Genomic DNA, 108672 nt, shown 5'->3' with positions numbered 1-108672 from the left:
TCCCGCCTCGCCTTAAACCGTTGCTACCATTGTCCAAACTACGTCCAGTAAACAAAACTTCAGAAAAATCAGCACACATTTATTTCCCACACTGTTGGCAGTTCCATACACGATATTATAACTACGCGAGGAATGTGCTTGTAAAGTATGGGTAGAGATATTACAAGTTGCAGACATATCATGGACATCGGTGGCCCGGGAGGGTCTGGCGCCATACTCCCGCTGGTTTATAGACTACCCGAGCGTTGACGGCTGAATTATTAAGCTATTAAATAGCCTGGCCTCCATTTACGTCACCGACTATAATCAAGAGAATTTTCGGAAATATTACATACTCACTTGGGGCACTGCAAAGGCACCGTGCTGGTCTGGCCCTGTTAATCCTTGAGCATAACAGTACGACACTTGAGCACGACGTTACGACCCTTGGATTCGATGGCTTGGCCTTTAAGCCCAATTCTTAAATGTCAGGTCAAAAGCCAATTCGGCATCTGAATGGCCGCACTGTCGTGCTCAAGGGTCGTGTCGCTGTGCTCAAGAGTCGTACCGTCTCGTTGTGTACAAGCATCGCGCCTCTGTGTTCAACAGGGAACAGATGAAGTGCCTTCCCTTGCTGTACACACTAAGAACGGACTGTCCACGACTGCTCGACACAAAAGCTCTTAATTACATCCATGTATTCATACACCATTCATCTGTCTTCACCCTCCACCTGGCACTAAAAATAAATCCATAAAAACATTATGACTACAACAAGCTCCTATTTTCCACCTCAGGAGCACTTCATCGCATACTCTCACGTCAGATATTTCCACCACTACCCTCACCCAACCAGCCGGCCTCTGGGAGACTCGTTCGAGAATTTTGTGGAATTTAAACGTCTGTCGGCCGTAGCCATCCCGTTAGCCTGGTAATACTGTTTGTATAACAGGTAACGGCCCAGCCGGGAAGACTTAATTCCGTTATCTCAACATCTACAGACAAACTAATGCATGATTCCACGAGTAACGCTGGAACCGGTATTAAAGTTTCCACGTGTCCTTCATATCGTCGAATATATCAACGCGTATCTCGCAACTTCACTGAACACTACTACGCACAGTTCAGCGTCTTATTCTTGTGCTGTGTAACGAATACGCACAGTTCAGCGTCTTATTCTTGTGTTGTAACATACGCACAGTTCAGCGTCTTATTCTTGTGTTGTGTAACGTATACGCACAGTTCAGCGTCTTATTCTTGTGCTGTGTAACGTATGTCCAGCATGTGAGGTGTCATGCTGGTCGTGCTAAGTATCACTGGCCGTGTCGAGCACGTCTCAGTGTACAGTGTCAGGCGTACTATGACTGTCACCCATGTCAGAACATTCGTTATCACACCACGGTCGCTGTGGCAGCCCCTCAACCATCTGTCTTCAAGAACCTCCCCCAAAAAAGTTTTCTCCAGTCGTCTATCTTGGGAACATTTGCATGTGTCTGACAAGAGAGTATAGTCTTTCGGATCTAAAGGGAAAGTTCTACACTTCACAATGGTTTCTTATAGACACGAACTTTCTTCTCACCATTAAATGATTTTCTCTTCATCATCCAACACTGCTCACACTTATACGCTGGTCGTTACACAGTACAGGAATCCATTCAGTCTTCCTCCCCTCGCTCTCTAGCTCCTCGTGTTCTTTCTCCTAACATATCCCGTCTCTTCATTCGGACTTGTGTCTCACGTCTGGCCGCTGCTTCCCACAGTTCCTGTGTGGTGACAAGCCACACGAGGCTTGACCATTATCTCTCCTTCCCTCAAAGGATGACTGCGACATTTTCTTCATTCGTTTTTTCCTCTTCATATAACCTTTCTACCTTTCAAAGTCAGGTCTACGCCAGTTAACAAAAAATTTCTCTCAAAAAAAGTCACTAATGGTAGTAATTTCAAGTGTCCAATACTCAGTGAGTCAACAGCCATCGATCTCTCTCACAGCCTCGACCAATGGTCATCGATCTCTCTGAGAGCCTCAGCCAATAGTCATCGATGTCCCTCCGAGCAGCAGCCAATAATGTAAATCCTCGAGTGCGTGGTAGCCAATCAGCGGCGCGGGTGATCGGTTCTCTGTCCTCGCCTGAACTGAACAACTGATGCAGTCCTCCTCCCTCAGCTGGGCGGCGCCTGACCAAGAACCAAAGGCTCTTCAGTCGCCTATGGAGTACTCGAGAGTATGCAACTTTATTAACGATGAAAAACACTTGGAAACCTTGCAGAACATGGATCACTGTTGTTGAGTTTCAGGGAGCTTGTTGGACTCAGATTATTAGTTCATTTATCGGAGGGTCGTCCGCAGATGAGGTTCCCCATCATGGCTGAGTGCACCAAGCTATAAAACGCTAATAAACGAGCCAACTCGTCACGAGACACCGTATATTACCGTAATAATTTTAGTTGCCATTTCATCCTCCAGATGACCGATGAGATTGAATGGAATTTCTGGAAAATATGACAATTTTTATGAGTCTAGCTCGAAGTATTACCACCCCAACGAATGTTGCTGTCGTATGTGCGAATGTGAGCGTGTGTGTTGAGCAAGTTGGACAGCTTTACCAAGGCCTAGGGATGGGGAAGGGCAGCAGCAGCTGTGCGTCAGTCATGATCCGCAGTCCACACCACGAGTGGGCAGGACTGCACACTAAATTCACACTTTTTTGTGCAATAATGGGTAAAAGACGACACGGTTGACGCACATCCACCCTCTCCCTCCCTCGTCACACGTCAGTGACAGAGGTGTACCCAGGGCCCCTCGCTAGATTTTTTTTGGTTATAGAATATGACCGATATATTCCGGGACCAATTTCTATGAAAGAGTCCTGGTGTTACCCAAACCTCTCTAAAGACCCTTGCAGCCCATGACAGTGCTACTTTCAGGAGCAGGGAAACGTAGACTCTTTTGGAGTGAGTTCTTTGACAAGAATGCACAGCTTCGCCAAAGGTGAATTCATTCGCGTGGAAACACTGAGCGGCCGGAATCCAGTAACATCATTATATATATATATATATATATATATATATATATATATATATATATATATATATATATATATATATATATATAATGTCAAAGAAGTGTAATAATGGAAATTACCGATATGACGAGCAAAATAAGTATTTGGTTAACAATTCAAAAAAGTCTTATGATTAGTTTTAAATACAGGAAGAAATCCAAGACCAAATGACCTGAACAGAACATATATTCTTCATAACGTAAGATGATGTCTTGTCAGAGGCCAAGAACCTGGTCACACCAATTAATGCAACGATTACATTCTCAGAAGTTCCTTTGTGAGTGAGTGTATGTTGGTGCGTGATTACTATTTGTGTGTTAGGGGAGAGAGATTTACACTCATATTGCCATGTCTCTTATACATGTACATATGTATATACACACATCCACACAAATGTCCCACTATGACGTTAATTGATCACTATATTTCTCAGACCAAACCGCTCATCACTTCATTACCCCCCCCCCCCAGCTATTATAATAATTACATCAAGCAAGATATAATGGCTGGTTAAATGTGGAGCTAATCTCTAACCATCCAGTCTTAATAACAAAGCTTGAGTGATTCTGGGAGGTTCCCTGCACACAACATTTTCCACAACATTCACGTTATGACCTCTGACGTGTCTGCGAGCCAAACATTCACGCCATCTAACTTCCCAAACACCCAGGGACAAACTGATCAGTCTAGGGAACATTATATACATCAACATCGAAAGTATGAAGAAGAGATGATTTTTGATTACGGAAGAGACATTACTGTATACATATAAATGAACCGTATCGTGAAGGTCATGTTGTGTTGTGTGATATTCCGTTACTCAAACTACAATACATCATGCACTACAATACATCATAATACATTATGAATGTTATAAGTACTTATCACTAATGGGTATTTGGTCTTGTTTTGGGATTAATTTGAAAAAAAAAATCAAGTGCAAAGAAATCTTAAACATTTTTTCGACAATATTATCCATGATATTACCAACTTATTGTTCGATGAAAATCTTATTATCTAACAATTCAGGTGATATGGTAATGCCTGGTTATCACTATTCATGCTACCGTAAAAAATGTTGTGATGGAACTAATTATTTTGTTTCAGAGTACCAATATGATGCTCCCACCACAGTCCCACGACACTTCCAGAGACCTCATGACACACTTCCTCAAATCCCCATGACACTTCCTCCAAGCCAAGATATTTCTGTCAGCCTCCAGGACACTGCCTGACTTTTCCCCTGGCCCGGGACACTGCCTGACACTTCCCCTGGCCCGGGACACTTCCAGAATGACTATTCTCATTCTTAATCGTGTGATACAGCAGCCTTCTTTCCGCTCCGCCTGACACAACACGCCCCTGTCCGCTCCGCCTGACACAACACGCCCCTGGAGGACCCTCTCCTCCCCCCCACCCGACACATCAGCCCGAGGGGCGGACTCCCCCACACCCAGGCCTGCCAACCCCCACCACTCTGTTCTCCTCTGGCTGGAGTTTTATTTCAACTTTTTTCCAAGGAATTATCATGCCTTTTTTTTTCTTTTACACGCAGTCCATTAAATGTGTGCAGAGTTCCACAAATTTTGCCAAACATATACATATATATATATATATATATATATATATATATATATATATATATATATATATATAGTTGTTGTTCGCTGATGATACAGCGCTGGTGGCTGATTCATGTGAGAAACTGCAGAAGCAGGTGACTGAGTTTGGTAAAGTGTGAAAGAAGAAAGTTAAGAGTAAATGTGAAAAAGAGCAAGGTTATTAGGTACAGTAGGGTTGAGGGTCAAGTCAATTGGGAGGTGAGTTTGAATGGAGAAAAACTGGAGGAAGTAAAGTGTTTTAGATATCTGGGAGTGGATCTGGCAGCGGATGGAACCATGGAAGCGGAAGTGGATCATAGGGTGGGGGAGGGGGCGAAAATCCTGGGAGCATTGAAGAATGTGTGGAAGTCGAGAAAATTATCTCGGAAAGCAAAAATGGGTATGTTTGAAGGAATAGTGGTTCCAACAATGTTGTATGGTTGCGAGGCGTGGGCTATGGATAGAGTTGTGCGCAGGAGGGTGGATGTGCTGGAAATGAGATGTTTGAGGAAAATGTGTGGTGTGAGGTGGTTTGATCGAGTGAGTAATGTTAGGGTAAGAGAGATGTGTGGAAATAAAAAGAGCGTGGTTGAGAGAGCAGAAGAGGGTGTTTTGAAATGGTTTGGGCACATGGAGAGAATGAGAATGGATATATGTGTCGGAGGTGGAGGGAACGAGGAGAAGTGGGAGACCAAATTGGAGGTGGAAAGATGGAGTGAAAAAGATTTTGTGTGATCGGGGCCTGAACATGCAGGAGGGTGAAAGGCGGGCAAGGAATAGAGTGAATTGGAACGATGTGGTATACCGGGGTTGACGTGCTGTCAGTGGATTGAATCAGGGCATGTGAAGCGTCTGGGGTAAACCATGGAAAGTTGTGTGGGGCCTGGATGTGGAAAGGGAGCTGTGGTTTCGGGCATTATTGCATGACAGCCGGAGACTGAGTGTGAACGAATGGGGCCTTTGTTATCTTTTCCTAGCGCTACCTCGCACACATGAGGGGGGAGGGGGATGGTATTCCATGTGTGGCGAGGTGGCGATGGGAATGAATAAAGGCAGGCATTGTGAATTGTGTGCATGGGTATATATGTATGTGTCTGTGTGTGTATATATATGTGTACATTGAGATGTATGGGTGTGTATGTTTGCGTGTGTGGACGTGTGTGTATATACATGTGTATGGGGGTGGGTTGGGCCATTTCTTTCTTCTGTTTCCTTGCGCTACCTCGCAAATGCGGGAGACAGAGACAAAGCAAAATAAAATAATAAATATATATATATATATATATATATATATATATATATATATATATATATATATATATATATATATACTCCCTGTCAATTTCTAGTGGTGTACCATAAGAAGAAAGTAACATATATATATGATACAACAAAAACAACTTCCTCCCTGGTCTACACAGGGTCGGGGTGAGGGGAAGAAGAGGGATTTACTCCCATAATGTTACGCCTCAGACAGACGCAGGTAATTACACTAAGCGAACCGGGCTCTTTCCGCTCCCACACTCCACCCATATACTCAGACCATGGAATTTCCTTACGCTGGATGAAACACAAAGAGATTCAACCCTCCTTTGTAACTAAAAAAAAAAAAATTTGCTGCTAAATTAAATCTTTGGGTAATGTTATCTCTGAGGCGGTGGTGACCACAAGCCAGTGAGGGATGAGGTAACGTGAAGGAACACAGATTATCAGGGCCTCTGAGATAGGGGTGCCGGGGGGGGGGTACATCATATCCGGGCCCGGGGGTACAAAAGAGGGTTAGGGAATTTCCTGGGATCTCAGAAAATGCAGATATTCAACGTAGCACTCCATTCCACCCCTCCTCTCATCTTCCATACCCCTTTCTGGCGTTAGAGCTTATGGCATATAACCTTATTGGATAAAAACAGGATGACCGATGGAGAAGGGAAGGGGACCCGAAACAAACTTTGTAACCCTGATGAAATTCCTCTCATGGGGCCTGACACCAGATTACCTGAGTGTTCCCCGGAGGTACTGAACAACCACCTACACACAGCAGCATGACCATAGGGGTCACCTGACGAAGATGCCACACAGTAGCCACTGGCAGAGACGAGACATGGCTCTGATTGGCCAGCTTTCCCCCCACACGACCACCACAGCAACCCCACGACCCCCGCAGCAACACCATGACCCCCATTCCAACCTCATGACCCCAACACCAACTCCACGATCCCCACAGCATCCCCACGACCTCCACAGCAACCCCAAGACCCTACACACCAACCTCATGACCCCACACCAACCCCTGCTCTGTACTTACATTTACTTTGTCAAGCCACAAACAATTTCTAAATGGCATTCTCTCTTGACATATTGGCGGTGCGTTGCCGTCTCTGGTGCTATTGTCCTGGATGCAGACGAGTTACGGGGGAGGGAGATGGCAGTAACTGGGAAGAGAGAGAGAGAGAGAGAGAGAGAGAGAGAGAGAGAGAGAGAGAGAGAGAGAGAGAGAGAGAGAGAGCTGCTTCTTCTTGTCATGAGCAAGACCCCGCCGGGTACAGACACGCACCCCCCCCCCCCCCAACCACAGCGCCACGCTCCCTTTAACTTGATATGTAAATCAGTTTTATTCTCAAACTTGGTCGCGTAGAGAATCAGTTGCCCAGTGAAGTTGCTCCACACTCATGAGAATCGATGGTCATCGTGCAAAGGGGAGTCTCTCCAGCCACACACACACACACACACACGCACACACACACACGTTTGCTCAGTTTGGATGAGTAGAACAGAATGATCGAGGACATGGTTAACTCAGACACCATACGTACATTCAAGTTGTATGATGACGGTGGAGAACGTTCAAGAGATGGGGCCCCCAGGTGCAGCAGTCTCTCCCCGTACAGTACAAGGAGGTCATTACAGACACACAAACACACACACACACACAACATGGAACACGTGGGTTCGTGACTTATTCATTAATACAGCTGCCATGAGGAATAAGAGAGTGTTGGGGGAGGAGGGGAGCCTTGTGTTGGAGAGAGTGGTGGAGATGGTGGGGCGAGTGGTGGAGGAAGAGAAGCTATCTGGAGGGGGTAATCCCCCCCCACCATGTTTGTTTACAACCTAACTTGGGGTTACCCAAAAATATCTGGTGGCGTAAATAACACTTCCTGTCCACTTATGTTCTGAGTGTGGCCACGTCTTCAACCTGGAGTGTACCAGGTCACACCTTCACGATCCATCTGAGTCTCGATCCCCATACTAACCACCACACCATCAGCTATATACACAACCACGCTCATCTGCCCACAGTCAATTCAGGTGTTCATCCTTTCATCGGGGCTGGTCGATGTATGGTAACCTGGCTCAGGCTGGAGAGTGTGTGTGTGTGTGTGTGTTTGGGGGCTGGGGGTGTACATACACAGGAGTAAAGATATGGTAAATATATAAACGATAGAGAGACGGAAAACGCAACTGTCACGCGTGTATAAAGCTGTCTCTCCCCGTACCACACAGGCAACGATCACACACACACACACACACACACACACACACACAGCCACGAGGTGTGGCCTCACGGGTGCTGAGCGGCCTCCCCGTACACCAGAGGAGGGAGACTGCCGCTACATATATACACAGTCACACAAACATCAACATCCTTGGCACAGCAACACACGCCTAACGCGCGGGTCTTCCTACCACGGAGCTGTACAATACAACACAACAACACACTCACCAGGGTCGACCCACTCACCTCGACCTGTGTTCCTACCGGCATGACACGGTACGTGTAACACTGTTTTCTCCCAAACATCTGTGACAGTCATTAGGAGCAATATATACTTCCACCATCCTCAGCAGCACGACCTTTCCGTAAGCCTCAAACCTGGCCATCATACCCAGGGGTCATGCCCTCGTGCTCAAAGGTCGTACCCTCGCGCTGTTGAGTGGTCCAGCTACGAGCTCTGTCTGTGACGTCACAAAAAATCTTGGTCCTGATTGATGCAGGTACTGGGTCTTTCTGTGACGTCAAGATGACGTTCCCTGTCTAGTGTAGGATCTTGTACGTCTGGCTGCGTGACCACCTTGGCCAATGTAAACATCCCTGGTCATCAAACATGTCTTTCCCATCATCTCTCGGTCATATCAACGAGGACAACATATAGCGAACACCGATGGTCTTTCACTGTAACCTTCAGCTACGACTCTTCCGTCGGGCGCCACCTTCGTGTTGTCTGTGCATCATATGAAAACGTTTCATCTGCAGCTTCGCCTGACCTACAGGATGAAGACAATGGCACTTCTGTCGATCGGACTTGATACAGATGTTTCTGTGATACCATCCACATAGCCGCTCCAGCCGTACTTATTCCAGTGGTAAAGCCTGTGTCACCTCTCTCTCTCTCTCTCTCTCTCTCTCTCTCTCTCTCTCTCTCTCTCTCCCCGATCAATCATGCCCTCGGTGGTGGCTGCAAGCATCACAGGTGGTAAGGCAGGTGCCTTTAGCTGCAGACGACACGGCCACGTTCCACACCACCACCTCACGCCTCTCTCCCTGACCTGTCACAGCATCACACCCGCCAATACACCATACTCTCTTCCCCTCCTGAAGGTCAGGCCCCTGCCGCAGTAGTAGGGCAGGTCTCTCTCCAAAGGCCACTCCCAAAATAGTGATGACCCGGTAACCTCGTCTGGAGGGGGCCAGTGACCCGCCGCTGCAGCCCAGCCCGGGCCACGCCAGGAAACAACCGGAAACATTCATGACGGCTTCTGCATTCCAGAGTGGGGCCCCTGGCGGCCCGGGTCCTCGGGGGCCCATGGCGGGTCCCCAGTAAGGTACTGGGAAAGGGGGGGGGGGGGGTTCGTGAGGAGGGGAACTCCTCCCAATCTTGAGCCAGAGGGGCGTATCAACCAGTTTATATACGACCATATAAATCGAGAGCAAAACAAAGAACTGGTAAGGATTTGTAGAGATGGCTGAATTTATGTGCACTTAGAACGTAGAGGAGAACCTTAAACTTCCAGAGTGATACGATTCTCACAAAGGTGACCAACTCCTTTCAGGGTATCAGGTCGTCACACTTGTCTTTGTATACAACTATTACATATATCTACCTGAACCCAGGTTCACTGCCACTCATCTGCCAACCAGAAACAAAGGAGAATAACGTTCATCTTGGTCTTATAACAATACGAGCAACATGAGTTCGATCTCTCTCTCTCTCCTTAACTCTCCCACTGATATATCTTGGTACAGAGTCCTACTGTGAGTATACACCGCCTCACTGAGAATACTTAACCCTTCTGTACTTCTCGACAACTGTACAATCACGGTAAGAGGAACCCACCCTCACCCCAGTGCGTGTCCAGCCCTCCTGCAGCGGAGTAATTAAGAAAATTCATTACTTAAAATTCGTTAAGACAAAAGGTAAATATCAAGATAATGAAGCTTGGAAACATTAGACAGGTTCTCAGAGACGTGAGGGAAATTATTATATTTCTAGAGGATGAAATTATGGGACGAAGAGTTATAAACAGAGGTTCTAAATGTCACACAAAGGATTAGATGCAGGAAGTTATGGCCTAAAATCATGAATATGTGCAGCATGGAGGGAGAAGCCCCAAGTCCTCAGGCATGATGGAAGTGGCAACCAGGCCTGACGGTGTAACATATACTAAAAGGAGGGAGATGAAGCTGGTGTGGGACTACACCTGTGCTTACAGATTTGATAAGGACCTCAGAAAGTCAAGGTGGTGTTGCAGACATCAGGAAATAAGAGACAACGGGAAAATATGTGGCAACATAACCATAACAGCTTTTTGATCCAATAGATTTGGAGACACTGGAACGGTAGGGGAAGAATGTGCTTCACATTCTAAATGACCATGCAACGCCTTAGAGTTAACACACAGGTGGTACCATATATATATAATATATATATATATATATATATATATATATATATATATATATTTCATCCCTGGGGATAGGGGAGAAAATACTTTACACGTATTCCCTGCGTGTCGTAGGTGACTCAAAGGGAAGGGAGCGGGGGGCTGGAAATTCTCCCCTCTCGTTTTTTTTTTTTTTCAACTTTCCAAAAGAAGGAACAGAGAAGGGGGCCAGGTGAGGATATTCCCTCAAAGGCCCAGTCCTCTGTTCTTAACGCTACCTCGCTAACGCGGGAAATGGCGAATAGTAATATATATATATATATATATATATATATATATATATATATATATATATATATATACATATGACAGCTAGTGAATGGATGTGAGAGGATGTGGCCTCTCTTTCTTATGACCCAGACGCTACTTCGCTAACGCGGAGAAACGGCGATTGTGTGAATATATATATATATATATATATATATATATATATATATATATATATATATATATATATATATATAGATAGATAGATAGATAGACAGATAGATAGATAGATAGATATAGATATACTCTATCTATGTCTCTCTATTCTTTCCGAGGTCTGGCATCACAAAGGCTTCCTCAATCAAAACTTTTCCCTGAAACATCTCACACGAAAATTACCAAAACAAACTTCCACACTTGGAAATACAAATGACAATCAGCAAATTAGATTTTGTTTCCCAAGGAATCAGGAGCTGTGACCACTCCACTTACCTCCACCGTGTACTGTTCATCCTGGAAACAAATACGGAAGGTGGTGTAATCTGTTGTCACTCAGATCAGGGCAACTATACAGATGAACCTCCCACAGAAATAGTCCGACCCTTAAAAGTGACCTGTTCCTCTACCCGATATTCATTCTTCGATATCTATCAATTCATAATTAGTAAACTATTGTATCATTCCCTGTGAGGCAGCAGTGCACAAGTTCATTTCACTTGACACAGTTAGTTTATATTGCTCAACCTTATCAAAGCATGTACTACTATGCCTCAAGGGTCGTACTGTTGTGCTCTGCAGGGTAAACAAGACTTTTACTTACTGAACATTGCCTGCAGACGCTCAACATTTTGCTGATGTATTCAAATGAAAAATGCAGTACTCCCAAATTTCACATCGATAATTAAAAAGCTAAGTTTCCACTCTAATACTGTTTCTTAGTTTTTCTATCAAAGACCTAATAAAGAAAATGTAAAAATCTAATTATACCTAAGACTAAACTATTTATCGAAGATGAGTTTTGCTTTTCTAATGAAGCTAACGATGCTGTAGGAACACGCCATCCTAATAAATCGGCAAGGATCATATTGATGGAATCAATACAGTTAGCAGAAGTGAATTTCATTTGCAGCTATCATTTGAAAGGACGTTAGATGAGGCATATATTCTTTGGTTAGTAGACTATGTATTTAAACCAATTTTTGGCTCTTTTGAAACACCATACCGTTCCATCAAACCAAACGTAATAATATTCTCTACACTGATAGTTGCAAGTGAAATGGAGCTTTACCAGTTGCAGCGAATCCAATGACAAGCTTATCGTTAGTAACAATCAGACTGGCAGCGCCTCTGACGTAAGTAATCGCCCAATTAAATTCTACATTGAAACTGCCAGCAGAATTAAAAACACACAAAACTATTAAGAAATAGAAGGGATAGATACTTTACGGTCACGAAATTTAGAGTTGATTCTTTCTTACCATTTAGAAGTGAAAAGCGGGGTTGATTCCTCTGTGCCATATAGCAGTGAAAAGTTGATTCCTCCTTGTCAAAGTTCAGCCCATCGCACATAATGTTCGTACTGTCATGCTGAAAGGGATGATTACATGACATAAGAATTACACAAGTTTGGGATAGGCTGTTACAACATTTGTATAATCCGTGATAAAATCGTATGCCAGTAGGCTTTGTAAGGGGAAAAACGCAATGGGATACATTTAAGAAAATTGGTAATTGTCAGTGGAAAAAGCTCAATGTAATGTTTGTTCATCAGTAAATATTTTTTTCTAACTTTATAAAGAAATACTACAAAAACATCTGTAAATATACCAACACAATAAAGAAAACCTGAAATTAAAAGGCACTATAATTATTATCATTAGTTCCTGCTACTACTATAAGATGCTGGAGCAGTATAATAAACCTGTTAATCATAGCTTTATCCGTCTGTTAGATATGTAGTATGAATTCATTCTCTAAATCTTGACCACCATGCAAGCACGACTCATGACAAGACACCATGAAGGTCGCTTGTCATCTCCCAACACACCAGGCCCCAGCGGGGGCAGCACCTGTCATACATAACACGAAAGCTGCTTGACACCATCTCCCAGGCAAGCCATTGTAGACTTGCAATGCACTCTTGCAGTGTTTTCCTAAATACAAGCTTGTAATTTTTGTTTCAATAGTTATTGCACTGTCGGCGCAAATATAGTCTACATTCATCTTGCTGACTGGTAAATTTGGTTAGCCTTAAGTGTTCCCATGTTACGTAAAATACAAAATAATCAATATAACTTTAGACTCCCATCTTTCCCACACAATACAAAATCACTTTAACGCCTCCTTTAAATCAGTGACTGTGAAGGTGCGACCCAGAGGTACCACGTCGTCAACTTGGACCTGTTCCTCTGTGTCTGGTTAAAGGCCGTTCTCCCAAGTGTAGCGTCGTGACCCTTGGAATAATATTCCTAGATTGTAACCTCGACATATACTTTGAGGCTTCAGTAAAACAGCAGAAACACTGATTTAATCTAGTGTTGGATCCCTTGGGCGAGGACCATAATTATCAAGGACATGGAAGTTGTCGTACAGAAAAACAAACCATGGAAAACCAGGCCAGCACACGTTCAAGACATCACAAAACCAAATCAAAATTATGTAAGGTACGCACACAGGAAACCTGACTTAACATCTGAGTTCACACGGAAGAATCGTATTTTTTTGAAAAATCATTTCGTCTTTTCACTGTGGAAAACTGAGAATTAAAGACTTACTATATATGTTTGTTCTCACAATTCCTGCACACAATGCTGAATTTCACGTCTTTCCATGTCTCCCTTGCTTACATTCCCGTCACATATATTGCTGTATTACAGTTAGAACACAACTTTATAACGTATTATTCTCAAAATCAGTCTCACACGTCCTTGAAATCGTTCCTGGAGCAACGTCGTCCCATATTTAAGCGCTTGGTCGGAAACTGTGGCCTTGATGCCCGGCCGCTGCCCGCCGCGCCCGGTGGAACAACAGACGCCACACTAGGGATTGTGGGTAATGCAAAATGAAGAACGCCATCCGTCTTGAATTTCAACAAACCTTGCAATGGAATCAATGCAACTTAATCGTACATGAAAAATATCAAATATGGTTAACATAGTAGTATTACATTAAGAGGAAAGTCTTAAATTGAGTTTCTCGATCGTACATTAAACTCAACTACGAAACCTTGCCTAAAATTCTTGGTTGACTAAAGACCCTATAATTTTGGGACACCAATAATGCATGTTCCACGGTAATAGCGTTACGCTTGTATGTGACATAGTTTGTTACACTTGCATGTGACACATACTTGGGAAGGACTCCTCTCCATTGTGACCATAGTAACGTTAACATTGTATGATCACTTCAGTTGACAAAGAAATCCGAAAATGGCGATTCTTAATAAAAGCGGATAGCTATACTTCAACATTTTTTCTTTATAGCCAGCCACGTCTACCAATAGGGAACGTAAATGACCTACGTGGCACATTTTTGACACAAGACTAACATCCAAAAAGATCAACGAACTTTCCCAGAAGTGGCTTCCTTGCGGGGTAATCATGAAAGAAAACTTAGACCCTATTTGGCGCACTGGGTATGATAGATTGGGCTATAAGGCCTAGATCAACATAAGCCAAGATCACGCCGTCATCCTCATGGGGTTAACATCAAAGAACACTTCATTCTTAGCTTCAGTGCATTATTTCTCCTTTAGGACAAAGACAGTCTTCCAGCATAAGTTAGCAACTTATTCTCTCGCATATCCCTTAACTTGGAAACTACCTCGTTTTTTCCCTCAAAATAAAATACGATCACATTACTGACACAGAAGCAAGACACAAATTTGACTATACCTACTGGTAAATGGACATGCATCTTCTGCTGATACTAAAGTGTAAATGAATGCCTCCCATACTGCTGCTGGGATGTTCTTGTGACAAAGACTCTTAGAGCATACTAATTGTCGAAACATCTTTAACTGCAACCTTCAGATGGTGGTAAACGAAGGATGTAACACTGTAGAGGAAAATTTTCACTTCTCTGAAGCACACTTAAAACAACGCTTGTCAATGGCACCAATGTCAATTTGTTGACACACCAACGTGCCAGATACACGAAGAGTAACACAGTTGCCTTTCCTTCACACACTTTCTCGGCTGGATTGAAATTATTGGCTGCTGGGAATATATATATATATATATATATATATATATATATATATATATATATATATGGGAAAACATTATTTCATAATATAGAAAACCAGTCCTGTTTACAGGAACTCCATGAAAGTTGCCAGACACATGATGACAAACCAGTGACCACCCTGTAAAACATCTATTCCCTCGTCTTAAAAACTGCTGGCTACTGGGGTGATATATTTTATCAATGAGCCAAAATTCAAAATACAAGAGGATAGAGAAATGACTTGCGAACAAATTAGGCCATCAGTGGAATAAAGGAAAAACTTAATTAATTTCATATTTATTGTTATGTAGAGGCATATTGTGGACTACAAGAACACAACTGCATCTGGCAACTCAGCACCAAACGTAAACACTGAAAATCCTTGTACTTGTGAGGCTTCTGCAGCAGGAGTAAGATCCCACCTTATGCTAAGTGGAACCTAAAGCCATACCACATGAACCAGGCTATTTGAGAAGGATCTGGGGAATGCAACAATAATGGTATAATTTTCATATCAATGTTATCTTCAGCCTAGGTAGAAAAAACTGGTGTACCTGTTAAAATCATGCTGAACATTACCAACACAAAGATCAGAGTTCCATTACAGCTGACAATAAAATTATACGACGCTATTTCCCCATAACCATCGCATTTCCTTAATGAATCATGAAACAGCAGCCATGTGATTACCAATTATTAGTTTTGATGAAATTAAATTACTCAACACAGTATACTTGATAGGACCATTCTTATATATGAACAAAACTGAACGCACCCCAATAATTATTATAATGTAATAACATGGCTTCTGTTGTCCCCAGCTGTTATAATCCTGTCCCAATAAGCAAGGTTAAGTTTACACATCTACTCGACAGAAAACAGTGAAGGAGACTATGGCCCATATTCTCGAGTAAGAATGACACACAGACACGAAAGCACAAGTACTAGATGTACCATCGTTCATGCTAATTTGGTGCAAAACAACCCTATCTGACCAACTTGCAACTGCTGATGATACTGCAGCACTTGAACAGTGATATGGGCCACTACTGCAATGAATTGTTGTAGTTTCCCACGTCAAATCAAAGGACATTTACAAAGATTCATTGCACAAGTACTGGATCAATTCAGGCCAACACTGGTGAATACGATCATTATCTGACAATCCCATACACTGTACATACCTGGGCACATATAGAGAATATAAACATCAAGACAAATATGTAATACTGTACATTCAAACTTCTCGCTATTGGTATATTTTCCATAATCCTAGCAAGACGGAATAATGCAAAGCAACTTGTAACAATTATCAGCTTAACCAAACAGCTTATCTTTCAGGTCTACACTGATTTTCACTTTACAAAGTGGGAATGTATTGAACCAAGTTACATAAGGCTGTAACTTCACTAAACTACAATCAGATCCCATCCCTGTTGGCAAACTACTGACATGCATGATGCTGTGTTAAAAGTTCAACACAGTATAACCAAATAATCCATCTGATGTAAGTAGTTGCAAACTTCCACTGGAATCATTTAAGATAATTAAAAAATGTTTTGGTAATTTCGGATATACAAACTGTAGTGTCCAAATAGCAAAATTAGTAGGTTTGTATGAGCAAACATATATATATATATATATATATATATATATATATATATATATATATATAATATTCTTTTTTTCTTTCGTACTATTCGCCATTTCCCGCGATAGCGAGGTAGCGTTAAGAACAGAGGACTGGGCCTTTGAGGGAATATCCTCACCTGGCCCCCTTCTCTGTTCCTTCTTTTGGAAAATTGAAAAAAACGAGAGGGGAGGATTTCCAGCCACCCGCTCCCTCCCCTTTTAGTCGCCTTCTACGACAAGCAGGGAATAAATGGAAAGTATTCTTTCTCCCCTATCCCCAGGGATATATATATATATACATATATATATATATATATATATATATATATATATATATATATATATATATATATATATATATATATATATCCCCCTTTTAGAAAGTTAAAATACAAGGAGGGAGGGTTTCTAGCTCCCCGCTCCCGTCCCCTTTAGTCGCCTTCTACACGTTGGGTATGCATGGGAAGTATTCTTTCTCCCCTGCATAAATATATATATTATTTCATTATTACACTTTGTCACTGTCTCCCGCGTTACCGAGGTAGCGCAAGGAAACAGACGAAAGAATTGGCCAACCCACCCACATACACATAAACACATGCATATATACATTTCAACATATACATACACAGACATATATATATATATATATATATATATATATATATATATATATATATATATATGAGAACCATTACCTTTCTACAACTTCATTTCTTTATTGAAATGAAAATTAACTGCTTCTAAGGGATTTTTACTAAGTTTCGAATATGTGTGTCATCATTTAGAAGATAATTCATCTAAAATGAATGAGCTTCTAAATGATGACATAACATATTCTATATCTATATCTATATATATATATATATACTTGCTGCATTCCTCCATTCCCATTGCCACCTCACCACACATTAAATGGCACCCCCCACCTCCCACTGCGCATGCGTGAGGTAGCACTAGGAAAAGATAACAAAGGCCACATTCGTTCACTCAGCCTCTAGCTTTCATGTGAAATGTACCGAAACCACACTCCCTTCCCACATCCAGGCCTCACAAAACTTTCCATGGTTTGCCCAAGATACTACACATGCCTTGGTTCAATTATATATATATATATATATATATATATATATATATATATATATATATTTTCCTTCCTTCTTTTGGAAAAAAAAAAAAAAAAAGAGGGGAGGATTTCCAGCCCCCCCGCTCCCTCCCCTTTTTGTCGCCTTCTACGACATGCAGGGAATATGTGGGAAGTATATTTTCTCCCCTATCCCCTTCAAAGGCCCAGTCCTGTGTTCTTAACGCTACCTCGCTGATGCGGGAAATGGCGAATAGTTTGAAAGAAAAGAAAAAGAAAATATATATATATATATATATATATATATATATATATATATATATATATATATATATATATATATATATGGGGAAGAGCAGTGTGGTTTCAGAAGTGGTAGAGGATGTGTGGATCAGGTGTTTGCTTTGAAGAATGTATGTGAGAAATACTTACAAAAGCAAATGGATTTGCATGTAGCATTTATGGATCTGGAGAAGGCATATGATAGAGTTGATAGAGATGCTCTGTGGAAGGTATTAAGAATATATGGTGTGGGAGGCAAGTTGTTAGAAGCAGCGAAAAGTTTTTATCGAGGATGTAAGGCATGTGTACGTGTAGGAAGAGAGGAAAGTGATTGGTTCTCAGTGAATGTAGGTTTGCGGCAGGGGTGTGTGATGTCTCCATGGTTGTTTAATTTGTTTATGGATGGGGTAACAATTGTTAGGGAGGTGAATGCAAGAGTTTTGGAAAGAGGGGCAAGTATGAAGTCTGTTGGGGATGAGAGAGCTTGGGAAGTGAGTCAGTTGTTGTTCGCTGATGATACAGCGCTGGTGGCTGATTCATGTGAGAAACTGCAGAAGCTGGTGACTGAGTTTGGTAAAGTGTGTGAAAGAAGAAAGTTAAAAGTAAATGTGAATAAGAGCAAGGTTATTAGGTACAGTAGGGTTGAGGGTCAAGTCAACTGGTAGGTAAGTTTGAATGGAGAAAAACTGGAGGAAGTAAAGTGTTTTAGATATCTGGGAGTGGATCTGGCAGCGGATGGAACCATGGAAGCGGAAGTGGATCATAGGGTGGGGGAGGGGGCGAAAATTCTGGGAGCCTTGAAGAATGTGTGGAAGTCGAGAACATTATCTCAGAAAGCAAAAATGGGTATGTTTGAAGGAATAGTGGTTCCAACAATGTTGTATGGTTGCGAGGCGTGGGCTATGGATAGAGTTGTGCGCAGGAGGATGGATGTGCTGGAAATGAGATGTTTGAGGACAATGTGTGGTGTGAGGTGGTTTGATCAAGTGAGTAACGTAAGGGTAAGAGAGATGTGTGGAAATAAAAAGAGCATGGTTGAGAGAGCAGAAGAGGGTGTTTTGAAGTGGTTTGGGCACATGGAGAGAATGAGTGAGGAAAGATTGACCAAGAGGATATATGTGTCGGAGGTGGAGGGAACGAGGAGAAGAGGGAGACCAAATTGGAGGTGGAAAGATGGAGTGAAAAAGATTTTGTGTGATCGGGGCCTGAACATGCAGGAGGGTGAAAGGAGGGCAAGGAACAGAGTGAATTGGAGCGATGTGGTATACCGGGGTTGACGTGCTGTCAGTGGATTGAATCAAGGCATGTGAAGCGTCTGGGGTAAACCATGGAAAGCTGTGTAGGTATGTATATTTGCGTGTGTGGACGTATGTATATACATGTGTATGGGGGGGGGGGGCATTTCTTTCATCTGTTTCTTTGCGCTACCTCGCAAACGCGGGAGACAGCGACAAAGTATAATAATAATATAATATAATATATATATATATATATATATATATATATATATATTATATAATGCATCTTGTCATTTCAATAAATTTTCCCCCCCTGCCTCCCAGTGACACCTGATTCACAACTAAGAAAGCTGAATTTTTCAATGCTGAAAATAAACAAAAGATAATTCAAAAATGATATGGGGTCCCTCACTTAAAACCATAAGATATATATAACATATATATATTACAAAACACAACTGCCTCCACTATCAAGACTACAATTAACACCAATCTTGAGAGTTCAGGATGTTAGTATTTGACTCAATGAAGTTTTTACTCTTTTTTACACATTTAATTCCCCATTCACAGAAAAATATATATATATATATATATATATATATATATATATATATATATATATATATATATATATATATATATATATATATGCTAAAATCTAATGCCCCTCAAAGACCCATGATTCTTGTTAAATGTAGCCTAGACAATCAGTAGCCCTACCTAATAGAGAAACACATTTCAAACTGTCTTTACCAAGCTAATTATGTATGAGGTTCAGGAATAAGAAAATATTTCATCTTCATAGGCACTTAATACACTTGCAAATCTTTAAAGACTTAAGAACAAACACAACTCTTGTATACATACACTTGCAAATCTCTGAAGACTTAAGAACACAACCCATGTATACATGCATAATAATCAGTACATCAACAGTGTGTAAAACACAGGCAAAAATTCAACCCCACACTTTCAGACTCAACAATGCAGTGTCCCTATCCTACCAATATACATTAAAATGTTAATGATGGTTTGAAAAAGGAAAAAAATCATGAGACTTTTCAAAACATACTATTGTCATGTTTAATATGTGTGCTTTTACACACGAAATTGAAAAAAATTCAAGCTTCAGGATCAAGGTCTGATGAAAATGGTTACAAAAACAAATGCAAGCAATTTATATTGGCAACACTGAAGACAACATGACATTAAAATTATTCTGAATGGTTAAAGCAAATGAAACCTTAAAGAATTTTAACAAATCTTGGAGCTGCATTCAGTATGGATTAAAGTAGTGTAGACATTTCAATGCAGCTAAATAACAAGGCAAAACCATATTCAGTTCAATATCATATGCTGCAAAAGGTTTCATTCATAGGCCATACTTGAATAGCTTATCTAATATGAAGCTGACAATGTATTTACATGTGGATATCATTTACTATCTTTCTTCAGCTAAGATATCAACTCTTACAATTGTAAGCCACTGGAATGAAACCTTACACTGATAAAAAAACTTCTGAATACATATCTGAATTTCATTGACAATATACACTCTGGCACACACATATATGCCTACACTTTCATGCACATAAATTTCTTAATTGCACAACCCTAGGATCCCTTTTATGAAGCTATTGTAACTTCAAGTCTGCACTCCAGTCAGAAGCAGGAAAATGATAAACTCTTTTGGAGTGAAAAGTTCCTCAATGAGACCAAAAATTTTTCTCATACACTGATGATTAGACAGCTCTGGAGAACTTTTCACAAATGGTGTAACCACAAACAGGCAGAGTCCAATATACATACATACTTACATCTGCAAACATGAATGCTCTCCCTCATGCATATATTTAAGAATAAAGTTAACACTACAAAATCTTTTTTTTAAATATAGGAATGAAATTTAACTAATACAACATTTCTATACAATGTACAATTAAATCAACCTCCCATAGACATGACCAGTGCAGAACACTAAAGTACACAAATTGTATTATACCAGTTATGTGCAAGTCATAAGTTTTTGAGCTCATCATCAACGGATTTAATTTTTCAAGTATATATATATATATATATATATATATGCATATCTGCATGTAGACAATGATTTGCATAACTGCATGCATGTAAAGACACCATGTACACAATGTAGGAGGGTAAGTGTACAAGTGTAGGTAAACACACCGTGTACAGGAAATCTGAACACTTTGTAATGGTATCATAATGTCTAAAAATTTTAATGACATTTTTTTACTGGGATACTGTGCAGCATGCAATCAGCAATAGTACACATTACAGTGCATAACTGGATGAAGAACACTCTGGGTTTAGTCTCGGGGAAAGCTGTCATTTCAAGAACAAGAGGGAGAGCCACCTTACCATTATAATCTGATACATCAACTTAATTGGTCATTTCAGATATGACATGTCAATGGAGCCATTTTAGAGACAATTTTTTGGAATTTGAGGACCAGTTATCCTCTTCACTTTCTTCCAGAGAGATTATCACAATTCAAGATTGTCTGGGCACAAAACATGAGAATATCACACAAATATTGTCCAAAGGTAATAACATATGAAAAAACTAAGTACACTATTTTAACACAGCCACATTCATTATATACATTTTCTCTTGTCAGCCATCATCTTCTTAACCTCAATTGGAACAACAACATTAATCATCCTTTAAACATACAACCACTAATTCAAAAATGGTTGTATGAAGTTTCATTGACATCCAAAGTAAATCATATACAAATGTATCTATGTGCTTCAATTAACAAAAAATCTAAATAATCATTTTGCAATGGTCAGTAAATCAGAAGCTTGACGGCAGATGAAACTTCTTTTTGAAGGGTATTCAGCATTTCAGCTTTTATCTAAATACCGAAATGGACAGACAGTAGCCATACTTCAAAACTTTTTCAACTTAATACATGAGGGGGTGAATGGTACCAAAGAAATCTTTCATAAATATTTTGAGAAATTTTTTGGCAAGCACCCGCTTCTGGGGGAAAAATAAAATAAAAATAAAAAATAAAATAAACATATAATACTGTAAAAATATATTTTATTGTCAAGCAGTGTCTATTACAAGCATTTGCATAAATTAACCAAAGCCGTATCTGAATTTTATGACAGATCACTGCCAAGTACATGCATTAAACTGGCGTTACCTAAAAAAATGTTTCTCCACTATCTCAGTAAGGAAAGACAATCCAATCTCTGGCTTCTCTTTTAAAAGATGTTATAATATAAGAGAATCATAAGATCTTTCTTTTTTCTTTCATACTATTCGCCATTTCCCGCATTAGCGAGGTAGCGTTGAGAACAGAGGACTGGGCCCTTGAGGGAATATCCTCACCTGGGCCCCTTCTCTGTTCCCTCTTTTGGAAAATTAAAAAAAAAAAGTGAGAGGGGAGGATTTCCAGCCCCCCGCTCCCTCCCCTTTTAGTCGCCTTCTACGACACGCAGGGAATACGTGGGAAGTATTCTTTCTCCCCTATCCCCAGGGATAATATATATATATATATATATTTATTCAATATTATACTTAATCGCCGTTTCCCGCATCAGCAAGGTAGCGCCAGGAAACAAAGAATGGCCCATCCACTCATATACACATAAACATACATATACATATGCATACATAGCCATACACATATATACACATGTACATATACTTGCTTGCCTTCATCCATTCTCTGTGCCACACCACCTCAGGAAATAGCATTGCAAGGTAATGCCAGGGAAACAGACAAAAAAGGCCACATTCGTTCACATTCAGTCTCTAGCTGTCATGTGTAATGGATTGAAACCACAACTCCCCATTCATTCCTAATTAGTTTACATTGTTATTATTTCTACGTCTCTGTACTACTTGTTCCTCTACAACAATTGATCCAGCAATGATGTCATATACAATACGATTATGTTGGAATGAGAAGAATGTGAAGCAAATTGGGAAAAGAAAAGTGAGAGAAAAGTTCTTCACCACTGATCGAATGACCGCACGACACAACCCCAAGTCTGTGGCAGGGTAGATCAAAGCCTGGTCTGCAGCAGTTGGTGCTACCCACTCACACCTTACGACTCGCAAGCCTACCACCTTTTTGCCTGGTGTAGCACCTCCTACCCCTCCAGAACCACGGTGTAGACAAAGAGCCTCAAACACACAGGTGCCAATTCGATGAATAAGCTCCAACACCATGAGTTCTGATGTCATTTCCATTGCCTTTCTGAAGTCAGCCATGATATCTGTACGCAAGTTTTCAAAGTCAAACATTTCAACATCACTCAGCAAATCAAAGGCATCCACTGCAGCCAATGTAACTGCCAGCTTAATTACAAACAAGATAACTTCGAATATTTTGAAAGAAATAATATTTTGTATATTAATGTATCAAAAACTATATTTTCAGTTGCTAATAACCCCACATAAATTTTACAATACAGTAGTTACTTCATAATCTTTAACTGTTGTCAAGACCACTGGTTATGAAATTAAAATACTGTTTAGCAAATATAATGTATTCACCTAAATCTTACATTCCAAAACTAACACCATATTATACTGTTCCCATCTCATGGAATGACACATTACTGGGTGAGAGGGAACAACTTGCTATGTAGTCTTAACATGAAAGCACAACCAGCTGAGTATATCTGAATGAATGAAAGGGATCCACTCTTAACACGAAAAAAAAAACAGTACTAACTCAGCCAAGCCCCTAGAATAGAAATTCCTCTCAAACCTCTCCAGCTGTAATAACAAAACACTATGTCCTTACCATGGTGTCCAACATCACTAATCATAACTTTTCCTAATATTCTGCATAACATGTCAGCTTTTCTGTTCCTTTGACTTATGACAAAAAAAGGAAAAGCTTTTTCTTGTACAATCACTACACAACTGCACATTCCAAAAAGGTATTTACTCTTTCCAATGTAGTCTACCCTAAGAGTGAATGTTACCGAGCTTACAAGCACACCACTCACCTTGCTGGATCCAGGAAGCATAATTCACAACTACTGTGTTTTACAAACTATGTAATAATCACTCTTAAAGTATCATCTCATCACTCAGTAAATAACCCTAAATGAAGTGAGATAATCTGTTTTCATAAATTTTTTCATAAATTTTCAAGGAACTATAATGCACGTTTGCATTTTTTCATTGCCCAGTCAATGATGGTCTCTGCACTTGTGTTAAAGAATAGTAATTTAAAGGTTTACCAATAAGTAGACTATGAAAACAAAAACAAAAAACTAGAAAAATGGTCAACAGAATCAAGTAAATAACAAAGGTAAACAAACACTAAATAAACATTTAGATTTACCTGTCTGCTTCAAATCACATGAAAATTTCCATACTCATAAGTTTGAAAGGTGTAAGTAAACAAAAGCATGGACTGTTGTTTACAACAACCTGTGTGGTACTTATGTTGTGACTGCACAGTTTCGAATCATCTTCAGATCAGACTGAGGGTAGAAATTATACCAAGCATGTAGGGGAAATTACTCAAAAAAAAAATTGTCTTTCTGCCTAATAAGGACTCCCCATTTTTTTTTTTTTTTTCAGTACACATGCAATGTTTTTTTCTCATCAACAGTTAAGACATCCTTATACATAAAATAAAGCTTTTCTGCAAAGATTAGACATCATTACCAAGATGATGTCCTGAATCATTACCTCTTCATGAAAACTATGCTCAATTCAATAATACATTTTCATTTATATATATATATACATACATATATATATATATATATATATATATATATATATATATATATATATATATATATATATATATACCTATAATGTGTTAAATACAAACAACTTACCTTAGAAGTTTCATATTCAATGGCTGCCTTGCACCATCAGTCTATCTTTAGGTTTGATCTAAATACAATGTGTATCTATCTATCCATTCAATTCCATTCCTATTTAAATGGGATAAAACATACATTTACAATAATGGACTTATCTTTTAAGGATAATTATGAGGTTATAGTTCACTGATTCTACTATAACTGCACTTCTCATTCACCTGACTTAAGAAAACACTATTAACATAAAGTTTGTTCTGATCTAGAAGATCAATCGAAAGGAGCTGGTATGGGTAGAATAATAAAGCAAAATACTAGAAGAAAATGGTAGAGAGGTAAATTATAGAAGAGGTATAAATCTAGAAAAATGTGCTATGTGTAACATGGCCACCTATGGAAAGATTATCCAACAATAATCTTGTCTTCAGTACAAAAAAAAAAAAAAAAAAGCGAGTTACATAATATACAATGCCAACAGAACAAAGCAATCTTAATTTGCAAATATAAATATATCTTCTAAATAATGAAAACTTCTCGTGATCTGTGCTCATCAAGCATTTCAGTATTTTGCCGAGGCTGCTTTTCAGTTTCATAAGAATAGGTGAACTGCAAGAAGATTTACTGATTATCAATGATAAATTGTCACCTAACATTTTGATTCTTAAAATGACCAAAGAAAGACCAAATGATGAATATGACTTGTGAAATGAGCTTGGTTACAAAATGAAATGTACAATTCATGATGTCTTGAAATAATGTAAAATTTACATAATAAATGTGCAATACAGTACACCCTCACATGGACCTATCCCTATTACCAAAGGAGCTTTGAAGAAAATGCAGTAATCATTGCTCCACAACATAATGAACAAAGACACAATACATTAAAAAAAAATCCTGATATTACTTCGAATTTAAGTTTGAGTTATGAGAAAGGATGGTCCATAAAGCATCTCCACACTCTATTTTGCATGCTTCCATTCATACAGTACTCCTTGAGTAACATGATATTTACCCAGTGAAAAGTAATTCACACTTATCCACATGGCATAAGATATGAAAAAAGTAATCCCATATGAATATCAAAACAACCTTATTAAAAGAATGCCAGAGAAAAGTTTCTACACCCAGAACTCCTACTGCATAAGATGAAGAAAACCTAGCAGTTTACACTCTGAGGGAATATTCAAAGTTCTAGTCTTTCATTAAGAAATTCTCCAACCATTTCTATCCCACAAATACCACAGTAAATAGTTGTTTTTCATTCTTAAACCCAAAGTTTAATAAAGTAAAAATTAAATCACATGTACAAAGCATCTCTTTTGGGTTAAACACCCTTGGTAGTACTCTTAAACAAAAAGCTTATCATGTATTATCATTTCTATGCAAAACTTTGTTACAGCAACTCAGCTTTAACTTAAAAAATTGATTTCAATCATGGGCATTCTAGTTTATTTAACTAACATAAAAACATTAACATAAAAATATCATGAGCATTACTTCCCAGAATTCCACATTCAAAATAAAATACTTTGATGTAGTCCCCGGTTTCATCAGCAATACAGCATTCTGCAACCAGGCAAAGCAAAAATGCATACATGTATGGCCCTAAACCCTCAATTCCATTATCACTTACTTTCTTTAAAGGAGTAAAAAGGCACAATAGCTTACTTTGCATCCCAAACCCAAATAAGTTTTGATGAACAGATTTCTTTCTTTGTTATATGAAAATATATATCAGGAAAATTCTGTACCTTGCTTTCAGTAACAAATTTCCACTGGACTATGATGGCCATCCAGCCTTTAAATGAATAATAAAGGTACCTTGACTAAGTGATAGGCCCAATGATTAAGCCAATCAGAATCCTAGAGCCAGGACCTGTCTTGCTGGCAAAATATCTATCACTCCTGCAGATGATGTGGAAATTCAGACCCAAGAATTCAACGTAAAATATCAGAAGATATGGTTGTTTAACTTGATTTACAATGTCACATCACATGAAAGTCCATTTATGTCCGGAGAGATATATGCATTTGCTTTTCCCACCTTAGTAAAGTAGCACCAAGTAAAAAATGTACAACGGTTTCATTTGCAAAATGAATCTTCTCTGTCAGTAACGTAAAATGTAAAGAAAGCATAATCTACCACCCAAAGCCATGACTATTTCAGTGTTTACCTTGACTGCTTCACACACCCTGGTTCAACCCCTTCCTGAATGTTCAGGCCCCACTACCCCAAAACCCTCCTTCACTCCATCTTTCCATCTCCTTGATTCCCCTCTATCAATACAAGTAAAAGGATGGACACATTTTTCTTAGACTTTGTTAGAACATTTAAGAAAGTAAACTAGGGTTTTAAAAGTGAAAGTGAGAAAACAAAATATAAAAGATACACTAGAGAACTGGATCAACTAGTTTCTCACAGAAAATTAAGTGGTTGGAAATGGAATCATGTTGGAAGCATAAAATGTACTTTCAGAATTAAATGGTCAATCTATCATTTCATAAAGGAAAAAATTACGCCACAATAGAGCAGGCCAATGCAAAGGTACATATATTTCTTTCTGAGTTATTTCTCTTAGTATTGCATGCCAATCTATCATTTCATAAAGGAAAAAATTAACCTACCTCACAGCACAAATGGAAAAGAACACTACAGTCAATCCTGCCTGTAAGGGATTAAAAAAGTGACGTGAAAATTGTATCCCTATGAAAGCAATTGGATGACTTATAGCAATGGAAAAGCTACCCAACTGATAAACAACAAGAACTCAAGGAATGGTGGTCATGCATTACATATCCCTTAGCCTTCTTTAACAGAGTGCACTTCATCTTCAATAAAAAGAGATTGATGGATGAACTGTGTTTCTCCTGGATTGCCAGAAAGTGTATGACACTACCACTTTAGATGTGGTTAAGACGCTGAATCAACATGTTCGATTAAGGGGTAGTCTTTCCCTGGATAGATTACTTTAGTGTAAGGTATCAAAGGACAGAGATTAGCTGATCATTCTCAACATGGGAAGGGGGTCATTTGTAGGGTGCCATAAGGCTGTCTTTAGCCTACTGCTCTTCCTGGTATATGTAAACGGCTTACCTGATGGACTGGACTTGGAACATTTTTGTGGATCGTGCTAAGGTAATGCAAGAAGTAAAAAGTCATAATGAATACGTCAAGTTACAAGAGATCCAGGAAAAATTCCAAATTTAACCTGCTATCTGGCTCATGAAATTTATAAAGAATAAATGATAAGTAATGAAGGGATGCAGTAAAAAAAAGATTCGGTGCAATAATCATTCAGCTTGAAATAAAATACAAGACACAGTATATGAACAAGACTTGGGAATCAATATTGTGCCTAACCTGTTGTATAACAAATTTATTTCAAATTGTAAAGCCCATATGAAGTAAATGTTTGAAGATAAAGAGCTGAGACCTGAAAGCACAGTAATTCCAGTTTGGAAACATGCTGATCTCTCTCAAGTGGTTCATAAGAACCCTAAAGACAAGATGGTTAATGTCAAGCTCCTCACTCCTGAGGCAAATCATGTCAAATGGTGATGAACTGACAGCCAGGTACTGAAAAGGACCTGAGCTAACTGTATTCTGCAATTAAAGTTGTCTTAATATCAACCACAAGGAAACAGGGGCAATCATGGCTTTAATAGGCAAAACTAAATGATGATCCTATGCACATTAATGTGAGATATGTTGCAGAGTCCTTCCAGATACTTTGTTACAAAGAATTTATAGTAAAATCTTGTTCCAAACCCGAGTTAATAAATCCATGCAAAAACCAAACCACACCAATCATGTTACAAAAAGCTTTACTGGCCTTATGATCAAAGCAAAAATACCTAAGGTGCCAATTCAATGCTAAATGAAACAAACACAGAAACTTTGCCCTCACAACAGAATGCAAAAAAAATAAATTGATGGATCATATTACAAAACTTCAATGTAGAGAGGCTGGCTTCACTAGCTATAAAACTATTCTGATATCTGTCATGGATGAAACCATAAACTTCTAAATTGTTTCTTAGCATTTCTCTGATGGACAAGACTATTTATTTTCAATGCATATAAGAGGCAGGTAAGCCTGCGTGTCGTAGAAGGCGACTAAAAGGGGAGGGAGCGGGTGGCTGGAAATCCTCCCCTCTCATTTTTTTTTAATTTTCCAAAAGAAGGAACAGAGAAGGGGGCCAGGTGAGGATTTTTTCCTCTAAGGCCCAGTCCTCTGTTCTTAACGCTACCTCGCAAACGCGGGAAATGGCGAATGGTATGAAAAAAAAAAAAAAAAAAGCATATAAGAGGATACTTTATTGTGTTGCACGACTGGTTTCCTGCTTTTGCGAAAGATAAAGAGCAGATGAACACAGGATATATCATTATCATTAGATGTTGTTAATTATAATTGTCATAACTTATTTTCACCTTCATTATTACTATTTTTCTACATTAGCTGAGATGGCACGGGCAGCTGAGGCCCTAATCAAGGCCATCTTATCAACGCTATATACATTATATTATTATTATTGTATTTATTCATTATACTTGTCATTTTCCATGTCAGCGTGGTAGCGCCAGAAAACAGATGAAGAATGGCCCATCCACCCACAAACAAATTATTTATATCTATTTATTATACTTTGTCGCTGTCTCCTGCGTTAGCGAGGTAGCGAGAGGAAACAGACAAAAGAGTGGCCCAACCCACCCACATACTAGTCCACACACAGCACATATACATATCTATATATCTCAACGAATACAAATATATACACATATACATAATTCATAGTCTGCCCTTATTCATACCTGTCGCCACCCCACCACACATGAAATGAAAACCCTCTCCCCCGCATGTGCACAAGGTAGCGCTAGGAAAAGACAACAAAGGCCACATTCATTCACACTCGGTCTCCTGCTGTCATGTATAATGCACCGAAACCTCAGCTCCCTTTCCACATCCAGGCCCCACAAAACATTCCATGGTTTACCCCAAATGCTTCACATGCCCTGGTTCAATCCACTGACAGCACATTGACCCCGACATACCACATCCTTCCAATTCATTCTATTCCTAGCACACCTCTCACCCTCCTGTATGTTAAGGCCCCGATCGCTCAAAATTTGGTGTGTCAGTGTCCTGCTTCTCCTTGTTCCCTCCACCTCTTACACATTTTATTGGAAACATCCCCCCCCCAGGGGTGGATGAACAGTTGGGTTGACTGTGGACCGACTTCTGTATCCAGGATTTAAACCTATACATTCAACCCTGGATGCCCCGTGAACGTGTCTTGGTCAGGAACACTAACCGATACACCACAGGAGACATGACCCCAAGATCCCTTCTCATTGAATTCCTCCAGCAGCACCATTTCCCTCAATGATTCCTTAATTTATAATTACCAAAAGGGCCTCATTCTAAAAATGAGTCCTAGTATTATCTCTAGAACATCTTTCCAAAGACTTCTGCAGCCCTAGACTGCACTTCTTTCAACAGCAGGGAAATATGGACCACTTTAGAGTGAAAAGTTCCTTGACAAGACTGTGCTCCTTATGTTTAGCCTCACTAAAGGCAACTTTACCATGTAACCTCACGAAGGTGGATTCCAGAACACCTGTGTGTTTGTATGTACATACATATACACTGTCCCACAACACATCCTCACCCTAAAGATAAGTGAAACCACACTTCACAACAAAGATATAAAGTGGTTGGCCAATTTCATTCCTGGATGCCATGTCAGAGTCACTTATAATGGATTACCTCGAAAAACACTTAGGCTTTACAATGGAGTTTCCAAATGTGCAATTTTCTCCAACCCTATTCAGTCTCATTCTATATGGCCTCCAACTACACCTAGCAAACCACAACTTGAAGGTCATTTCATATGCAAATGACCTTACAATCACACCATAACATCCTGACACCACAATGGCATCAATGAACATGCAACACTACATTACACAATTGAAAGAATGGCCCATCCAGAACAGAATGCCTGCATCTTCACACAAGTCTTCTATCACCATTCTAACCCCACATAAGACATGAATCCAGCTCTCACCTTCCAGTCATCTTGTGTGGACGATGACTCTCACTGAACAAAACAACAACCATTCTAGGCAGCACATTCAACATGCACAACATTCACTCCCTACACCAATAAGATCAACAAAAAAGCAAGACATACTAAGTGCTCCCAGACCACCAATTGGCAACAAATTTGGAAAAGATTCCTCTTAGATCCTCTGTAAACAATTCATCTACTCTACTCTAAACTACCATTCACCTGTATAATATTCCACCTTCTCAAAAGCAGATATGATAAAGCTTAGCAAAGCTACAATCCACACAAAATAGTGATTCTCAGATCAATCACTGACTGCCTAGCCATCACAATCACTTCACATCTTCACAATGAAAGAAAGACACTACAATGCTAACTCAACATACTAGGTACTGAATCCCATGCAACAGCAGTAGATCCCTTCCTTCCAAACCACTACCTAACTAGCCACTAAACCCCCAGGTAAAAATAAAAAGATTACCCCTTCCTCACATTTTAGCAACCTCTACTCACAGATCCCCAACCCACAACAGACAACACTGATAAAACATATACACACTGAAATAACCTGGCAAGAACTAAATAACCATTCTCCCAACTCGGTCTTGAATTCCACCCAGCCTGACATACACCATCAGAAGCAACACTTTCTACAAAAACAGAGGTCTCGCTTATCTATGCTCTGGACACCAACCATCCCTACAACTTTACAACTGCCAGTTCAACATATCCCCAGGACTCTTCATGTCCACAATACAACTACCACAGCAAAGACAAGCACTTCTTACTCACTTGCCCTGTACTCTCCACACACTGACACACCAAAAACATTACTACACTTCGTGATCCATGATCCTAACGGTAGACATGATCAGCTTCCTGAGGGCTGCAGGGACCTCTTTCTGGAGTCCTGGTGTTACCCAGTACCTTTCTAAAGGTTCCTACAGCCTAAGGCTACACTATTTCCAGTACCAAGGAAATGCACACTCACTTTGAGTGAGAACTTCTTTGATGAGACTATAATCCCAATTATAGAGACCCACAAAAGGGGAATTTCCCCTAGAAGTGTAACCCCATGCAGAGGTCTGGGATATGGGAAAAATGCTTCCCATGATTCCCAGCACCTAAGCACCTAAAGGAGATGGGTAGAAGGCTGAAAACCCTTCCCTTCATGTATTTCAATTTCATAAAGTTGGAACATTAGGAGCCAGGAAAGGAGTGGGCAACTAAAGGAGGAAGGGGCAGGAGGCTGAAAACCATTCCCTTGTATTTCAAATTCAAAAAGTTGGAACAGAAGGAGCCAGGAAAGGAGAGCTCATCCTCCTATGATGGCTCAAGCTGAGGCGTCTGAATGTGTGGATGTAACCAAGGTAAGAAAGGAAAGAGAGGTAGAGCTTGAAATGAGAAACATGAATGTTCTGGCTCTGTGAAAAAAAAATCAAAGGGAGAGGGGAATCATCTGAGAATGTTTTAAAGGTAAAGTCTGGGATTAATGTGAGAGCAACTACAAAGAAAGGGATAACACTTTTGCTGAAGGAGTTGTAGAAATGTGGTAAACATGATAGTAGATTACTAATGGATGTTTATTAGTGCTTATGCATCTGAAAGCAATGGGAGAAAGGAAGAGAGGCAAGTGTTTTGGGAGAAGTTGAGAAAGTGCGTATCAACAATTTTGATGCAAAGGATCATGTATTAGTGATTGGTGATTTGAATCTTACAAGTGGGTGATGTGATAACTGATGATACAACTGGGTGGCATGTTGTATCCAGTCCTCTTAATGTTAATGGAGAACAAATTGAGGAAATGTGGGCACAAAAGGAACAGGTGACTGGGAATACTCAGTTTAAAAAGAGGCAATATATATAAGTATACATGGTTGAAGAGAAAAGATGCAAGCAGCCACTAATATATCATGTACTTTTTGATAGGTAAGCAAAAGAGGTGAAGCCACTGTAAATATGAATATAATATGAGAGAGGTCCTGTAAATGACTCTAGTATGGCTGTCAGCTATACATCTGACCAAACATTTTTTGTCATGTAAGGTTACCTCAAGTATCTTTTGTGCGAGAGTGTGTCACTGGACAGTGTTAAATAATTAGCTGATGTCTAATCCTATATGTATTGTGTGGGACATGGGTTGTGGTTGTTTGAAGCCATCTAAGATGTGTTGTGTGAGGCCAGTGTGTTGAGTGGCAGTGGAGTGGCTGGGTCTGAGCCCATGATGTGTAGGAGAGGGATATTTTCCTTATACATATACACACATGCATATAATATATATTAATTTTATTTTATCATACTTTGTCGTGTCTCCCGCGTAAGCAAGGTAGCGCAAGGAAACAGACGAAAGAATGGCCTAACCCACCCACATACACGTGTAAACATACACGCCCACACACGCACATTTAGATACCTGTTGGAAAGGATCACAATTTTGCAAGTGATCAAGATATTCCTATGAGTCCATGGGAAAAATGAAACACGAAAAGTTTTCGTGTTTCATTTTCCCCGTGGACTCATAGGAATATAGATACCTGTACATTTCAACATATACATACATATACATATATACACATGTACATATTCATACTTGCTGCCTTCATCCATTCCCATCGCCACCCGCCACACATGAAATGGCAGCCCCCCTCCCCCAACACACACTTGAGGTAGCACTAGGAAAAGACAACAAAGGCCACATTTGTTTACACTCAGTCTCTAGCTGTCATGTGTAATACACCAAACCACAGCTCCCTTTCCACATCCAAAACTTTCCATGGTTTACCCTAGACGCTTCACATGCCTTGGTTCAATCCACTGCCATCACGTCAACCCCAGTATACCACATCATTCCAGTCCACTCTATTCTTTGCATGCCTTTCATCATCCTGTATGTTCAGGCCCCGGTCACTCAAAATCTTTTTCACTCCATCCTTCCACGTCCAATTTGGTCTCCCACTTCTCATTCCTTCCATCTCTGACACATATATCCTCTTTGTCAATCTTTCTTCACTCATTCTCTCCATGTGACTAAACCATTTCAATACACCCTCTTCTTCTCTCTACCAAATTCTTTTAATTACCACACATCTCTCTTACTCTTTCATTACTTACTCGATCAAACCACCTCACATCACAGATTGTCCTCATCCCATTTCCAACACATCCACCCTCCTCCACACAACCCTATCTATAGCCCATGCCTCACAACCATATAACGTTGTTGGAACCACTATTCCTTCAAACATACCCATTTCTGCTCTCTCAGATAACGCTCTCACCTTCGACACATTCTTCAACGCTCCCAGAACCTTTGCCCCCTCCCCTACCCTGTGACTCACTTCCGCTTCCATGGTTCCATCCGCTGCTAAATCCACTCCCAGATATCTAAAACACTTCACTTCCTCCAGTTTTTCTCCATTCAAACTTACCTCCCAACTGACTTGTCCCTGAAGCCTACTGAACCTAATAACCTTACTCTTATTCACACTTACTCTCAGCTTTCTTCTTTCACACACTTTACCAAACTCAGTCACCAGCTTCTGCAGTTTCTCACCCGAATCAGCCACCAGTGCTGTATCATCAGCGAACAACAACTGACTCATTTCCCAAGCCCTCTCATCTACAACAGATTGCATACTTGCCCCTCTTTCCAAAACTCTTGCAATCACGTCCCTAACCACCCCATCCATAAACAAATCAAACAACCATCCCCCACTCCTGCCACAAGCCGACATTCACTGAGAACCAATCGCTTTCCTCTCTTCCTACTCATACACATGCCTTACATCCTTGATAAAAACTTTTCACTGCTTCTAGCAACTTACTTCCTACACCATATATTCTTAATACCTTTCACAGAGCATCTCTATCAACTCTATCATTATGCCTTCTCCAGATCCATAAATGCCACATACAAATCCATGTTTTTCTAAGTATTTCTCACATACATTCTTCAAAGCAAACACCTGATCCACACATCCTCTACCACTTCTGAAACCACACTGCTCTTCCCCAATCTGATGCTCTAAACATGTCTTTACCCTCTCAATCAATACCCTCCCATATAATTTCCCAGGAATACTCAACAAACTTTTACCTCCGTAATTTGAACACTCACCTTATCCCTTTGCCTTTGTACAATGGCACTATGCATGCATTCCACCAATCCTCAGGCACTACACCATGAACCATACATACAATGAATATCCTTGCAAACCAGACAACACAGTCACCCCTTTTTTAATAAACTCCACTGCAATACCATCTAAACCTGCCACCATCCAGCTTTCATCTTTCGCAAAGCTTTCACTAACTCTTCTCTGTTTACCAAACCATTCTCCCTAACCCTCTCACTTCGCACACCACCTCAACCAAAACACTCTATATCCACCACTCTATCGTCTACCACATTCAACAAACCTTCAAAATACTCACTCCAACTCCTCACCTGTCCACTAATTGTTATCATCTCCCCATTAGCCCCCTTCACCCATGTTCCCATTTGTTCTCTTGTCTTACACACTTTCTTTACCTCCTTCCAAAACATCTTTTTACTCTCCCTAAAATTAAATGATACTCTCTCACCCCAACTCTCATTTCCCCTCTTTTTCACCTCTTGCACCTTTCTCTTGACCTCCAGCCTCTTTCTTTTATACATCTCCCAGTCATTTGCACTACTTTCCTGCAAAAATCATCCAAACGCCTCTCTCTTCTCTTTCACTAACAATCTTACTTCTTCATCCCACCACTCACTACCCTTTCTAATCTTTGTCAATCTTTCCTCAATCATTCTCTCCATATGTCCAAACCATTTCAACACACCCTATTCTACTCTCTCAACTACACTCTTACTATTTCCACACATCTCTCTTACCCTTTCATTACTTACTCAATCAAACCACCGCAAACCACATATGTTCCTCAAACATTTCATTTACAACACATCCACCCTCCTCCATACAACCCTATCTACAGCCCATGCCTCACAACCATATAACATTGTTGGAACTACTTTTCCTTCAAACATACTCATTTTTGCTCTTCGAGATAATGTTCTCTCCTTCCACACATTCTTCATCACTCCTAGAACCTTCATCCCCTCCCCCACCCTGTGACTCATTTCTGCTTCCATGGTTCTATCCACTGCTAAGTCCACTCCCAGATATCTAAAACACTCCTCTTCCTCCAATTTTTCTCCATTCAAACTTACATCCCACTTAACTTGTCCCTCAACCCTAATGAACCTAATAACTTTGCTCTTATTCACATTTACTCTCAACTTTCTTCTTTCACGCACTTTTTCAAACTCAGTCACCAACTTCTGCAGTTTCTCATGTGAATCAGCCACTAGAGTTGTATCATCGGCAAACAGCAACTGAATCACTTCCCAGGCCCTCTCATCCCCTATAGACCGCAAACTCACCCCTCTTTCCAAAACTCTTGCATTTACCTCCTTAATAACCCCATCCATAAACAACTTAAACAATCATTAGGACATCACACACCCCTGCTACAAACCAAAATTCACTGGGAACCAATCACTCTCCTCTCTTCCTACTCGTACTCATGTCTTACATCCTTGGCAAAAACTTTTCACTGCTTCTAGCAACTTACTTCCCACACCATATACTCTTAAAACCTTCCATAAAGCATCTCTATCAACCCTATCATACGCCTTCTCCAGATCCATAAATGCTACATACAAATCAATTTGTTTTTCTAAGTATTTCTCACATACATTCTTCAAAGCAAACACCTGATCCACACATCATCTACCACTTCTGAAACCAAACTGCTCTTCCCCAATCTGATGCTTTGTACATGCCTTCACCTTAATCAATACCCTCCCATATAATCTCCCAGGAATACTCAACAAACTGATGCCTCTGTAGTTTGAACACTCACTTTTATCCCCTTTGCCTTTGTACAATGGCACTATGCATGCATTCCACCAATCCTCAGGCACTTCACCGTGATCCATACATACACTGAATATCCTTACCAACCAATCAACAACACAGTCACCCCCCTTTCTTAATAAATTCCACTGCAATACCATCCAAACCAGCTGCCTTGCCAGATTTCATCTTCTGCAAATCTTTCACTATCTCTTCTCTCTTTACCAAACCTTTCTCACTGACCCTCTCACTTCACACACCACCTCGACCAAACTACATCTGCCACTCTATCATCAAACACATTCAACAAACCTTCAAAATACTCACTCCATCTCCTCATTTTATCACTACCTGTTATCACCTACCAACTTGTCCCCCTTCAACGATGTTCCCATTTGTTCTCGTCTTACGCATCTTATCTACTTTCTTCCAAAACATCTTTTTATTCTCCCTAAAATTCAATGATACTCTCTCACCCCAACTCTCATTTGCCCTCTTTTTCAACCCTTACACCTTTCTCTTCCCAGTCATTCGCACTACTTCTCTCCAAGTATCATCCAAATGCCTCTATTTTTTCTTTCACAAACAACCTTACTTCTTCAACCCACTACCCTTCCTAATCTACCCACCTCCAACCTTATTTCATGCCACATGCATCTTTTGCGCAAGCCATCGCTGCTTCCCTAAATACATCTCATTCCTCAATCACACCCCTCACCTCTTCTAATCTGCCCACCTCATTTCATGCCACATGCATCTTTTGCGCAAGCCATCACTGCTTCCCTAAATATATCTCATTCCTCACTCACACCCCTCATGTCATTTCCTCTCACCTTTTGCCATTCTACACTCAATCTCTCCTGGCACTTCCTTACATAAGTCTCCTTTCCAAGCTCAATTACTGTCACCAACTTTCTTCTCCCTAAAATTCTTTTTTGAAAACCTCAACAAATCTTCACCTTCACCTCCACAAGATAGTGATCAGTCACCCCTCCAGCTGCCCCTCTCAACACATTAACATCCAAAAGTCTCTCTTTTACACACCTATCAATTAACACAATCCAATTATGCCCTTTGGCCATCTCTACTATTCACAAACCAGGTATTTCCAATCACCAGTCTTTTTTCAGCTGATAAATCCACAAGCTCTTTATCATTTCCATCACTGAACACCCCATGCATACCAATTATATCCTCAACTGCCACATTACTATCTTAGCATTTAATTCACCCATCACTGCAACCCTGTTTCATGTTTGTGTATGTGTGTCAGAGGTGGAGGGAACAAGGAGAAGCGGGAGATTAAATTGGAAGTGGATGGATGGAAAGAAAAAGATTTTGAGCAATCAGGGCCTGAATATACAAGAGGGTGAGAGGCGTGTAAGGAATAGAGTGAATCGGAACGATGTGGTATAACGGGGTTGACTTGCTGTGAACGGACTGTGAAATATTTGGGGTAAACCATGGAAAGGTCTGTGGGGCCTGGATGCGGATAAGGAGCTGTGGTTTAGGTGCACTACACATGACAGCTGGAGACAGTGTGAACAAGAGTGGCCTTTTTTGATTGCTTTCCTCGCGCTGCCTCGCTGAAGTGGGGGGTAGCGATGCTATTTCCTGTGGGGACGGGTGGCACCGGGAATGGATGAAGGCAAGCAAATATGAATACTTACGTGTGTATATATGTATATGTCTGTGTATGTATATGTGTATATGGTGATATATGTACAAGTATGGGCATTCATATATGTGTAAATATGTGTAAATGAGTGGATGGGTTGTTCTTCATCTGTTTCCTGGCACTACCTCGCTGATGGGGAAAATGGTGATCAAATATAATAATAGTTATTCATTTATTATACATAATCACTGTTTCCAGCGTCAGCGAGGTAGCGCCACGAAACAGATGAAGACTGGCCCATCCACTCATAATACATAAATAAATAAATACATGTAAAATATATAAATATATTTCCTCTTTCATACTTGACTCACGTTTCCTGCATTAGCAAAGTATTACCAGTAACAAAGTGAGGTCACATCCACGCACATCCATTCTCAAGCCAAATACGTGTAATGCACCAAAATGTACATTAATTCATATATATTCTTTGCATATTTGTTTGCTGTTCACTGCGTTATACCTCCTCACTTCACATATGGTCCTCAAACATTTTACTTCCAACACATCCATCCTCTTCCATTTTTTACACAGGGTCCACACTTAGCATTCATATAGCACCACTAAAGCTACTATATCAATCACACACATCTCTGCCCTAACCTTATGACCTTTCTTTCCATGTACTGTAATTCTTAACACACAACTCAAATAATAATTTACAGGGGGCCACAATATTCCAATAATAGGCCCATACCTGTAAAATCAAAATAAGGCTAAAAAATTTGATGAAAGATTTTTCTTAGAGCAGCCCCACATATTACCTACATGCTGTTCTTACAGGGAAAACTAGTAATCAAATGATCAACGTCAGCAGTTAGTAACCATTTGAACTTGGCTGTAGTATCTAAGAACACTGTTACTCCTCCCTATACTGGCTAACTGAATGCCAAAAACCAACAGTCCACTACAATACTTAAAAAAGTACATTTCATGTCACTACTTTTCACAGAATACTACATTACAGGAATACCAAATGCATACAACACTTAGGTAACCAATGCATGAGAAGTTCCTTTTCCTTGGTGTTTTGCTCATTTTTCTGTCATACAATCAAACATATTTCCTTTCATCTCAATGTCTTACTTTCTTTTCAGTACATTAACAATCTAGACAAGACTTTCAGCATTTTTTATGCATGTGGACATTCTCCCGGCCTCATATTTTCAATGCTGATGACTAAATTTGCCTGTGAGTACTGCAAAATGGGTAACATCATCCTGTGATTTAGCTACTTCAGCTGTTTCCCAAAATCTGTATGAAATTCTAATAACCACGAAGTCATCTGCAGGAGTAAAGGTAGGTATGGTGAAAGAATAGCAAGCACTAGGCAACAGCTGCTAAATGGCTATGCCTGTAATCTGTTGCTTGATGGCTGGGGCTGGAAGAGGTTTTGTCAAATGCTTTAAAGAGCATACCAATAAATGTTGCCTAAGGAAGGTTAGCCGCCTGGATGGCAAGGCACAGAATCCTTATATCACTGGTCCAACAATGAAATTAAAATAAATAGTACACCACACTCCTGTTGTTCATCATAGATATCACTATCGACAATCAAAATTCCACTTTAAATACAGAGAAACTTAAGTTCTACAAAATAATACTGATCATAGAAATACTTCACATCAAATGCCACAGGTCATGTTTAAACACTGCAGTTTTTATACAAACGAATAAAAGATTAATGTGAACAATACAAAAGATGATAATAATCTGAAGTGGCATTAGTTTTATCCACTCCCATCAGTGAAGTAAAATAAATCTTATTTAGTTTACAATCAATATTTCCATTGAAATTAATATTCAAGCATATAAGAGGTAGAAGTTTAGTAGCATTACTGGCCAAGTCACATATTCTATCTATTCATACTATGAAAAGCACAAAACCTCATTTAAAAAGCTATCCTACTATGTATACATGTCTCATTCAATATTGCTTCTCTATATACTGCAACAAAAAACATACTACAGTTAGCAACTGCCAATGCTGAATTTTTTTATGGTATTTTGAGAATGAAGAAAAAGAACAAACTAAAGATGAACAAACATTGAAACAAAGTGCATAAAAATTATCCAAAGAGAATGGACTTATTAAGTGCCTCAATGAAATTCTTTTATCATTGATGTAATTTCTTCTCCTTTGAGAACAACAAAGGGTAAGAACTGATAAACATGACAAAGTTATTACAGGGTGAGTGCAATTTTAGAGCGAGAGAGAGAGAGAGAAAAAAAAAAGTATGATTTGATGACCTTGAAAATGTTCTTCCAGGATAAATATAATTCAATAAAGACAAAAATATCAGTAAAAAATTCATAAATCAAAATGATATGATTTGCTGTTGCATACAAATCTAAACAATCTTGAGGGCATTCTCCTAATCATAAATGATAATACCCAGGATAGATTCTTTACTATGGTCTTCACATGCACTGATGGATTAAGAACTTACAAATTATTGATTAATATTCTAATGCAATACCAAGGGAAATAACTAGGAGCTTTTTATTATCAAAATATCTCCAATGAATATGGGGTGATACAAATTCAGTACTAATATATGTTAGATGTTATTACTGAAACAACAAATATATTAAGCAGTGATTTAAATACTTCAAATTATGATTTGGCCCCTCAACTACTAAGCTTTTACATTTTGGTAGGCTCTTTAGGACACACTCAAGGTCCTATTTCACTGAAATTTACAAATTCAATAAAATATTATTTTTGTGACTAAACTAGAGCTCCTTTTCATATGAAAGTTATTCTTAAGGTGGTAGTTAAATAATAAACACAACTAAGAAGTCAACACAGTCAAGAGAGACTGTATAAACCTCTATAACTTGAAGAGCATTGAACCTAATATGAAACAAAAAGAGGGACCTCTTGTGATGCTTTTTCATATTTCCTCTTAATGATATTCTTGAATTCTCAAATCTTTATTCACTGCACTGTTTACCATGGAGCATGTTATTCCTTTTATAAATATAAAAGCATAAGCTACACAAAGGTTATCTAACCAGAATATCAAGGGTAAGCTATGTAAAGAGTGGACCATCTGTGGACTGAAAATTCTTAAAGATACAAGTTCCTGAAGGTCAACAGTTGGTGCACTAAACATTCAAAAAGAACATCACAATTATTTTAAAAAAAATTTGCAGTAGCTATGTGCTCCCTTAAAGCATCTTTAACAATTCATAAGAACTCCACAAAAGTACATCATATGAAACCTGGTGAATGATCAACAGAAAATTCATTCTTCCTTCACATACTGCGCATGCTTCAGTTTAAACATCTCAAATCCTCTGGGTATTCATCACAGGAATGTAGCCATGATCACTTACCTTTGGAGAATAAGTATGTTGGAAACCTTCTAAACTACAAACATCGACACTCCATATTTTCTCATCTTAAAAACACTCACTTCACTTCAAAATGGCATATGTTGAAGCATAAAATGAGCACGTTTTTGATATGTAATCTGTATGACTGGTACAGTAATATACATGTGAGTGGATCAACAACTAAAATGATGTGGTTAAGGTTTATTGCCAACAATGAGCTAAAAAAAAAAGAAAAAAAAAGAAAAAAAAAAGCTTATTACAGCAAACCATATGACCAATCTCACCACTGTGAGCACAGATATTACCCTCAATTAGTTCTGAAATCTGTTAAACTGGATTGCAAGTCAATAACCCCATCCTAGAGTGTCAGTCGACTGAGATTACAATATATAAAATTACATCCCACAACTTTCCGCACTCACTTGCAGTCTGACTTTCCCTGTGCTAAGTAACTGTAAGTTCCATGTAATGTCCAGACATTTCCAGCATGGTCTCAGGTTCAGATGTGCAGTATGTTACATCCAACTACTTCTCTGGAGACATAATTAACGAAATCTATCCAAACTGAACCAACAGCCTTTAATGGTGATTACAAAGTTCTTGGCCTGAACTACAGTCCAACAGGGTTAAAGCAATGATTCTCATCACATTTTTTCTGTATTTTCCTTACACCCACCACTATGCCTCATGAAAGAATGGATGATAGGTCCCTTTTCTCATTCAGTAATTTGTATGAATCCACAAACACCTTCTTCACTCTCTCGAACACAGCTTCATCATACACAGATCTTGCAGTGTTCGTTAAATCAAATGGTTCTGTTAAAGAGAAAAACCTCATAAACAAGAGAAATATTTAGCAAACACGTCATTGCTTTAACATATATAAAATACCACATAATATTCAAAGAATAAAAATTTCATGTTTTCCCCCATATATTGCAAATTCTCATGATGCCAGTTTTAGCAACAGATGGCTAGAATTTTTTAATGATATCAGTTTTCCTATATAAACCACAAAAATTTATTTCCACAACAAATATTACATATACGCTTGCTACAACAATAACATGGATGTTATATACAATCAAAAAGAAAGTAACACTGAAGTTAAATACTGCTACAAGAAACAATATCAACGCTTTACTAACAAAAACACTTTCTTTCCTCATAGCACCAGACATGGCATGGACACCTTCCCCCAATATTGGCCATCTCAGATGAGGTATTCTCTTTTTTATACTTTGTCAATTCCTGCTTTAGTAAGGCAGCCAGGCAAAACAAAGACCTCACTTGCTGACAACCACTCTCTAGCTGTTTGGTACTACGCAATGAAACCAGAGCCCACTATCCAGAGTGATGTCCCAGGCCCATGCCATGGTTTAAGGTGCCTTGACCACATTATATGCTAAGCCTCTGCACATTCACATCAACTTTTGCCCACCCCAAGATCACACTGTCCCAGTTCATTCTATTCCACGCATGCTTCTTTTAACCTGAGTGCTCAAGCCCTATACTTCAAAGTCTCCTCCACTCCATCTTTCCATCCCTCACAAAGCATCTCTATCAACCCTATCATACACTTTCTCTAGATCAATAAATGCCACGTACAAGTCCTTCCGTTTCTATGCATATTTCTCGCACACATTCTTTGAAGCAACACCTAATCCACACATACTTTACTACTCCTGAAAGCACATGTTCTGCCCTAATTTGTAACTTCGTGCATGCCACCATCCTCTCAATCAGCACTCTCCCATAAACTTACTAAATATGCTTAAAAACTTATACTTTTGCAGCTCAAGCATTTGAGGTATTATAAAAGCATTCTGCCAATCCTTAGACTCATCACCATGATCCACACACACACTGGAAATCCTATCTAACACATTCAACCACTTTTAAAAGAAATTCAATCACAATCCCATCCACTTCAGTCACTTAGATGCATTTCAACTTTCACAAGCCTTTCATGGCCTCCTCTCCTGTCATCAAAGCACTCTCCATGCCTCTCTCAATTTTCATACCACCAAATTGAAAATATCCAAAATTGTCACCCCTATATATATGTATATCTTTTGTGAAGCTCATGAAGTTCACCACATCCACAAGTTGGGACCAAGGGAAAATGCCAACAGCAATATGTTTTTCCCTGTGAGGCTCTACTTTAAACTTCAATTCCTGGAGGTCCTTATTTAGTAACATATCTGATGAGCTTAGATGAGCTTAGAAAAGCAAATGGATTTGTATGTAGCATTTATGGATCTGGAGAAGGCATATGATAGAGTTGATAGAGATGCTCTGTGGAAGGTATTAAGAATATATGGTGTGGGAGGAAAGTTGTTAGAAGCAGTGAAAAGTTTTTATCGAGGATGTAAGGCATGTGTACGTGTAGGAAGAGAGGAAAGTGATTGGTTCTCAGTGAATGTAGGTTTGCGGCAGGGGTGTGTGATGTCTCCATGGTTGTTTAATTTGTTTATGGATGGGGTTGTTAGGGAGGTAAATGCAAGAGTTTTGGAAAGAGGGGCAAGTATGAAGTCTGTTGGGGATGAGAGAGCTTGGGAAGTGAGTCAGTTGTTGTTCGCTGATGATACAGCGCTGGTGGCTGATTCATGTGAGAAACTGCAGAAGCTGGTGACTGAGTTTGGTAAAGTGTGTGGAAGAAGAAAGTTAAGAGTAAATGTGAATAAGAGCAAGGTTATTAGGTACAGTAGGGTTGAGGGTCAAGTCAATTGGGAGGTGAGTTTGAATGGAGAAAAACTGGAGGAAGTGAAGTGTTTTAGATATCTGGGAGTGGATCTGGCAGCGGATGGAACCATGGAAGCGGAAGTGGATCATAGGGTGGGGGAGGGGGCGAAAATTCTGGGGGCCTTGAAGAATGTGTGGAAGTCGAGAACATTATCTCGGAAAGCAAAAATGGGTATGTTTGAAGGAATAGTGGTTCCAACAATGTTGTATGGTTGCGAGGCGTGGGCTATGGATAGAGTTGTGCGCAGGAGGATGGATGTGCTGGAAATGAGATGTTTGAGGACAATGTGTGGTGTGAGGTGGTTTGATCGAGTGAGTAACGTAAGGGTAAGAGAGATGTGTGGAAATAAAAAGAGCGTGGTTGAGAGAGCAGAAGAGGGTGTTTTGAAGTGGTTTGGGCACATGGAGAGAATGAGTGAGGAAAGATTGACCAAGAGGATATATGTGTCGGAGGTGGAGGGAACGAGGAGAAGAGGGAGACCAAATTGGAGGTGGAAAGATGGAGTGAAAAAGATTTTGTGTGATCGGGGCCTGAACATGCAGGAGGGTGAAAGGGGGGCAAGGAATAGAGTGAATTGGAGCGATGTGGTATACCGGGGTTGACGTGCTGTCAGTGGATTGAATCAAGGCATGTGAAGCGTCTGGGGTAAACCATGGAAAGCTGTGTAGGTATGTATATTTGCGTGTGTGGACGTATGTATATACATGTGTACGGGGAGGGTTGGGTCATTTCTTTCGTCTGTTTCCTTGCGCTACCTCGCAAGCGCGGGAGACAGCGACAAAGTATAATAAATATATAAAAATAAATATCTGATGAGCCACTCATAAAAAAACTAAATGGAAGCTCTCTTTTCCTCCAATTAGGGATAATTCTCTTTATTTTCTAAGAGCAAGCAGATCTAGACCTTCCAGGCAAACAATGGATGGACCATCCTGATGATCATCTAAAGAATCAATATAGTCATAACTTTGTATAAATATTCATAACAGAGTATGTCTGGTTAATTTCAAATATCAAATGACCTGCTCAGTAAATGAAGCTTGAATAGGGAGCCCACAGGAAAAAATACATTACTGTGTATCAGATCATTTCCCCCAAATTCAAAAATACCCCTTTAAACAATCTTGGCATACCAATTGTAGTCTTTGATTGGAACTAAACTTGAACATCTCTTCTCCTTAGAAGATAGAGCAAAAGGTTAACCAGTGACTGAGCAAGAATACGAGAATCTAACATCACCAGCAGTTTGCCACACCTGAAACACCTGGCCACAATAGATGTAGTCTTTAATTCTTATCCTACCGAATAAAAATGGAACAGAGAAGGGAGCCAAATGAGGATATTCCCTCTAAGGCTCAATCCTCTGTTCTTAATGCAGATAACATAACCTTCCTGGTCGATGACTGCCTACCAACTACTACCTACAAATGCTCACAGATCATGGTCTGTGGGCAAGAATGACTTAAATTTTCTAGTAAGCTTAACCTGTCTACCAACTACTACCTACAAATGCTCATAGATCATGGTATGTGGGCAAGAATAACTTAAATTTTTCTAGTAAGCTTAACCCATGTCTATGATACTCAACCATAAAAACATCACCTAGTATGAGTGGCTCATTTCTTTTCTAAATTTCAATTAACATATTTCATGTAATGCCAAAGAACACTGCATACCTTCTATACAGAGGTATTTCCACATTCTCGCATCATTCTTCCGTGACCTGACAGAACGACATTGAACTGTGGGTACAGTTCCTCCTGTCCGTACTGAGATTGTTTCCTCGATAAACCTGCAGATATAAAAGTTTTAATATGTAGTTCACATGGGATGAAAATCCTCTGATAATCATGAACACTGGTGTGTCAAGACTCAGTATAAAAAAAATCTAACAAATAATGTACTGCAATGTTCCAGGGGCATTTTATTCATATGATAATCAATGAAGCTCCAAGAATTATAAATGAACTGTCAGCTAAAAGTAGGTCACATAAGATGAAAATCCTGTGATAATTATGAACACTGGTGTGTCATGATTCAGTATAAAAAATCTAACAATTAATGTACTGAAATGTTCCCGGGGAATTCTATTCATATAAGAATCAATGAAGTTCCAAGAATTATAAATGATCTGTCAGCTAAATGAATACTAAGCTTTCCTTACTCTTAACATACATGTGAATCCTCCCAGTCTCAACTGAAATAATGTCATAAGCCTAACTACATTAAGATGTTTCCCAGAGATAGCAGATTCATGCCTCCTGTTCCTCTGCAATACCCTAAAATGGTTAGAGATAGTCTGAGCACTTTTTTTTAAATAGCAGATGGCAAGTCAATGCTCTATCCAAGGTCATCTCATCAATACCAGGTGCCCAGTTCATCAATCATCCCCAAGGGGAAGTATTAACAGTTGGACTGACTTAAAACCAACTGCCACAACAATTTGAACTTATGCAAGCATGACCCTAGGCAGCCCATGAATCAATCATGGTAACCACTACACCCCAGAGCTCCATGATGTAAAAGTTGTCTGAATCCTTAATTCTGGGGCACTTCTAATTTCAACTAGGTCTCCTAAGAATGGTAAGGTGTATAGTAAAATTATGCTTGACTTTTGAACTCTCTTACAAAGTAGATACATCCAAAATTTTGGATTTCTTTTTCATAGCTGTAAGCAAAGACAATTTCCCTCTCTTTCAATATGTACAAATACAGGCATCTTGAAACAACCACCACATTGCAATGGTGCTGTCTGACAATGAAGAACAGGCAAAACTTTGGAAGGAAGGACCCTTGTGACACACCATGCTACATCTAATTATTATGAAGTTTAACCGTCATTCACTAAATCGCCAATTTCCTAACCAACAAAGTACAACCCCATCTATACCATGTGACTTTACTTTGGCAAATAAATCTAACACAACTTTATTTAATGCTTTTTGAAAATTCAAATAGATGATGTCACCACTTAGTTTATATCATAAAGCACTCACACAGATTATCATAAAGCAATCTCACAGATTTGTCCAATAAAGCAATTTGTTGAAAACCATGCTGAGAATTGTATATCAAATGGTGATCCTCTAAATGATTTTCAATTCTATCACGACAGTTTCCACATCTATACAGACTACAGACATTAAGCTCACTGGATGTAATTTCCAAGCAGTACTTACAGTATTACCTTTTTTCGACTATCACTGTCACACAAGCAAACTTCCATTCCTCTGAAACTTTCACAGGAGCAATGTGATGAAAACAGTTAACGGCTCGACTATCTCATCTTTTACCTCGTCCTCAAATAAAACTTATCTCAGCCTACCACTTTATATACTTCAATGCCATTTAGTGATAAAAATGCATGTTAAAATTTGGTGTCAATGTGTTGCAGACCATATTCCACTCTGAACAATGGAACTGAATTCATGATGAGTTTTACCCTCAATCGTAAGTACAGATGCAAAAACATCAAATAAAATCTTTGTCATGGCTTCATTGTCTTGGTACAAGTCAATGTTTTCTGTAATTGTTAGGCCACTTAAATGGATAATGATTCTCTTGCTTCCAACATATCTATATAACTCCTTTGGGTTTCTCTGGCTATCTTAAGTGACATATGCTTCATGATCACATTTACTATAAAGTATAAGTCTCTTATTAGTTTCACTAAGCAAACTTACATGCTTTACTTTATCATGCTGGTTATTAGTCCCTTTAAGTTTCTTAAAATATGTGCTGCTTTCATTGATACAGGCAAACAGGCACTTCTCTGTTTCACTATTCCACATTATGGCTTTGTGTTGGAAAAAGATGGTCTACTAGGCATCAACACGTTTCCTCAACTAATATGAATGTTCTACTATCAACTAATATGAATGTTGTACTATCAACTAATATGAATGTTCTACTATCAACTAATATGAATGTTCTACTATCAACTAATATGAATGTTCTACTAAGTTTTTCAGAGTTATGATCATACTATTTTCCTCAATAAGCCTGTCCAAAGTAATGTGAAGATCATTAAAACTTTCAAGTCTAATTTTTTTTTGCAACTTTAAATTTTTTTTTTTTTTTTTTTTTTGCTTTGTCGCTGTCTCCCGCGTTTGCGAGGCAGCGCAAGGAAACAGACGAAAGAAATGGCCCAACCCACCCCCATACACATGTATATACATACGTCCACACACGCAAATATACATACCTACACAGCTTTCCATGGTTTACCCCAGATGCTTCACATGCCCTAATTCAATCCACTGACAGCACGTCAACCCCGGTATACCACATCGCTCCAATTCACTCTATTCCTTGCCCCCCTTTCACCCTCCTGCATGTTCAGGCCCCGATCACACAAAATCTTTTTCACTCCATCTTTCCACCTCCAATTTGGTCTCCCACTTCTCCTCATTCCCTCCATCTCCGACACATATATCCTCTTGGTCAATCTTTCCTCACTCATTCTCTCCATGTGCCCAAACCATTTCAAAACACCCTCTTCTGCTCTCTCAACCACGCTCTTTTTATTTCCAGACATCTCTCTTACCCTTACGTTACTTACTCGATCAAACCACCTCACACCACACATTGTCCTTAAACATCTCATTTCCAGCACATCCACCCTCCTGCACACAACTCTATCCATAGCCCACGCCTCGCAACCATACAACATTGTAGGAACCACTATTCCTTCAAACATACCCATTTTTGCTTTCCGAGATAATGTTCTCGACTTACACACATTCTTCAAGGCTCCCAGAATTTTCGCCCCCTCCCCCACCCTATGATCCACTTCCGCTTCCATGGTTCCATCCGCTGCCAGATCCACTCCCAGATATCTAAAACACTTTACTTCCTCCAGTTTTTCTCCATTCAAACTTACCTCCCAATTGACTTGACCCTCAACCCTACTGTACCTAATAACCTTGCTCTTATTCACATTTACTCTTAATTTTCTTCTTTCACACACTTTACCAAACTCAGTCACCAGCTTCTGCAGTTTCTCACATGAATCAGCCACCAGCGCTGTATCATCAGTGAACAACAACTGACTCACTTCCCAAGCTCTCTCATCCCCAACAGACTTCATACTTGCCCCTCTTTCCAAAACTCTTGCATTCACCTCCCTAACAACCCCATCCATAAACAAATTAAACAACCATGGAGACATCACACACCCCTGCCGCAAACCTACATTCACCTCTCTTCCTACAGGTACACATGCCTTACATCCTCGATAAAAACTTTTCACTGCTTCTAACAACTTGCCTCCCACACCATATATTCTTAATACCTTCTACAGAGCATCTCTATCAACTCTATCATATGCCTTCTCCAGATCCATAAATGCTACATACAAATCCATTTGCTTTTCTAAGTATTTCTCACATACATTCTTCAAAGCAAACACCTAATCCACACATCCTCTACCACTTCTGAAACCACACTGCTCTTCCCCAATCTGATGCTCAGTACATGCCTTCACCCTCTCAATCAATACCCTCCCATATAATTTACCAGGAATACTCAACAAACTTCTTTCTTTTCTTTCGTACTATTCGCCATTTCCCACGTCAGCGAGGTAGCGTTAAGAACAGAGGAATGGGCCTTTGAGGGAACATCCTCACCTGGCCCCCTTCTCTGTTCCTTCTTTTGGAAAATTGAAAAAAACGAGAGGGGAGGATTTCCAGCCACCCGCTCCCTCCCCTTTTAGTCGCCTTTTACGACACGCAGGGAATACGTGGGAAGTATTCTTTCTCCCCTATCCCCAACAAACTTATACCTCTGTAATTTGAGCACTCACTCTTATCCCCTTTGCCTTTGTACAATGGCACTATGCACGCATTCCGCCAATCCTCAGGCACCTCACCATGAGTCATACATACATTAAATAACCTTACCAACCAGTCAATAATACAGTCACCCCCTTTTTTAATAAATTCCACTACAATACCATCCAAACCTGCTGCCTTGCCGGCTTTCATCTTCAGCAAAGCTTTTACTACCTCTTCTCTGTTTACCAAATCATTTTCCCTAACCCTCTCACTTTGCACACCACCTCGACCAAAACACCCTATATCTGCCACTCTATCATCAAACACATTCAACAAACCTTCAAAATACTCACTCCATCTCCTTCTCACATCACCACTACTTGTTATCACCTCCCCATTTGCGCCCTTCACTGAAGTTCCCATTTGCTCCCTCGTCTTACGCACTTTATGCAACTTTCATATTGACCAGTATTACATGCAGTGTTGAGTTATCTCAAGAAATTTGTCACTGATCATTAAAAATGTGCCCTCAAACTGCGTACTCAGCTAAGAAATTTCTATTTTCAACACCTAACGAAGACTCAGATATTCTAATCATATCACAATTTCTTTGCAGTGCAGTTGTCTCTGACTCTGAAATTTTCTTAAGACATAAGCTTTGCATTAGTATATAATATTCTGATATATAACTAAGACACATTTTGAAAAGTATTTACAGAGAGGAATATGCCTCTCCACATAGGCAGCATTTTTTCATTAAAATACATGTGCATACTTATTAAGAAACCTACCAAACTTGCAAAACCCAGTTCATTCAGGCTTAGGCCATCCTCAATTAAAAATAATGTAAAATGCTGCCACAAGTTTAAAATTTTTAGTCCTCTCCTGGAAACAAAGTTCATCAATCTTTTACCAAGACTGGATGCCTTATTGAAGTAGGTATTCTTGTTGCTGATCCCTTGCAGACTCCAGAAATCATGAAGATATTAGTTTTGTTTCAAACACACAGTACAAGTTGACGATATCTCAACCAAAATATCCTCCAAAAGCTAAAGTTAATAGCAGAGAACCTTGAGGAACTCCAATGTTGTTAAGATAGGAGAAAGAAGTCGCTCCATCAACAACTGCAGTGGAACAGCCAATGAGGACACTAAGCAACAGATAAAAAAAAAGAAGTGAAAGAAATCAAAGGAAAGGAGTTTAGAAAGCAAGGACTTATGCTCTGGAGATATTGAAGGCTATGATAAAAGTTTCACTCATGTCCAAGAGAAGAGACCAGAGATAAGTTATATTTGAGAGATCAGCTGTAGACCTAATAATACAATATCCATATTAGTGATCAGAAAGAAGGGAATGGGATTCCAAGTGTCTTAAAAAATGAAGAGTTAAGGAGATTTTAATACACTCTGGAGACAGATGTGGAAGCAATATGTAGATAGATGGAGGGGTTAGAATGGTCTCCATTCTAAAGAATGGGTTGCACCAAGGCAGGCTTCTAAGAAGAATTCTTGATTTTTAGAATGTGGAAAAACAGGTGAGCAAGGATTGGAACGAGCTCTGAGGCATACTCCTTTTGGGTTTGAGGAAGTGTGCCATCTGGGCCATATGTCTTGACCATGTGGTATGTCAACTACTATATCAATGTAACTCATTTGAACATATAACTATTTATTCATTATCGATATTGACACTGTAAAACTTCCTGCATATCTCCCACTTTGACTATGTATGTCACTCATGTGATTGTCAAAGGCATGGAAGTATTCAGACCTACCTTGATCTTATGGTCTTTTAAGATTACATAACTAGTTACTCATATAACCTCCCAGTTTTGTATTATCTCAACCTGTGTATCTATAGTTGAATGGCAGCAAATTCAATAAACTCTTCATTATTATCAGATGTAGGATGTTTAGGTTGGAGTGGCATGCAAAGTGAAAGTCAAGGAGAGTGGTTTGGTGAAAAAAGGTCAAGTGGTGAAAGCCTTATCTAAGATGAAATGGGGCAAGGCTGATGAAGTGGATGGTATTGCAGTTGAATTCCTCAAAAAGGGGGTGACGTGTTGTTTATTGGTTAATTCGGACTTTCAATGCATGTTTGGATCATGGTGTGGTGCCTGAGGATTGGTGGAAGGCATGTACAGTGACATTTTACAAAGGCAAGAGGGAAAAAGGTGAGTGTTTCTCGAGTGTGCCTGATATGTTAACAGATGGAAGAGTGGTGATGGAGGTGTAAGCATGTACAGTGCACCATACTAGGGAGAAAAAATGTGGTTTTAAAAGTGGTACAGAATGTGTGGATCAGGTGCTTGCTTTAAAGAATGTGTGAGAAATACTTACAAGAAATAGAGATATGTATGTAACATTCCTGGATCTAGAGAAAGCGTATGATAGGGTTGATGGAGCTGCCTTGTGGAATGTGTTAAGGATATATGGTGTGGAAGGAAAGTTGCTTTAAGCAATGAGAAGTTTTTATTAAGGGTGTAAGGCATGTGTACAAGTAGGAAGAGAGGAGAGTGGTGGTTCCAAGTGAAGGTTGGCAAGTGACAGGGGTGTGTGATGTCACAATGGCTGTCTAATTTGTTTATGGATGGGGTGGTGAGTGAGGTAATGCAACAGTGTTATAGAGAGGGGTGACAATGCAGTTTGCAGTGGATAATGGGGTCAGGGAAGCAAGATTTTGTCTGCTGATAACACAGCACTGGTGGCAGATTCAAGTGAAAAATTGCAGAAGCTGGTAATTGAGTTTGGAAGTGTGTGTGAAAAGAGGAAGTTGTGAGTAAAAGTGAATAAAAGCACGGTTATTAGGTTTAGAAGAGGTACAGGGACATATTAGTTGGGGTGTGAGCTTGAATGGGTAAAAACTGGAGGAAGTGAGGTGTTTTAGATATCTGGAAGTGGACATGGATGCAAATGGAACCATGGAAGTGAGTAACTAGGTGGTTGAGGAAGCAAAGGTTCTTGGAACATTGAAGAATGCATGGATAGAGAGGTAATCATCTGGGAAGGCAAAAATGGACATGTTTGAAATATAGTAGTCCCAGCAATGATATACGTAAAAGAAGAATAGGCTACAAATGAGGATGAGAAGGATTGATGTGTTGGAAATGAAGTGTCTGAGGACAATATGTGGTGTGGGTGGTTTGATCAAGTAATGATAAGGTAAGAGGGAGGTGTGGCAATAAAAAGTGTGGTTGAAACTGCTGAGGAGGGTTTGCTGAAATGGTGTGGATATCGGGAGAGAATGAGGCTTCATCTGGGCATTTCCATTTTTTCTCCCATGTATGACTAATGACTATTCTCACCTATGTTTTCCCACAACCATCCCTAATCAACCCTATTCCAAGATATCTGAACATTTTTACACATTCCAGATCTTTATGATTCAAACCATATGATACTTTAACCTCCCAACTCTCACAAACATATCAGATTTACCATAAATAACTCTGTCTGCATCTCTGTCATGAAACAACTTACAACCAGTTGTTCCCATTCTTTAATACACTCATGCATGATCCAAATCTTAAAAGTTCCAAAACCATTCTTACACCATTTTACTGCACTTCCACTATTATCATCTGAGACAACCAAACCCCTGTACTGCAATTGTTTACATTATCTTTGCACCTGCTTTTCCAGATTTCCTTTACTGTTATTCCATCAAGCAGACATTCATCAAATAAATTTTTTCAAAATCAATCATATGTCTCATCTATCTATATCTCTGATACCTGTTTCCTCTGGAAACTCCCTCAAGGGGGTGGCCATGGCAAAAGTCTCCATTACCTGGTTAGCTCCAGTGCTGCTTCTAAGCCTTTAGTCCCTCACCCTTAACAGGCCACAGGCAGATGGCAACCCTCATGTAGTGTTTCAAGAGGCTTCTGCCTAATATTCCTACAGACTACTTCTACATAATGTCTACCCAATGTTCCTGCCTACTACTTCTACCTAAGTTCTACCCAATGTTCCTGCCTACTACTTCTACCTAATGCTCCCACTTTATGTTCCTATCTACTAATCATACCTAATATTTCTTTCTAATTCTCCAACCTACTACTTTTCTATTGCTCCCACCATTTAGCCAAAAGGCAGGGTTAGCACATATTGCTATCACATTACATAAACTTATGTTATCTTCTAAAATGTAATGTATAAATCATTTTCCTAATTATATGGCTATTTATCAATTTATCACTAATTCCCCTCTATAATTTTTGTACATTAAAATTTCACTTGTATTCCGATTTATCATTACTTTTTCATTTACTCTTAATTCTTTTTCATGCAATCCCAAATGATTTGAATCTTGAAGCTTTACTATATCACAATTAATTTTAAATGCATCAGCAAAAAAAAAAGGGATTCAACATACGTGAAATCATTTGCAAAGTAGTTAAGGAAACCATGAAATAATTTTCCAAGAGTATCATGGTTATTGGAAGTGAAAGTTGGCATCCTTTCTGTAACTGGGATTGTTGTGATTTGTGCACAGGCACGAAATTTTTGTGGATAAGTTTTCTGCAGGCATGGTAGAACCGGTGGCTCCACACCATCTGTAAACAAATAAAAACAATTTGTAGGAGTAACTGTGGATAGCACGGCTTGGTTCTCTGCAACACTTCATCAGTACAAGTTTCAAAACAATGCATTACTGACGAGCATAACAGCAGAAATTGAAAAGCTCAATTTTCAGCAATTAGACAACTATGTGCAATACTTCTATTAAGTTATGTTCACAAAAAACAGATATTTCATTTATCACACAAATTGAAATCAGTATCACAAGCTATATAAAAACTTACGTTGCAGGTAATGTATAACCATGAGTACCAGGGAGTAGGAGGAGATGGTCATGTCTTTAGCATTATTGATATTGTGGTGCTGAGCCCATAACTTTACCACTAGGACAAGGGGACGCACTCGCCAGTCCACTGGAAGAAATGAAACCTAATGTAACTGATTAGAAACGCTAAACACATCATTCATCTACTCCAAAAACCTACCACAAATAAAATTAACATGAGACATATAAAAACTTAATCATCCCAATAATTTGTCTTGATTAAAACCAATGTGTACAGTGTTTGCGATTGTCAGTGGACAATCATTCCACTGAAACTAAATGTTCAAAGATATTCAAGAAACCTACATTTACTGAGTTTTCCGGAAAAAATGGGTATATACAGAAAATATCTATATATATATACACATATATATCTCTGGCACACACTAAAAGACAATCTTTTCTCATTGCATCAGTTCAGTCCCAACTTGCTCAGCTCTCCTGATCTATCCTAATGAAATTATATCCCTGTGTAAGTGCACTTAAAGGAATCACTTAAAGGAGGTGGCTATGGCAAAAGTCTCATAAATGGCAAACTCCAGTGCCACTATAAAGCCTTTAGTATCTCACTCTTAACAGGCCACTGGCAGAGGGCAACAGCAGCACAAAGTTCCAAAAGGCTTCTGCCTAATGTTCCTACCAACTAACTTCCAGCTAATGTGTCTACTTTATGCTCCAGCCTAATGTTCCTACCAACTACTTCTACCTAACATCCCACTCCAATATCTCTACCTAACACTTCTATCTTATGGTCCTACCATTTTGCCAAAAGGCGAGGTTAGCACATAGTACTAATCACAGGAAAGTCTGGAGTTAAACAGAATGAACTGTGTAAGTGCACTTAAAGGAATCACTTGCAGCCTGGAAACTACGAACACTCAAAAACCTCTTCAAACCCCCAGCTTTTAGAAAGCAGCATAGCATCTATAGAAATGTTTGCACAATAACTGCTTAAAATCATTATGTGCATTACCACTAATCTATGAATTTCATCATCTAAAATCATTAAAATAGAACAATATTTTCAGAGATATGGCTTAACTTCTACACAAAGTTAAGACATCAAATGCTTCTGATATAATTCATATATCATCTTCCTTAAAACACAGAAGATATTACCATGCTCACCATAACACAAAACAAACTTACACTGGGAATATGAGTTAAGAAGATGTGTGTTGCGGATCCCAACAGCATTGTTGCAGTTGAGGTCCACATCTACCTGTGAGTGAGAATCTCTGAACTTCAAGATAGGCACCTTTGCTCGTATTAATTCCATTTTCTGTATTGACCCTGAAAAGATGCAAATCAACATCTAAATCAGCTGAAACTTTTTATAAGTACACCTAAGTATATCAGAGGTCATTCATACAAAATCTCTGCACTTACATAACATCAGGCAAAATATATATCTTGAGTAATACACTGGAATAAATAACTAATTCTGGCTGACTTGCAAAATATGCTGGAAGAGAGAAACATATCATCACTGTGAAAGGAAGTAAAACTAGGTTAAGTACATTAAGATTCACACAATACCTAAAATCTTAATCAATAACGAGGGTTTTCTGCAATAGTCCACTAATTTTCTTACATCTAAGGAAGATAAAAGAAAAAGTATTTTTACAAATTATTTTCTTTTTACTTGCTCACTGTTTCACACCACAGTGAGGTAGCACCAGTAACAGATGAAGAAATAGCCTCACTTTCTCACATACATCCTCTTGCTGTCAATCATAATGCCCAGAAACCTAAGTAAAATCCCACATGCCATTCCATGGTTTCTAATGACCAATTCATATGCCCTGGTTCAGCCACCTGAGCCCTGTAAAGTAAAACCCTTTCCTAACATACTTCAGTGTTTCAGAATTTAACTTCTAATGGACCTTCTGGGCCCCATCAGCCTAAGTTTAGGATCTAATCAAAATTCCTGTAAAAGCCTGTTATGGCACAAATTTAGTCTAGAAAGGTAAGGACTCATCAACTTGAGTTTGAGATATAACAGAATTATCTGTTAGTTCCTGAACTAGGTCTGGGATGTTGGTTGTCAAAACGTGACATTCTGTTAGCCTGTTGCACATCACCTATATGCACTTTTTCATTAACAAACTGAAACACAATGTTCTCTCTGCAAACACAAACATGGTTATAAACTGATTTACTGTAGTGTACTGGTGCAATACTATACCTGTACCTTTGCATCATCAAATATGATTCAAGTAGAAATTTCAAGACAAAAGAATTATAGTTTGGTCACTGCCAGCCAGTTTGAAAAGCACTCACTTGGTCAACACATAAGCAAACGTGGTGTCCATTTCCCATGCAATTGCAGTGTTTTTCATGGTAGTAAGGCACTCCTTTGGAATTAAATCATGCACATAAAAGTGCTATCTGTGTTGCATGTGATAAAAGCTTTTGTCCAGGTAACACCTGTAAATTGCTAAAAATATGAAAACAATGAAGCATCATGAGCATGAAGAGAGTTGCTTGTGTGGGAGACAGCGACAAAATATAATGAATAAATATATATATCCATGGTTGTTTAATTTGTTTATGGATGGGGTTGTTAGGGAGGTGAATGCAAGAGTTTTGGAAAGAGGGGCAAGTATGAAGTCTGTTGGGGATGAGAGAGCTTGGGAAGTGAGTCAGTTGTTGTTCGCTGATGATACAGCGCTGGTGGCTGATTCATGTGAGAAACTGCAGAAGCTGGTGACTGAGTTTGGTAAAGTGTGTGAAAGAAGAAAGTTAAAAGTAAATGTGAATAAGAGCAAGGTTATTAGGTACAGTAGGGTTGAGGGTCAAGTCAACTGGTAGGTAAGTTTGAATGGAGAAAAACTGGAGGAAGTGAAGTGTTTTAGATATCTGGGAGTGGATCTGGCAGCGGATGGAACCATGGAAGCGGAAGTGGATCATAGGGTGGGGGAGGGGGTGAAAATTCTGGGGGCCTTGAAGAATGTGTGGAAGTCGAGAACATTATCTCGGAAAGCAAAAATGGGTATGTTTGAAGGAATAGTGGTTCCAACAATGTTGTATGGTTGCGAGGCGTGGGCTATGGATAGAGTTGTGCGCAGGAGGATGGATGTGCTGGAAATGAGATGTTTGAGGACAATGTGTGGTGTGAGGTGGTTTGATCGAGTGAGTAACGTAAGGGTAAGAGAGATGTGTGGAAATAAAAAGAGCGTGGTTGAGAGAGCAGAAGAGGGTGTTTTGAAGTGGTTTGGGCACATGGAGAGAATGAGTGAGGAAAGATTGACCAAGAGGATATATGTGTCGGAGGTGGAGGGAACGAGGAGAAGAGGGAGACCAAATTGGAGGTGGAAAGATGGAGTGAAAAAGATTTTGTGTGATCGGGGCCTGAATATATCCCTGGGATAAGTATGTGTATATATGTATATGTTTGTGTATGTATATGTATATGTGCGTGTACAGGCATTTACATATATATACATAAGCGTATATGAGTGGGTGGGGCATCCTTTGTCTGTTTCCTGGTGCTACCTCACTGACACAGGAAACAGCAATTAAGTATAATAAAATATTAAAAAATAATAAATATATGTGTGTGTGTGTGTGTGTGTGTGTGTGTGTTATATATCTCATCATCTAGTCATGAATCTATGTGGAATTATTGGGTTATGAGTCAAAAATAAAATAAAAAAAGGCAACATTCATTAAAATGTATGAAATAACATACTGAAATGAAATAATCTCTATCAAACATTTTTTCAATATATTCACTTACCACAGTGGTTGAGTTCTTGTTGGAGAAGACGCAGCACAGCAGTTGCCTCTGTGCGCTGATCAAGGTCACCAGGGGTGACCATAAGACACATGTCTACATCACTGCAATCTGCACCAAACCCACTAAGAGATGACCCAACCACATATAACCGACAATTAGGCAGCACATTCTGGAGAACGAATTTAATTTAGACTCAAATCAAAGATCTATATATAAAAAAAAAGAAGAATGACCAATCCATTCCTATACACACACACACACACATATATAATTTTTCTTTTTTCTTTTTGCTTTGTCGCTGTCTCCCGCGTTTGCGAGGTAGCGCAAGGAAACAGACGAAAGAAATGGCCCAACCCACCCCCATACACATGCCTTGATTCAATCCACTGACAGCACGTCAACCCTGGTATACCACATCGCTCCAATTCACTCTATTCTTTGCCCTCCTTTCACCCTCCTGCATGTTCAGGCCCCGATCACACAAAATCTTTTTCACTCCATCTTTCCACCTCCAATTTGGTCTCCCTCTTCTCCTCGTTCCCTCCACCTCCGACACATATATCCTCTTGGTCAATCTTTCCTCACTCATTCTCTCCATGTGACCAAACCATTTCAAAACACCCTCTTCTGCTCTCTCAACCACGCTCTTCTTATTTCCACACATCTCTCTTATCCTTACGTTACTTACTCGATCAAACCACCTCACACCACACATTGCCCTCAAACATCTCATTTCCAGCACATCCATCCTACTGCGCACAACTCTATCCATAGCCCACGCCTCGCAACCATACAACATTGTTGGAACCACTATTCCTTCAAACATACCCATTTTTGCTTTCCGAGATAATGTTCTCGACTTCCACACATTCTTCAAGGCTCCCAGAATTTTCGCCCCCTCCCCCACCCTATGATCCACTTCCGCTTCCATGGTTCCATCCGCTGCCAGATCCACTCCCAGATATCTAAAACACTTCACTTCCTACAGTTTTTCTCCATTCAAACTCACCTCCCAATTGAATTGACCCTCAACCCTACTGTACCTAATAACCTTGCTCTTATTCACATTTACTCTTAACTTTCTTCTTTCACACACTTTACCAAACTCAGTCACCAGCTTCTGCAGTTTCTCACATGAATCAGCCACCAGCGCTGTATCATCAGCGAACAACAACTGACTCACTTCCCAAGCTCTCTCATCCCCAACAGACTTCATACTTGCCCCTCTTTCCAAAACTCTTGCATTTACCTCCCTAACAACCCCATCCATAAACAAATTAAACAACCATGGAGACATCACACACCCCTGCCGCAAACCTACATTCACTGAGAACCAATCACTTTCCTCTCTTCCTACACGTACACATGCCTTACATCCTCGATAAAAACTTCTCACTGCTTCTAACAACTTTCCTCCCACACCATATATTCTTAATACCTTCCACAGAGCATCTCTATCAACTCTATCATATGCCTTCTCCAGATCCATAAATGCTACATACAAATCCATTTGCTTGCTACATATATATATATATATATATATATATATATATATATATATATATATATATATATATATATATATATATATATATATATATAAATATATATATATATTATATATATAATATATATATATATATATATATATATATATATATATATATATATATATATGGGAGCGGGTGGCTGGAAATCCTCCCCTCTCGTTTTTTTTTTTTTTTTTTTTTTTTTTTTTTCCAAAAGAAGGAACAGAGAAGGGGGCCAGGTGAGGATTTTCCCTCTAAGGCCCAGTCCTCTGTTCTTAGCGCTACCTCGCAAATGCGGGAAATGGCGAATCGTATGAAAAAAAAAAAAAAATATATATATATATATATTATCCCTGGGGATAGGGGAGAAAGAATACTTCCCACGTATTCCCTGCGTGTCGTAGAAGGCGACTAAAAGGGAAGGGAGTGGGGGGCTGGAAATCCTCCCCTCTCGTTTCTTTTTAATTTTCCAAAAGAAGGAACAGAGAAGGGGGCCAGGTGAGGATATTCCCTCAAAGGCCCAGTCCTCTGTTCTTAACGCTACCTCGCTATCGCGGGAAATGGCAAATAGTATGAAAAAAAAAAAAAAAAAAATATATATATATATATATATATATATATATATATATATATATATACACACACATAAACACCCATACACGTACATATAAATACACATACATATACATATATACACATGTATATGTTCATACCTGCTTGCCTTCAATCCATTCCTAGTGCCAACCCGCCCCACAACAGCATCACTGATCCCCTCTTCAGCAACGGAGTGCCAGGAAAACAGACACAAAGGCCACGTGCGTTCACACTCAGTCTCTACCTGTCATGTGTAATGAACCGAAACCACATCTCCTTATCCACATCCAGGCCCCACAGACCTTTCCATGATTCAACCCAGACGTTTCACATGCCCTGGTTCAGTCCACTGACAGCACGTCGACCCATGTACACCACATTGTTCCAATTCACTCTATTCCTTGCCTCACCTAATCATTTAAAATCTTTTTCTTTTCATCCCTCCACCACCATCTTGGTCTCCTGCTTCCCCTTGTTCCCTCTACCTCTGACAGATATATCCTCTTTGTCAACTTTTCCTTCACTAATTCTCTCCATACGTCCAAACCATTTCAACACACCCTCATCTGCCCTCTCAACTACACTCATTTTACTACCACACATCTCTCTTATCCTTTCATCACTTACTTGATCAAACCACCTAACAACACATACTGTCCTCAATATATACATAATGTATGTATCTACTTCTTTGTCTGCCACTCAGCTATCTTATAGCACTTACACTTAACCATTATCTTTTCTGTATTCCTTACTTCCACATTTTCTTCTCTATTCCATCAAGCACAACTAAACAGTTAGTTATTCATCTATTTCATATTATTCATCATACTCAATCGCCATCTCTTGCATTAGCAAGGTAGCTCAAGGAAACAGACGAGGAATGGCCCAACCCACCCAGATACACATGTATATACATAAATGCCCTCACACGCACATATACATACATATACATTTCAACATTATATATATATATATATATATATATATATATATATATATATATATATATATATATATATATATATATATATATATATATATATATATATATATATATATATATATATATATATTATATATATATATATATATATATATATATATATATATATATATATATATATATATATAAGGGGATAAGAGTGAGTGCTCAAATTACAGAGGTATAAGTTTGTTAAGTATTCCTGGTAAATTATATGGGAGGGTATTGATTGAGAGGGTGAAGGCATGTACAGAGCACCAGATTGGGGAAGAGCAGTGTGGTTTCAGAAGTGATAGAGGATGTGTGGATCAGGTGTTTGCTTTGAAGAATGTATGTGAGAAATACTTAGAAAAGCAAATGGATTTGTATGTAGCATTTATGGATCTGGAGAAGGCATATGATAGAGTTGATAGAGATGCTCTGTGGAAGGTATTAAGAATATATGGTGTGGGAGGCAAGTTGTTAGAAGCAGTGAAAAGTTTTTATCGAGGATGTAAGGCATGTGTACGTGTAGGAAGAGAGGAAAGTGATTGGTTCTCAGTGAATTTAGGTTTGCGGCAGGGGTGTGTGATGTCTCCATGGTTGTTTAATTTGTTTATGGATGGGGTTGTTAGGGAGGTGAATGCAAGAGTTTTGGAAAGAGGGGCAAGTATGAAGTCTGTTGGGGATGAGAGAGCTTGGGAAGTGAGTCAGTTGTTGTTCGCTGATGATACAGCGCTGGTGGCTGATTCATGTGAGAAACTGCAGAAGCTGGTGACTGAGTTTGGTAAAGTGTGTGAAAGAAGAAAGTTAAGAGTAAATGTGAATAAGAGCAAGGTTATTAGGTACAGTAGGGTTGAGGGTCAATTCAATTGGGAGGTGAGTTTGAATGGAGAAAAACTGGAGGAAGTGAAGTGTTTTAGATATCTGGGAGTGGATCTGGCAGCGGATGGAACCATGGAAGCGGAAGTGGATCATAGGGTGGGGGAGGGGGCGAAAATTCTGGGAGCCTTGAAGAATGTGTGGAAGTCGAGAACATTATCTCGGAAAGCAAAAATGGGTATGTTTGAAGGAATAGTGGTTCCAACAATGTTGTATGGTTGCGAGGCATGGACTATGGAAAGAGTTGTGCGCAGGAGGATGGATGTGCTGGAAATGAGATGTTTGAGGACAATGTGTGGTGTGAGGTGGTTTGATCGAGTAAGTAACGTAAGGGTAAGAGAGGTGTGGAAATAAAAAGAGCGTGGTTGAGAGAGCAGAAGAGGGTGTTTTGAAATGGTTTGGTCACATGGAGAGAATGAGTGAGGAAAGATTGATCAAGAGGATATATGTGTCGGAGGTGGAGGGAACGAGGAGAAGTGGGAGACCAAATTGGAGGTAGAAAGATGGAGTGAAAAAGATTTTGTGTGATCGGGGCCTGAACATGCAGGAGGGTGAAAGGAGGGCAAAGAATACAGTGAATTGGAGCGATGTGGTATACCAGGGTTGACGTGCTGTCAGTGGATTGAATCAAGGCATGTGTATGGGGGTGGGTTGGGCCATTTCTTTCGTCTGTTTCCTTGCGCTACCTCGCTGTCTCCCGCGTTTGCGAGGTAGCGCAAGGAAACAGATGAAAGAAATGGCCCAACCCCCCCCCCCATACACATGTATATACATACGTCCACACACGCAAATATACATACCTACACAACTTTCCATGGTTTACCCCAGACGCTTCACATGCCTTGATTCAATCCACTGACAGCACGTCAACCCCGGTATACCACATCGCTCCAATTCACTCTATTCCTTGCCCTCCTTTCACCCTCCTGCATGTTCAGGCCCCGATCACACAAAATCTTTTTCACTCCATCTTTCCACCTCCAATTTGGTCTCCCTCTTCTCCTCGTTCCCTCCACCTCCGACACATATATTCTCTTGGTCAATCTTTCCTCACTCATTCTCTCCATGTGCCCGAACCATTTCAAAACACCCTCTTCTGCTCTCTCAACCACGCTCTTTTTATTTCCACACATCTCTCTTACCCTTACGTTACTTACTCGATTAAACCACCTCACACCACACATTGTCCTCAAACATCTCATTTCCAGCACATCCATCCTCCTGCGCACAACTCTATCCATAGCCCACGCCTCGCAACCATACAACATTGTTGGAACCACTATTCCTTCAAACATACCCATTTTTGCTTTCCGAGATAATGTTCTCGACTTCCACACATTCTTCAAGGCTCCCAGGATTTTCGCCCCCTCCCCCACCCTATGATTCACTTCCGCTTCCATGGTTCCATCCGCTGCCAGATCCACTCCCAGATATCTAAAACACTTTACTTCCAGTTTTTCACCATTCAAACTTACCTCCCAATTGACTTGACCCTCAACCCTACTGTACCTAATAACCTTGCTCTTATTCACATTTACTCTTAACTTTCTTCTTTCACACACTTTACCAAACTCAGTCACCAGCTTCTGCAGTTTCTCATATGAATCAGCCACCAGCGCTGTATCATCAGCGAACAACAACTGACTCACTTCCCAAGCTCTCTCATCCCCAACAGACTGCTTACTTGCCCCTCTTTCCAAAACTCTTGCATTCACCTCCCTAACAACCCCATCCATAAACAAATTAAACAACCATAGAGACATCACACACCCCTGCCGCAAACCTACATTCACTGAGAACCAATCACTTTCCTCTCTTCCTACACGTACACATGCCTTACATCCTCGATAAAAACTTTTCATTGCTTCTAACAACTTCCCTCCCACACCATATATTCTTAGTACCTTCCACAGAGCATCTCCATCAACTCTATCATATGCCTTCTCCAGATCCATAAATGCTACATACAAATCAATTTGCTTTTCTAAGTATTTCTCACATACATTCCTCAACATACACTTTTTTTTCATACTATTTGCCATTTCCCACATTAGCAAGGTAGCATTATACATATACATAAATAGACATATACAAACATATACATATCCATACTTGCTGCCCTCATCCATTCAAGTCACCATCCCGCCACACTCAAAATAGCATCCCCACCCCCCAGCAAGACAGCGCCAGGAACATACAAAAAAGGCCACATTCGTTCACTCTCAGTCTCTAGCTGCCATGTGTAATGCACCCAAACCACAGCTCCCTTTCCACATCCATGCCCCACAGACCTTTCCATGGTTTTGCCAAGACTCTTCACATGCCCTGGTTCAATTCATTGACAGCATGCTGACCCTGGTATACAACATCATTTCACTTCACTCTATTCCTTACATGCCTTTCATCTCCCTGAATGTTCAGGCCCCAATTACCCAGATTCTTTTTCACTCCATCCTCCCACCTCCAATTTGGTATCCTGCTTCTCCTTCTTCCCTCCACCTCTGACACATATATCCTCTTTGTCAATCTTTCCTCACTCATTCTCTCCATGTGACCAAGCCATTTCAAACACACCCCCTTCTGCTCTCTCAACTACACTTTTTATTACCACACATCTCTTACCCTTTCATTACTTACTAGATCAAACCACCTCACACCACTTATTGTCCTCAAACATTTAATTTCCACCACATTCACCCTCCTCAGCACAACCCTATCTATAGCCCATGCCTCACAACCATATAACATTGTTGGAACCATCATTCCTTCAAACATACCCATTTTTGCTCGCTGAGTTAAACCGAATACTTTTACCATCAAGTTCATCACATCAATGTATTCTTCTGTTAATATAAGTTTCAAAAGATGTACATTTCATGGTTATAAGTTTCAGTTAGCTCTAAAATGAATCCATTTCAATGGATAAGGGAAAGTATACTGTATCAGTTCATCCAGGGTCAGTGACTTCACTCAATGTGAATAGTACTTTCAAAACATTTCTTAAGAATATCAATAAATATGACATACAGTAAGTGTAGAGGATGAGTTCATCCATACCAAATGAATTCAGTAAATGAGAATGGTACATTAACCATGTCACTGCTCCACATATCATATAAAACCCTCCGATGTCCAAAAAGTGTCCACACAATATTTCTGTTGCATGCAAAAGTAAAAGAAAATACACATAAAGTAATATAGTTACCTCAACATCAGTCTGGTAAGGAGCTGAGAAGATGGAAGGTGGGTGAGTGGCATGGATGGTCCATCCTCTCATTCAGACTGATTTCTTTTTTCAGTGTGATTTCACACTTAACACTAACTACTCAAACAGGAAATACTTTGTTTATGATCAACATGAATACATTCACAAATATATTACTGAGCACAAAAAATATGAAGTGATTCTTCCATGATGATTTATGGACAGTCAAGGAATGTGAAATTTTTGCCAGTTCTGGAGGCAGACTGGTAGTGATGTAACCAGTGGACTCATCTTTTCAAATGAAGGTGGATATATGCATCCACCAATATACTTCAGACTAATATACAATGAATGCATCCAAATTGTGCATTATCTAGCAATACCAAGTGTCTTGAGTTCCATGATGTCCCTTTCATGCACCTCATATCAGTTATGTTCATCTTTAGCAGTGATCAATAAACACAATTCATAATGATGTTAAAGGTATAAGATTAACTATTCAGTGTATACAATTAGGCAGTTACATCATGTAGACACATTAGGTAGAAGCAGTGAACAGGAACATCATGAAGGAGCCTCTGGAAACACTGTTTGAATTGCTCTCTGCCAGTGGCCTGTTAAGCGTGAGACACAAAAGGCTAAGAAGTAGCACAAAGAGGTCACCAATTATGAAGAATTTTGCTTTGGCCACCCCCTTAAGGGAGTGTCTGGAGGGAATGGGAATCAGAGACACAGAGAGATAGATATAATTCTGTCTGTGACTGGAGCCTTAAAAAAAGAACGATAATAAAAAAACTTGTAAAAAAAGGAAAAAAAAAACAAGACTCACAAATTCACATGTATCATAAACATTTATGCTCTACAAGTAGTATGTATCTCAACAGACTTACTTCATAATGATAATGCTGGCATACGATTTTCATTCATTAGCAAAAGCATGTAAAAAATATTATAAGCAAAATTTGCATCACAAATAAAATCCCACTAAACAAGCTTCCTGTAATGGTGATGCAAATTGAAGATTTACTATTTTGTGTAGCTTACAGCATTATTGAAAGAGCACTTATAAACAAATGCACAAGAAAAAAGTTAAGACCACAAATACCATAAAAAATGATAATAACCGTCATATGTGCTGGTGACTGACATATGGTACCCTTTCAATGAAGGGGTACAGGGAGAACTCCACCTCTCATGCAAAAAAGTATTAAATCACCCTTATCCCATGATGCATGAAGCACTTTTCTTGTAGAGAATCATATGATGTGGGAAACAGTGAAAAGGCTAAATGTAGTTTTGAAGGAGGAAAAACTCTCTCTCCAAGGCAGAGTCCTATGAACCTTGAGAGATTCTTTGGGGTTTCCAGGGATTAGAAACCTCTTAATCTCAACTTTCTGTAGAGGAAAATGACTCTCAACTCTCACTAATCACCTGTTTAATAACTGCCACCGATGGCTTGGCTCAAGGTCCACCTACCGACCAATCAGCAACCTCCACACAAAAATGAAATCATTGTCCCCAGGCCAATGGTCCCAAAGTGCCTCAAAATTCTTGGAACACATCAACTCAATGGTGGTCTCCATCAATTACAAGAAAGGTATTTCTAAAGAATGAGGAAGGAAAGTCAGCAACTGAGGGAAAAAATTAGTAGGGCAATGCCCTACATGGGATTGGTTGAATTTTTCTGCCCTTGGGGTGGCCTTGGTCCCCTACTGCTTCATGGCATAGCTGTGGTCGTGGTGTGGGACTGCCAGACTATATGGTCCTCATGATTTTAACTCACCAACCATTACCTGGAGGTGATCTTCATCAACATGTTATTCTCAACACATATGCCTGGCAAGAAAAAGTCACTGAAAATGAAAACTCCCTTCCTCCAAGATCAAGCAACCAGCACCATTTGTATAATGAAATCCTGGTCAAAGTAAACAGGACAGAACCAACAAAGAGGCTAGACTGAATTTTGTCTAAACCTAAACCTGAGTCCCTACCGATATGTATTCTGTCTGTAATGGATCCACACAATGAAAGCCTCCAAGGGAACAACAAAAAACAGCCCAAAACCAGAGAATAATATAAGTTGTGGATATGAAGATTCACCACCTAATCCGAGACAACAAATACTTAAATGTGAAATAACATAAACTAACATACAAGTCATGCAAATTAATTCAATTCCATAATACACAATGGAAGACATTTAAGGAGGCACAGCTTACATATAAGGGTGAAGTGGGTAGCAAGCAAAAGGTGGAACATGGGCATTTGAGAAAGGGTAAGAGTGCAGGGATGAGATTCTAAGTTGCTAGTGAAAGAGCAGGGAAGAAATGCAAGTGAAAGGGAGATGAAAAGAAGAAAAAAAAAAAAGCAGGACATACAATGAGCAGTGCTGGGGCTGCAAAAAGTGGCAAATAAAAGATGGGCTGAGACTATTGGCAAACTCCAGGGAAAATAAGACAAAATTTTGGGAGGCAAATAATATGAGGAACAAAAAACAATGGAGGCATCAAGGAGGGAAGCAGATGGGAAGTGATAAGAAGCAAGGAACAAGTCAATAAGAGATGGAGTGAGTATTCTTAGGGAATGCTGAATGTGTCAGATGATAGGGTGGCAGATGCTGGGTGCTTGGGACTTGGAGGTATATGAAGCAAGAATGTCATGGGAAATGGTTTGGTGAAAAGAAAGCAGCTGTAATGGACAGGATTGCAATTAAATTTCTCAAGGAAAGGGTTGACAGCAGTGTTGACTGGTTAGCCAGGATTTTCAATATATATATGGCTTAAGCTGAGGTGCCTGAGACTGACAATAAACCTGTGCAGTGCCATTATATAAAAGCAAAGAGACAAAAATGAATGCTCAAATTACTAAAATAATGCTGAGTATATCGGTAGGTAAGTTGTATGACAGAGTTGTGACATGAATGTGTTTGGAATCATTAAGGCCTTAAAATGCTGATTATGAAAAAGGTATGCAAGAGATTCAGTAACTTGGGGCAATGTAATATACAGGGATTAACATGATATCAAAGGGCTTAACCAGGGCATATGAAGTGGCCTTTTTTCGTAGCTTAGGAGCTCTGGTTTTGGTACTTTAAATAGAACAGCAAGAGAGCTGATGTGAGCAAATGAAGGTGGCTTTCATCTATTCTTGGCACTACCTCACTACAGAAAAAATTTTGAATCAGTATGAAGAAACAATATGTCACAAACTAGCTTAATATGACATGGCAGAAAAAGTCAGAACAGAAGGCCGGAGATATTTATTCACATCTATGGATCCTAGATTTATGAGGCAGGTCAGTAATGATGTCTAGGAACAATGACTTTTGTGGAGTGGAGGTTACCAATTGGATGGTGCGTGGACCAAGCCAAGCTGTAGGCCACTATCAAAACAGTATGTAAAGGATTAGAAGCAGCTGCCTAATTAGAAGGCAAACACTCTAGGGACTTCCAATATCCAGGGAACCTCGAGATTCTCTCAAGGGTCATGGTATGAACTGGCCTTACAGAGATATACTATAAGAGTGATCTCCAAAATTATGTCACCTGAGGTACCATTCCTGTGACAGCAGTTAATGAACTGTTAAAATGAAGTTGCCTTACATAGCAACCTTTCAATAAATGATAATTCTTAATGCTCAACATAGCAATATCTTCAATAAATAATAACTTATTGCTCAACACAGTTTCTTTGTTGCCTTACACATTCTTAAACACCAAACTCTACAATGAACATTTCCAGTTTCTATATACTTTCCTACCTTACTGCATTCCAACTTCATGATGTTTTCTCATCCCTTACATGATCTAGTCCACTAACTGAAATACATGCAGTATATTCTCCTTTCTTACAAGAACAATGCTTGAAGTGATGACTAAACCAAGAAGGTAAGTCTTCAACAACGTTTGCAAACATTGTTGAATGTATGAAGATTGTGACCACAAAGACTAGAAAATATAAAGCATGCACCACATAACTCAAACCTAAAGAGACAAAGCTGTGACAACTAAAAGCCTGTCTCAGCATCCTGAGTAATGAAAAGCATAGTGCCATTTTGATAGACTGATGAAAGTCTATAACTGAAACCTACATAATTTTTTGCAAAATATGCTGCTAAACCTCTTGTACTAGTCTAACAATCTGGAAGCAGAAAATATTTATATGATGTGATATGTTGTACTTACAAACTGAACTTACCCTAATTATTCTGAATATCTTTTCTTTCAATCTGAGCTTCTTGAGAAATGTCTTGTTTGTTTGTTGATGTTGTTTGAAAGTATCCCAAACTTGCTGTGATATAGAATCCCACTCAGATCCCGTCATCAGTTCATTTGGAGTATCAACCACTTCACACACCCACCTACTGTTTCCACTTACCCTCTCCTCACTGAATGTTCCTGCACGGTCACTCAGAGGTCTACTTTGGTCCCGGTGGTTCTCACTATTTTGTGGTAGACAGTGGTTGTTATACTGATTTGTGTGGTTATTATATCTATTAATATAGCCCCTCCCCTGGTTAAATCTCCCGTGACGTCCATCACTAATCCCATGGTGGTTAAAGTTCCTCCCATGGTGCTCATACTGCCCGTAGTAGTTATAGTTATTGTAACCCCTCTCATATCTCCGGCCTTGATAGTTGGTGCAATCCCTATTTGCTAGATCTGGACTGTGGTAGCTGTAGTATTGATTGTTCCCTCTGATACCACCATTATTACCACCATATCCCCCACCATGCTGGTTCTGATGATGATGATGATGCTGGTGAGGTTGGCTATGGTGGTAGTTAATGTGGTGAGATGGATGATGGTGGTTATTATGGTAGTAAGCATTGTGCCCATCAGCATTGTTATTGTATCTCCGTTTCTGTCGGGGGTTGCGGTAAGATCCCTGAGAGCTGACACTGCAGGCACCAGGAGACTCACTTCGGGACTCTCGGGTGGTATTACCAGCAATGCTGCTGACAGGTACATCTAGGTGACGTCTGTAAAGCCGAAAATATTTACTTTATTCTCTGTTGCTCAGGCATCTTTCCATCTTCACCTCTCCTAACAAAAATATGCTAATGAAATTTCCTACAGCAACAGGGAAGCATCCTCCTATACTCTAATGATACTCCTTCATTCAACTTGAAATTATCATTCAATTATTTACCAGAATCTACACTTTCATTTTTTTATGAACTGCTAATATCATTTTCACTCTAATTCTAAACTCGACATCTCCATTCTTTGGTCTTGCACTTCCGTTTTCATACATCTGTTTCTCTTTGAACTTAGTTTCTAATACCATTAGTCCTAACCCAACCTTACAGTTCTGCATATAACTGCTAGCTTCTACCAAAAACCTGTCAAAATCGTTCACATTCCCTTAATCTCATTTTGCTGCTGTTCTGTCTACAATCTTCAGCCTCTCATTCAGCTTCCTTTGGATGTACTCTTAAACTTTTTCCTTTCACATTCACACTCCCTATCTTGGACAATCTTCAGTCAAAAGCTAATTTACATCTTACCACAATATCATAAATCCATATATGCCCCCATCTAGCCAAATCTATACAAAACATTCTTCTTTCCAGAAAACAAAACAACAATATTCTTCCTGTTTCTACTTTCTCTGCAAATACATCATATTAATTCATGTATAAACTTGCATATAAAGTATCTGCAATGATTACACTCAATGATGCACACAGTCCACATATCTTATAGCTAATATCCTAAGTCCCTATACCTACCAGTGAGATCCTCTTCCAAACTACATTTTACCTTTTTGTTCATAACAATCCGCTGCACCAATATTCTCCCTCAAGTCCCATTCCCTACCTGTTTCATTCAGTATCACACTGAAACTCATAGTTGATCACTTCTCTGTCACTACATTATAAGCATCTATTAGCCACCTTTAATCATGTATTTAGTCTAAAACTGCATCAGCAATCAACAAACTTTTCATAACTGTTGACTTTTATCCAAATTCATAAAATATCTTATGCATATCCAAAAGTACCTTTCAGTAAGTCTATTTTCACACTCTTAACAAATTCTTATACAAATGTTTACAATTCACATACACATGAACAGCAAAACTAAGTTACCTTTCCTGATAATGTATATTATTTCTAAACACTTATAATTCTAATTTCCTTAATATTGCAACAATTCAATCTAGCATTCCTAAACTTTTAATCAATCACCTCTTCTCCTTGTACCATAACCACAATATATAAGATTTCATCTACCAACCTCCTATATGCATTATGCTCATCACAAATTCCAACAACTGTCTGCTCTTTTAAGTTAATTTCTTCATACAACATAGCTTTCTGTTATCCTAATTCTGTTTTCTAAGCATTTCCTCAATCACTACTAGACAGGGTTATTCTAACAGACAGGGTTATTCACCTCTACTGCATTCATCTTCATCCCACCTGTGAAAAAGATAGGTTTCACACCCATAACTAAAGCTGGAACAATTATTCTAAAAACTAAAATTTGTGCATCTTTACATTCTATTCAGCTTTCAATGAAGTACCTAACTCTTCACCACTGCATAATTCATTCCTCAAAATAATTTTTCTTGCTGCTATCCATAGCATTTTCTTGCAAAATCCCCTAGCCACATTACCAGTATGGGAGATATTTTAATCACATTTAGAGTATAGTTCCCTGCACTGACCTTAGATATTGGATGAATTATTACACTTTCAAACCTCTTCCTTTTCATAATGTCAGATCACTCCATATAGTTTTTAAATTACTCAAAAAATTTATCTGTTCCATAAAAAGGAAACATAAATCCTTCAATGCAATATAATATCATTACATTTATCATACTTAACCACCGTCTCCTGCATTAGCGAGGTAGGCATGGAAACAGATTCTTATACAAATGTTTACAATTCACATACACATGAACAGCAAAACTAAGTTACCTTTCCTGATAATGTATATTATTTCTATACACTTATAATTCTAATTTCCTTAATATTGCAACAATTCAATCTAGCATTCCTCAAATACCATGACTCCCACAAGCTTCATTGCTTGACACTGAAACTGAGACAACACCAGGCCAGGGTATTTCTCAAAAACAAATATACTGCTTCACTTGCATTTTCTTGCAAAATCCCCTAGCCACATTACCAGTATGGGAGATATTTTAATCACATTTAGAGTATAGTTCCCTGCACTGACCTTAGATATTGGATGAATTATTACACTTTCAAACCTCTTCCTTTTCATAATGTCAGATCACTCCATATAGTTTATAAATTACTCAAAAAATTTATCTGTTCCATAAAAAGGAAACATAAATCCTTCAATGCAATAAAATATCATTACATTTATCATACTTAACCACCGTCTCCTGCATTAGCGAGGTAGGCATGGAAACAGACAAGTAATGGCCCAACCCACCCGTATACACATGTATATACATAAACGCCCACACACGCACATATACATGGATATGCATTTCAACATATAAATACATATACATACACAGGCATATACATATATACACATGTACACATCCATACTTGCTGCCTTTATCCATTCCCGTCACCACCCCATCACACAAGAAATAGAATTCCCCTCAAAAAATTTATCCATTCCATAAAAAGGAAACATAAATCCTTCAATGCAATATAATATCATTACATTTATTATACTTAACCACTGTCTTCTGCATTAGCGAGGTAACGTATGGAAACAGACAAGTAATGGCCCAACTCACCCGCATACACATGTATATACATAAACGCCCACACACGTACATATACATGGATATGCATTTCAACGTATCAATACATATACATACACAGGCATATACATATATACACATGTACACATCCATACTCGCTGCCTTCATCCATTCCCGTCACCACCCCACCACACACGAAATAGCATTCCCTGAACAAATAGGCGTCTGCCAGTAAAGTGTCCAAAGGTTGGTGAAGCAGTTTAAGGAGTTGGGGGAGCCCATTTTACTAGCCCCTCTTCCCAAGTCTGAAAGGCCAAGTTAATGTCTCCTATGACCTTACTGTAAAGTGATTGCAGGACAAGTCAAGGCCTTCCCATCTCTAATGGCATGTGAAATCAAGCAGAACAACCCTAACTTGCTTGAACAAGTCTTGCTAATATGTCTTGCACAGGAGTGTTCAACAGTTACTTCTTAATAACTGGGATTTCGTAGTTTTCATGCCTGACATAAACCTATGCTGGCTACCATCCATATGGATAAATGAGGGAGATTTTTCAATGGTATAGGCTACCACCCAGATGGATAAATGAGGGAGATTTTACAATAAATATATGGAGAACTGTGTTATGGAGGGATAAATTAACATTTACAGAGACTGGAAACACTAGAGGGAGGGTCTACATGCCACCACACTTGGATCCACACCTGCCACGGTGCAAAGATTGTACACCACCCTCCTCTTATGGTTTGAGGCTATTTCAGCTATAGTGTTGGTGAATTGGTAATTTTTTCCAAGAATGTAAAAGTGAACTAAGAAGTGTACATAAATTTACTATGGCCATTTACCTGATTCGGTGCAGACAAAAATATTTATGCAGGATGGGGCTAACTTCCACACTGCTAAGTCTGTAACACTGGCTAAATGATACTGAGGTGAATCATTTCAAGGATAAGCTAGGAAACAGCCCTGACTTAAACCCAACTGGATATCTGATATTCACTGTAAAGCAAAGACTATGTAATATGGACATATCTGAACCAAAGCTTGAAGCAGCAATTAAGCTGCTATAAGGTAGTTTTCCCTAGAAATACTCAAGAATCTTGCTGACAACATTCCTGACATGCTACAGGACTGCATCAAGAGGATGGGGAATGTATTAAAGAATTAATCATGCTGTTATGTACTAATTAAATCTTTTTAGGCCACTTAACCATAAAAAATGTCTTTTCTTTTTTAGCTCATGACTTAAGAATCAGCACAGATTGTAGATTTCAGTTCCTGATGTAGTTCATGGTCAATCTTTTTTACCTACAGCTTCAGAACTGTACATCAATACCTTGTCACCTAAAGTTGACATAAAGCTGTTTTGTTAATTAATAATGATTCAGTTCCACGGAAGAAATACATCTATAACAAACAAACAGTGACATTACTAAAGTGTAACTTGATAAACATGTAGTAGCAGCTGACACAGAGACAAACTAGTCACCACAACAACTTCAGTTACCTTTGTATAATAACGAATAAATCACCAGATAGCATATTCCTCCTCAAAATAAAGATATTGTTAAATTGTCAAGAAAATGTGTCAGATACCTTTCCTGAAAAACACAGCACCTAAAAGTCTTAAACAAACTTATGGAAAAAATATGCTGAATACAAAGGGTAACACAAGCTGTGCACCACAATCTGCAGAGTAGACTCACTTGGTACCATGTTTTGGATCAATGGCTTCTGGGCAGGTATCAGCAGAGAGAATGGAGGGCCCAGGAGGGGTGGAGCAGCGTGATGAGTAACCTGTGTCACATCCTCCACTACTTGTTGACTCGCCACCATCTTGACTGTGAATGCCACCCATTATAAAGTATTATCCAAGTTTTATATAACTGAATACTTATATTATCTTTATTTTTTTTTTTTTTATACTATGTCGCTGTCTCCCGCGTTTGTGAAGCCTAAATATCTCTGAATATACTTTACTTTTAAAATTTCTGATGACTACGAGTATTCATCATTTCAACACTAGACAAGTCTATCCAAGGAAAAACATTAAAAGCTCTTCCTGCCCAAAAGAATTATAAATGGTCACTGGAAATATACTTTCCTACAAGGGATATATGTGGCCTCAGGGTAGATGTATGTAAGCAATGATCTATGTCAAGATGTGCAGCTCAATGGCAAAATGGATTAGAAAAACATCTGATGAAAGCAAGTTTGTGAACAGATGCATTTCTTCATGGGAGGTTACAAAAGAAAGGTCAGGTGTGCATACCCAAACCTTTTTAGTTTAGGATGAGATCAGGCTTGCTGAAAGGCACAAATGGTGATAATGTAAAATTAGGATGAAATACGATTAAAGACATAATGTAAAATCAGGATGAAATACGATTAAAGACAGAGTAACAATCATTTGTGCCACTAATGTAAGCAAGTCTTTAAGTTGAACTTACTTTTAGGCAAAATTCAACCTACCTTGAGCTATAAGCATGATGTGTAGATTTGTACTGACAGAACTTATATAATACAAACTTTGATAGTGGAAAACAATGATGCCACATTGTGTTACAGAATATTTGAAAGAATGGTTGACAAATGTGAATAAGTGCTAGGTCGTGTCTTACAAGCAAGTGAATGCAAGAAGGATGACTTAATTGAAAGTAAGGTTGTATATGGGAAACATGCAAGCAGGAACAGGATTAGAGATAACAAGGAAGAGATGGAAGAGTAGAGTGCATACAAGTGTAAGCATGAAATGTCTAAAATTGTTCAAGTACAGGGTAATATGGACATGGACTATTAGAGGAGCTATTCTACTGGATAGAGGAAGATAGTGAATTACCTCATGTGAATAAACATACACACCAATTAAATATCTTTCCTCTGTGATATACAAACACCATGGAAATACAATATTTTTGTATAATGCATTTAAGTAAAATATTAAATCAGAAACAAAACAAAGCTGTTAGTCATTTTATATGCCTAACTTTCATCATAAGTACATTCTTACCCTTTTTTATGCTGCTGACTTCCCTTCCAGAGGGCATTCTGCAATAGCTTCTCAACCTCCTTTGCATCAACAGCTTTATTGGGTGCAGGTAACTGGGGCTGGGAAAACCGGTCATCTTTGTTGTTCTCTTCCTTTCTGCCTGAAACAGACTCCAAGTAATCATGGACATGGACATCATACTTGGTGACAGGCCCACAGTACTTCTCAGTATGGTGTTCTGGTTTAACAACCTTGCTAGGCACACAGTACTTCTCAATATGGTCTTCTGGTACAACACCTTTGCTCAGAGAAAGTTCTTTGTTCTTGTTATTACTATTACTATTATTAGTCTTGTTATTGTTATTCCTGTTCTTGACACTATTGATGTTGTTGTTCTTGTTACCACTGCTGCTGCTACTGCTGCTGTTGCTTCCTCGTAGAACAGTCAAAGCTTCCTGACCACCAGCAGGTGAAACCATTCTGAAGTGGACCCCACCAAGACACAAGACTCTTTCTACAGATGTTTCCACGTTAAATAATTCTGTTGCTAGGAGATCCTGGGGCTGACAGTCACCCTGCTTGCTTACCAATTCCACACCACCAACAGTGCTAGCACCACCAACACCACTTACACCAGAGTTCCCACAACACTGACCACTAATAAGATTATTTGCACTAATGGTATACAGATGACTATTATTTGTACTATAACTGTTGCTTTGGTTTATTACAGAGACAAACCCAGCAAGGGGACCACTTAATGCCGGATGAATGTTAATATGGTACTGCAATGGGATACTGTGAGATACAGAAGAGATGTTTGTGGTTGTGGAAGATGAGACGGGGCTTGAAAGATTAGAGTCTAGGGTGATGAGGTGTAAGAGACTGTCGGTGAGCTGCTGTCTGTTGGAGACACCACACTTGGCTGCCACCTGAAAAAAAAAGTTTAAATATACATTAGTTGGTAATATGCAATGGCATTCTATAAGTATTGAACAACAGAGCGTGAAGAATAAATGTAATCTACACAATAATAAAACACTTCCTTATAGTCACACAGCCTTACATATTTTTCTAAAATAACTGTGATAATGGTACATTTACAGTAATATTTGATAGTTATGCTCCACTTACGCATGCACTGCTTTGCTGTACCTGCATCTAAAATTTTCTTATTCACTAAACCTAATTTGATTCCATTCAGTCTCATACCTCTTGTTAATATTCCCACACATTCAGTCACATGATTACACTATCTATCTAAAACATTCAATGCCACCATCTCAGCTTCATCCACGGTACATGCGGTTATATACTTGTGAACATGTATTTAAGAAATTAGACTCTCCTCCACTTTCAATGGAGTTCAAGACAGAAAAAATATGAAAGTGTGTGTGTGTGTGTGTGTGTGTGTGTGTGCACATGTACACACCGATGCATCTACAAGGTTTTGTCAAATTGGCAGGGCTAGTATGTAGCACTTGCCGGATGTCTTGATTAAGGAATAAGACTATTCCTCTTTGTTGCCACATTCTTAATAATCATCAATTCTGAGTTCAGCTGCAACTGATTACTTATCAACCACATCATGATTTTTCATAAACGTTTCTGTATCTGTTCCATGTACATCTCCTTTCTATATTGTCAGTATAATGAATAACTGCTTGAGCTTCCTTTCTGGGCTCTTATATTTATGTCTGATATCTTTCTGGGGACATGTCCTGCGACGCCCTCCTGCCTTGTGGGGCCTCAAAAATCCCTGCTCCCACATGGTTAGCTTCCTGAGTGCTACAGGAGTCTCATAATGACATGGGCAGGAGGAAGATTTAAGGGGGTAATGATGCTTTTTCCTGAAGGGCAGGGTGGCTCCAGGAATGGATGAAGACGAGCAAGTAGGAATATGTACATGTGTATGTGTACGTATAAATTATTATCATTATTGTTATTATATTATACTTTGTCGCTATCTCCTGCGTTAGCGAGGTAGCGCAAGGAAACAGACGAAAGAATAGCCCAACCCACCCACATACACATGTATATGCATACACGTCCACACACGCACATATACATACCTATACATCTCAACGTATACATATACATACACACACAGACATACACATATATACACATGTACATAATTCATAGTCTGCCCTTATTCATTCCCATAGCCATCCCGCCACCAATGAAACGACAACCCCCTCCCCCCGCATGTGCACAAGGTAGTGCTAGGAAAAGACACAAAGGCTGTCTCCCGCGTTAGCAAGGTAGCACAAGGAAACAGACGAAAGAATGGCCCAACCCACTCACATACACATGTATACACATAAACGCCCACACACGCACATATACATACCTATACATCTCAACATATACATATACACACATTCATACTTGCTGCCTTCATCCATTCCTGTCGCCACCCGCCACACATGAAAAGGCACACCCATCCCCCATGTAATGCTAGGAAAAGACAACAAAGGCCACATTCGTTCACACTCAGTCTCTAGCTGTCATGTGTAAAGCACCAAAACCATAGCTCCCTTTCCACATCCAGGCCCCACAAAACTTTCCATAGTTTACCCCAGATGCTTCACATGCCCTGGTTCAATCCATTGACAGCACGTCGACCCCAGTATACCACATCGTTCTGATTCACTCTATTCCTTGCACGCCTTTCACCCTCCTGTATGTTCAGGCCCTGATCGCTCAAAAGCTTTCTCACTCCATCTTTCCACCTCCAATTTGGTCTTCCACTTCTCCTCGTTCCCTACACCTCTGACACATATATCCTCTTTGTCAATCTTTCCTCACTCATCCTCTCCATGTGATCAAACCATTTCAATACACCCTCTTCTGCTCTCCCAACCACACTCATCTTATTACCACACATCTCTCTTACCCTTTCATTACTTACTCAATCAAACCACCTCACACCACAGATTGTCCTCAAACATCTCATTTCCAACACATCCACCCTCCTCCGCACAATCCTATCTATAGCCTATGCCTCGCAACCATATAATATTGTTGGAACCACTATTCCTTCAAGCATACCCATTTTTGCTCTGTGAGATAACGTTCTCACCTTCCACACATTCTTCAACGCTCCCAGAACCTTAGCCCCCTCCCCTACCCTGTGACTCACTTCCGCTTCCATGGTTCCATCCGCTGCTAAAGCCACTCCCAGATATCTAAAACACTTCACTTCCTCCAGTTTTTCTCCATTCAAACTTACCTCCCAACTGACTTGTCCCTCAACCCTACTGAACCTAATAACCTTACTCTTATTCACATTTACCCTCAACTTTCTTCTTTCACACACTTTACCAATTTCAGTGACCAGCCTCTGCAGTTTCTCACATGAATCAGCCACCAGCGCTGTATCTTCAGTGAAGAACAAGTGACTCACTTACCAAGGCCTCTCATTGACAACACTCTGCATACTTACCTCTCTCTTCAAAACTCTTGCATTCACCTCCCTAACAACCCCATCCATAAACAAATTAAACAACCATGGAGACATCACACACCCCTGCCGCAAACCAACATTCACTGGGAACCAATCACTTTTCTCTCTTCCTACTCATACATGTCTCACATCCTCAATAAAAACTTTTCACCGCTTCTAGCAACTTACCTCCCATACCATATACTTTTAATACCTTCCGCAGAGCATCTCTATCAATTCTATCACATGCCTTCTCCAGATCCATAAAGGCTACATACAAATCCATCTGTTATTCTAAATATTTCTCATACACATTCTTCAAAGCAAACACCTGATCCACACATCCTTTACCACTTCTGAAACCACACTGCTCTTCCCCAATCTGATGCTCTGTACATGCTTTCACCCTCTCAATCAATACCCTTCCATGTAATTTCCCAGGAATACTCAACAAACTTATGCCTCTGAAATCTGAACACTCACCTTTATCCCCTTTGCCTTTATACAATGGCACTATGCATGCATTCCACCAATCCTCAGGCACTTCACCATGAACGATACACTCATTGAATATTCTCACCAACCAGTCAACAACACAGTCACCACCATTTTTAATAAATTCCACTCCAATACCATCCAAACCTGCCGCCTTGCCAGCTTTCATCTTCCGCAAAACTTTCACTACCTCTTCTCTGTTTACCAAACCATTCTCCCTAACCCTCTCACTTTGCACACCACCTCGACCAAAACATCCTATGTCTGCCACTCAATCATCAAACACATTCAACAAACCTTCAAAATACTCACTCCATCTCCTTCTCACTTCACTACTTGTTATTACCACCCCATTTGCCCCCTTCACCGTTGTGCCAATATATGGACTGGACCAAGACAAGTGAAGCGTCTGGGGTAAACCATGGAAAGTTTTGTGGGGCCTGGATGTGGAAAGGGAGCAGTGATTTTGGTGCATTATACATGACAGATAGAATGAGTGTGAACGAATGCGGCCTTTGTTGTCTTTTCCTAGCGCTACCTCGCGCACATGCGAAGGGAGGGGGTTGTCATTTCATGTACGGCTGGGTGGTGATAGGAATGAATAAAGGCAGCAAGTATGAATTATGTACATGTGTATATATATGTATATGTCTATGTATATATATGTATATGTTGAAATGTATAGGTATGTATATGTGCAAGTGTGGACGTATATGTATATACATGTGTATGTGGGTGGGTTGGGCCATTCTTTTGTCTGTTTCCTTGTGCTACCTCGCTAATGCGGGAGACAGCGACAAAGTATAATAAATATGTATATATATCGATATATTTATAATATTTCATTATATCTAGTCAAGTATTCTCCGCATGTCGTAGAAGGTGACTAAAGGGGGTGGGAGCTGGGAGTTAGAAACCCTCTCCTCCTTGTATTTAACTTTCTAAAAGGGGAAACAGGAGTCATGCAGGAAGTGCTCATCCTCCTCTAAGGCTCAGATTGGGGTGTCTAAATGTGTGTGGATGTAACCAAGATGAGAAAAAAGGGGAAACAGGTAGCATGTTTGAGGAAAAGAGCCTGGATGTTTTGGCTCTCGAGTGAAATGAAGCTCAAGGGTAAAGGGGAAGAGTGGTTTGGGAATGTCTTGGGAGTAAAGTCAGGGGCTAAAGAGAGGACAAAAGCAAAGGAAGGAGTAGCACTACTCCTGAAGCTGAAGCAGATGGGGGAGTATGTGACAGAGTGTAAGAACGTAAACTAGATTGATATGTGTAAAACTGAAAGTGGAGGGAGAGAGATGGGTGATTATATGCAACTGGTCATGAGAAGAAAGATCATGAGAGGCAAGTGTTTTGGGAGCAGCTCAGTGAATGAGTCAGCACAAGACCAGGTTATAGTGATGGGTGATTTGAATGCAAAGGTAAGTAATGTGGCAGTTAAGGGTATAATTGGTGTACACAGGGTGTCAGTGCTGTAAATGGAAATGAAGAGCTTGTAAATTTGTGTGCTGAAAAAGGACTGGTGATTGGGAATACCTGGTTTAAAAAGAGAGATATACATAAGTATACATTTGTAAGTAGAAGAGATGGCCAGAGAACGTTATTGGATTACGTGTTAATTGATGGGCGAGTGAGAGAGAGACTTTTGGATGTTAATGTGCTGAGAGGGGCAGCTGGAGGGATGTCTGATCAATCATCTCGTGGTGGCAGTGAAAATTTGTAGTTTTCAGAAAAGAAGAGAATATGTTGGGGAAGAGAGTGGTGACAGTAGGTGAGCTTGGAAAGGAGACTTGTGTGAGGAAGTACCAGGAGATATTAAGTGCAGAATGGCAAAAGGTGAGAGCAAATGATGTAAGGGGGTGGGGGAGGAATGGGATGTATTTAGGGAAGCAGTTGTCTCCCTGCCCCATACATACTTAACACATCCCATAAAGCATTCCACTTTGTCATTCACTTTCTTCATGTCCAAAAAAACCACATACAGCTAGTTATTTTTCACTAGATACTTTTCCACAAGTCATTCTCCCTGCAAAAATCTGGTACACACAACCCCTACCTTTCCTAAAACCCCCTTGCTCCTCACTTGCTATGCATTTAGTTAATCCCATCACTTTATTAATTGACACTCTTACATATAATTTTCCTGGTATATTTAACACACTTGTTCCTCTATAACTGCTAAATATATCATTAGCACCTTTTACTTTGAATAAAGGAACACTAATAGCTTTCATCCAATCCTCAGGCACAACCTTCTCCATACCTCAACATTTCAGCTGTAATCCTATCAACTTTTTGCCTCCCTTCTGCTACAGGCATCTACACTTGTATCCTTTTCCTTCCATCCTCCATACCCAAGCAAGTAACAGCTGCTGCCTCATCTTCTAAGTTCATCAATTCTTCAAAATACTCTTTCCATCTTCCTTTCACTTCCTCCTTTTGATTTAGGTACTCCCTTTCCTTATTTCTCACATTTACATTTCCACTCTTACATCCACCTCTCCTTTTTTTCCCTTCCATCAAATACAATTCTATTATTTTCCTTAAACTTTTCACTTAACTTTCTTCCAATATCTTCATCTTCTCTTCAGTTGCTTTCCTCCATCAGTTCCTTAACATTCTGCTTACACATCTTATATTCTTCCCTCCTTTGCTGAGTTTCCATTGGTACATTCCTCTCAAGAAATCTACCATATGCCTTATTCTTCCCTTCCAATGCATTTCTAATCTCATCTATCCACCAGGCAATTCCACTTTTATTCTTATATCTAACAACCTTGTATCCATCTACTACTTATACACCAATTAACAGTCTTTCTCTAAATATTTTAAACACCTCATTCACATATGACTGCATCCCTACATATACTGCACTTTCATCTAAACTTTTTGTCATCCTTGTTTCATACTATTTCTTGCATTCTTTCTGATACATCTTCTCATTTGCTAACATCTTTACCTCTCCATTCTTCCTTATGCTGGACCTCCACTTCTCCCTGATCCTCATCTTCACAAGGGCTGCAAAATGGTCTGAAACTTCAAAGAATCCTCTCAACTCTAGCACCCAGCACAAACTTTCTCAATCCTTTCATAAACTGCCACTTAATCAGTCAAACTCTTTAGCTACTCTCTTCCATCATTTCTCATTCATGTATATCTGTGAATCCTTTTGCACTGAAAAAAGGAATTTGAAAGGATTAAACCATTCTCTAGCTGTTGTGTGCAGTGCATAAAAAAAAGATCCCTATCAGAAAAGATGCCCCACAAGCCTTTCCATAATCTATCCAAAAACTTCATATGCCCTGGTTCATTCCATTGACAGCAAGCTGACCCTGTATACCACATCATTCCAATTCATTCTATCCCTTGCACACCTTTCACCCTCCTAAATGTTCAGGCCCTGATTGCTCAAAAGCTTTTTCACTCCATCATTCCACCTCTGGTTTCCTCAATTCTCCTTGTTCCCTCCACTTCTGACACATGTATCCTCTTTTTCAAAGTTTCCTGACTCATTCTCTCCATGTGTGCAAACTGTTTCAGTAAACCCTCTTTGACTATCACAGCCACACTCTCTTCATTAGCACACATCTCTCTTACCCTTTCATTACTTACGCGATAAAACTAGCTCACACCATATACTGTCCTCAAACATTTCATTTCCAACACATTCCCTCTCCTTCACATGGCCTTGTCTACAGCCCATTCTTCACATCCATATAATGTTATTGGGACTACTATATCTTCAAACATACCCACACATTCTTCAGTGGTCCCTAAACCTCTGCCCACTCACCTACACTATGACTCGCTTCCGCTTCCATTCGCTGCTATATCCACTCCCATGTATCAAAACTTCACCTATTTTTCTCCAATCAAACTCACATCCCAACTAATATGTCCCTCAACCCTGCTAAATCTAATATTCACTTTATCATAACTGATCGACATTTCCCACATCAGCAAGGTAGCACCAGGAAACAGACGAAGAAAGACCCATCCACTCATACTATATACATATATCATCAACATATACATAAATATACATACACAGACATATACATATATACACATGTACATATTCATACTTGCATACCTTTATCCATTCCCAGTGCTACCCTGCCCCACAGGAAACAGCATTGCCACCCCCTGCATCAGCAAGGTAGTGCCAGGAAAACAGGCAAAAACAGGCCACATTCGTTCACACTCAGTTTATAGCTGTCATGTGTAATGCATTGAAACCACAGCTCCCTAAACCTAATAACCTTGCTTTAATTCATATCTACTCTCAACTTCTTCCTTTCACACACTCTTCCACATTCAGACACCAACTTCTGCAATTTCTCACTCGAATCTGCCACCAGTGATGTATCATCAGCGAACAACAACCAACTTCCAAGACCATTTCATCCCCTACAGACTGCATACTTGCCCCTCTCTCCAAGACTCTTGCATTAAGCTCCCTCACCACCCTATCCAAAAACAAATCAAACAACCATAACGACATCAAACACCCCTGCTGCTGGCCAACTTTCTCTTGGAATCATTAATTCTCCTCTCTTCCTACTCAGTAGTAGTACACATGCCTTACTATTTCGAGCATAATTCTTAAGACCTTCAACAAGGAATCAGTATCAACCCTATCATAGGCTTTCTCCAAAAATATGTAGCCAAAAGTAATGTCAAGTTATGCATCACCAACTACAAAACCGAGTACCTGGCTAACCATAACATACTCCCAACACAGGTGTTCCAGATGTCAACCAACTCACACATTTAACCAATTACACCAGCCACCACCACAAAAAGCTGCAGCCACACCTGTAACTTATATACTAATGCTGACCCACTACACACATCTCTAAAAGCTGCCTAAGTTCTATCATATCTTTACTAACACCTAATTTCTATTCACAACTGTACTAACCCACTCAAGCCTATCTCAGTGCTGACCCACTGTAGTTCCTGAGGTGATCAACTACAACCTACACTACAGCTGAGCCACTGAAAAGGCAACAATTGTGCTAAACCACTGCTAACCCTAAGTGAAAAATAAAATATAAAAGTCCTAATTAGTGCTTCATTCAGCTGTCCCTGTGTGCGATGACCCAGAACAGTTCAGACTAATGCTTAAATTTACAGAAACAAAATACTGTACAATCAAATCCACTGATGACCCAATGAAGTTCTGAAATATGATGACCCACTACATTCCACATTAATGTCCCTAAAAGTACAGTCCCAAACCAAAAAGACCCACTACCTATCTATCCATATCTCTGATGCCTCTTCCAATTGGAACTCCCTAAAGGAAGTGGCCAACAATATCTGAAAATACTGACCCACATGTTACCATACCCCACCTGCTAAAGGTTACACTGCACATGAAGTCAACATCAGTGAGCCTGTATCACTAGGAGAATAGTCTCATCACAGAACTTATTCCAAAGGAAGTCACATTTCCCTGCTGCTGGTGGCAGCACAGCCATGGGAGGCAGAAGCCTCTGGAAAGAGGGCCTGGATAACACCAAGAGTCTTTCTTAAAATGAGGTCCTGGGATAATTCCTGACTGCTGTGGGATTTTCACATAAAGAACAAAAGGGACAGGAATAAAGTGGTAATACTGAACCACTACAGTCTTTTAACAGCTCTGCCAACAATATTCCCTACCCTTCCTGAAACACTACCATTCATACAAATGCTAGTTTACTACAATCCTTTTGGTTACACTAGCCTCCAACAGTGCTGGAACACTACAACCACTAAAAAAGATGGACAGTAGTCCCTACTAGTACTAACCTAAAGTATTCCCTACCAGTTATAATTAAGTTTTCCAACCAATTCCTTAGCAATAATAGATATTCCCTGCTAATACCAAATACTTTTCAAAAAAGAAGCCATCGAATTTCCTACAAAATAAACAAGGCATGATTTCATGCAAAATTAGACACTGATTCAACAATTTTCAAGACCCTTCTTGCCCATTATGCAACTACCATGATGACACTAAACAATTACTGATCAACTGCCCCACAGACTCCCACACAAATACAAACAGATCATCACTTCATCTTATTATTTGTGGTCCCATCCAGTGTACATGCATGGTTTCCTGAGCTCAACAAAGAGCCCTAGAGATGATGAACAGAGCTCTTACACAAACATTTGAAAGAGAGTTGGTATATATTTGAAGAATGTGTAAAAGAAACACTTACAGAAACAGGAAATATTCAACATTTATGAATGTGGAGAAAGCATATGATAAGATTGACAGAAATGCTCTGTGGACGGTGTTGCAAATATATGGTATGGGAGAAAAGCTGAGAAAAGCAGTAAAGTCTTTTCATCAAGAAAGTAAGGCTTGTGTGCATGTCGGGCTCACTAATTATGTAGAATTATCTGCCACACCAACAACAAAGGTCATTAAAGGTAGAATTTCTTTATTTCAAGAAAATATCTATAAAATGTAAAATAGTTTTGAAAAGTTAAAAAGAATTACAGCAATTCAAAAATTCAAAATAGTAAAATAATAAACAATTAAGAGGCTGAAGGCATGTACAGAGCATCAGACTGGGAAGGAACAAAGTGCTTCAGAAGTGAAAGAGTATGTGTGGATCAGGAGTCTGCTTTAGAGAGTGTGTGTATGAAATACTTAAGAGAAACAGGTGGAGTTGCATGTGGCATTTTCAAATCTGGAGAAAGCACAAGATAAGTTTGAAAGAGATGCCTTGAGAAAGGTCTTAATAATATATGGTGGGGAGGAATGCTGCCCTAAGCAATGAAATTTTTTTACCAAGGGCGTAAGGCATGTGTACAAAAAGGAAGAGAGGATAGTGAATGGTTCCAAGTGAAGGTTGGTGTGTGACATCACCATGGCTGTTATACATTTTATGGATTGGGTGGTAAGGGAGGTAAGTGCATGATTCTTGGAGAGAGAAGCAAGTATGCAGTCTATAGGTGATGTGAGGGCCTGAGAAGTGTCAATCATCTGCAGTGGTGGCAGATTTGAGTGAAAAACTTCAGAAATCAGTGATAGAATTTGGAAGTGTGTGTGAATGGAGGAAGTTGAAAGTAATCGTGAACAAAAACAAAACTATCAGCAGTAGCAGGGTTGAGGGATAGGTTAGTCATGGCGTGAGTTTGAATAGAGTAAAAGTGGGTAAAGCAAAGTGTTTTAGATACCTGAGAGAGGACACGGCAGCAAACAAACTCAAGGAAACTTTAGTGAAAAGTCATCGTTAGCAAGGCTGTATTACTGTCAGCTGATGAAAGAGAGTACTAGACTCATCAAAGAACTTCGTTCTTCAAAGGAATCCATCCTGTCCCAGATAGTAAGAGAAAAGTCATCTTTAGCAAGGCTATTTCACTCAGCTGATGAAAGAGAGTACTGCACAGACTTATCAAAAAACTTTTGCCTTCAAAGGAGTCCATCCTGTCCCAGCCGGTGTGTGGTGCACAACAACGGAATTGTAGGAGCACCTGGATTTTTTCTAAGGGGTCATTTTGTTATATAATAAGAGTGTGGTCAACCAACAATCCAATCCTGCAGCCGGGACTGTGGAGGTGAAGACCTCCAAAGACTCCACGAGGTATCCATGAGGTACAAGGTAACAACAACACAATAATAATAATAATAATAATAATAATAATAATAATAATAATGATAAAGTTAAAATCATCAACAATAAAACAATTAATATTAATAATAATAATTTTTTCATCTTTTTCATACATATTTGCCTTTTCCCGCATCAACGACGTAGCATTAAGTACAGAGGATTGAGCCTTAGAGGGAATATCCTGACTTGGCCCCATCTCTGTTCCTTCTATTGGAAAAGTAAACTGGAGGGGAGGATTTCCAGCCCCCCCCTTTTTGTTCACCTTCTACGACATGCAGGAACTACATGAGAAGTATTCTTTTTCCCCTATCCCCAGGGATAATATATTTATTATTTGGAGAGAGGGGAAAGTATTCTGTTGTCGATGAGAGGGCTTGGGAAGTGAGTCAGTTGTTGTCCGCTGATGATACACTGCTGGTGGCTGATTTGAGAGAGAAACTGCAGAAGTTGGTGAGTGAGTTTGGTAAAGTGTGTGAAAGAAGAAAGCTGAGAGTAAGTGTGAATAAGAGCAAGGTTATTAGGTACAGTAGGGTTGAGGGACTAGTCAACTGGGAGGTAAGCTTAAATGGAGAAAAACTGGAAGAAGTGAAGTGTTTTAGATATTTAGGAGTGGATTTGGCAGCAGATGGAACCACGGAAGCGGAAGTGAGTCACAGGGTGGGGGAGGGGCGAAGGTTCTGGGAGCATTGAAGAATGTGTGGAAGGCCAGAACATTATCTCGGAAAGCAAAAATGGGTATGTTTGAAGGAATAGTGGTTCCAAAAATGTTATATGGTTGCGAGGCATAGGCTATAGATAGGGTTGTGTGGAGGAGGGTGGATGTGTTGGAAATGAGATGTTTGACGACAATCTGTGGTGTGAGGTGGTTTGATCGAGTAAGTTATGAAAGGGTAAGAGAGATGTGTGGTAATAAAATGAGTGAGGTTGGGAGAGCAGAAGAGGGTATATTGAAATGGTCTGATCACATGGAGAGAATGAGTGAGGAAAGATTGACAAAGAGGATATATGTGTCAGAGATGGATGGAATGAGGAGAAATGGGAGACCAAATTGGAGGTGGAAGGATGGAGTGAAAAAGATTTTGAGCAATTAAGGCCTGAACATAGAGGAGGGTGAAAGGCATGCAAAGAATAGAATGAACTGGAACGATGTGGTATACTGGGGTCAACATGCTATCAATGGATTGAACTAGGGCATGTGAAGCGTCTGGGGTAAACCATGGAAAGTTTTGTGGGGCCTGGATGTGGAAAGGGAGCTGTGGTTTCAGTGCATTATACATGACAGCTAGAGACTAAGAGTAAACGAATGCGGCCTTTTTTGTCTTTTCCTAGCGCTACCTTGCGCGCATGCGGGGGAGGGGGGTGTCATTTCATGTGTGGCGGGGTGGCGACGGGAATGAATAAAGGCAGCAAGTATGAATTATGTACATGTGTATATATATCTATATATATCTATATATATATATATATATATATATATATATATATATATATATATATATATATATTATCCCTGGGGATAGGGGAGAAAGAATACTTCCCACGTATTCCCTGCGTGTCGTAGAAGGTGACTAAAAGGGGAGGGAGCGGGGGGCTGGAAATCCTCCCCTCTCGTTTTTTTTTTTAATTTTCCAAAAGAAGGAACAGAGAATTGGGCCAGGTGAGGGTATTCCCTCGGGGCCCAGTCCTCTGTTCTTAACGCTACCTCGCTAATGCGGGAAATGGCAAATAGTTTGAAAGAAAAAAGAAATATATATATATATATATATATATATATATATATATATATATATATATATATATATATATATCAATCCACTGACAGCACGTCAACCCCGGTATACCACATCGATCCAATTCACTCTATTCCTTGCCCTCCTTTCACCCTCCTGCATGTTCAGGCCCCGATCACACAAAATCTTTTTCACTCCATCTTTCCACCTCCAATTTGGTCTCCCTCTTCTCCTCGTTCCCTCCACCTCCGACACATATATCCTCTTGGTCAATCTTTCCTCACTCATTCTCTCCATGTGCCCAAACCATTTCAAAACACCCTCTTCTGCTCTCTCAACCACACTCTTTTTATTTCCATACATCTCTCTTACCCTTACGTTACTTACTCGATCAAACCACCTCACACCACACATTGTCCTCAAACATCTCATTTCCAGCACATCCACCCTCCTGTGCACAACTCTATCCATAGCCCACGCCTCGCAACCATACAACATTGTTGGAACCACTATTCCTTCAAACATACCCATTTTTGCTTTCCGAGATAATGTTCTCGACTTCCACACATTCTTCAAGGCTCCCAGGATTTTTGCCCCCTCCCCCACCCTATGATCCACTTCCGCTTCCATGGTTCCATCCACTGCCAGATCCACTCCCAGATATCTAAAACACTTTACTTCCAGTTTTTCTCCATTCAAACTTACCTCCCAATTGACTTGACCCTCAACCCTACCGTACCTTATAACCTTGCTCTTATTCACATTTACTCTTAACTTTCTTCTTTCACACACTTTACCAAACTCAGTCACCAGCTTCTGCAGTTTCTCACATGAATCAGCCACCAGCGCTGTATCATCAGCGAACAACAACTGAATCACTTCCCAAGCTCTCTCATCCATAACAGACTTCATACTTGCCCCTCTTTCCAAAACCCTTGCATTCACCTCCCTAACAACCCCATCCATAAACTAATTAAACAACCATGGAGACATCACACACCCCTGCCGCAAACCTACATTCACTGAGAACCAATCACTTTCCTCTCTTCCTACACGTACACATGCCTTACATCCTCGATAAAAACTTTTCACTGCTTCTAACAACTTGCCTCCCACACCATATATTCTTAATACCTTCCACAGAGCAACTCTATCATATGCCTTCTCTAGATCCATAAATGCTACATACAAATCCATTTGCTTTTCTAAGTATTTCTCACATACATTCTTCAAAGCAAACACCTGATCCACACATCCTCTACCACTTCTGAAACCACACTGCTCTTCCCCAATCTGATGCTCTGTACATGCCTTCACCCTCTCAATCAATACCCTCCCATATAATTTACCAGGAATACTCAACAAACTTATACCTCTGAAATTTGAGCACTCACTCTTATCCCCTTTGCCTTTGTACAATGGCACTATGCACGCATTCCACCAATCCTCAGGCACCTCACCATGAGTCATACATACATTAAATAACCTTACCAACCAGTCAATAATACAGTCACCCCCTTTTTTAATATATATATGTATACGTTGAAATAAATAGGTATGTATATGTGCTTGTGGACATGTATGTATATACATGAGTATGTGGGTGGGTAGGGTCATTCTTTCATCTGTCTCCTTGCGCTACCTCGCTAACACGGGAGACAGCGACAAAGTATAATAAAAAAATATATAATCTTATTCATTATACTTAATCGCCGTCTCCCACATTAGCGAGGTAGTGCAAGGAAACAGACGAAAGAATGGCCCAACCCACCCACATACACATGTTATTATTATTTCTATATATTTATTTATTTTGCTTTGTCGCTGTCTCCCGCGTTTGCGAGGTAGCGCAAGGAAACAGACGAAAGAAATGGCCCAACCCACCCCCATACACATGTATATACATACACGTCCACACACGCAAAAATACATACCTATACATCTCAATGTACACATATATATACACACACAGACACATACATATCTACTCGTGCACACAATTCACACTGTCTGCCTTTATTCATTTCCATCGCCACCTCGCCACACATGGAATACCATCCCCCTCCCCCCTCATGTGTGCGAGGTAGCGCTAGGAAAAGACAACAAAGGCCTCATTCGTTCACACTCAGTCTCTAGCTGTCATGCAATAATGCCCGACACCACAGCTCCCTTTCCACATCCAGGCCCCACACTACTTTCCATGGTTTACCCCAGACGCTTCACATGCCCTGATTCAATCCACTGACAGCACGTCAACCCCGGTATACCACATCGATCCAATTCACTCTATTCCTTGCCCGCCTTTCACCCTCCTGCATGTTCAGGCCCCGATCACTCAAAATCTTTTTCACTCCATCTTTCCACCTCCAATTTGGTCTCCCACTTCTCCTCGTTCCCTCCACCTCCAACACATATATCCTCTTGGTCAATCTTTCCTCACTCATTCTCTCCATGTGCCCAAACCATTTCAAAACACCCTCTTCTGCTCTCTCAACCACGCTCTTTTTATTTCTACACATCTCTCTTATCCTTACATTACTTACTCGATCAAACCACCTCACACCACACATTGTCCTCAAAAATCTCATTTCCAGCACATCCACCCTCCTGCGCACAACTCTACCCATAGCGCTCGCCTCGCAACCATACAACATTGTTGGAACCACTATTCCTTTATATACATAAATACTCACACATGCACATAAACATACCTATACACTTCAACATATACATTCATATATATACACAGACATATACATATATACACATGTACATATTTATACTTGCTGCCTTCATCCATTCCCATTGCCACCCCCCCACACATGAAATAGCATCCCTCCCATATCATACTTGATCTCCATTTCCCACATCAGTAAGGTAGCTCCAGGAAACGACAAAAAAATATAATAATAATAATAATAATAATTAATTGGCCCTTTCAGTCTGCTGCTAGTAGTATATACCTCTGAATGTCTGCGCATCTCATTCAGCAATGTAAAAGAATTCAATCAATGCACAGCTGTATCTGTATTATCCAGTCCCACTATACAATAACACTATCAAATTCTTGGTACAATTCTTATGAATAAAAGCCTATCATGTGCAGGTGCTCCTGGTCTTTATACAAGAGAATGTTTGTAAACAGACATCAATAAAGTCGTCCAATAAAGATACAAACTAGTTTAAACATGCTTACAGGGCAATCAATGTTAAGGAATTAAAGGGTAGAATATTAAATAGTATAACAATAAAGGTGATTTATGGGTGTTCAATATAACACAAATGTATCATATCTCATTTGCATATGAGAGTATGAATATCTTATATTCACAAAAGTATCATATCTCAGTTGCATATGAAAGTGTGAATATCTTATACAGACAGGAATACAGGTGCACCTTTTTTTGTAAAGCTACCTACCACAACAAAAACAATTTCCCAGCATTATCCAGGCATATGAGTGGTCAAGTTTTCAAAACAAACTTGCTTTAGTTCCTCCTCTTCTCACAGTCGTAAAGCATGGAGTTAAACTGAGTCACTGAGAACATAATCAAGGTTATCATCAATTGGGGGTTTGCTTATCTAATGCTTACTGCGCACCAACACATAGTAAACATAATGAGAAGGGTCTCTCTCCCATTTCCTCAGTTGTTATCAACTCCACTTGAATATAAATCTAATGATAGTTACTACAAAAGAATTTGGTTTCATTAAATGCTTACAAATTTAGGAACCTGACACTTTTTGCAATTCCATTAATACCGAAACTGTCAAATTTTCATGGTAAGGAAAACTTTTGTTCTGGATGTTGAAGGGTTAAATGGAAAAGCATTCTCCATCTTCACATATGTCAGCTACCTGAGATGCAATACCATCTTTGGAAAAGACAGATGAGAAAAGGCTTTCATGATAAGATGCATTTCCTCTCAGTTGTTTATTTACTCCACTTGAATATAAATCTAATGATAGTTACTCAAGTAACAGCAAAGCTTATCCTAAAAGAACCTGGTTCCATTACATGCTTATGTATAAAGAACCTGACACTTTCTGCAATTTCATTAATACTGATACCATCAAATTTTTATGGAAGGGAAACATTTTGTTCTGGATGTTGAAGGGCTAAATGGAAAAGCATTCCCCATCTTCACATATGTCAGCTAGCCAAGATGCAATGCCATCTTTGAAATAGACAGATGAGAAAAGACTTTCCCCAAAAGATCCACTTTTCTTAATCATGTGGATCTTACTCTCATTAACATCATAATGGTGAGCAACTACTGAAGCACTATATTCAAGTTCAAGTTCATTCAGTGCCTTGAACAGGTTCAACTTGGATGCTAAGGCATAATGGTGATTGGTTCAAGAGGGAACAAGCACAGAAATAAGAGTGGCAAAAATGCATCATTACTCTTTGAATGCTACAAAGAATTGATGCTGTGGACAGCCTGTATGCACAGCATCAGCACCCCGTGGCATGCAGCCAGCTGGGCTCATGTTATACTGCCACAGCTCATATAAAAAAATATATATAATATATATATATAAACTGCAGAAGCTGGTGACTGAGTTTGGTAAAGTGTGTGAAAGAAGAAAGTTAAGAGTAAATGTGAATAAGAGCAAGGTTATTAGGTACAGTAGGGTTGAGGGTCAAGTCAATTGGGAGGTAAGTTTGAATGGAGAAAAACTGGAGGAAGTAGTGTTTTAGATATCTGGGAGTGGATCTGGCAGCGGATGGAACCATGGAAGCGGAAGTGGATCATAGGGTGGGGGAGGGGGCGAAAATCCTGGGAGCATTGAAGAATGTGTGGAAGTCGAGAACATTATCTTGGAAAGCAAAAATGGGTATGTTTGAAGGAATAGTGGTTCCAACAATTTTGTATGGTTGCGAGGCGTGGGCTATGGACAGAGTTGTGCGCAGGAGGGTGGATGTGCTGGAAATGAGATGTTTGAGGACAATGTGTGGTGTGAGGTGGTTTGATCGATTAAGTAACGTAAGGGTAAGAGAGATGTGTGGAAATAAAAAGAGCGTGGTTGAGAGAGCAGAAGAGGGTGTTTTGAAATGGTTTGGGCACATGGAGAGAATGAGTGAGGAAAGATTGACCAAGAGGATATATGTGTCGGAGGTGGAGGGAACGAGGAGAAGTGGGAGACCAAATTGGAGGTGGAAAGATGGAGTGAAAAAGATTTTGTGTGATCGGGGCCTGAACATGCAGGAGGGTGAAAGGAGGGCAAGGAATAGAGTGAATTGGATCGATGTGGTATACCGGGGTTGACGTGCTGTCAGTGGATTGAATCAGGGCATGTGAAGCGTCTGGGCTAAACCATGGAAAGCTGTGTAGGTATGTATATTTGCGTGTGTGGACGTGTATGTATATACATGTGTATGGGGATGGGTTGGGCCATTTCTTTCAACTGTTTCCTTGCGCTACCTCGCAAACGCGGGAGACAGCGACAAAGCAAAAATATATATATATATATATATATATATATATATATATATATATATATATATATATATTATATATTATATATATTATATATATATATATATATATATATGGTCAGGGAGAATGGTTTGGTAAACAGAGAAGATGCAGTGAAAGTTTTGTGGAAGATGAAAGCTGGCTAGGCAGCAGGTTCGGATGGTAATGCAGTGGAATTTATAAAAAAAAAGAAGGGGGTGGCTGTGTTGTTGATTGGTTGGTAAGGATATTCAAAGTATGTATGGATCATGGTGAAGTGCCTCACGATTGGTGGAATGCATGCACAGTGCCATTGTACAAAGGCAAAGGGGATAAAGGTTAAGTGTTCAAATTACAGAGGTATACGTTTGTTGAGTATTCCTGGGAAGTTATATGGTAGGGTACTGATTGAGGAGGTAAAGGCATGTACAAAGCATCAGATTGGGGAAGAGCAGTGTGGTTTAAGGAGTGGTGGAGGATGTAAGGATCAAGCATTTGCTTTGAAGAATGTATGTGAGAAATACTTGGAAAAACAGATGGATTTGTATGTAGCATTTATGGATTTGGAAAAGGCATATGATAGAGTTGATAGAGATGCTTTGTGGAAGGTTTTAAGAATACATGGTGTGTAGGGTAAGATGCTAGAAGCAGTGAAAAGTTTTTACCAAGGATGTAAGGAATGTGTACCAGTAGGAAGAGAGGAGAGTGACTGGTTCCCAGGGAATGTCAGTTTGCGGCAGGTGTACGTGATGTCCCCATGGTTGTTTAATTTGTTTATGGATGGGGTGGTTAAGGAGGTGAATGCAAGAGTTTTGGAGAGAGGGGCAAGTATGCAGTTTGTTGTGGATGAGAGGGCCTGGGAAGTGAGTCAGTTGTTGTTCGCTGATGATAGCACTGGTGGCTGATTCGAGTGAGAAACTGCAGAGGTTGGTGACTGAGATTGGTAAAGTGCGTGAAAGGAAAAAGTTGAGAGTAAATGTGAATAAGAGCTAGGTTACTAAGTTCATTATGGTCGAGGGACAAGTTAATTGAGAGGTAAGTGTGAATGGAGAAAAACTGGAGGAAGTGAATGAAGTGTTTTAGATATCTGGGAGTGGACTTAGCATGTATTCCCTGCGTGTCGTAAAAGGCGACTAAAAGGGGAGGGAGCAGAGGGCTGGAAATCCTCCCCTCCAGTTTTTACTTTCCCAAAAGATAGAACAGAGAAGGGGGCCAAGTGAGAATATTCTCTCTAAGGCTCAGTCCCCTGTTCTTAATGATACTTTGTTGATGCAGGAAATGGCTAATATGTATGAAAAAAAATATATAAATAGGGTTATAAAGATAACCATACAAAATATAATAATGCAATTAACACAGATCTGACCCCAATGGAGTAAGGTGGTTCAACTAACATCAGAAATAAGTGTGATAAGCGGCTCAACAAACAGAAGATGAAGCTGCTATAAGATTACATAAGAGTTGCATTTTTGCAAGTATGTCTTGAGAGTCAAGCAAACTTCCAAAATTTTATGAAAATTAAAGAAATATAGACCAAAATCATAATGCATTCAGTGTTAATTAATGTTAAGCATGCATTCTTTAAAAAGTAATGGCAAATGAATGAAATCACAGCAATTATCTGGACAGCATACACAGTTAGGTTGGGCGCAATTACAAAAAGATAACTAAGAGGGGGTAAAGTACATTGCATGAAAGAAAAGGTTAGCATAAAAAATAAAATATATGATGTGGGAGGAAAGTTGTTAGAAGCAGTGAAAAGTTTTTATCGAGGATGTAAGGCATGTGTACGTGTAGGAAGAGAGGAAAGTGATTGGTTCTCAGTGAATGTAGGTTTGCGGCAGGGGTGTGTGATGTCTCCATGGTTGTTTAATTTGTTTATGGATGGGGTTGTTAGGGAGGTAAATGCAAGAGTCCTGGAAAGTGGGGCAAGTATGAAGTCTGTTGGGGATGAGAGAGCTTGGGAAGTGAGTCAGTTGTTGTTCGCTGATGATACAGTGCTGGTGGCTGATTCATGTGAGAAACTGCAGAAGCTGGTGACTGAGATTGGTAAAGTGTGTGGAAGAAGAAAGTTAAGAGTAAATGTGAATAAGAGCAAGGTTATTAGGTACAGTAGGGTTGAGGGTCAAGTCAATTGGGAGGTGAGTTTGAATGGAGAAAAACTGGAGGAAGTGAAGTGTTTTAGATATCTGGGAGTGGATCTGGCAGCGGATGGAACCATGGAAGCGGAAGTGGATCATAGGGTGGGGGAGGGGGCGAAAATTCTGGGGGCTTTGAAGAATGTGTGGAAGTCGAGAACATTATCTCGGAAAGCAAAAATGGGTATGTTTGAAGGAATAGTGGTTCCAACAATGTTGTATGGTTGCGAGGCGTGGGCTATGGATAGAGTAGTGCGCAGGAGGATGGATGTGCTGGAAATGAGATGTTTGAGGACAATGTGTGGTGTGAGGTGGTTTGATCGAGTGAGTAACGTAAGGGTAAGAGAGATGTGTGGAAATAAAAAGAGCGTGGTTGAGAGAGCAGAAGAGGGTGCTTTGAAGTGGTTTGGGCACATGGAGAGAATGAGTGAGGAAAGATTGACCAAGAGGATATATGTGTCGGAGGTGGAGGGAACGAGGAGAAGAGGGAGACCAAATTGGAGGTGGAAAGATGTAGTGAAAAAGATTTTGTGTGATCGGGGCCTGAACATGCAGGAGGGTGAAAGGAGGGCAAGGAATAGAGTGAATTGGAGCGATGTGGTATACCGGGGTTGACGTGCTGTCAGTGGATTGAATCAAGGCATGTGAAGCGTCTGGAGTAAACCATGGAAAGCTGTGTAGGTGTGTATATTTGCGTGTGTGGACGTATGTATATACATGTGTATGGGGGGGGTTGGGCCATTTCTTTCGTCTGTTTCCTTGCGCTACCTCGCAAACGCGGGAGACAGCGACAAAGTATAATAAATAAATATATAAAAAATAAAATGGGGTACTATGATGGTATGGACTTTTTTGGAAAAAGAAATGAAGCTTGAATTAGTAAATATCTCAATGCACCAAGTGGTAACAGATGTAGAAGCCATAGTATATGGTGGAAGGTCAAAATGCATCAATGAAGATACTGGCATAAGTGTAAGTTATGTGGAGAGTAGAGATTTTCTACACAAGCTCTCCTGCAATACAATGGGGAAAGGTGTACAGAAAATGTACCATATATAAGAGGGAATAAAATCTATACAGAACAGAATGAAAGATGAACTTTGCAGTCAAAAGGGATTTCATGCAAATGTTCAGGGATGTCCAGTGAGGAATATCTAAGAATCTGAATGGATCACCTTGCTTATGGCTGACAACAAAAAAGTGTATTATGTTCACAGCATGAATTTTCTTTCTAGACAGTTCGTGATCTGACCAGTAAACCAGCACATTTGTGTTGACATGGTCTGAGGTGGTAACAAGATGACTGTCATGCTGTCCAAAACCTTACCTGAGCCAGTATCCAATGCACAGGAGAGGCATTCTGAGGGACGGGGTACATGACACGCATTTACAACCGAGGACAATGCCACCACGGCACCAAGGCACCATACAAGAAGGCACTGCAAGCAAGGAAACCAATCATCCATACAAATGACATGTTGCAGAAAAGGGCCAGAGCAAGCAAGGACCCATACATTTGTCTAAAAAAATCACAGACAATCATGCTCATTTATGTTAGAAGGGTTTTGGCTGAATAAGCAAGGTGATGCACTGAAAGTTAACAAACAGGTCATGCACAGCAAAGCTTAAAAGTTAACACAAAATATAGGAACAGCAAAAAAGACAACGAAAAATAAGTGTAGTGTTAGGTTAGTGCCAGAAAAACAGACGCACAGATTGGCTTTTACAGCTACCAGTTACTTACCTATATAATTTACTCACAATCTTTGACACAAGAGACCAATCATTAAACAACAACCCAATCCAACAGCCTGGACCCAACCTAGGCTGTGGAGGTAGAAAACCACCCCAAGACTTTACTAGGTATTTACCATGTGTTAATTTGGTATACCAACTCATGAATACCATACGAGACAAAAGTATGGAAGGACCTTTAAACTATGGGAAGAAGCTGAAGATAGTAAAAATAATCTCTGAAGTAAATACCCTTAAAGAAAGGAAGAAATAATATTCAGTTACTGACACATGTCGTTCCATAAATTATGTGATCAAGGAACAGACCCCACAAAGACAATCAAACGACATAACTTATAAAATGTTACAAAATTTTATGGGGGATCCTAGAAGGATTTCCTAACCCTTCCAGTGCTACTGACATCAGCTTATGCTCACATAGCAAGCACCATTACACACACACAATTTCCCATCACAAATTGGATTCCATGTCCATTGACTGATCAAAGATGGCATCCCAAACAAAAGATGAATCACTCAAGCTGTGTGGAGGTTTAAGAAACCCAAAAGTGACCACGGTGGGCTATCATGTACCTTTTTTAGATATCTGGGAGTGGGAGTGGGAGAGGGCGAAGGTTCTGGGAGGAATGAAGAATGTGTGGAAGGAGAAAACATTATATTGGAGAAAAAAAATTGGATTTGTTTGGAGGAATAGTAGTTCCATTAATATCATATGGTTGCGAGGCATGGGCTATAGACTGGGCTGTATGGAGGAGGGTGGATGTGTTAGAAATGAAATTTTTGAGGAAGTGGTGAAGTGGTTTGACTGAGTAAATAATGAAAGGGTAAAAGAGATGTGTGGAAAGAAAGAGTGTGGTTGAGAGAGCAGAAGAGGGTGTCTTGAAATGGTTTAGACATATGGAGAGAATGAGTAAGGAAAGATTGACAAAAAGGATACATGTGTCAGAGCTGTTTTTATCAAGGATGTAAGGCATGTGTACGTGTAGGAAGAGAGGAAAGTGATTGGTTCTCAGTGAATGTAGGTTTGCGGCAGGGGTGTGTGATGTCTCCATGGTTGTTTAATTTGTTTATGGATGGGGTAACAATTGTTAGGGAGGTGAATGCAAGAGTTTTGGAAAGAGGGGCAAGTATGAAGTCTGTTGGGGATGAGAGAGCTTGGGAAGTGAGTCAGTTGTTGTTCGCTGATGATACAGCGCTGGTGGCTGATTCATGTGAGAAACTGCAGAAGCTGGTGACTGAGTTTGGTAAAGTGTGTGTGAAAGAAGAAAGTTAAGAGTAAATGTGAATAAGAGCAAGGTAATTAGGTACAGTAGGGGTGAGGGTCAAGTCAATTGGGAGGTAAGTTTGAATGGAGAAAAACTGGAGGAAGTAAAGTGTTTTAGATATCTGGGAGCGGATCTGGCAGCGGATGGAACCATGGAAGCGGAAGTGAATCATAGGGTGGGGGAGGGGGCAAAAATCCTGGGAGCCTTGAAGAATGTGTGGAAGTCGAGAACATTATCTCGGAAAGCAAAAATGGGTATGTTTGAAGGAATAGTGGTTCCAACAATGTTGCATGGTTGCGAGGCGTGGGCTATGGATAGAGTTATGCGCAGGAGGGTGGATGTGCTGGAAATAAGATGTTTGAGGACAATGTGTGGCGTGAGGTGGTTTGATCGAGTAAGTAATGTAAGAATAAGAGAGATGTGTGGAAATAAAAAGAGCGTGGTTGAGTGAGCAGAAGAGGGTGTTTTGAAATGGTTTGGGCACATGGAGAGAATGAGTGAGGAAAGATTGACCAAGAGGATATATGTGTCGGAGGTGGAGGGAACGAGGAGAAGTGGGAGACCAAACTGGAGGTGGAAAGATGGAGTGAAAAAGATTTTGTGTGATCGGGGCCTGAACATGCAGGAGGGTGAAAGGCGGGCAAGGAATAGAGTGAATTGGATCGATGTGGTATACCGGGGTTGACGTGCTGTCAGTGGATTGAATCAGGGCATGTGAAGCATCTCGGGTAAACCATGGAAAGTTGTGTGGGGCCTGGATGTGGAAAGGGAGCTGTGGTTTCGGGCATTATTGCATGACAGCTAGAGACTGAGTGTGAACGAATGGGGCCTTTGTTGTCTTTTCCTAGTGCTACCTCGCACACATGAGGGGGGAGGGGGATGGTATTCCATGTGTGGCGAGGTGGCGATGGGAATGAATAAAGGCAGACAGTGTGAATTGTGTGCATGGGTATATATGTATGTGTCTGTGTATATATATGTGTACATTGAGATGTATAGGTATGTATATTTGCGTGTGTGGACGTGTATGTATATACATTGTGTATGGGGGTGGGTTGGGCCATTTCTTTCGTCTGTTTCCTTGCGCTACCTCGCAAACGCCGGAGACAGCGACAAAGCAAAATAAATATATACAAGTGTCAGAGATGGATGAAACAAGGAGATGCAGGAGACCAATCTGGAGGTGGAGGGATGGAGTGAAAAAGATTTTGAGCAATCTTACCACAGGGAAATGAAACACGATGTTTCCAAGTGCACTTTCATGTAAAAATCACGTCATCAGGGGAGAGACAAGAAAGAAATATAACAGTCAGTTGATACCCAATGAAAAAATGTAGCTAGGACGCCATTTGGTAAACAAGTCACTTCTTTACCAAATGTCATCCTAGCTATGTCTTTTTGTTGTATATCACCTGTTATATTTCTTTCTCGTATCTCCCTTGATGATGGGATCATCACACAAAAGTGCACTTGGGAACTTATTGTGTTTCATTTCCCTGAGGTAAGAAAGGAATTTATTTGATCACACGTTCAATTGAGCACGATATCAAATAAATTCCTTTCTTACTTTTCAAAAAAAAAAAGTAAGAAAGCAACAGAGAAGGGGGCCAGGTGAGGATATTCCCTCTAAGGCTTGGTACACTGTTCTTAACACTAACTTGCTCACGTGGGAAATAGAGAATATGTATGAAAAAATATTACATATAAATATATATATATATATATATATATATATATATATATATATATATATATATATATATATAGTTTTGAGGTTGCTATCTGAAATTGGGTTCCATCTGTATCCATAAGAACCCAAAACTCAGAGCAACTCCCATTTCCTAAAATGGGTCTTTTCGCCAAATTTTGTCTTAACCTCTTAATCCTAATCAAAAATTATAAAAATACAAAAGTACTGCAGGGTAAACAGGATATAAGGCCCAACAAACAAAAAGGATTGATTACCGTGGGGCTCCCAAGGGACCCCAGTTAACACTCAAGACTTTCCTACACACAATTTTTATGAAGCAAGTAATAAATATTATGATCAATATTTTCATGGTACTATATAGAATCAGTACTAGTTTCCAAAATCCTATCTCCCCTAATAATGCATTTCTTTAACACCAACAAGTTCATGCAACATAAAAGGGTATATGCAACTAGTTACCTCCCCCAAGACAAACACACATTGTGGTACAGTTCGTTCACTCATGAAAACCACAATCATTTAAGGCCCCTAATTATCAAATAAGTCTGACCAAACAAATCAAAAGCCCATTTACTGCATATGGAATAAGATCTTTAATCAAACCTGTCATTTGTTTTATTCACATCATTCCCAACCTACCTTACAAAGAGAAATACGATCTAAAACATTCAAATACATACCTATCACACATTAACTACCAAACTCACATATCTCTTAAGCAATACAATTGTTAAATGTCAAGAGAAAGATGATAAATGTCATGAGCTAAAATTTCTTTGACCACAAAATTCTAAACTATACAACATTTTCATATAAATACATAAAAATAAAATCAGGCTCACAGTAACATTACAGGTCAACATTCCTTGATCAATGAAAAGCATCCCAAGGGTAGCCCACATCAATTTTGCATTTTTTGTAAAATAAAAGTAGCAGGGATAACTACTGATATTATAAACATGCTTTCATGCACACATGTACCTATAAACATACATGACCAACCACAGAGGCCACTCAGCAATTGTATCAGCTACAATTTGATTTGTCAAACAAAATCATGCCAGCATTATACATTCACTTCTCTATTTCATTTGAATGCAGGATTCATGTTTTTGACACCCTAACAAAATGATATACAGGACAATATTTTTCCGCTAATCTTTTTTTACCAACATACTACAATGTGAACAATTCAAGATTTCTGTAATATGTAACACGTCAAAATATCAAATATACAGTCACAATAACAAATGGCAACTCTGACATGTTTTAACACTGAAACAAGCATGAAACTTAAATGAAATTATGAATATAGATTGATTACTCACCAAAGGCGGCATTCTATGGGGAATACTATGCACTCCTACCAATGCCTGCTTCTTAACAATAAGCCAACATGTAAGCCTACCTTACTTTATGCTGCCACCTGATACACAGTAAGCTATTAACTGTTATGGCAATCAGGGCTGAGTACAGTAAATGGACTTATCTTCTCTTCACCATTTTCAATCACAAAAAGAATTGTGTAACTTTACTAATTAATTCTGGTTTCCATCAAACATGCATTTCACAGATCACTGTCCTCTTCACATACACTTTTTCATTTCAGCCTTCCATAAAGAATCAAATCAGGTTACTTTCAACACATATAGATAATCAATTACTAGTTTTCTAATGATATTCAAAAATCAAAATCTTGAGGCACTAAACATCACAAAATATCACTACTGTGAGCCACCTCCATGTGGCCGGCAGCTTACCCAGACTGTGGCAGATGGGCAGCAAGCCAGGAGTTTGAGTTCCTGACACGTCACACCCAAGACCTTCACCCATGCCAACTACTCCAACACCAATCTTCCCATAAACTACCATGAATTACCACCAAACAACATGGAGTTCATTCCTCACAAGGGGCTTGATTAAATACTTTAGATTCCATGAGAATATGCAAAAAAAAAAAAAAAAATGTAATGAAACAAATCAGGAAAAGAATTCATTAGCTTGGCTGTCCTGCCACATTTATTACGACCAAGGATAAATTCTTGAACACATTCCAGCTTACATGTTACTTCAACCAGTTCTTAACATCATTTGTGAACTTTGTTGAAAAATCTGGCTAAAAGTTACACTCATGCCAAATACTGGGAAACTGGAATAACAATTCAAAGATATGAGAAAAGGCCTGTTACTGACTCAATACTCTTTTGTAACTATTATACATCAGAGCAATTAAATATCTCAAAGTCCTATACATAAACCCAAAAGACAATATTTTGGAAATACTTTACATACAAGAGGACACTAACTGGAATGGTTCGACAACGATGTCACCTTTAACTTGGTATGTAACCCAAACACAACACGTCACAGTAAGAGTACAACAAAAGTACAGACACAATTCTGAGTTATGGCTTTGGAGAAAAACTACATCAGACTGTAGTACCAAGTGACATATGAACAAGTACCAGCTGCAACAAACTGACATCATCATTACATCACATCCCCAAGCCAGAGTAACAGTACAAAGCAAAGACATAACCATGTAATCAGTAATAAAGCATTGTTAATGCAACCAGACATGATCATCATACTATGAGACAATACCCTACGCTCATAATCTTTTACACAAGCCAATGACCAACACAAAAACAGATAATCCTTGACTTAATGTAATCCTTTGTGACACATGAGCCTTTACAACCTAATCAAATCACCAATCTACCTTAACTAGTTACAAGAGCCACTGACCACAACCTCACCCAATAACCAAAATCCCTTCACCAGCACAACAAGAGCCAATGTCTACTATTACAATCTAGCCTATCACTAATCTACCTTAATTCGTGCCACCAAAGCCATTGACATATACTACAAATAGACCTAATCACAAATCTATCTTCACCAGTGCCAGTGACTCAATAAAAACTATCAACACCAGTGTCACAAAAGCTAATGACTGCCAATACAACTGCATCCAAAATCAAAATACCTTCACCAGTGTTACTAGAGCTAATAACAGCCACTACAACCTCACCCAATCCCCAAAAGACTTTTACCAGTGCCAGACGAGCCACTAAATGCCCCTACAAACTCGCCCAGTTCGAGACGGGGTAACACAAGTGTAAAACTATCTCCAAAATCAAACCAGTCACAGGATCCACTGACTACCACCACAACCTGATAATAATCAATCAACCCTTTTCAGTGCTACAAGAGCCATTGACTACCACAACAACCTCATCAAATCAACGACTCACCCTCTGCAGTGTCACAAGAGCCACTGACTGCCACCACAACCTGACTCAGACATCAACCTACCCACACCAATGCCAATGACTGCCACCGTTACGAGACTCAGACATCAACCTACTCTCACCAGTGCCAATTACTACTACCACAACCTAATTCAGAAATCAACTTACTCACACCAGTGCCAATGACTGCCAAAACAACCTGACGATCATTACATCATGTTCGCTGACAGTGGCTGGCGGTGCCCTACCCACACCTACGTCATACATCTGACATTTGCAGCCTCACCATCATGGACACTACCCGTGCTGTCTCCTTAATCTAAAAATTGTCCTGTAGAAATGCGAGTAGCAAGGATAAGACTTTGGCATGTAACAACTTAAATGCGCCAAAGCCTAGAAGGCCGATGTCAGCTATGGAATGCGTCTTCTGAGGTACCCCTTGTCAGGCCCTTCTACTTCAATACCTACGATTTAATTTATCTTTCACTATACACAACGCCAACCATGAGGACTTGATGCACTTTCTCAACTAAATCCAGTCATGATAACTATTAGGAAAGCTCGTAAACACAGCAAAAATATACCGGGTACCATACCAGCGGCAGATGGGAGAAAATTCCAAATATGGTGCGATCACGAGAATTATCAAGTTATTCACTTGCTATTACTTCAAAGTCGTTTCCTAAAAGAAAATTTATAGGTATTCGCTTGTGTAAAACTATGCTTAATGCTGAAAATTAAAGATTACCGGAAACTGTAATAAATAATCTTTTTATTAGTGAATCGCAAACCCGGGGATTTTAACTTTAAATGGCTGATGCGCATTTCCATGCCTTTCTTGCCACTATTCAAATATTTAAATGATTTTACTGCAACCCTTATGTATAACTATTTGCACTATAACATTTCAATAATCAAAATTCATTTTTTTTTCTGAATTTTCCATATATAAAAGTATTTTGTACAGCAATAAATCTAATAAAATTCAATCGATATACTGCATGCAGAAACATAGGTAAGGGCGTCCCTGAGGTACAACAACCCAAGCCTCTTTCGACATCATAATTTACGTAACACTGTGGTGGCACACGAAGAATATCATTATGGACAATAACAACAATCATAATCGTTCTGTGACCTTACAAATGCCAACCTATAGGTGAGATATGTGATACTCTCGTTTACTGAATCCGTTCGCGCTACTTATATCTCGCAGGAAGCGCTTGTGTCTTCCGACTATAGAACGTAATAATGTATCTACCAAATGTGTACCAGTGTCCTCGTGAATGATGTTGGTACAGCCCAGAGCTCCATGAGCGAAGGACGAACATGCGGGATGTGTCATAACCATCTCCCACCCTGGCCAAACACCCGATACTATTTTGATAAGTTTAATATCGGTCATCATAAACAATACATTATGAAACTTTTTCTTCGATCGTCATCTAATGCTTGTTAACTATATATTTCAAGGGAAAGCCAAGCAAAAAGTAAAACTACACACAAAAATAATTGTTTAAAGAAAAAGAGGAAGAAACATCACATGGTGACATTTACAGCGTTGAGGAACGAGCAGACCGGCACGACAAATGATTTTTTCATTCATTGCGTCTAATAGGGTACGTTTTGTATATATATATATATATATATATATATATATATATATATATATATATATATATATATATATATATATAAACTGGTATAGGCTGATGATATCTAACCATTTTATTTATCTTTACGATACTCAAAACTTTCCCAAAGCGGGGGCCGGACGTTGGCAGCACTGGGAACATGGTGCCAGAGTAACATTTACTTACCATACTACCTACTGACTTTCATACTACATATATATGCATGTAAACATATGAAAAATTTAACCTCCACATGTATCGCTTTCATCTGTAAAGAAAACTCAATACTATCCAATTATCTTGTTAATCTTACAAGAAGAAATTTTCTGTTGAGTGGCAGCGAGAGCATTCGTTGTTTTCTGTGTGATTAATGCAAGGTTGGATTGGAACAGTCTGACTCCCTAGCCTAAACTCTGGCATAAACGTGCCTACTCTCACACACGCACTTAACACACCCACAAGAGAGCATCATAAAGATTGTACTATGATTAAAAAAGCTGAATTACAGGGAAAGGTTAGAGGCCTTAAATTTGTCCCCTCTAGAAGAAGGAAAGGGTAAAAGGTGACCTGATCAAAATCCTTAGCTTTTAAATCTATTTGATGATGTCAACGGGAAAGCTTCTTCATATGATGTACGGTTACAGCAAGATAGAGGGCACAACTATAGATAAAGAAATGTACAACAGAGAATGTAATAAAAGTACTTTTATTCTTTACTGCAAAAGTGGACAGCATACAGATGTTAAAAAGTTGTGCGATAACAAAGTTCAAGAAATGGGGCCCCATTAGTGGAAGTCCCCCCACCCCCACATACAGTACAAACAGATTAGTACAAACGGGTAATTACGAAAGTAATTACAAAATTATAGAGTAATACCTACAACACAAATCGGTATATTCATAAAAGTTAGCTACATACAAGCATGCCTCTCATATGTGTAAGGGAAAATATTCATGCAGGAAAGGACAAGAGTTTGTAGTTTCCTAAAAACGTTAACAAACAACAAACCATGCATGAAATATATCAACTAGTCAAAGGTTTAAACACTGAAAAACAAGTGTGTAAGATGCATTTTATAATGAATCTGTGAGTGAAATGCACTAGGAGCATACACG

At 39.5% G+C, this 108672-nt stretch overlaps 2 protein-coding genes across 2 annotated transcripts; both read right to left on the bottom strand.

The window, feature by feature from the left end:
* Positions 1-22959: 22959 nt before the first annotated feature.
* Positions 22960-23651, bottom strand: LOC139764713 (protein FAM8A1-like; the record flags this gene model as incomplete). Its single annotated transcript, XM_071691600.1, has 1 exon — positions 22960-23651. A coding segment is annotated over one exon (552 nt), but the record flags the coding sequence as incomplete, so codon positions are not given.
* An 18619-nt stretch (positions 23652-42270) lies between these two features.
* Positions 42271-106549, bottom strand: LOC139764510 (uncharacterized). Its single transcript, XM_071691138.1, has 11 exons — positions 106519-106549; positions 99265-99376; positions 77076-77986; positions 75772-75906; positions 70561-71344; positions 59190-59358; positions 56597-56740; positions 55407-55535; positions 54977-55157; positions 46505-46620; positions 42271-42898 (listed from the first exon to the last, which is right to left on the bottom strand). Exons 2-11 carry the CDS (start codon positions 99322-99324, stop codon positions 42768-42770), a joined length of 2760 nt encoding a protein of 919 aa, XP_071547239.1. The 5' UTR covers positions 99325-99376; positions 106519-106549; the 3' UTR covers positions 42271-42767.
* Positions 106550-108672: the final 2123 nt, after the last annotated feature.

This window comes from Panulirus ornatus, chromosome 50 (assembly GCF_036320965.1).
Source record: "Panulirus ornatus isolate Po-2019 chromosome 50, ASM3632096v1, whole genome shotgun sequence".
Taxonomy (NCBI): Eukaryota; Metazoa; Arthropoda; class Malacostraca; order Decapoda; family Palinuridae; genus Panulirus; species Panulirus ornatus.
The sequence above is the reverse complement of the archived record's forward strand: the minus strand, read 5'-3'. Positions and strand labels throughout refer to the sequence as shown.

What these genes read in the sequence shown, in the direction of transcription:
- LOC139764510 (XM_071691138.1), bottom strand. Translation starts at nt 99,324, where the DNA reads ATGCGTGTCATGTACCCCGTCCCTCAGAATGCCTCTCCTGTGCATTGG. An exon ending in GATCCAAAACATGGTACCAA is followed by an intron (nt 71,345 to 75,771) that starts GTGAGTCTACTC and finishes TCGGCTTTACAG; the next exon opens with ACGTCACCTAGATGTACCTG. An exon ending in GGTTATACATTACCTGCAAC is followed by an intron (nt 55,158 to 55,406) that starts GTAAGTTTTTAT and finishes ATTTGTTTACAG; the next exon opens with ATGGTGTGGAGCCACCGGTT.